The sequence below is a fragment of the Manacus candei genome, unplaced genomic scaffold (assembly GCF_025592945.1).
Source record: "Manacus candei isolate 608988 ecotype Guabito, Panama unplaced genomic scaffold, ASM2559294v1 h1tg000160l, whole genome shotgun sequence".
NCBI lineage: Eukaryota > Metazoa > Chordata > Aves > Passeriformes > Pipridae > Manacus > Manacus candei.
Genome location: NW_026138208.1, coordinates 178,748 through 322,926, shown reverse-complemented (window position 1 = coordinate 322,926; position 144,179 = coordinate 178,748). Strand labels below are relative to the sequence as shown.

General features: G+C 36.6%; 2 long non-coding RNA genes and 1 other non-coding gene across 5 annotated transcripts; 2 read left to right on the top strand and 1 right to left on the bottom strand.

Annotated features, from left to right (window-relative positions):
- The first annotated feature begins 30,921 nt into the window (after nucleotides 1-30,921).
- LOC127463449 (uncharacterized) lies at nucleotides 30,922-97,599 on the top strand. Its single transcript, XR_007900840.1, has 3 exons — nucleotides 30,922-31,019; nucleotides 73,238-73,275; nucleotides 97,467-97,599. It is a non-coding gene; the product is annotated as an uncharacterized LOC127463449 (long non-coding RNA).
- On the bottom strand, nucleotides 43,545-58,742 carry LOC127463448 (uncharacterized). Of its 3 annotated transcripts, none has more exons than XR_007900838.1 (3): nucleotides 58,637-58,742; nucleotides 47,381-47,747; nucleotides 43,545-44,337 (listed from the first exon to the last, which is right to left on the bottom strand). It is a non-coding gene; the product is annotated as an uncharacterized LOC127463448 (long non-coding RNA). The 3 variants fall into 3 exon arrangements; XR_007900839.1 differs by lacking the exon at nucleotides 58,637-58,742 and adding an exon at nucleotides 58,481-58,571; XR_007900837.1 differs by lacking the exon at nucleotides 58,637-58,742 and adding an exon at nucleotides 58,037-58,251.
- A 44,257-nt stretch (nucleotides 97,600-141,856) lies between the features above and the next one.
- LOC127463450 (U2 spliceosomal RNA) lies at nucleotides 141,857-141,985 on the top strand. The gene has a single exon (XR_007900841.1). It is a non-coding gene; the product is annotated as a U2 spliceosomal RNA (small nuclear RNA).
- The last annotated feature ends 2,194 nt before the right edge of the window (nucleotides 141,986-144,179 follow it).

Genomic DNA, 144,179 nt, shown 5'->3' with positions numbered 1-144,179 from the left:
ACTTAGCTAAACAAGAAGTATCCAGTCTTTAAAAAAAAAGTAGACAGTTTTTAAAAAGAAATGATATAGACCTTTCCTAATATAAATCCACTCTCTTAGTAGTCTTTGAAGATCTGAAATACATCAATGTGTGTCCTGTATTGCTGTGCATCTGCACAATGATGTTGTGTTTTAAATGAAAGAAGAATCTAGAAATCAGAAATAGAGAACCAGAAGACTGAATGGTAACTCAGTGAAATATTTAGTTCATAAGCTGAGAACAGTTTGAACCTTGAGTAGAACAGCTGGAATTTATAATTTTTGCTTTGCAAAAATTTTGTACTGCCTGAAAAATATTAGGTTTCCTGACTGAAAAGTCTTCATGGTTTGTTCAGCAAAGGATCTCATCTGTTTGCTTTTGTATATATTTACAGATGGTGAGAGGCTTCTCATGTTTATACTTCTAAAATTATTTTCCCTGTACTTGCATCTGACTAATCAAATTAAATAAAGTAAGAAATAAAAACAAATGTAAATTTCCCATTTTCAAAGTGAAATCACTTTATTTCAGGAATATTTTTCCCCAAAAAAACTGTCAGAAAAATGTAAAGTTTTCTGTACAAAGGGAACAATCTTCTCTTGCTCAAAAGTGTTTTGGTAAAACAATTCTGACCAGTTGTATACAGTAATAGTGACCTCAGGATGACCTCTCACATCAATACCGTTTACATGAACCTGGAAATTGCAAATCAGTCTATTAAGTCAAAAAGCTGTCTTTATTTACACTTGCTTCAACCTTGAAGAAAATCGAGTCTTTGTGTTTTGAAAAAAAAAAACAAAAACCAAAACAACAAAACAACCTGTTAGCAATAGCTCTACACGCTTTAAACCAGAGGAAACTTCTTCAGTCAGCTAGTCTGAGTTTTTCTTTAACACAGTCCAAACCAGGAAGGTAGGGAACTGATAGCAGTCCAGACTCTGACCTCAGCTGTCTGACCTGATTTTTAGAAGAGCTGAACACTCAGAGTTTAAGCTGAAGCCAGAAGGCCTTGCAGCTGTGTGGTTTTCTTGCCAATCAATCTGTTGGCCCAAAAATAAGAAAATAGCTTTAAACTGGCTAAGGACTGGGAAAGAAAATCATTGATTATCGACAGTAATAAAAGAGTATTACTTTTATAGTAGCTTGACCTACCTTTTTAAATAAAGAATATGCTATACAACTGATTTGTTTTGGAATACACTATCATGAAGCTTAGGCTGAAGGTTCATTTTATTTAAGATCATAGTATTTATAATACCATACCTGGGATAAAGTTATAGAGACTTAAAAGGGACACATAATCTAATCACCGTGTCATGGAGTTTGTGACAGAGTCAAATCATGCCTTTTCATTTTACTAAACTGTTTCATATGATAGAGACTTCCAAGACTGTGAAAGATTATTATCTATAAACTGTGTTATAAAATTAATTATTTAAGTACTACTTAACATTCTTAAAATAGTAAGGTGGGTGAAGGAATAAAAAAATATATTCCCAAAGATATGATTCTCAACAATTTTTTTGAGAATTAAAATCTACACATTTTAAAGTATCTACCTTCACGGTACAGAGGCAATGCACATATGACCCTCTAAGTTACCTTGGATGATGACTAAGAGCCCATCATAAATTCATGAAACTGTTAGACTCATAATAAACTTAATGGAGAAATAAATGATTCCTTAGTCAGTAAGCTTAACTCTACTGGTTTTAGTACATGCTGGCTGAGATTCTGTTCTACAACCCTCACCACTTTTAACTTTGAAATTATGGAGCTGAAAAAATTAAGAGCAATAAGTTTTCTTTAAAAAACTTATTCAATTAATTCAAAATTAAATTAAGATTATGATGCTTTTCATGCACTTTTTGTCTTGTTCTCTTGTTCTCCTTTAGTCTTCAATGATGTGAGCTCAAAATAGCTGCATGTGCAGAACAGCCCTTTGCTAACTCCTTGTTAGAGTAAAGGAAGAAATGAAATTGTTTCCAGCAACATCAGCCATCTCTCTGTTCTTCACTTTGTCTCTACTGTCAGTTGGGAATATTTCTGGAAGTGTTGGGCCACTGGAAGGTAAAACTCTGCTATGCCTAAGCTTTCTCCAATATCAGGTTTCTTCCAAAGTCTAAAGGCAATGGATCCTTTGAATTTCTGATTAGTCCCAGAACCAGATCTCAGGTATACTTAATAATTTTTTTCTAATTCCAGAAATTCATTTTGAGGAATTCAATAATGGAAAATAGGCCTTTTCCCATTTCAATCGTTCCTTGAGTCTAGTGCTTTGGTTTGTTTTGATTTGGTTTTTGTCTCTGTACAGCATAACTCAAACCAACTTTCATTAAGTGCTATTAGACCACATTCTCTCTGAACTATGACAGCCTTGCCTCACCAAAGGGCTTCAGCAGTCTGAGGCAAGGACAGCAACAGAATGTATCTTCCAGCTGCAAAAGTACCTGTTATTTCAAAGGATGTAGACAATAATCTTTCTTTTCCTTTTCTGAAATTTCTTATGTTGTGTCACCCCACAATGAACATGTGACATCAAAATTTCAGGCATTTTGCACTAAGTATTTTTGTGAAAATTAGAAAACAAGCAAGAAAAACACATGGCTTACCTGCGTAAGACAGAGACACTTTATTTACTTCCAACTCACTGAGAGTCAATCACAGCAGATGGAACCCATAATTCCCTAGATCTGGTTTTTCAGTAACTTGGAGTGACAGTCAAATCTTCATATTTCTTTGATTGTTTAGCTAGCTTCACTAGCAAACAGAGATTTGCCCTCTGAGTCCTTCTGTTTGCTCCTCCAGGTCATCACCACTACTCAGTAAGAGTAGATCCAGCCTGATGTGGTCTTTCTGAAGGCAAAACATACCTTGTCATCCATCTAGTTCTTACTCAATCCTCCTCAGTCCTCATACCTGTTATAAGCCTTGGGTGTATAGCATATCTGGAAAGGGCTAAATTTCCAGGTACCCTTAGAAATGTGTTTTGTTCTTTCTTTACTTGCATTTTTGTTCATTTGGTATTTTGTCGTTGGGTTATTTTTTGGTTATGTTGCTCCCAATTTTATAAACAAGTGCCCATCCTTATTTTTGCAGAAGGAGCATGCTTTATTATTTGTCATTACTTTTTTTTTCTGATAGCAACAATGATATTTCTATGTCTGGGCTCTACATTCTTCAGAAACTGAATTTATGTACCGAAATTCATTCTTAGTGTCCGTAGATAATTTCCTTCTATCTTAGATGAACTGGTAACACTGTATTAATTTCAATTATTGTTTTCTGGGTAGAAAGTGTGAAGTATGTAGAATGCTTGAAGTAGTAGAAATATGTGTACTAGATAGACCAATCTTGTGCTTTGGATAGCTTTTGGAATGCCTCATTTAAGCACGTTAACCTTCCCAACATAGTTTCTCTCTGAGAGCATTTAGTTACCTTCTTACGCAACTGTAGGCATGGAATAGGCTACAGTAATCTCACCAAGAATTAATTCTTTGTGAGTTTTATGATTTAAAAATTGTTCTGGCTACTAATACAATTAAAATGCTTCAGTCATAACTTCCTGATTTGTGATGACACTTGCTCATAAATAAATTAAATCTGCACTGCTTATCTTTCAGTCGTGAGAAAAACTTGTGACTCCACTTGGGATGCTATTCAAGGTGATGAGAGAAGTGATGGAAATACTCCATACACTGAAAAAGGTTTGTCTGGATGGAAAATGGGCATGCTGAGCTCTTTTAACCTCTTGAACAATCTCATGATTTCTCTTGGGAATGAGCAAGCATTTTCCTTTCAGTGGATTCCTTGGCAGTGACTGTGCATACATTCATCTTGACTCCGGCCTCTGAAGCTCACAGCAGTCAAATAAGGGCCATATCTGTGAACTGTCCTACTTTAAATAATTCTGTTATAGTGTCACACTTTGATTTTCTTGAAACTCTGGCTAGCTAATAATGCATTTTGGATATAGCCTGGTATTAATAGATGAGCAGTTTTTTAATGCGTTTGGAATCTCCCAAGGAAATTGATTTCTTATCTGTAATTAAGCTCAAACCAAACTGGTATCTTAAAATGGTCCTAGAACCCCATGTACCAGCCAGCGTGGTGAGCACAAAACATTGATCATTGTGTCTCTGTAAAGTATATTAAGAGCATGTTCATACTCATTCCCCCAAACCTCCAAAACTGCATAGCTACATCCAAACTGTCCTTAATTTGTGGCATTCCCCAAAAGTGCTTCTGAACATTGGAAAAACTCTATCTGAGGTGGACAAAACCCACTCCAGGGCTGTACACTAAGCAGTAGACATGTCTGTGAGCCAGAGATCTAGCCCGTGCCCGGCATGAGTTTTACTTGCCTGTATGGAACTTAATTATCTGCAAGGTGCTGAATTGAAGTACAGAGCTGGTTTTTATGTGTAGGAGGAATGTGAAAACCAGACAAAGTTTTTTAACCCCTTTTGTAATGGGTAGAAAACACAGGAAAATAAGCTGATTCAAATTACACTCATAAGAAACAAAAATTCACTCCCAGGCAGGAAACTCACAGCCCATTTCCAACTTTAAGCAAAATGTCATGGCCAACTTATAAACTGCTTAAAAATGGCTTTATGTAATGAAAGTGCTGACAGACCTTTAATTATATCCGTGAGTGTGACTATATAGCTGAATAATTTTCAATTCTTCTTTGATTCTTGAGGTCTGAAACAATTTTAATTCACTGTGAAGTGACATCTACCAGAGTACCAGTGTGAGGCACTTTATTTTAATATTAAACATATGGAATTACAAACTGATCATTTCCTAAATGTCCATAACTTCTGCACTGACTTCAAATTAATCCATTAAATTAAATGTATTATCATCAATAATGAGTGTATTCATGTAACCGTGGAAGAGGGAGAATAATAATATAATATTAATATTATTGATTTTTGATAACCTATTCTACCTACTAGTTCTTATTATAGCAGCAGTAAAATCCACTTAACATTGCCTAATGCTTGAAAGTATGGGAACTTTTGTCATTCTGTTATAATTTTTCCAGACTTTAACAGTTTGCTGCAACTTGCCCTGCCAAGAAGCTACCTAAGTCTAAAGGATTTTCCCTTCTTTACTTTCTGTCTGTTTTTATATTTTAAGTGTTACAAATAATTCAGCTAAAGTAAGTGGAACTTTATAAAGCTGTGATGAATTAGAGATGTATGTATATGGTTAAGCCACAGCCCAGCAAAGAATTATATGTTTATCTAAAGTTATGCTGTGTAAATAGTCCAGATGATTCTAATGATGCACATTTAAACTGTGCAAAATAAAGCATGTCCATAACTGTCTTTGTAGAAGAAAGGACCTTACACTGTGTATTAGTGGTGTAAGTGCTTCAATTTAATAGAACAGAAATTTGAATAGAAGAAATAGGATCTGTCATGTAGGATCTAGCTAATTAAACTTAGATGCAAGGGGGAGAGTCATCTCTGCATGTTTTTCAAATATATATCAGTATTTAGCCCACCTCAAAGTTCGGTACAAATCCTGTTCAAAATAATCTGCAAGTTCTAGATGCCTGAATAAAATAAGAATATGATTAAATTATTGCCAAAGATTTAGTCTAAACATTCAATTACAATTCTGACACTTTTGTAAGGATGAAGTTTTAGCATACACTAATGATCTATGTATCTGATGGAAGGATCCTATTACAAAGGAATAATTTACCAACCTTAGAAATAATTAGAGGATGTAAATTGTCCAACCTTGCAGCTGAAAGATATACATATGTAAAGTGCAAATGGTCATGCAAAGTGTTCCTATTGTGAAAAATATCACTTAGTATGAAAAAAAAAATCAACAAAAGCACATCCCTCCTCAAAAACCTTTTGGTACTTCATACCAGATTCCTCTGATTGACTGATCAAACATACTTTTCTCTAAAGTCTGTAAGTAAATTAGAAAATTTAATTCCGTTATATTTTTTATATATATATACATTTTTATCTATAAATGTATATTTATATATACTTTTTTATCTATTCACAGATGAGCTATACAAGATTTTTAAATAGTAAAGATGTCTTTAATTCCACTTAGTTCAAAGAGGAAAACTAAGCTTGCATCTTGACTGAAATTACAAACACTACTGAAGAAAAGTAGGGAGATTCCAAAAAAGTTAGTAGAAATAGGTTCACTTATTGCACCTTTATGTAAAATTAAACAGTGGCAGACATCGTCTTACAGCTCCAGAAACCCTAAAGGTCTTCTGTGCTTGTGGGAAAGCAAGATGAAAGAGTAACACACAAATTAAGCATAATATTCTTGTATACTATCTATAAGAACCTGAAATTTCGGCTATCACCTTCTTTAACCGAATCATCTTTGAGTCAAGCCATTAATTAATTTTCTTTAGGTTCTTCCCAGAGTTTTTTTGTCTAGGAATAATACACTGCACTCCAATCTTGTTCCCAAAAATACCTTAGGTATAAGGGCATTATTCCCACACATACACACACTCCCCCAGCTGTGGAAGAAGACAGTTCCTAACAACTGAGGCAAGTGGTGTAAATACCAATATAAAAAGCAAACATCAGGGATCAATAACATTATTTTTTACAGTACCCCACCTCTAATTGCCTGCTAGTGAACATGTAATTTGCTAATATATTTCTGCAGAATATTAATACTAGGAATGTACTTGTATGTATAATAAAGTGCAAAATGTCTATTGCTTTAATGTGGCATATTTCGATGTGGGGATTGTTTTTGATTTAAACTAGCTAAATGGATCTGGACACAGGGCAATTGTTTGAGAATTTAGGGCACTTTGGGGTCTTTTTTTGATGAGGAGTGCAGGCTGAGAGGTTACAGTGTTAAGGTCGAGCTGCCAAAACCCTGGCAACATTCGTCTTGTTGGAATGGTGTGTCACAGAGAGCTCTACGCTCAGCCCCGGGCTGAGGCTGAGCAGGCTCCACAGCTGTCACGCAGAATCTCTCCCCGGGGACGCCCACAGGCTCATGCTGAGCAGGGAGGTGCTGCTACCACTGTCAGGGCAGGAGACGTGATGTGTTCAGAGAAATGCATAAAAGTACACCTGGGAGCAAAACAGTCAGGAGATAAACAATTTTTCTCCTTTCAGGGCTGCTGGGAAGCTGCAAAGACATTTTTTAAAATTATTATTATTATTATTATTATTATTTCTTTATTCACTCATCTATTAATTTTTGTCAGGTTTCTTCTGTGTTTTGCATCGTCCTGTCTCCAAATATGTATAATCATGATGTCAAGTCATGAATGGACTTGATTTTCCACAGGTACTGACTCAGATATTGTGAAAGATATCTGTGTTAACGAACAGGCTGCCAGTGTTTACACAAACATGTTTTTGACAATAACTGCACAGACTCCCTGTTTGGGAGACTCGAAATTTGGATATCAGAAGTGGCCAGCTTCAGTAAGCTGAAGTAAATTACTGTTGAAAGCAATTTGGAAAACTAAATTTTATAAAGCACCAGGTACAGACTATCCATTCTTAAAAGTCTGTACAGATTAATTTGATAGGCTCAACTGATTATCTAATTATAACAATAAACAATGGTCTAAAAATCCATGAAACTAAGTTTATTCAAAGTTGCACATTATAGTTATGTTAAATGTTAGTTAAAATAGACCTTTTTTAGTCCTAGACAATAATTAATTAAAATCGGTCTCAGTAGAAATATACAATTGTTTACTTGGGCAGGTACATAAAAATAATAATTACACTGAACAACAAAACTGAATCTCAGTATTTTCTCACTGCTAAGAGTGGTAGGATCTGAGTATTTATATTAAATCTGATTCCATCAGACACAAGGCTGCCTTTGCTATCAACACAGCCAATATTCTAAAGTCAGATAAAAGGAGAGGGGTAATAACAAAACTAAAACTTTTACAGAAATAAAATTAGTATGATGTAAAATTGCAATTAGACCTGGTGAGTATGAATATGATCTCTTCAAGTTCTGTTTTTCCAAGGTTTTATAAAGAACAGAAACAAACTTATAGCTATAGAGCAAAGTAATAGGGAGAGACGCTGAATATTTTTCTCACATATAAAGATCCATTATATGCCATTGAATACTTCATTTTAGAATTGCAAAATTCTGTGAACCATTATTGTTTTTTTCAAACGAAGAACTATGTGTGTGAAAACCACAACTGCAGTAACATGATATTATGCCATAGACTGAAAAATTATTGTGGAGAATATGTGACTGTCTTCTTTTCCATTTTCTGAATGTGCAGAGCAGAATATTTCATGTCTGTGCCTATAGACATATGCAGATCTATGTTGCTAAGAAACATAGCAACATGTAGCACATGTGTACATAGTAAGGATAGATTTTTAAAGGTACACCATGAATGTAAAATAAACTAAACATTATTTTTCAAAGTAAAATAGAAGCAAGTATTCTAATAATTGTACTTGTATTCCACAGCAATAAGATAATGCTCTAACACACACACACAAATGCAACCTGGGGAATATACTACCAAATGTAATCATGTATCTCAAAGAATCACATATCCTTACTTCAGTTGATGCATCAACTAATGCCAAAGTCCTGCATAAAAGACAATGTAAATACATTTTACGTAGTGTGCCGTGATCAATACAATTTCATCACTGTGAATGATAATTGATTAAAACTCTTTGAATGACCCAGATTCAGAGCTGGCGCAAACTGAAGTACCTTCACTGAACTCAGCAGAGTTAAGCAGATTAACTGATGTCAGGATCTGCCCCTGCGACTGAAAGCTGTGAAAAACAGCCTATTGTAATATAAAACTGTTTATTTATGAGAAACTCCCTGTGAAGAACAGCAGGATGCCAGCTTAGCTGAATGGGGGATCCCAGAGGAAAAGCAGAAAGAAAATGCGGAGAGGGCAGAAGCAGGGAGGGTCTGCCCATAAGGAATGTAGAGAGATCACATAGGCACATAGGGCTGGAATTAGTAAAACTAAACCTTGATTTGGTTTGATTTGGAACTGTTGAAGGATGCTAATGGTTTATTAGCTGCAAAGAGCAGACCATGTGGGCCCATAGGTAGGTGATGCAGAAGACTTGCTTTCTAAGGTCACAGAAAAAGAAAATGTACTGCTCATTTCAGGAAGGACAAGGAGTCCAGGAAACCATTGACTGCTCAGTCACATCATAGCCCTTGGGAAAATTGTGGTGCAATTCTTTATAAAGACCAGTTCCTTCCAGTCTAAATTTTTTGTGATTTTATGTTTCAGTGTTGCTTATACAAAAGATTTTTTTTTATTTAAATAGTTATAACAAAGGCTATAAATGAAAACATCATCCCATAGGATTTATTTGATGTTCAAAAAATTAAATTATACTTTGTGCTTAAATAGTTAAGACTCTTACTTTTTATTGCTGAGTATGATTTTTGGTTTAATTTTAAAAAAGAAAACCTTGTTTACCATTTACTGAGTTTTGAAGTGATACTTCCTGATGCTGCAACTCACTTATGTTTAATATTTCCATGTAATATAAACCGAGAATACTTTTAAACATAAGATTCTAGCATATGCTGTATCTCCTTTTTCCTTATATTTCAGGGGAAACATTTCCATTTAGTGTTTCTGCCTTGGTGCTCACCCGTCTTGTATCTAGCTTAATTCCAACCAAGACCTGTGCATGAGATCCATTGATAATCACTTGCTCCACATGGATGCTGTGATGCTTTCATCCTGGAAGTGCTGAGGTGCTGTAGGCACAAAGAATTTCTTAGCTCATATAAACATTTAACCTGCTATTTTGTCTCCTTCCATTTCTGTCCCATTTCCCATTTGCCCAAAGGCAGCAATGATACAATAAAGATGAAAAGTTTTAACAATTTTTCTGCCAGAAAAAGAGTCTCATATCTTTTTCCATCTTTTATGCTTCTCCCTGTCTCCTCTCCAGATCCATATTTAATATGTAATCAAGCTATTGTCCTATACAACCTGGTCTCAACACTGGGAATACTTTGAACCTGCTGTGATCTTCAAAGGAGAGAGGGTTTGTAGACTGATAGAGACAAATTACTTTAGAGATCTATACTGAAAATCTTGAATTAAAAAATTAAAAAAAAAATCTGTCCATGGAATGAATAACTGGCAAGAAATTACATTTCTAAGGTTTTCCAAAAAGAAGTAAAGTTCTAAGCATGAAACTACCTAGAGATGTTAGATCATTGAAAAAAACTGGAGAAGCTGATCTGTGGATATCTGCATTGGATAAAATATACACTGCAATGGATAGTCAGCTACAGTCCTACAGAAGTGGAAGAAAAACTGAGCTATATTAAGTTCTCTTTTTATCACTGCTTCTGATCTCTTAAAATTAGCTTGGATATGGTTACTCTCCTTCCCAAACCTCCCCTTCCCAAACCTTCCCTTCCCTTCCCAAACTTTCCCTTCCCAAACCTTCCCAAACCTTCCCTTCCCAAACCTTCCCTTCCCTTCATCTTGTCCCATTTAAATAATAATATTAATAGATTGCGGTTGCACAAAGGCATTTGCAAATCACTGGCAAAAAACTACTTATTGCTCTGCATGTTTCAGTATTATAACACCGTTCTCTGATGAGAATCATTCCTTGATTAAATCATAGAGCCGTAGAAATTATGGCATCACTGTCTCAATCACAGAGCAGATTTGTCTGGAAAATAAATTTAAAAAAACTAAAATCCCCAAAAGCTGCAGTGGAGTGGAACACGTGACTGATAATGTGATTGTATGGCAATGTTGATGTGTATTTACAGAAATCATTAAGAATGACATAAGCCTCTGCCAGTGTAGTTCTTAATGGGACTAGTAAGTGCCACTATCCTGAGATGTTTATATATTCCTAACTTGCATCTCTTGTTAGAAATCTCTGATCTTCTTATTTCAAGTAAAAGTTTACTCTTTAAAAATAACAAAGATGGCAGAATGAAGAAGAGTAGAATTTATTTCATACTCTTCTTTGCTTGCTGAGCTATGATTCACCATCATAAATGTTTGCTTTAGTTTGGGGCTTCCAGATGTTTACTTTTCTCTGGTGAGCACAGCAAAGCAAAGACTTGTGGAAGGAAGATTTTGTGATCTGTGAGTAGGGTTGGCCACCTGTTGTTTAATTACTGTGGTTATTTGGTCACTGTTTATAATTAAGTTCAGTTTATAAAGGACTAATAAACTTTAAATTAAATTCTGTCACGTCCTAAATGTCGGTAAAACAATCTATCACACTTTCTACTGCCGGGCTTTTGATTATCTACCAGATGTAATAGCCATGTTTGAAGTCTCTACATTTCCTGGTCAGCTCTTTACCCTTTATTAATAACTTCTTGACATAACTTTAATATGATTTCAAATTTAAATTTTAAAATTTATAACAGAGTATAATTTCAATTCATAAATTTCATTTTTGTTAATAGCTATCTTCACCAAGGTCTTCAGCATTGGTTTTTTGGTGTTTTTTTGTTGTTTTTTTTTTTTTTTTATTTGTTTGTTTGATTTTTTTTTTATTTTTTTAATATTATTTTATATTATCTTTTCCATTCTTTTTCTCCTTAAAGAGAGCAATTTTATATGGTGGGTTGAGACTCTTATATAATTTTTTAATCAATAATTACCCTCCCAATAAGGTTTATCTCTTCTGTTTCCAATAGTTTTATTTTATTTCTGAGTAGCCTCACAATCATAATCCACTGTCTGAGCCTTCTCATGCATAGTGGACATGCATGTTTTTAATAGAGTTTTCCTTTTACAATTTCTGATTTTATTTAATAGACATGATTTAAAAATATGGGTTAAGGCTATTTTATAAAGGACTACAGTATAAAAGCTTATTTACCAGGCTCAAATAATGTAAAGTGCTAGAGGTTTACATGTGAATACAGTTGAATGTCTGAAAATTAACCAAGTACAGATCTATACTAGGAATAAATATGCTGCTTTTTTTCCATTTAGTCTTATTTTCAGTGAAGTGTTTTACAGTTTCTAAATTTGTTGCATTTGAGTAAATATTATCAACTGGATTATGCTATCCACAACCAGCTGTAGAGGTGGATAAAAAAATCCAAAAAAATCTTTATAGCATTATTAACAGTTTCTATATATCTTATCAAGATTGTAGACATTTTATGATATTAGAGCAGGGAAAAGCCTTTTTATAAGTGTAGTTTTTTTCTATGATTTATTTAATCAAGTTGCCACCCAGAAAACTTGAAAACTATTCTGATGATGGAAGGACCTTTTAATGCAGACTAAGTAGGATTCAGATATGAAAATATAAGTGCTGTAAAAGAGAATTACACAATATGCCCACCCACTATTGAGAGATCCTTTAACCTCAAAGTGTTTAAAGTCTCATCCCAATCATGCAAACAGAAGTTGTTTCCAAGTCATGTGTTAAACACAAAAATGACATTGAAGGATTCTGCCAGGAGTCCTTGTAGACTTCCAGGAAAGCAAGTACATGTATATTTTAAAATAGGGAAAGCCAAATCAAAACTTTCTATTAAGCAGTGAAATGTTCTGTGGAAGGCTGAGCCTGAACAAAAGAGGTGAGCATGTGGAGATCTGCACAGGCTACCCCACAGTATCTTGGAAGGACTAGGCTTCTAACATAAGTGAAGACAAACATAAGCAAGGCTCCAGCCAACACAACATGCTGACACCAGTTTAACCCAGAGTGGAGGATTGTTTATGCTTCAGATGACTAATTATCATAGATAGAAAAGTACTTAAGTCATACAGAGGTAGCCAAGTTTTAAAAACACCACAGTGAAGCAAGAAAGTGACCTACAAGAATTTGTAAGTAATAAAGCCAAGAACAGAAGTATCAAGGAGAACTCTGGTGAGAAATAACAAACCACAAAGCCAGTTATAGCAACCTCTGCAGTAAATACCAGGAAGTGATACTGACAGGCTCACAACCACTTTTACAAGAGAAAGCCTGAAAAAAAGTATTTTTTTTTTGTTGTTTTTCAGTTACTTTCTATAATACTGTACAGAAAATAAGGATGGAGAAAGCACAAAGGCAAAGAAGAGAAGTTGAGAGATGAATTTCAGGAAAGTAAAGTAAAAAGAAAAGACCTCTGTCACACTTCTCACAGGTAATATATAATGTATCATGCCAGCTTTTTATTTGTGTGTGTGTACCTAAAATTGTCTCAATGTGTTCATCAATGAGACAACACAAAAACCTACCAGAGACAGATTTTTCTGACTGTTTCTCAAATTTCTGAAATAGATGATCAAATTTTTCACATACAGATGAAACAAAGGGGCATGATCCATGTTTGTATTGCATGCATGGTATTGATCTGCTGTGACCTATCCTTTTGATTGTTATTAAATACCTTTTGAATCACTCACAGGTCATCTAATAATGCAACTGGACAGGTGAAGAAAACGCTTCCAGACATTTAACCATGAGCGGGATGGATCAAATATATTTTGTAAAAATAAAAATTATCCAACACATCAGCATTTTTGTGGCTGTTAACTGCCCGCATTTGATAAATAACTGAACTCCAAAACAGAGAAGGGAGGTTTTTTCTATGTTTTTCATCCTCCAGTGGAAAGAACAATGTGAAAAGAGGCCTAAGTAGATCTGCTTGACCTTGGATACAAGAACAATGGCTGGTGGGCAAATATATGATACACAGATAAAAAGTTAATTTAAAGTATGAGATGATCCTGAAAATGCTGATTTTAAAATGGGAAGAATCACCAGCTAAATGTACCTTCATACCTGAAAAAAACCTACATTGTGAGACCATATAGATGTCTGAATTTTAAAGAAAAAAACTAGATTTCTTGAAATTCCTGAGGATTAAGTTTAAATAATGCCACAATTTGCCATCTCATTCTGAAAACAGAGGTATGCTGCCCGGCTAGTTCAGTTCAACACTTCTCAACCCTGATAAAATTAGCTGACACTCATTTCTCTCACATTAAAATATACTTCCATCACTCATAAAGTCATTGAATAAAATTGCCAAGAACAATCCCATGAGAACTCTGCACCACAGTTTCCAACATGGGTGTAAACAAAACTTGAGTTTTGTTTAAAGCTAAAACAATCAGTTGTTTTAGCTTTATGTACTCTAAATATAAAACAACCTTTCAGAAAAGTTGTGTACACATTAAGCTGCCTATCTGCTTTTTAGTCCAAATAGAGATCAGTTGCTATTACAATTATCTTACAAACTAAATTTTTTTGACAAAATACTTACCTGATTGCAGTGTAAATCATGTGTGGTTTGAAATAGGTTTCAAAGTTCTTTAACATCAAAACCTGTGTATTTAAATCAGAGAAGTGCATTGGTATCAGAATATGTTCTTCATTTTTATTGCCAATTCTGAAAGGCATTGCATCATAAAGACTGATTATACTATTTTCAAATCTAGACTTAGAAGTGGAAATAAGCCTAAACCAAAACCCCATAAGCAACAACAAAACAGAAAGGGAGAGAAGGAAAAAAGATTTGTCTAGTAAAATGCAGTTTTATCTCTGAATTGCCCTTCATTTGTACAGTGGGTCAGAAGAAATAAACTGTGTCTGTAGACCTCTGATACACTTAAGTTAATGATGTGATAGAATGAAAAATGTTGATGAACATTAATTGAGAAGCCCAGTTCTGTATAGCATTTTAAGATCTCTATTGTGCAATTGATAAAATTAATCTAACTTCTTTTATCTATATTGCTTGAGCTTTTTATGGCAAAGTTCCTTTTACATTTGGCATGGAAAAAGTATAACAGACCATGTAGATCTGAGGCTAAAGAGAGCTATTTTCATTCTCCTGTGCTGTGCCGGCAACTACAAAATTCAGGGCAGATTTTGCCATTTTCTTAATAGGTTTTATTGCAACCATTCACCATTTCATGGCTCACCCACTGTTCTCTAGTCTACCACATCATTAATTTTAACTATATCAATCTTTATGTAAATATAGACTGACTATATTATATTTTACCTCTAAAAGAAAAGATCACTTACCAGGGAAGAGTAGACAGCTTTATTTAACTTACTGAATCATTTAATGGAGTATTTAATAAGATAAGCATTTAAAACTACTTTCCTGTTTACACCATTACAAGAGAAGACTAGCTGAGAGGTCATGATTTGATTAGTTTCTTTTAATTTGGAACAGATTATGAAGACATACAGATTCCCAGGCAAATTGACTGGCAGGTCCTTTCTTCAAACCTCATTGGAATGTGTGTAATATTAGCTCTCTGCAAAGCATTAAAACTGTGGCTGGCAGCTCACTTTTTGGAGTTCATCACTGGTGGTTGCCTTTGAAAATTAATCCAGGGTGATACTCAGCAATGGAAAAGTAGTAATTCACACTTTCATCAAAGGCTTATTTTGTACAAATGCTATTTTAACCCTGAGCAATTAAAAGCATAGTTCAGCTTTTCCTTGACAGACTTTGACAAATACTCTGTAAGGTATATTTTAGAAACTAGGCCATATATATAGGTAGACCCCACATGAGGTGTGTTCAGCAAAATTAGTGTGTTTTTCTACCTGGTTATAGGAAACTCATTGAGCCGTGGTAAAGCATAACTCTCTCAAACGTCATTTGGCTTACAGCCCTGGAAAACTATATACAGACCTAGACAACAGGAAAAGCATTGGAGAAGGAAAGAGTAATTAACAGACTGGGGGCAGATTCACCTTGGCACTGCCAAGATTGAATGTTTTGGGGCATTGCAGTGGAAAACGTGGAAAAAAAACAGAATGCAAGATTTCCTTTTTCACGTAACATAGATTTTCATGCTTCTGCAAAACACGTTGGAAGATGTCTGACAACTACATTCTAGCTATTATGGAACTATGTTAGAAAATATTAATAATCCCATAAATCATTAGGAAAACTTTAGTTTCTAGTGTCTTTGAAGTTAGTGATCATTATTCACAATGCCCAGAAAAGGAAAGCACTCTTAAATCTCAGTCCAGCACTCTCCTCAGTGATTGACAGGTTTTCCTGGGAACTTTTTTAGCCATATAAAGGGTATGAGACAAAAGAAAAGTTTCTTAATGTCCTGAATTATCTGTCAAACTTCTTGCCTCAGAGGAAATTTTGTACCTGAGTTCACTCACAAATTTGCATTAGAAAACTCTTAATATGGGGGGGTTTTAACTTAATCCTGATCTAAGCCTTCTGCAGTAGACATAACAGTCTTTTAACTGGGCTGTGAAGAGTTACTCTGCATTTACTGCAGGAGAAATGGGCAAGCCCATATCGATACTTTTCACTGATAACACTTTGAACATTCACAAGCTTAACCGTGTGCCCCTGTAACACATTATTGCTGGTAACAGGCCACAGGCTTTGTACTGGGCTGGGAAGGCTTGAGGACTGAGGCTTGTGAGATTTGCCTTTCCCTACCTGCAGCTTTTTCTTTTTTTCTTGGTTTAGCTGAGACAGATTTTTTTTCATTTGATCAGGTGGCTGTGGCTGGTTTGGTTCACCTTTGCTTATCACTGCCTTCTGGGGTTAAACCATGACAACAGCATAATCATAGTTTTATAGAGGTTGTACTGACAAGTAATTTTTTAATGCAGAATGAGATATTTTTGGCTCTAACACAATGATGTCATGTAGACACATTCAATCCTGGCACAATAGCAGAGACCTTGAGAGGCAGAGAGGGAGGATGCAGTGCAGAGGAGTTCAGGGCTGGGGTAAGAAGACATGGGGCATAGGCTGTGAACAACTAATCAGTGGTCAGTTGAAGAAATGCAGACCTAGACCTGACCAAAGTTTGTTTTAGGGGTAACAAAGAGGACAAAAGAACTATGCAATATCTGCAAAATTCACCACATACTGTAAATTCAGATGTAACATGGAGTTACAGAGCAATGCAGAATGGGAAAAGGTGTACAAATGTGTTGGCAAACTTATAAAAATCTGCCCAAGTGGATCACAGAGTGACAAAGAATAAAAGATTGACACAAACATCATCTTCCTGGCAGTGAGAACTCTGGACAACTCGCCATACCATCACCCCAGCACCGGACTCAGCCACCAACCTGGCATGTGGAAGAGAAAGGCTAGGTGAGTCCACCACTAGGAAAAGGGATAGAAACTAAGAATTGTCTATATAAAATCCTATATTTATTGTTAATATTATAATTATTGATACTTTTTCTTTACAGTGTGAATAATTTTTTAGTTATATTTTATTTTTCTCTTCCTGCAATAATTAGATCTGGGCTTAGAGTGATTCTTGAATAGACTCTTGAGATTTCAATTATACTAACAATAAATTCTCTGCTTTATATATGAGGCATGTTTCCCATTTTCCCATAAACAAGATTCTGAGAACAACAGAAGAAATAAAATATGGTGGACTAATAAACAATGTTTAATAACTTACAGATGTTTACCATTAGCAGATTATAACACATAAGGAAAAGAGAAACAGTAATACATCAGAGGACACAGCCAGCAAAGTGTTATTTTGTGAAAGACTTATAATATCTTATCAATGTTTACTAAAGGACACTACTCACCAGCCTCTCTGATATCAGAAGTCCAGTTTCAGACAGATGCTTTTGTTCATATTGACTTCTTTGCTATGAAATCACTGGAATATGTAATCAATAGTTGCATGTGTGAATTTATCAGTGCTGATTTAAGTTTATATAACCTTAGCCATAGGAAGCTGAATGGATGTTTCCTAAGTATATACAGTAACAAAAAATATTTATTCATTTTTAATGTCAAGTGATAGTAGTTGAGAATGATTTGACATGTGTGCTCATGAATGTTTTTGAGTTATGTAGATATGTGTTTGTGCAAGGAATTTAGTGGCTGTTAGAGAGGTGGAAGTACTCATACCAGTAATTTTTTGTCTGTTTTTTTAGAATATGATTTATGAGCCTCCTGTTTGTATTCTGGCATATAAAATAATATATATTCCACAAACTGGAGCCATTTTCTTAATTTGAAGTGTTTGAATGAATATTTACTTATTCGCTTCAGTTATTTTAATATGAGAAGTAATAGTGACACACATTTGTTATTGGTAAGATAGGTATCTATTAGTCTGGAAATCGAAAATGAAATGTTAGGATACCATGTGTGCAGTAAACCCTGTCAGCTTAGAAACTAAGAGAACAGCATGACAAAACATTTAACCTTCTGGGTTTTTTGTTCTTACTCTGCAACCTCATTATTTCCAGACAACACAAATAATTGGTTCACATTCTTTCTCTGGCAACTGTTTAGCTTTCCAGCAGGATGCATTTTGATCAAATTATGATATTATAACAATTGCAGCCACTGATTGCAGTGACTGTTGAATGAGGTGGGAACAGAGTTACCCAGAAAGAAGAACTGTACAGTATATATGAACTAACCTTCAACCTGTTATTAGCAACAACATGCCTGTGACTGCACTGAGTGATAAAATTAGTGTTTAATTTTCCTTTACAGTGTCATCAGACTTTTTCCACACCAGTCATTGGGTGTATGAAAACTGATTCAAAATAGATTAGAAACTTTTTCTTTTTTTTTTTTTTTTTGTGAGAACCAGTCCATTCTGTTTTACACTTGTAAAGTAATCAGAAATGGAAACATCTTAATTTGAATTTAATCTCCAGTGAGCACATTGCTGACAGAAGATCATAGTCTGACTGTGACCTCATATAGTTTGACCATGATTTTGAAAAAAAAAAAAATATTTTAAAAGGAGCTATTCACTTCATTGAATTACAGGTTTAAGGGTGACGCTTAGGGCGAAAAAACATTTTCAAAAGAATACAAGATCATGTTTCTGTCATCTGAAATTTTCCTATATATATGTTTATTCTATAACACATAGTATGTAGAAAGTCTATGACAACTATATTCCTAATTTACGTGCCAAGTTTGTTTGCCTAAAATTGAGAAAAATCTAGAGCAAACTCTCTGAATCGCTATAACTGTGCTGGAAGACAGTTTAACAATTATACTTCTATATCCTGAAACTAATCCAGTAAGAGGAAGGATATGTTATCTTAGAGACTTCTCTGTCTTGGATAAGACAGAAACCAGTAACAGTTTTTACTTTAACGATGATATACCCATTTTTGCAAGGATATGAAACTTGATATCAGTATCCTTGCCAAATTTCTGTATGGATGTCTACTTTTATGTATTTCTCTCCAAGTTCTGCTTGGCATCACACTCACCTTCTTGCTATTACACTGCTATGTCATAGAATACTAATATTGTATTATAAGTAGATTTGAAATTGCTTTGAATCCTCTCATCAGCAGCCTTTCTACTTAGGACTCAGGAGACAATTGTAGATTCCTTCTCAGGCAATAAAGCTTTTTAATGAAACACTTTAAACAGATTGCTTATCTCACAAGACTGTATCTCCTTGCTGTGTCTGTGTATGTATATAAATATAGGTAGTCAGTTATAGTGTTTTACCTGGCTCTTATATGACAGTCTCTCCTGTCTTTTCATTGCTTTTGTAGTTCTTCTCTTATTTTATCTTTAAAGATAAGAGATAAACTTTTTGATAACTGCACTAATGGCTCTTTGGAGTTATGAATTTGCCAGCGTACAATAAAGTAGAACCTGCCTGATTCAAATACGTGCATCTTACATAAATGAGAAAATTAATAAACTGCCTGGATATTGTGATGCTCGAGATTTACCACATCTTCAAAACTTCTTATTTAGCTACATGATGATGATAGGAGCAGAAAGGTTTGAGAAGAAATTTTGAAGGATCACTAATATCTTAATAAATTATGGAAAACAATTAGGAAACTCTACCTCCTTCTCTCTGACTCTTGTACCTGATTGCTCAGGGAACTTTGATAATATTTCCAGCTAGGGCTTGTCCCTTAGCAGTTCAGCCCAAGACAACCCTAAAGTAGTGAACTGTGAGTGCCTAAACATTTTGGAGACCAACTGGTGAAGATTTTGGGAACCATAAAATTTCAGTGCTTGGTAGGTGTATGTACATGAATCACAGGTTTGTATATATTTCTTTCAAGTCCATAATTTTTTTTTTTAATACAGTGAAGTACTTTTTAGGGAAAGGCTGAAATGCCTTTACAATCATCCACTGCATGAAGTGAAATGACATGGAAAGGCTCACAATAGCTCGGTGGAACTGGATCAGGTCCAATTCCTTATAAAGTAACCAGGTTTGTTTAATCTGTATAGTATTTATTTCTGGTTATTTCCTTGAGATACACTGTTCCCAAGATGACTTTCACTTTGTTATGACCTGTCCAAATTTCTAAAAATAATACAACCTGGAGTGAGACAGCCAGATAAGTAATTAAGACACTAAACCAGGAAATCAAATTAAGAAACCACAGCCATGAGGAACTCAAGAGTGTCAGGACACTTGCAGACCAGACACAACAGATGGTAACTGTCTAAATCCCTTAATTTCATTGTTCAGTGACACAATATTGAAATAAATGTCTCTCACGCATATCCATACGATTACAGGCATGCCCAGTAAGTGTTTAAAGCCATTGCTAATTTAGTCTTTCATTCACCTAAAACCCATTATTTCAGTACTAATTTCTGATGAAATGTTACTAGAACCCTCTTTGTCCATGGCTCCTTCAATGCTCTAGCCTTCTTCTCATACCTGTTGTTCCAAATGTCAGAGCTGTCTGCTCTGCACAAGAGCGTGGAGCTGGATCCTAATTCCATAGTACTGACATTGCAGCATGCACCAGGTTTGTGCAAGCCAGATAGGAACCTTACAAAAACTGTTCTTGGAACACAAAAATAAAAAAGCCTCTTGAAAAGATTGTCAGCAGTCGGTCTGAGAGACCCAGGGCTGAAGAAGGTGGCATAAAAGGGACAGGGAGAAGGGAAAAAGAAAACGTAGGTCTACAGAATCAGAGAATTGGAACTAATATTTCATATTGTGAAATACTAATGATGTGGATCATATCATCAGAGGAGCCAAAAAATATTTCAGAGTCAAGTCTGATGGACACCCTTGCCAATGTGCATAGATGAGTTGGTCCTAATTAACAGACTCTGAGAAGAAAGGCAGGGAGAATCTGCTACTGAGTGGAAGCAGAGAACAAATTAGGCTGACTCCTTAGACACTCCTTTACAACAGTAAATGAAAAACTGCTGAACACTTAAAACACCAATGAGCTAAAAAAGAAAAAGATATTTATTTTATAATATAAAGGTACTACATCTAGCATGAGGAAAAAATATTTTAAGACTCATTATATGAGATAAAGTTAATAAGAGCTTTGAAAGATTATATGTGCCAAGGGACTTGTGATCACTGCCTTGTAAAATTCACTGTAAGCAACTCTATCTGATAACGTAATCAGTAGGTCATTTTTTCCAAAGACAATGAAAGACAGAGTGGACTGAAAGAAATTTTATGATATAAAAAGTAAAGATGGCTTTGTCACGTAGTTGAAAAGCCATTTTTAAAAAACTAAAAAGAAAAAAACCTCATTAATCTGATTCCCTGGAAAAATAAATGTAGTGGTTATAAAGGGAAAGGCACTGCATAAAAGAACTCTGGAAGGAAATAGTGGTCTGATACACATGAAGGAAGGAAGGAAGGAAGGAAATGAAAGAGAAAATAGAATGGAAAAGAGAAAATAGAATGGAAAAGGGCAAAAGAAAATAAGAAAAAAGGTAGACAAGGAAAATAGAGTATAAGAGAAAGAAAGAGAAAATGACAGAATTAAACATAAAAGGGAAATAGAAGGAAATAAGAGAGAAATAGACAGAAAAAGAGTACAATTATGACAAAGGAAATTTTTTTTTAAAAGGATTCCAATAATAACAGAAAGTTTAACAACAGTAATGGTTTGTTACTGAATGGAGATGACAGTGGTCATCAGTGTTGCAGTTATCTTCCATAAATATTTCTGTCCTGTGTTTCGAAAATAGGATGACGCACTTATTAGACAAATGTGGTGCTTTCCAGATAAACCACATTTACAGGAAGTTAACATTTTAAAAACACAGGATTAAACCCTCCATTGACACCATCAGGGATGTAGAAGATCTATTAGTGGCCGGGGTTAATTTGCGCATATATTTTGCAACATCCAGAGGCATTTCATTGGAGGACTTTACATTAGAAAGAATGTAAAAGTTAAGTCACATCTGAAAAAATGCTGGCCATCAAACCACGCTGACACACAGGGTCGCTGTAGGCGAACATCACTGCCTGCATGTTTGCATGCTGCAGTGAGGAAGCTTTGGTTAGTGAGATGGATAGCACATTTTTGTGGCTTTTCAAAAGAAGAAAGATCCCCCATAGCCTGTACTTTGTGGCAAGGATTTTGTGTGGGTTCAATGCAACCCCTCGTGGTAGATGCCGCAACAGAAGGCAATTGCAAATACTTGCAAAGCAAATTCAAATTAAAATTTAGGTATTTTAATTTAAAATCTGTTTAAGTCTGTTACAGAAAAATGTTGAAAGCTTAACAACATTATTGGTAAAATTTGACTAGCTCCAGAAGATTTATTCCTTTTGGAAAAAATATTATCTGCAATGTCTTTACTCTGGGTCTAGGGCCTGGTAATATGGGCAAGAAAGAGGACTTCAGTGACCTTAAGATGGAAAGATTTGCAGATCAGTATTTTATGGACTCTTTTCCAGGACTAAAGACTTCTGTCTTGGTTTTGGGCACTAAGATTTATCAAGGCAATAACCCTTGCAGCTCCTTAACGTGTGGATTTATGACATTGTTGTCAAAACTTTTCCAGAACAATCACAACAAAACACATGAAACGGTTTAAGAACTATTTGTCAGAATCCAGAGAGAAGCTGTCAATGTGCTGCCACCTACAGAAACAAGAGTTTCTAACGAGCTTTCAGACGGAAAGACAGTTGGCCAAGCATTCAGAACTCTCATCCATTATCTGAAATGATAGATAATTAATAAAAGTTCACAGATGACATGGAATTGGCAGAATGGTGGGAAGCAGAAGATGCAATAGCTGTATCCAGAGATGGAGCTTTCCTGGCAACACCCACTCCACAAAATGCCTTGTAAACTATAAATACAAAGCTATACACCTAGAAATAATGAAAATGTGTGACACTACCTGTGACTGTATCCTGGTGTCTTCCAGGGAGTATCATGGAGGAAAGCATAAAATCACTGCAGCACAGATGACTGTTAGATAAAAGCTGATCTATTCTCAAATTTATTTACAGAGGAATAATCAAAAGGACTGAAGAGAGAAGTATTTTCTTTCTATATACATTGCAGGGGTACAGTTTCTATCTTTTCAATAGGCTTATAAAACATGAACACAAATTAAAAAAAATAAAAGAATATTATTTCACTGGCTGAAGAAATCTCTAAACTGAGACATGCAAGTTTTTCAGAAAGAGATACTTAATGTGACCATTACTTAATTAAAGTACCAGCACATATTCAAGGGAAGAAATACTGAACATTATTTGACTCTTGTTATAGCCTAGAAAGGTATGAAAACCCCCATACAGTTAGAAATTAAAAACAGAACTTCTTGATTTTGATTTATAGCCTAAACATAGTGGTTAACCATAGGTGAAAAGTACTGAAAAAGAAAAAAAAATCTCATACTCTCTTACTAGATGATTTTCTAGTTTGTATAATTTCATTAAATAAAACTTCCTTGATTCAGAAAATAGATAATTAAATCAAACATACAGATTCCAAAATAGTACTATTTGAAATTAATATCAGAAACAATTCGGGGTGGGGGAGAGGAATGGGAGAGGCAGAGTGGTTGGGGTGGTGTTTTTTTGCTTTTGTTAGTTTTTGGTTTGATTTGGTTTCACAAGTCTGAATGTCTCTGTGTGAATAAGGGCTAGGAATGGTCTAACAGATTCTTTAGAACTTAAAATCTAAAGATTCTTTAGAACTTAAATTCAGTAAATCAAGCAAATATTTCTTTCTCAGAAATATTACAGCTTTGGGTACTGACAGTATTTGATAACAGATGTACTTCTATATTTACAATGCACATTTGACATAGCAACTTTAATTGATTTTATGTCTTATTTGTTTGTTTACTTGTTTTAAATAGCAGTTGTTGACCTTTGCTCTAGGGTATACAAGTCCTTTTCAGAACAGCTTTGGCATGACTGTGGTAGGCTCTGAAACCTGTAGTCCTCTTGTGCTTGCTTTCTGCACAACGATGTATTACATATTTATTTAAATCACTTATTTTCTCAAGCAAGAAAAATAATCTTCAGAATCAAAAACATATTCTGCTCCCTTTTATGCAATATTTCTGTAATCCAATTATTCAATGATATTTTGATGTTAGCAAATACAAGATCCAAATTTAATCATTAAAGCGCTGGACCAAAATGACCCTCCCTGCAATTTAAACTTTGTAAATACAACTTTTGAAACTATTTTCTTCCTAATTACCCTCTTTTTAGTTTTAGCACTGCCACTCTGGAAAACTGGTTAAGTTCTGCTAAAGTATTTAAGAGTATGCTACACTACCATCTTCTGGAAAGAGATGAAAATAGAGTTTTTAACTATTTAAGATCTAACCAGTTTTTGTTGTCATCCTCATTTGCAGACTGTATTGCTTGTTCTTTATAAAGCCCATTTGAGATTTTTCTGAACAGGGAAAACCTAAAATACTAAGATTTAAGCTTGTGTGTTTAAGACATCTCTCCTTCAGGAGGGAGTTTTTTCTTTCCTTCCTTTAAACTGCACTTCGAATTATACTTCTTGATATTTTAAACCTCATTTACAATTTATTTGCACAGCATGGAATCTTTTGAGATCAAGACAATTTTACTGTACAAGACCCTCATTTCATCAGCTGAAATACAGAATTTAGCTCTTTTTATATTTTCATTAACATCAGCCTAGAAAGCAAAGTTCACATACAACATTCAAAGTTGTATAAATTTCCAGTAAATGTATCCAAGCTTGTGGGTTGGCCTGTTACAGAGATAAGACTGTTTATGAAGGTCAGTCCTGGGAGCTGAGGGGCTAGATTTTAGTGAAGCAAGCCAAAAAGCAAAACATTTTTGGATCAAATAAACCGATGGAATAGTTGCAACTGAAACTAAAACATACTTCCTTTGAAATTAAAAGTTCTACTCTACATTAAAAAAAACCAGACACGAACCAGTATAGCCCTGGTATTGATGTTTCCCATATTTCACATTCTATGTAATGAATATATTATAGGACATTTTTTAGAAAATTCTCTAATTTTACTAATTTGAAACAGCATTCATAAAAGGCTAAAGATCTTTGATGCTGAAGTTAACCATCCTTTTAACTATGATTTTTATCATAGTAAGTAAATGGTATTGCATTTCTAGATTCCTTACTCTTATAAATACGGTTCACTGAATTGTTTTTTTGGGATATTTACTGTAGGAATATATATCCTGGGATACAATGACAGGAGAGGTATTTAAAGATCTGCATAGTGAAGTTGGATAAGAAATTCTTTTTGAAACTACTATGGGAACACTATTAGCACACTCTAAAATGTCTGATGAAATTAGACTGTTCAGGCTCCTTAAGGAAAACTAATAGTTTAGAAAGACAGATAGATGTGCAGACTTACAAGAAAGAAAGAAATATTCCAAATCATGTGGCCATCTGTGATATTTCTGCTTTCGGTATTTCTTCATTTCCTGTTTGAACTGGCAAAGTGGGGCAGCTAGTGAGGAAGAGGAAAAAAAATAATTTTTGTTAATCTATACTTTTTAATTTACACATTTTATACTTTCAAAATCCAAAGATAACACCACAAAAAAGAGTAGCAGTGCTCTCTGTAGGATAGGTACTTAAGTTTTTTTCTGGTTTTGGTGTATGAGGAAAGTAGATATGAACAGATATTCTCTTTCATCTGATACTTCAGTAGAATTTTATACCTGTGCTCATTGCACTTATGACTCACCAACAAAATTGGAAATCAGCATCCTACCTTGACTGCACAGGTGGGTGGCTTTCACATGGAAGAATTGAATATGGCAATGATAATAACAAATCTATTAAAAGTTAAATGGCTGAAGATCAATCTGGATTATGAAAATCTTTGGAGTTTGTTAATCGAAATTTCAGTCTTTTCCTTTGAAATTATAGGGTTGGTACTTTAAAAAAATTGCTTTCCACTAAACTAAAAATACATTTATTTTCAAAATAAGAAATATTCAGGTAAGTGCAATTCCAAATGCTGTAATGGCTAACCTATAAACTACATGAAAATTTAAAATTAGTGGAAGATTGCTAATTAAATTCAAATAAAATTCATAATTTTAAGGAGGTGTAATATTTTCATTAGCCGAGCTGTGCAAATTAATAAGAAAAATAAGTCCACCCAGCTTTATTCTTTCCCTCTTCTCAGATGCTTCAATGTCCTGTGTACTTGTTCATTTCACTGTGATTTGCTTATTTAGTAATTTTACAGTGAATATTTTCAATCACTGCTGTTCTGAGTGGTTTATCTCTATAAATCATTTGGCATTCTGTCTGTTCAGCAGTACAGATTTTGTCCTGAAACACTGGAGGAGAGTGCATGTTCTAGAACAGAAATTAGTAAAATTTGGTCATTATATCTTCGGGATGATTTCTAAGATGCTGACTCTAATTGAGCTGAAACTCTACTGCTTGATGGTTGGATTAACTGAACATGCAGTGATCATGAACAAACAAATGAAAATTCATTCTTGGAATCACTTGAGCACCAGAAGAAAAAGTGCTCTCATTATAGCCCCAGATGTAGTGGCATTTGTCCAGGACACTTGGCTCAACAAACCTAGTCTTGCAAAAACGTCAAGGGACTTTTCGTGATCACATAATGAGAACTGCTGCCTGATCTAAGGTGAGGTGATTGCTTCTAGAACCTACTTACACAAACATTCTTTTACTTTTATGATTGATGTGTCAGTTATGGAAACTCCTATTGGTATTTTTTTGTGTGTTACCATATATTTTTTTTAAATTACCAGGTAAAAAACACTGCTTTGGTTTGAATATCACTTTACTGCGTTGCTCATCTTTGGTTTCTTGCGTTATTAAAATAACAGTAGTCCTGGTTTTGATATAGCTGTATGTCTTGGCATCTTTTTCCCCTGGAATAACATTTTGCTTGATTTTTATTTACAACGTATTTCAGTTTTTACAATTTGTGGTTAGTTAGGACGAAGTAGGTCTCAGGAAGTGCAAATATTGAGATCCTACTTCTGGAAGAGTAAAAAAAAAAATCTCATTCATCTGTGCATCCACAGATAGGTACCCTGACTTCATTAAAACTATTCACATGTTAAAAATTGTCAGTGTTAAGATAATGAACACTTCTACTGATAAGCATATTATGGACTTGGTTATACTTTCCAGTTGTTGATGAAATAGGAACATGTATATCTTTTTGCATTGTTCTTTGAAAATTATGTGTTTCATCTCAGCTTTTCCTGGTTCAGAAATAAAGGCACAAGTACTTAAAAGAGTGAAAAAATTAATGACTGAGACCAGCAAAATTGGAATTTTTTTCTTTTCAAGTCATGACACAAGGACAGCGAATAACTAGAAATGCATGAGAAAGGGTCCTGAAGTAAAAATAATTTTATAATTAAAGATTCTGTCATATAGTATAAACAACACTGATATTCCAGGTGTACAGCATGGTCCTCCTTCATTAAACTTTTTTTGCTAAATATGCACATTATGATGCCAAGACTCCAGGGGCATATTAGCCCCAGACATCATCCAGCAGCACATGTGCGTGATCTGTGTCAGCATTCCCCTTGCCTCAGAAAATCACTCAGTTCAGCCTGGATCACTTTAGTACCAGCGGGGGATTTATTTATTCCAGTTTCTTTATACGTCAGTGGTTGGGGTGTTAGCTTGGCAGACTTGGGTGGAGTCCCCACTTGGGAATGTCAGATCATCTCTGCTTCCTTTGACTGCTTATAAAATAGAAACAGTAACACAGGCCTTCTTTGCAGGAGTATTGCAAGGTTGAATGCATTCAGGTTTGCTTCTTCAGGCAGTGATTGCAAGGGCTGCAGGAGATGCTCAGTGAATGGTGCTCTGAAGAGAGTTAGACAAAGCTCTTTCATCTGATGCAAGTGATGCACCATCATGCAATGAGCGGGTGCAGAGAGAAAAGGCAAAAGAAAGACAAAGGCAAAGGCAACTTTTCATTTGCTTTCAAATGTTTCAAATTTCCGTCATCGAGCAACTTTTTACACAGGTAGATTTATACAGGGCAAGGTGGAATTGCTTTAAATTAAAAGAGGAAAAATTTAGATTGGATGCTAGGAAGAAATTCTTTACTCAGAGGGTGGTAAGGCAGAGGAAGAGGTAGCACAGAGAAGTCGTGGATGTCCCATCCCTGGCAATATTCAAAGTCAGGTTGGATGGGGCATTGAGCAAGCTGATCTAGTGGAAAGTGTCCCTGCCCATGGCAGGGTTGGGTTGGAACTATATAAGCTTTAAGTTCTCTTCCAGCCCAAACCATTCGATGATTCCATGATTCTATGATTATATTGTTACATTAGCAAGTGGCATTTTGGTCACTTTTTTAAAAAGCATTGCATATTAGTACTGAATTAGGGGTGTCCAAAAGAGATGTTCACTAGTAACAATTGCTAAAAATTTGTCAAAGGAGTTTAGTATCTTTTAGCCTGTAAAGAGAAGCAGCACTGGAAATGCTAGCCCAGTAAAACTGATAACTGTTATAGGAAATCCCTTTGTGGATTTATCCAAGTATTCTAAATACACTAAAGTGATTCCTTTAGACTTTGTTATTTCAATTTTAATTATAAAATGAAATATTTTGAAATGTTAAATTTTATGAAAAATCCAAAGGTTTCATCTTCTTGTCTTGTTTGGGATAAAACCCAGTTTCAGAACTTCTAGGGCTTCACAGACTTGTCTAATAATAACATGTGTGTTAAAGCTGTTGCATACCTCCACTTTTAATGAAGCATTGTAACAATAAATGTTCAAAATGTGTTAAATCATGTTCCAGATGCTTACTGGGCATATCTTTTCAGTAAATAATTTTACTGAGAAAAGGAGAAAGGCACATATCGATGGTACTGGTGTTCTCTGAAGGATGGAATACAAACCTTAGATGGTTATAAAAACCTGCATCTTTATTTTTCAGTAAATGCAATTTGTGTGGGTAAAATAGTGGGGAGTGTCCCACTATGGGAGTTACTTCTCTTTGTGGAAAAAACCCTCAAAATTAGAAATAGCTGTTATGGAATCTAGTGTCAGCTATTTATTTTTCTTACAGTCCTCAGTAATTTATGATGAATATGCTTTAGGTCTTATTTCATGAACTTTTTACAAAGCTGACTTTTTTACTTCCTTTCTTCAGATAGTGGCTGAAATTCAGAAACTCAAGACATGATCTGTTTATTTTAAGCATATCTTTAAGTAAACCACTGGACATTGCTAACAGTACACGGAGCAATCTTTTTCTATGGAAATGTTCCACACATATAGTTTACAAGCATAGCTGGCCTCTCTAGCTGCTGGCTTGCTCTACCTTTCTTTGTATTTTGCATTCCCATGAATAAGAATGAACTATTATTTATTCTTGGCTCTCCCAAGAATGGAGTGAAGGAATAACTTGACTTTTACCCTCAGTGTCTCCACCTCCTCCAGTAACAGCAGATGTCATAGGCATGTGCAAGCTTTCAGCCATCCTTGTTATATCTTAATCATGTTCATCTCTGAACTTACTCATTCCCAGGAGTCAACAAAGAGTAGTCAAGCAGTAGGAGTAGTTATGGGAAAGAAGAATAAATAGTGCAGATGTCAGAAATTAAATCTAGACCACATTTAAAATCTCCCTTGCTTCTTTCAGAGCCCAGATCTCAAGCTCTCTCTTCACGATCACAGTCCAATGATTTGTGTTCTCGCATTGGCCTTGGATGCAGGTTTGAAGCAAACCTAAGGGTGGCTTAGCCGTGGGACACACGCAGGTACCTCAGAGCAGTCTTCCTTCACTAATGGGAGTGCAGGGATTTCACTGAACTACCCCCAGGGATCAGTGCTTTCCCCTACAGTCTCCAGTCGTGATCTGGGCTTTACCAGAGGGAAGGGGAGAGATGGGAAATTAGCATAGAGAAATAAAACATCCTGAGTTGGAAGGGACCAGGATCATTGAGTCCACTTTCTGGCCCTGCACAAAACAGCCCCAAAAAACACACTACGTGCCTGAGATCATCGTCCAAACACTTCTTGAAAAGTTCACTTTAACTCTGTCAGGCTTGGTCTTGTGACCAGTTCCCTGGGAAGCCTGTTCCAGGGCTTGAACACCCTCTGGGTGAAGAACCTTTTCCTAACCTCTATCCTACACCCCGTGACACAGATTCATGACATTCCTTGAGTCCTGTCACTAGTCACCAGGGAATAGAGATTGGTGCCTGCCCCTCCACTTCCCCTCCTGAAGAAGCTGCAGACCACAATGAAGTCTCCCTTCAATCTCCTCCAGGCTGAACAGACCAAATGACAGCAACCACTCCTCTTATGGCTTTCCCTCTAGGTCCTTCACTATCTTTGTGTCCCTCCCCCGGACTCTCAACAGCTTTAAATCTTTTTTTATATTGTGGTGCTCAAACCTGCACACAGCACTCAAGGTGAGGGCGCACCAGCACGGAATAGAAAGGGACAATCACCTCCCTCGACGGGTTGGCATGAAGAATAGGAGGGAACAGCGAAATGAGACAGGAAAAACAAGAAGTGAACTGTAAACCAGGGAGGGAAGGAATTCTGCCCCGTGGTGAGGCCGCCCAGGAGGACAGAGCTCCCATCACTTTCTCTAGTCAGGCGACCCAAATCCACATGGCACACGGCGTTGCTTTGCAGTTTGGCCACCAGATGCCACCAGCGAACCAGGAATGAATTCGGTGAGTGTTAGTTGTTTTACTCTTTTTCTCAAGAAGCTGCAGGAGGAACCTGCCGGACTCTGGGCACAATCGATGCGGTTTGTGCATAATCTGTACATTCCATCTGAGAAGGTAACTAGAGGATTTATTTTCAGACACTTGGAAATTCATAAGCATGGATGTAAAAACAGCAGTACCACTGCTTTGGACACGAATTATGGGGAAACAGACCTCATCTGTGTCCTTCAGTCAAAATAGCATTATTTTAACCCTTGAGCTACTTTATTACTCTTGCAAAGAACTGACTAAGGAATATAGTCTGAGCAGTGAAAATAGCCATTAAGACTTACTTGTATTTTAACCCAGTGTTTGATTCAATTTCCTCTCCCCATTATGTTTTTGCTATTTGCAAATATGGGGCAAAGAGCTTTTTCTTCTATTTTATTTTCTTAACTCTATGTATAGTCAGTCTCATGATTAAGTCTCATTTAAGCTTAGTTGTGATGAAGTTATTGCTATGCAAATCTTTCATTCTCAACTCTTTATGGGAAATTTTAACCCATCATGGACTTCAGTTTGGTAAATTTATTTTGCATTTGCAGCAAGAATTACATAAATCCATTTGGAAATGTTAACAGGATTTACTTTGAATTTACAGCTTTTATTCACTTCAGCTCTAAATACCCTAAATAAAATGCAATAACAGCACAATAATTAGTAATTGAAATTAAGATCTCATTTCTAAAGTTATGCATACTTCAGTCATTATATTATTGTTTCTTTTTCAGTTTAGTAACAGATATGCAGTTATGTCTTTAACAGTAATACTATTGCAATGCAGATATTGGAGTATCCCACATGTTGATCACCAAAAATATCCAGCACCTGCTCTTCACCACTTCTGCTTGGAAATGAACTGTATCAATAAAAATCACATATCACCTCTCTTACATATGTTAACATAATTTACGACTCTGGAATGCTTTGCAACAGGGTTTGGATGTTATTTTCAGCTTAAATAATATATTGCTGTTATGTTATAAGCTATTGATATGCAAATACTATTTTGGTTCTGCAAAATTCTTCACAAAATGCCCGAAGTAGATCAACAGCCAAGCAAACTGTATGATCTGTACAACTGTGCATTAATCTCCTTAATTATCAGATAGATGTTTGATCCTTTATTAGGTGTTCACATTTGACACTCTCATTTCAGGGACCACTGGAATACAATTTCTACTTTTTCCCTTCTCTTGCTCTGAAGCAGCTTTTGGCTCTCTAAAAGTGGGTTAAGTTTGAAGGGAAACAACTGGCCCTTGGACAAAACCACACAAGGTTCCTGTTGGTTGTTTTCCACTGAAGCTGTTTTCCAACAGGATATTGAGTTTTCTTTAGAAGGACATTTTTTTGGAAGGTGCCTGATTTCTGCTGACAATTTAATCTTTTATTTTTGTTGGAAAGAAGGAACACCTGACAGCTGAAAAGCCTTTGGCTGAAAACAAAACAAACCAGAGAAATTTGGAAGTGCCCTCCAGTTCCTGACATCATACCTCCCAGTCTGACCAGCCCCCCGTACCACACCCCAGTCATCTCATGGTGCACCCCAACAGTCTGGACTGCAGAGCTGCTCAGGTGGGGAGGCACAGGGTTGTAACAGTAGGAAAAGGGGCAATCCCCCAATTTTATAAATCCCAAAGGGATGTTTTCAAGCAATCTTTTCAGGTTTCAATAGACATTTGTTATGAATAGCTTCGGATGTTTTCTTCTAGAGTTTTTTTAATAGAAAGAGCATGTATTTTGTAACCTTTTCCACTAATTTTTTATGGCATCCTACTTGCATAGAACAACAGACAGAAGCCAGGCTGGGATATCATCCTGAATGTGGGGCAGGGTTAGATGTGAGGGGTGAGGGGAACCAGTGTCAGACAGAGCCGGGGAGAGCTGGGCAGGACTGTGGAGAAAAGAACATGGCAAAGCCCAGCTGGGATGACAGGCCAGTGATCTGGGGTCCATATGAGCAGGATGAGTGTCTGGAGATGGACATGGCTGCAATGCACATGCAGGATAACTGAGTCTGGGGCCAATCACAAGGCTAAAACCATCAACAGCTTTTCTGCAAATGCATTAAAAGTCACCTATTGCTGGAGCAATAATACTTTGATGTATTTTCTGTCCAAAACCATGAAAAAATGGTATCAATAATATAAGCAGGGATATGCACAAAATGCACAAGAAATTGGAACTTTTAGATCAGATAGCTGGAAACAAGTGTACCCTGACATGCACACGTCTGCACACACAAGAATACTGTTCACAGGGCTGTTTCCTGCACTGCAGGTCCTTGGTCAATGGCTGGTGGAGTTCACAGAGCTCATGAGGGCTGGGAGCTCTGGATTGCAGATGCAGAGATACTCTAGTGGGGAGAACTGGGACTGAGATCACAGAGATTGGCTTAGGATTCTGGTGAAATGGAGGGCTACAGGAGTGGAGGGCAGAGCTTTGAACTCTTTGGATGTGCAGGAATGCACATTTCTGTGACAGGAAAGTGAAGTAACCCTTGCCTGTGACAAGTACTGGGGAGCTTCTTGCTTGCCTGTCAGTCAGGCTCAAATGTATTCTTTCCCTTGCCAGGAATTTTGCTTTTGGACTAGCTTCCACAAGACTCCTCTCTTTTGTGTCTCCGATGTTCTGGATTTAATTTTAGCCCTAATTCTAACTTTTTTTCCTGCTAAATCACAGTATTGTTCATCTAAAGACATCCACATGACAGCTATTAGTAGATAAATCCTTTCCCTTCAGTCCTCCTTCAGAGCTAGTTGAATTTAATTCATTTACAGCTAAAAAATGCCATCTAGTGGTTCTTAGGGGCTTAATTTAGCATCTAGTAAAATGTAGCAGCTCAGCATTGAATGAATAAAAGTCATAAGCTGTTAATACAGAAAACAGGACTGTGTGCTTAGGGTATACTCTAGTTATCGCCTCTGTTTTTGTGGACAGAGTTAAACAAATACATATTGATCTGGTTGGGTTGATGTGTGATGTCTTCTTACCACCCATACTAGTTACAGAACTGTCAGTATGAATCAAGTTAGTACAACCATATTCCATTTTCTGAATAGGAGTTGTACGTCCACGGGGAACATTTTCCACACATTTCAGACTATTTTTTTAACTCCTGCAAACAAATACTGGGATCCATGAAAGGTGTTTCCATTTAATTAAACCACCAATGAGTCAGGCATTCAGTTAGTACAAATTCATTCAATGAAAATATTTTCCAAAGCAGAGATTTACATAAGCCTTGAACAACTTTTTTAAGCATTGGAGTCCCTAGATGCAACACCTATGAAAACAGTGGACTGTAGAGATTTTAGAGGTTTGTAAAGTCATAATCAGTGCTGGGGAGTAATTATAGGGAAAAGTTATTATTTCTCGGGATCAAAATGTAAAATATTTAAAAGTACATTTTTACGATGCACACAATTAAATTGTAGGATGTATTGCTGTAGGATTCTGACCACAAGTGCATATGAGTTTGAAAACGAGCTCAGACAAATTCACCCAAAGTAGATCCATCCTATGATGCATGTGTATCATGCCTGGATGTACTGTCTAGCTCAGTATTTCCCACAGTGCTGAAAGTAGGCAGGGTCCTCATTATGAAAAATTATCCTCTGTTTCACTTTATGATTCTTTTCCCCTGAGAGGTAAGTTAACTGATGATCATCTGGACTTCACTTCAGCCCTGCCTGTCAATTCTAATGGTCTTATCTGGCTCAGAAACCTTTTAAAAGTTGGCTGATTTAATAGGTTTCCTAAATGAAGTTCATATAATCCTTTACCAGAAAGTAACAAATATGCCCATTCTTTATGTACTTTATACAAGGTATATTTGGAAAACTCCATAAAAGAGTATGGTGTAATAAACACTTGAAGAAAAGCACCAAGATCAGTGTTTACAAAACCATAGTGCTGTCTACTCTCTTATATGGTTCCGAATCATGGGTCATCTACCGCCACCACCTGCGTCTCCTGGAACGCTTCCATCAACGCTGCCTCCGTACAATCCTAAACATCCACTGGTCAGATTATGTGACCAATACATCTGTTTTAGAACAAGCAGCAGTCACAAGTATTGAGGCCATGTTGCTGAGAATTCAGCTGTGCTGGGCAGGGCACGTCTCCAGGATGAAGGACCACCGCCTCCCTAAGATCCTGCTTTATGGTGAACTTGCCACTGGCTACCGCAAGAGAGGAGCCCCGAAGAAAAGATACAAGGACTCCCTGAAACAACATCTCAGCCTCGGCCACATTGATCATCATAACTGGTCTACTCTGGCCTCCAATAGGGAGGCCTGGAGACACACCATCTTCAACGCTGCCATTTCCTTTGAGAACGCATGCAGGATCACTCTCGAGGAGAAAAGACAACACAGAAAGAATCGTATCCTGCTGAATACACCACCTAAGGAGTCTTTCTGCTGTGCCTTTTGCAATTGGACATGTCTATCTCATATCGGCCTCATAAGTCACCAGCATGCCTGTAACAAACGTGGATAGAGCCTTCCTAAATCTTCGTTCACGAAGCCCAGCCATGATGACACTGTATATACACTCATTCATTAAAATTCTGCCCTCTTTTCACACTTCCCCTTTTGACTTTTATTTCTTTTTCCTGTTTTCATATCTTCATCCGTCTCCTTTCCAGCTTGACTAAACAGACCAAAGTACTCTCCATACTGAGATAAGCATCTCATTTGCCAAACTGTGGTGTATGAGCAAGATGATAAAATAAAACAAGTTTGCATGTTGCTACTTGGCAACTAATAAACTAGAGAATGAAGATTGTAAGTGAAATTACTCTGAGGTTTGCCCTTTCTGGCCAGTTTAATGAATCACTTTTCACATACCATGTAGGGCATCTCTCAAGTGAATGGAGGTGAAAGATGAAGCTCTGAGCTGGTTCATTGCAGTTCATTGTATGCTAACTCTAAAAAGAAACAGACTTTGAGGGGTCCCTTCACCTCAGTTTATCCTAAAATATATTACATTCCTACATAATGAGGTTAATTTAAACAGTAAAAAGTAAATTACCGAAGAGGGAATAATAGTGCAACCATGTTGCCTGTGATTTCAGTGAGGGTGTAGTCACTCACCAGCATTACAACAGGTCATGCCTTGCCACAGACTTGGAAAAAGCCACCAAATCCTGAACAGGTAGCAGCTGTCAGAGTACTGTGTCACCAAAAAATTGATGATGAGTTCAGTAGTTGTCCTGGTTCTGTGGGGATGACACTTGTGGCCTCCAACTGGGAAGTAAGAAATGTCTTCATGTTGCTTTAGTTTCCACAGAACCACCAGTTATGCAGGAAGCTAACCCTGGGGGGATCAGTGATGGTAGCAGTGACCTGGCAGCTTGTCTTTGTTTTTAGGGAAACTACAGGCAGCTAAATTTTGATTGTATAAACACAGTGCCTGTTGTTGAATTGTTTACACTGAAACAACAACCTATTATAGGTTCAAAAAAGTCCTAATGTTAAGTAATCTATAGAAGAATCTGGAAATACTTTGAGATTACATACAAAAAAAATTGTTTTTTTTAATTTAAAAGCCATTGGTGAGAACTTTCCATTAGATGAGCAAGACCCAGATGTGACCTCCCTTATATTGAGAGAGCTCTCTATTCAGTCCTCTTCCTCTGACTTCATGCTCTGTCCCTTCTCAAAGAACATGTATGAAGAAAGAGGTAGATCTGGGCTGCCAAATTCCGTCAAACCCCAGAATCCAGTAACCCCTGTCATCTACTCTGCTTCTTCTTAGATGAGTTTACAGCCTCTTCTTAGGTAAGTTTGATGCAGTAAGTGCTTCTGGGCTTGACAGAAGATTTGGATACTTAGCAAGTTAAAGACCATAACCAGAAGAAGAAGAGGTGGTTAAAGCTCATTCTAGCGTTGTGAGGTTTAAAACTTTAGTGTCCTATCTCTTGGCAAAGTTCATGACTGTGATGATGGGAGCTGCACACTTTACTCCTTTCTGTAGGGCTGGGCCACTGGACAGATGCATTGACAGAAAAGAGGTAACACTTTGCTAAAAGGGCACCTACTGTCCTCGGTCAACTTTATGGGGAACTTGCCAGGGTATTTCAGGCCTCTTGTCTTTCTGTCCTTCATGACAGAGCTTTATACCTCAATGCCTAGGTCAGGTATCTATGGGCCACAGCATGACTGGCCCATCCAGATCAGTGTTGCCCTGCCTGTAGCTGCAGTTGCTCTCTAACCCCCATCCCAATTTCACAGTGCTGTTGAGCCAGGCTGAACTGAGGAGCAATGCTTCACGCTGTCCTTTGCCCTCGAAGCAGTAAAGGAAAAGTGAGGGACTGTTTCGGGGCAATCTACCCGGCCCTGCTGTAGGACAGCAGTGATTTACCAACCCAGGGGAAAATAAAAATTAATAAAAATCCTTTTATCTAAATTTTTTATTTTTACTTATTGATAATTTCCTCTCACTTTATTCATGTGATTTCTCAGGAATGCAAAGTATCTGCACAGAGTCTTGTCTAGAAAGAGTGATTGATGAAATTCTACATTAAATATTCTAAACAGTTCACGAGGTTAAAAGGATAACATAATAAACACATTTCACAAACTCACACTTGCTCAACTGTTTACATTCATATCTATAGAAGAAAAAATCTGATTAATGGAGCTACTCTGGTAGTTTTCATATTAACTGATCAAATCCCCTTTTCTAGACATGAATGTCATAACATAAGTTAAATGTATATTTTACAAAGTTGTCATGATTTTTATACAGGAATCAGGTCACTAATGAGCTTCAGTTCCATTTGACCTGCATAAGTCTAGAAACAACCTTTCACAATACTTGCTCTGTGTTTATCCCCGTCTTCAGAGTGATTAAATTAGTAGAGTTGAATTAACAGCCACAAGGAAATAAAAAACCTAGCAGGGGCAAAAATGTATCAGATAAGTAGTTTATATTTATGGTCACTGATTTTCCATCTATTCAGATAGATACACATGCTCTAAATCAAATAAGGGATTTTGAGAATCTTGAGAAATTAATCAGCTTTCTGAATTTGGTTCTCAGAGGATAAATGGAGAGTTAAAAGTCTAGCCACATCTGATTTTGTTGAAGTGTATATGCTGTCATACTGTGCTGTAACTAATCAAATAAGATATGAGGAGTCAATGCATCTGCTGAAAAGAATGAAAATAATATGGTTCTCAGCATTATTTATAAGACACGCTTTTGGAATGGGAAGATATAAAATACCTACAGATCACAACTGAAAAAAAAAAAAAGTAGTGGAGATTTAAAATATTTTTGTGATTTGAATATGAAAAATGGAATGGAGTGGGAGTTTCTAGGAATGAGAGGCTTAGGGGATAGTTCCTATTAAATTAAATTATATCTGACTCATTTCTCAGATTCTATAGGTAGGAGGAGATTAACAATATTTTAAAAGCCTTGTAATGTGTTCATTTCTTTCTGGTACAAGGTCAACATGAAAAAAAGTTTTAAAAATCTCTGACTGTAGAAGAGGCTATTCAAAAAATAGCAGGTACCTTTCATGCCTCTGCAAGAGCATAATTGGTCAAAAATATTTCAGACCAGTCTCAAAATTTCCTGCAAAAATAAGAAGGATATTAAGTGTTGTATTTTGTACCCAAGCCTGTGATTAGATACTTGTTTATAACACTATATAATGGGTTTAGATACTGATATGGAATAAGGAAATGTAACAAAAATCCAGCCTGTCCACCACAGACAATACAAAAAATGTTCAGAATTACTGTGAAACAGGTGATTTAGCAGTCTGTATCACAAAACCTGTACAGACATGTGAGATAAATAATTAATTCCACAAGATCAGATAATAAATGCTTTTGAAGGGGTGAAGTTGAAAAATAAAGGAGAGACAGAAGGCACAATGACATTTAAAGCATTTTAACAGAACCGTTTTTAAAATGGCTTGTAAAATTGTTGATTGCAAACAATGCATTTGCTCAGCATGAACAGGATGATGCAAATCTTACCTTTTTCTAAGTCTTACAACTGGGCTAATGAGACTTTTTTTTTCTTTTTTTTTTCTCTTAATAATGGGTATAAGAGTTCTATAACTGTAATCTAAAAGCCGGGACTTTTATCGCCCCACTGAAAGAGGAGTTAACAGTTTGAAAGTACTTCCACATGCTACCTTTTGAGGACACAAGGTGGTTAAACACAATTTGTTAAAATGGTAATTAGTGCAGACTTTTCCTGTTCACAATGACAATCTGATATGTCCTGGAGCGTGGTCAGGTACCAAGACACACAGCAGTTCCTTGGGCTCTCTGCCTAAGTGCAGAATACGTGGTGTTGGCTCAGTGCTGCCACATCTAAGGTTTGAGAAATTGGATAATTCATGATCCTTTCTGGCTGTTATGCCGTAGTTCCACGTAACTTGTAAATTACTTAAGTGGGGTAGTCTCCAAACCACTCTTATAAATCTCAGATAAGAGTCAAGACTGCTTGCTTCATATCTTCAGCACACATATGAAAATTAGCATTTTCTTTCATTAAGCATTTTGTTGTTTTTTTTTTAATATTATGAAGAAGTATTAGCTATAATGCCTTGTGATAGGTCAGTGTTATGGAATATATGTATGACTGTGAGTGAATCTTTAAGAAGTAGATTGATAAAACACAGCTGTGACTGATTAACAAAATACATCTTGATCAAAATTTGAATGCTGGTATTCAACAAGGCTAGAAACCATACAGTGAACAACTACATATTTACTGCATGAAGGCAGAAGTTCTCTGGAAAGCAGAGTACACGGTCATGAATCATCTTACCTCTGAGTAATGACAATGAACTATTTTCCTGGAGAGAATCCTTCAGTATAAAAAGAAACTGTAACCCACAGGGGTTGAGAAACCTGCAGTGTTAAAGATTCTATCTTTGGGTTTAAACCTAAATTCTTGTTCCCTGATGTAATTTAGACAGTATTAAAAAAATCGTGCTCAAGACAAAAATATTTTGCCTCTCTGTGGACTCTTTGAAGCTTCCACTGACACCTTGAAGCTCCTTTCCACTCAGTTCTTTAGAGGAATTAAAGGGTGCTTTGAAGGCACCTGAAGGCAGAAATTCGAATTAAATAAATAATAACCTAGATATTAGACTTCAGGTTTTGGCAATGTATATTTATCTTTTTACAAAGTGGAGTGTTATTATTAATCAACTTTAATGGCATCATAAAATCCCTGATCAGAGAAATGATTTGTCCCTGGCTGTCCTGCTGCGAAAACATAATCCAGGAGTCCTAAATATTCATGCCAACAGCATCCAACCTCACATGTTTTTTATACCAGTTGTGAAAGTCTTCTGGCAGAAGATGAAAGGTGCTGTACAAGTATTAAACCATACAATTAAAATAACTTTTTTCTAGTTCATATGCAATACTCTAGGATGGAGGTTCCTGCCTCACACATGTTCTATGCATAAGGAAGCTCTCTTGAATGCTGCCTTGATTATTTTCCAAAAGAAACAGATTAGCATGTTTCTTTATCCCACTCATATAGCAATAATTTCTAGTATTTTTTTGATAAGGTATTCATACTGCATGTCAGTGTTGCATCATGATAAGTGAATTTGTTATGTTGCCATGTCCTTAAAGTGTTGTAATTCAAAATAAAAAGTACTGCACAGTCTCCAGAAAAACTGTGAGGTATGAGAGTTGTATGAAAGCTCATGAATGCCACATCTCATACGAACTCTTGCATAGTAATTTAAAATTTATGTAAAACTCAAGTACTGTTGTAAACACACACAAAAAGGGAGATAATTCTTAAAAGAATAATTTTTTACAGACGTACATTATATTAGATTTGAGTGAGTTCTATGTTCATCTCTGGAGACAAACTATTCACAGATAGGGAGTTCTCATTTAGATTTCAATTATTGTTTTCAATTTGCATGCAAGTACCTGTGTCTTGCATAGGGGTTTTGAAGGGAGACATGATCCGAGAGAACAGCTCAGCCAAGTGCTCCTGTCTTAACACTGCAGCTCCATCCTCACAAACTTCTCCTTTCTTGGATAAAATCCTGATGCTCTTTTTAAATTAATCTTATCAAAACTATTTCTCACTGACCTTCTGATAGCCATGTTGCTCCAAGGTCTGTAAGAGTATAATAGCACATACATTTTTTTCTGTAGAGGTGACCATTTTAAGAGACTTTTTTCATGTCTGCTCATCTCTGGTTGTGATTTTTCACACCCCTCACTCACACTGATACATTGAAGTAAACACTGACCCCCCTGCCAAAAAAATAAAAAAAAAATCCAAACCACCATAGACAGAAGTATTTCCCTATTTCAGTTCACAACATAACATAAAAAGGAGCAGGAAACTGCAGCCCCATGTGGCAGCCAGCAGTTGAGTATAGGCTGCAACATCAAAAAACAACTGCAACGTGGAGTAAAAAGGTATGCAAAATTGTACCACTGAAAGGAAAAATCAGGTTGAAATAGTTGGCTGAGAAAATTTTGCTGCAAGACAGGAATTCTCAGGAAATGTGCTAATTCACTACTTCAGCATTTTGGCCATAGCATAAGTTTCTTTCTCATGAAAATTTATACAACAACACGCCACAGGATGAACTTTCATTTTGTTTCTCAGTAGATTGGTCTGAAGGTTTTCCTTAGAGAAAGAAAAGAAAATAGTAGCAAACTCACCCAAGACTTAATTTATTGGGAACAGTCCAACAAAATGAGCCCTTAGAAAACAATCTAAAAAGAACAGGTCTGAGGTTGCACTCATGTATAGCCCAGCTGCTAGCATTACCAGAGGTCAAACAGTTTGTTTTCAGCATGTTTCCTTGCACAGATATTAGTCTTTGTCTGTAATTTTGGCTATGTCTCTATTTTCCTAGCTCAGGTTAATCTAACACATCATCTGTCTTATTGTTTCTTTAAAAAACCTCAACAACTGACATTTACAAGTCATGGTATTTGAAATACTTTTCTTTGGGTCAGTTTGTTAAATTGCTTCAGATTAAATAAGCAAAATCACAGTCTGCTATGTTTTGAATAGTGTAAGTTTATTTATATAAAATATATGTTATTTTGGGATAAAACCAGCAAACTATATCCTTAACCCCTATAAAAAATTATAGATCTACAGAAGTTACACTGCTTTCTGCTCTCTGAGGGTCTGGCACAGAAGGCTGATTGCATGATCCAGACACATTTTAGATATTTCTTTTACTAAAGGCCACTGTTTTCAGCTGATCAGAGTGGGAGATGGGGCATTTATATGAACGTTTCTTCTTGATATGACTGAATTGGACTTTTTCTGCTAATTTTCAGATGATATTGGGACTAGTGACAGAGTTCACATATCACTCCGTGCTGTACCTGGAGCCTGGAGTGACTAGATCAGCCATAAACCTCTCACCGATTCCCTGAGCCAGGCAAGACTGGACCCATGTTGATGGCCCCAAGGCTAAAATTCTGTTATTGTGGTCGGGAATAGAATTCACTGTGAGGCCTCACCATCTGTTTTATCCAGTTCTCTCTCTTCCCATACAGCATATGAGGGTAAGATTTGCCACAATACAGTCCACAAGTGGTGCATGTGGTGCCTAAACCGGACAACGTGGAGGGTTGTATCTGACCCTCTTTCTCCAACTTAGGTGTTCTTGTGTTATGAGGATTCAGAGTTGGAAATAGATTCATGTGCTTTTATTAAGTCTCTATTTTTCTCTTAAAAAAAACTTTTTGCCTTCCCTAACAGTGGTTATAGCACTGCATACTATACTGCATATAGTATGAGCTTTAAGTTACTCTCCCTTCTTGTGTCTCATGGGAATATATCCATATGGGTACTTCTCACATATGAAGAAGAGTAGATAAAAATGTATACCGGTTATTCTGTCTGACAAAATTGAGCCACCTATGAATAAAAAATTCCCTGGCTCCGAGAGAGTGCATGGTGTAGCCTGGTAGATTTTTTGATTTCTGGTCAGTTTTTGTTGTCTCTCTTTGGGTATTATAAGCTTTACAGCTCTAATTTATTAAGAAGGGGAAGGGAGGGGCAAAAGAAGTTATATCATCTTTCTTCAACTACCTCTGTAATAAGGCAGTTTCCTTTAAAAGTTGGAGACTGAACCTCAGTTCATGCAGTTAAGAATATGTGTGTAAATTTTTGAGCACAAATCCTATATGTTCTTTCTGTTGTAGAATGTATAGGGACGCAATCAAGCTCTTCTCTTCATGTAACTCCTACCACTGTCAGTGGCAATATTCATACTGGTATCTAAACTTGGACTTGGGCCTGTAGAAATGTGGGGTTTGCTAATATATGTTTCTCAATCTCTCTTTTTCAAAAAGCATCACTAAAAAGAGAAGAATCCTGAATTCTTCATTTTTTTTATAACCAAAATATAATGGTGCAAATCAGCATCATGCTTTTCCAAGATATTGAATATATTGAATCCTTAAAGAAAAAAATCTTTAATAGAATATATGCATACAATTTTATTACAAGCCACATAAAAAATAACAGACATTGGACAAAATATTTAAACCATCTTTAATAACTTTAATTATGTTTTATTACCATTTTCTGGTTAAGAGTGGATACAAAGTCCCTGTAAACTACATATGTAGAATTTTACCATTTTTTCATTACACTATGGCAGTCAGTTCCAAAAGATTTCATTCATGTTTAAAATTAAATCCATCTTTTATTTAGCTTCTATATATTTAAAAATAGAGAGTATTTCTAAATAGACCAAATGAATAGAACAATATAATTTTATTTTAGAGACTGCTTTCCATAAAAAAACACAATCAAATTCTTTTACAGACTTTGATAACAAACTCAAAGTCCTGCTCACATTTAAAGATAAGATGGGAAGTGTTAGTATCTCTATTTGAAAGGATTGATGGTGTTATAAACACTGCAAATGTAACCATGCAGTACTTCTTCAGGATGTTTCCTCCTCCCCAGCTGAGTTTTTCTTAAGGTGCTGCTAACTTCACATATCTATGATAATTGTTCCTCCAAAGCCATACCTCTCTAAGATGCCTGTCCACACCAGGTTTCTGGAGATACTTCCCCATTCTGTGTGCTGAGCTCTGGTGCTGCCTCACTCTTGGGCACCACCATCCTGCTGGGAGCTGAATCTGGCTGAACCTTACTGTGTCCATACAGCTCCTCCCAGGTTTGCAATCAATTCTTGTTCAGGTTATTTCTAGAAGTAAGAACACCCGACATAAAGTCATATCCTTTTCATCCATTTATAAAAGGGCTGCAGTTCTCATTTTCTTAGTGTTGAAGTGACTAATTTCTTAGAGGAAGTGTCCTGTGAAGAGTATTACTGCTGGCTCACCTGAAGGAGTCTTGGCTGTGGTTTCACAACACTTCCCAGTCAAGCCAACTTCTGAAAGAAGATACTTGTTAAACATCCTGTTTCTAATATCTGTAAAGAGCAATACCAAAGCTCCTCATCTTGCCAGAAGCTTTGCCTTCCAGAAATACAGAAGGGTTTCAAAACTTTAACTATAATGCAAACTATCTGGTAAGCACAAGAATCTGATCATAGCTGTTTCATGTTATTTTGGTTCTTTTCAAATATTTAGTTTTTGTCTGTGTGCTTCTATGTCAATATTCTCTACTAACAACCCATTAGCTAATACATAGCTTGTTAAGGAAACCTCTAAAAGGATTCTGCCTGTGCCAAAGATTATCCTTGCTTATTTTAGAACCATAAGACAAATGCTAGAAATAAAACTCCCTTGAAAATACATCTCCACAAGACTGCAGGAGTTCAGCATGTTCATGAAGTAAAATTCTACTATTGGTGTTTAACTGTCTGTTATTTGATCACTAGAAAGCAAACCTAGACTAATTTGTATTTAAATCAGCTAGTGGATATATCTCCATGTAGAAGGAAAGTCTCTGATAAATGCAAGGAGTTGGAGCATATCCAGAATAAGAAACAGGATTGTAGGAGGATGAAAAACCTATTGAAGAAAGGGACAACACTTACACTTTTTCATGCTCTCATATCTGAGGCCCTGAGTCCAGGTGTGTGTGAGGAGCTGATACATCTGTCCACTTAAGAGAACAATGTAATCTGAGCAGAACTGAAAGGACTGGAAGAAGGGAGGGGACAAAGCCAAGTGGACAGACAAAAAGATTAGAAGAAGTATGTGATGCTGGCTGAAAAAGAAAAAGAAGATGAAAAATCAGGTGGTATACAGGACTTAGAGGAAGTGTCCAGGCTAGTGTTACTCAGCTTTTAGCATGAAATCATATATTTTAATATCTTCTACTAGAAGACTGACAGCTGCAATCAAAAGAGAAAATTAATAATCCCAATTAAATCTAATTTGTACCATCCTGCTAAATCAAGAGCATAAAGCAGTTAGGCTTGAAACCCAGGAAACTGAGCATCTTTTAACCCTAAGGTTACTTGAGGAGCTTTGAAGTGCAGAGCTTTTGTCTTGCAGCAGTGTGAGTTTTCATTATTAAATAAAGTATAATCTGAAAGTAATTGTAATACAGAAAGGAATGAAAGCCGTATCCATTATTTCTCTCAAGAATTGTTTGCTAAGAAAATTAGTACTTTTGTTCTTGTTGGTTTCATGACAAAAGTTCTGCTTATGTGCTTGTCCTTCCTTTCTACTTGGACACAGTGCTGGAAGATCCATCAGAAGTGTAAAGAATGACTTAATTCACCTTTATTTTTAAATAAATGTTCAATAAAAGCCACTTTCTGCTCTACACTGAACTTTGTCAACAACTAGCCAGATATTTAAAAAAGTTAAAGCACTTTCAAGAGAAATTGCTATGGAAATCAAATTTCAAAATGTGGTTTGGCTCAACGGAGAGTAAACAAGATCATCAGATGTAGGTCTCATAACAATCATTCCTGTTTGTAAGAATTAAAATCCAAGTATATGTAAATTTTCTTCTAAAAAAAAATCCACCAAATTCATACAGAGGAAATTCATTTACCAAGAGATTGGTTCAATAACTTATGTACTCTGTGGTCCAACAATTACTGATGTGAATTGCGAATAATTCCTGAAAACTTAGCAATACTACAGGCAAGCTATAATTTTTCAGATAAAAGAAGCAGCTGTTTTTGCAGATATCTGATTTTATTACCCTTCAGCAGAACATTTCTATAATGGAGGCAATTCCAGAATTATTAAGTTTTTGGTTTAGAGGTGGTTTTGGTTTCCCAGAAACACCAAACAATTCTGGTTCAATATGAATTGCAAGCATAAAAGCAGGTCTACAAGTGTCTCCTGTGAGTAGCTAATAAAATAGACACTTTTCAAAATTGTCCAACATTTCAGTTGACAAGGAAATCAAACCAGATTGCTTTGAATCTTATACTAAGCCAGTAGCAATAAACCAATACAATTTTATAGTGATTTTTCCTATGACTCCACTAAAATTATAATTTCCAAGTCTCTGGATAAAAAGACTTTTTTTTACCATTCAATCACCACTAAATTATCCAAGCAAATGGAAATACTTTAATCTCTTCTTGTGTTTGTCTCACACTGGGTACAACATATGCCGAAATCAAAAGCTCGACAGTCAAACAGAAATTTTGATATTTAAAGAAAAATTAAAGGACTCAAAGGTCATTCACCTAGAATTTTGCTTCCCAAGAGCCCCAAAAGCCAGAGCATCTTCCTGTAAACTTCATTTAAGACATATACTGTATTTGAGTCAAAGGTTGTTTGGAAATACTTTCCAACTGCAGAATCATCTATTTATTCCAATCATGCAACAACAGCATCAGCATTAGAAAAAACAAAAAATAAGTAAACCAAGAAACACTATGAAGATCTACCCACAACCTATAACTCTACCCACTCTCCAAACAGGAACTCTGTTTTTTATTACAGGAGTAGAGGAATTAAAAAACTCAATAGATGTGATTCTCTGTGTTTTCCTTTCAGATGAACTGAAACAACAGCCTGTCTTACAAGAAGAGGATACCACTTATACTTTTTCTGCTCTAACCCCTTACTGTACGTGACGTGCCATATAGTGGCCACAACAGATAAGTGTCTGAGTTTACACCTCAGTCTTTACCTCCCAAGAGCAGAAATTCACCCTTGTTCAAAGGAGAGCAAAAGATGTCTGTGACTGACACCCTGCTTACATGACTCATAGTTTTTTTGATGACTGCAGAAAACTAGATTAGAAAGTGTGAGCTTCTGTAATTCACAGGCTGGGATATATATGTGTGTCTGGAAGTTTTAAATAGGAGGCTTTTCATAAGAAAATGTAAGCTCGTAGAAGTTTAAGAAGTCAGAATTTAGAAATTGAGTGGTTTGGGGGTTTTTTGAAAAATAGTTTGTTAAAAATATCTTTCTGGTATAAAGGGGAAAGATGTAGTGGGGAAAAAATAAAAGATGTAACACAAGAATAGGATCCAGTTGAGCTGAGCCTCTCACATGCAGGGGCATTTGAACCTGGGTCATGCACAACACACACTGGTTTTCCTGTTGAATCCTTCTCTTGTTCTTCCTCTTGACCAATGAACAAGCAGTTATTCTCATAGATGATCATCTTCAGGAGACAACTCGGATCTATACTCTTAACTTAGTCCGGGGCAGCTTTTGTGTTTGTTCTGTCTGTGCAAGACCACTTGTGGAACAATCCATCTTATACACAGAGCATTTGCTCTCTGTCACTTTCTCTTGTTCATTTTCATCAGCTGAAGGGATAGATTTATGAGGTATCAACACTCCCCCTGCAGGGACCTGGCTGTGGGTTTTCTCTGTCCTGAGTTAGTGCCCTAGTCAACAGACACTTCTGATCCTGTACAGAGGGTGGAGGGGGAGTAATGGGAGAGAACAAAAGAAAGAGGTCAGTTTTTGCTTTGAAGCAAATGAAGAAAATATATAAACCCCTCAAAATTCCTGAAGAGGAGAAAAATTCATTTAGTATTAGTTCAGAAAGTTAGCTGTGCAATGAATTACATACATAGCATTTGAATGAACCCTTTTTACTTTATAATATCTTTTATTACTCAGTTGTACTTGAATGTGACATGTTATTCCAATAATGGTCTTTTTAATTACACATATTGCAAAGTCATGTCATTGTACTTAGTACTTCCTTATTTAACACATCTGAAACTACCATTCACTGTTCCTAATTTCATGTGACATAATAAGTATGTCTTGTATTTCACCACAGCCAGGACTTACTTCTTATCAATGCTTTCCAAAATAGCAAGTCCTCCTGTAGGCTCTTGGTTTTTCAGTGCAGCCTGAAGAAGATGCCAAGCACTCAGGTGAGCCCAGTAGTCATGAGTTTCCATCTTTTCTGTGCAAGTTTAACTTGTGTTACTTCTTTTATTGTATTCACAAGATTTAAAGGAAAACTTAGAGCAATGACATGGTATATTTTGCTATAGGTATATATGATATTTAAGATTAAAGTTGTTCATAAATTTCTTTTTTTTTTTTTTAATCCGAGTTTTATACACTCAGATACTTTGCAGAAAGTCCACTGCAGGTGTTTTCCTTTACCCACCTCTTCAGTAATTCCATCTACTGTATAATGTCACCTCTAAAGCAGGATAACTAAACAAAAGAATCTTTCTTAAAAACAACACTTGATAATTCAGAGTTTGGACATGTATGATAATATTCCTCCGAGCACTTTCCACAAGTGGAGGGTTATAATTGGCATCCAAGCTGATGCTTGTGCTAGTAATCATGTCCTACAGGTAAATAAGGACAGGCTGTTTTCAAGTCAGTGTTATGCTAGAAACTAGTGCTGGCTTGTACTCTAGTCCTGGTGCACATCCCTAAGAGGTGGAGGGCCCCCTGTGCCTCTCAGAGCATACCTGCTCTGTACAATGGGCATTAATGTCATCCAGGACTTCTCATGAACACAAAAAAGACAAACTGCCCTTATGGCAATGCATCTAGGATGTCCCACCTTCCTGATGGGACAGTGCTTGCTAGTGGGTGTGACGCCGCACTCCCACAACCACATTGTCCTTGTGAGCTTGTTCTGCAGCTCTGAACTTCACAGGTGAAGTGTGATCTCAGTACCTTCTTCCCATGATCTTTTGCTGAGCATGAACACATCTTTAACTTTTGGGTTGCATCATCAGTCCACTGGAGCTTTAATATTTATATCTACCCAAGAACACTGATTGAACAGCTATCCTCATGCAGATGTAGAAGACATTGCACTAACTGTAGTCTCATTTTCCCTAGTATAGTTCAATGTTTGAGCTTTGTAATCTTTCTTACATGAGTACAGTTGTGTAACATAAGCCATATTTGTCTCAAATGTGTATTTAGGGTTAGAAGCAAAGGAGTGTAGTGTGCATGTCCAGTCCAAACTCCTACTTAATAAGGGTCATAGAATTTGAATCTGTAATTTTTTTCAGTGTTTTATGCAATGTTCTTTTAGAAGAATAATAGGAGCTTCTTCCTCCTAAGACTTGCAGGAAATTTAGCCAGTTCTTATCCCCCAGAATTGCCAAGATGTGTATATGTTAACTATTTTCTATTTTAGTATTGACTAATGTTTTCCTAAGAACAAAACATACGAGGTATAACTAGAGCCTGCTGGCATTCTTCTGTCCATGTCCTCAATAAAACAAAGTAATCAAAGCTGAGGTACATCCAAAAATAATTGATTTACCCTAAAAAAAAATCTGTTTAGTTTTCTCCATGAAGCTAAAGATTGAAAAAATCTACTGTCCCACAGCAGTAATCTACTTAATAAGCTGCCCCTCACAAGAATAAACTCTGTTAAAAATTATTGTTACTATTTTTATTTGATTATAGAGGAATTACATATGAAAGTTAAGAATAGATTAGAGACAAAAGCCTGCATTGATATGAATGTTTTGTTCAAAAAGTTTAATGACCTGGTTTGTTAGGCTTTTCTTGCAGAATACTAAAACTTAATAGGTAGTGTTCTTATATTTGTTTTCTTCTGTTTATTTCTTTTTGTGTATTAATAAATTTGAACTGCCTACACTATGTTACACTGTGTTTCATTAGTGGTTTGAAGATTGGTGGCTGGAACTGAATGAGTACACCTTGAGTACTGTGTCCAGTTCTGGGCCCCTCAGTTCAGGAAGGACATTGAGGTGCTGGAGCAGGTCCAGAGGAGAGCAACAAGGCTGGTGAAGGGGCTCGAGCACAAGCCCTGTGAGGAGAGGCTGAGGGAGCTGGGGCTGTTCAGCCTGGAGAAGAGGAGGCTCAGGGGAGACCTCATCACTCTCTACAACTCCCTGAAAGGAGGTTGTAGCCAGGTGGGGGTTGGTCTCTTCTCCCAGGCAACCTGCTGTAGGACAAGAGGGCGTGGTCTTAAGCTCTGCCAGGGGATGTTTAGGCTGCATATCAAGAAGAAATTTTTTATGGAGTAATCAGGTATTGGAATGGGCTGCCCTGGGAGGTGGTGGATTCACCGCCCCTGGAGGTTTTTAAGATGAGACTGGATGTGGCACTTAGTGCCATGGTCTGGTAACCACGGTGGTGTTGGATCAAGGGTTGGACTTGATCTCAGAGGTCTTTTCCAACCCAGTTGATTCTATGAATAATATTTGAGTGACTAAAAGCCAGGCATATTTTAACCTGTAATTATTAATCATATACAAAGACAGTAAGGGCCATTATAATATATTTCAGTGCAGGCTGCTTGGTCTGGGTGATGCGGCCTCATAACTGAGGTGCCACACTTGGAGACAAGAGCAGTGACATTTGCCTTTCACAAACCTGTAGTGTCACTTAGGGCAAATCAGCATTTGTCTCTCTTCTTTTAAATATTGCCACTGTCTCATGTATTAAGTACAGTCTCTAGCCTAAGCCATTTCAATCTGTATTTTTGAAGGCCTATCTATAGTGGTACATGCTCTAGCCTGGAGCTTGGAGGTAACAAAAAGAACAGTGATATTTATTTTACAGAAGGTGACTGAAACAGTGCATGCATGCATGACATACAGGTAAGAACTCTAAATCCTCATGAGTAAATGTATATATATTATACTATAAGAAGACAGCTGCTTCTGATCCTGAAGGGCAGCTTTCAGATAACCCATATACAAAATAGGTTGCTTGCCAGCTGGTTGCCTAGCGAGCTGCAAAATAATCAGCATAGCTGGAACTATTCAAAAAAGTGCTGAAAGAATTTTACAAGTCAAACAGTCATTTTCATATGAGTTTTCCATTAAAAAAGTAAATTGGAGGAAAACTAAATGTGAACAAAAACTGGAGGTTATCTTGGACAGACACGAACAAGAAGGATTAGCATACCTAAAAACCTCTCCAAACTCCTGTAAAACTAAAATACTTTAGTGCATTAGATAGTAGATCTCTTTTATATGAAAAACAGATGGATGAAGCAAGTCGAAGAAAAGTCATGCTGCAGAGCACTAAAAAAAAAAAAAATTAAAAAGAAATCTTATAATGAGGTATAAAAAAGCCTTCACTTGGCAGGTTTTCTGGCAGAAATTTCACTCACATCCACTATACAGAACTTTGGAAGGAGGTGCTCTGTTCTCTCTGCCTTTCTGCTTATTCAAATTCTGCTCTAGAAATCATATTGTTGTGATTTGGAGCTTCACTTAGACTTTATAGAAGTTGGAGTCAAAGGGTGTCTATGCCTTTCAGAAAAGGGCTGAACTAGCAACAGGACTGGCTATTCAGTCTTAGATTTCTTAAAAATAAATTAAAAAAGACATTAGGTATCAGAGCAGTATGCCAGAAGTTTTCAGAAAAAGAGGGCTCTTTACTTTTTTTTATTTTTTTTTCAGGTGCTAAAGTTTCTAAGAACATAAAATAGCAGTTCAAACAAGAAAAAAAAATGCCTTCTGTGTGTGAGTGACAACAGTAAGGTCTTCTGCTCACCTAGAGATGGGTAATGATATATTAGAGAAAACCAGTTCTAATTTTCTGGCTTTAGTGATAAAAACTAGATGCTTCAGAAAAGATGCAAAGGACTCAATAGGAATAATTTCTTCCAAAAATATTTCCTTTTAGTCTTTCACATAAAAGAGATTGATTTAAACCTGAAATAGGGACTTTTCGAAGCCTTTCCAATATTCTCTTTTTCAAGATTCATTATATCAACTCTAACTCTTCTTGTGATATGTAAAAATGATAAACTCTTTTATATTTGGTAGGGAGATAATCTAAGACAAGTTCTGTTACACACAGTTGATAAAACAATGATTTGCTGCTTATGTAGAAAAGAAAGATATTACGCACTAAGGACAAATATTAATTGCATTTATCAAAGCCTATTCAGCTAATTTATAAGGACTGGACCATTAAACAACAAAAATGGAGATGACACATAATATAAATCATGATTACATATAATGATTTGCATCGCTGAGACATTCAGCTGCAACTAATGGGATAAACTAAAGCCTTTGTTTTGAAGAAGACTAGTTTTAAATTGTTAAACTAGTAGAAGAATTGTTTCTAAAGACTGGGCTTAAATTTTTAATGCACTCATGGTCACTAATACCTAAATATATGGTGAGAAATGAAATTATCCCTATTTAGAATGTTTTCCAAATCACTATGAACATTTATTGACAAACACTGTGAGGCTACTGACAAGCACTCAATGGCTTAGATTAAAAAGACCCAAACAAATCAAAAACCTACAAGTGAACAAAAGAAAGCTGCTAAATTTTCTTGCCATGAACCTTCTTAGTTAACTGTTCTTATACAAATGTACTCTTGGTTCCCGAATAAATCCAGTCAAGTAATATAGCTATGGGTGACATGCTATGTTGGGTAAAGAAAAATCTAGAAACATGAATGTTTAATTAAGGTTGTGAGCAAGGCTTTGAGAATATTTGCATATTATTCATTAAAAAGAAAAAAAAAATAAAATGAAGGATTTTTTTTTTAATTTCCTTTTATCACAACAGAGATAAAAGCTGGAAAACTCTGTTCAGCTCTGTCTTAAATATTTCATTAAGAAGAACTGTTTTTCCTCTTTCAGCTCCCATCTCTCAGCAGAGACTCAGCTATAGCACAGAGTTTTATAGCATGCATCTGTTTCCTAATAATGGGTCCAGGAAAGGACAGGGCCTGGGAAACAAGGTGGGAAGAAGCAAGTTATTAAGTATTTCATGAGACTCTCAAGTGTCACAAGTGTTCATGTGTAGTTTATGACATTCCCTTTTCTTTAGTCTAGGGGGAAAAAATAGTAGTATTGTTTTTCACTATATACTTATATCCACTGAAGTCAACAAGGCCAGAGGATAAACTTCAGCCTTAAGGAAGCTGAATGGTGATAGGCAGTTCTGGGATCATCTGCGTATTTGCAATAGTATGAAAACTCAGTCAGATTTCCCTTCAGACATTGTCTCCTGTCACTCTTTTAACATCCACAGGGCCTGAAGGCTGAGAGCTGAGCATCTCTTACAAAGGGCAACCTCAGCGAGATCCTCTTGACAGGATTTTGATGCAGTGCAGCAACAAGTCAGGCTGGGGAGATCCTCTACATCTGTTTTGAGCAGTTAATCCCCTAGAGGTAACTCCACTCACATGAAACTAATTTTGCAGTGTTTTAGCTAGAATGTGATTGAGTGAGCAGAATGGAAATCGAAGAAACTTGGTATTTATTCTGTGAAAACAAATGAAGAGGCCATTAACCTTCCAATAGAAATGATTACTTTATGTTTTAAAATACTAGACTTTTCTCTTCCCAGGCTTGAGAACGGTGCAACAGCTTTGGTGACAATCAAGATGATGCTACCTGTCAACACTAAGCCAAAACAGATTATTGTGATGAGGAAATCACAACTGTGCAAACATAATCATGAAACCTAACCCCATAGAATCCTGAAGCCTCTCTATAGGTTAGATTCTCTCTCTCAGAGAAGAAAGTAACCAAGGTTTATTTCAGAGTGCATTAAGATAATTTCCTAGATCTTACTGAAATAAGTGAATCCCTCTCTTAGAAGTTAAGGTCTATTTGGACTTGAATAAAGAATGTTGAAGTCCTTGTATTCCTAGAATATCTGAGATGACAAAAAAAAGTCAATTCTGTTGCTATGTTTTCAGATTTACATACATTCATCAGATCGTATGTGCATACATTTTATAATTCCATTGTCAATGTACAGAAATTAATGACAGCTTTACTCTAGATATATTTAATTTTGTGCATAGATACAGATATTTACAACATAAAGTTTCTATGAAATTATGGCAAAGTGGGTATCAAAACCTCTTTGTTCTGGATTGGTATGAAATCAGTGTTAAAAGTTAATATCTATAATCAAGGTTGGCTACAGATTATTTTTGTTATTCCCAGTAAATACTTTTCATGTAGCATAGGCCAATCAAAATTGAAATGTCCCACAGAATAAACACTGTTTTAAAATAATCCTTTAGAAGTGTACCTATCCTCTGTGAAAAAACTTGGGGATGGGAGAGTTAAGTTACCTGAACAACGGTTTTTCTTAAAAGTGTATCTTATAGCAATATTATTTGTTATCCACCTCCATCTCCACATTACTTCCAAAGAATTTTGCAGCTTATTACCCAGCTTTACTCGTAGCTGACAAAGGGATATCAAAATGTTATTAAAACTTGGATAGCTGAGTAGAGGAGGAATACCAAGATAACTACCCCCAAATGAAGAATAAAAAATCTCCCCAGAGAAATCACATATGTTTCTGTTAGATACTTCATAAACCACACAGGACAGAACTGTACAAAAGTCACAGGAAATCAGGTTTTATAAAACCTGCCTCTCCTGAAAGTGCCTGTCTTGCTTCCTGACTGTGTACAAATACACTATTTAGCCACAACTTAGTGTGAAAGAATCCCATTAGTAACTTGGTCACCTGCAATTTCTGAGGCCAATCTGTTTTGGAAACATTCATTTCTTCTGTGTTAAAAAGTCAAACATAAATTCAATCTCCTTCTGGTGTCTCTCTGCCCCTGCAAAATAACTTCAAGGTGAACTTCATTCACTTACTTGGAGAAGTTTTGTAGCACTGACTGCAGGTGCATCTACTGGGGATAGATGGTCTATTAGCTTTCTAACTCATTGCCTAAGTACCTTCCACTAGACGAAGTTGCTAAAAACCCCATCCAACCTGGCCTTGAGCACTTCCACATATGTGGAATATGCCATAAGGCATCCACAACTTCTCTGGGCAATATGTTCCTGTGGTTCACTACCCTTACAGTAAAGAAAGTCTTTAATTAGGTTACAGTTTAAAATTAAACTGATGTTTTAAGAACTGAGTTTGTATCCTCTCTTAATAAACAAATTATGACTGGGGTGCAAAGACGTATGGATGATCTCATTTGAAAGGCAAAAACATTTAAATAATTATTGTTGCCTTTAGGAAATTTTGACGCAATAAAGAGACTGATATGACCCTTACTTTTTTTTCTAGCTGAAATACTTAGAGACTTGTAAATCACTGAGTTTTAGAAATAACAGAATGTCTTGTTCCAAGAGATTCATGTCTTGAGCTCTCTTTCTCCATGAAACTCTTTAATGGCTAAATCTGATAGATATTTGCTTCCACAGTTGTCTTTAAGATATCAGACAGTCTCTTTTCAGTCCTCAAATCCAGGTATACCTTCGAATCAGGGATAAGTTTTTATTATTGACAGAATCACATGATCTAATTCCCAAAGACCTTTTGCAGTTGCTTAAGGGATACCGTAGCCCTTGTTCTGATGGCAGTTCATGTTCTCCATGTATTTAGAGGGGCAGAAAATATTTAGATAATATTTTGTTTGCAAGCGAGTTAACTGCTCTAAGTGACATTAAAAAAGAAGAGAACTATTGCAAGAATTGCCATAAATTGCTGGTCCCTTCCCCCTATTCCTGAAAAAACAGGAAGAAAGTCTGTGCTTAAGAAAGGTTGTCTGGGTGGATCTGCTCTTGGATAGGTCCTGAACAGCTACAGCCGTCGCTCAGGGCTGAATTGCTTAGCTTGAAGCAGGCACAGCATGGATGATTTCTATGGGATATTTACTCATAAAATATGAGTTATTGTGGAAATTTACTTTCATTTAGAGAACATCCTTGTCGGAAAGGGACCCCCTATTGGAAAGAAAAGAAAAAAATCCGTCATAGGAAGATGCAAATATTGTGAAAAGTGAAGGGACACACTGAAAACACAGAATGAACCATTGCATCAATGGCAAACACTGCTAAGTAGGTTACTGTGCTATCTAAAGAACTATTTTTATGTTTTACAGTTTTCCTCACTTGGAACACATCATCTCACTGCATGCTGGCTAGCACCAAAGATTATCATGCAGCGAACTCAGTGTGTTCTTTTGTATCAATGGACTATAAGTTCTCATAAAAATTAAAGCATGTTGAGATCTCAAAAAATAAAATAGAATGAAAAAAGAAGCATTGGAAAAACTCCAGCTTGGAGATTTATTCCATTTTCTTATGTGAAAAAAGTGAATGCACTTTATGATCCCTCTGGGTACAACAGTTTTTAAACCTTGTGAGTTTTAATATGAGTATGTGAAACCATACAGATTTGTATAAGATTTATGAACAATGTACACTTAAAATTATTGTCTACACATAGCAAAAGAAAAACCCCGTCTCATCACTAGTTTCTTCTCACCCTGAACTTTCCCTTTAAATCTTATAAACCTGATAAAAGAAGCTAGGGGGATGTCACAAGTTTAAACTGTTTTTCTATCATCGGGTCAATAAGGTTTCATGTATTTTCAGACAATTTTATGATTTACAGTTCTCACATTCCAGTCTGGCTATGACTATAGCAAGGTCCCAGCAACTGTCACATCTATGAGTCACATTATTAATCCACTGCCAGACTCTGTTTGAACTGCTACACTTGTAAAGGAGCCAGCATGAAACTCTCGGTTTTTGCAGACTGTCTGCTAGATTCTTAGTGAGTGAAAACTAAAGTTTCATAGACCTCAATACAATTCCAGCCAAGCACCAGTCCCTTGGTGCTTATCTCAACTCCTATTGACTTATTAGGTGTCTAAATAACAGTAGCATGGAAGGATCAGAGTCACAGAATATGTAGACACGCCAGAAAAAACATTTGATGATAACAGTGACAATAGAATATTTCTCATGCACTGGTTAATGGAGATAAATCCTAAAGAACTAACTACATTCAATAATATATTTTAGCAATCAGTTTTTCTAGTTTTGTCTTATTACTTTCTGTACCATGAGGCCATTGGTGTTTATAGCAATTTTACTCATGGTGGCATGGATCTACAGGTACAGAGTCCAACTGCATTCCTCTCATGCTGAAGTCTTTACTGGGCAGCTCATAGTCACAAATATTACCTTAATACCTGGACAAGAGTGATGTTAAAACACAGAAGAGCACAATTGTTTTACAAATATATTTTAAATTTTGAACTTTTTTCTCAGTAGACTACTGAAGACTGATTCATGGACCACATTCTTTTGCATGACAGGGCATTAAGAAACGGCAGCAAAATTATTGGTCTTTATCAGGAGAGTTCAGACTTGAATCCAGTATCAGAAACAATAAATACAGTCATAAAAATCAGGGATGGTGAGAAAGTCATGAGACAAAATTAAAGACATTCTATCACTTAGGATGTCTTAGCATCTCCTGGTTTCCTTCTCTGTTGTGGTAAAAGTGTAAGTGTTTAAGAGGGAGTTTTAAGGGAAGTAACGCAATGAAATGAAGGGCATGATGGAGAAAAATATCAAAAGTCACATGCTTCAAAATTCATAATGACTGAAAAATGGGTGGTGAAAAGCAGTAATAAGATTGGAGATTAAGCTGGTGTTACAATACAAATGATGACAGGAGTACCCTTAAAATTAAAGCAAGTTAATGTGATGCTACATATGGCAAGGGAGGTCCACTTCCCTGGACAGCCTGTTCTAACACTTGATAGCCCTTTCAGAGAAGAAATTTTTCCTAATATCCAATCTATACATACCCTGGAGCGAATTGAGGCCCTTTCCTCTTGTCCTATGCTTTTAACCTGGGAGAAGAGACCAAGCCTCACCTGGCTACGACCTCCTTTCAGGTAGTTGTAAAGAGTGAGAAAGTCCCCCCTGAGCCTCCTTTTTTCCAGGCTAAACAATCTCAGGTCCCTCACCTGCTCCTCATCAGACTTTTTCTCCAGACCCTTCACCAGCTCCATTGCCCTTCTCTGTACATGCTCCAGCACCTCAATGTCCTTCTTGTAGTGAAGGGCCCAAAATTGAACACAGGACTAGAGATGCAGCCTCGCCAGTGCTGAGTACAGGGGAATGATCACTGCCCTGGTGCTGCTGGCCACACTATGTCCAATACAAGCCATTGGCCTTCTTGGGCCCCGAGTCCTTTTCTGCCAGGCAGCTTTCCAGCCACTCTGCCCTCAGCCTGTAGCACTGCATGGGGTTGTTGTGACCCAAGTGCAGGACTCAGCACTTGGCCTTGTAGAATTGCATACCACTGGCTTCAACCCATCAGTCCAACCCATCCAGATCCCTCTGCAGAGACTTTCTACCCTCCAGCAGATCAACACTCCCACCCAACTTGGTGTCATCTGCAAACTTACTGAGGAAGCACCCAATCCCCTCATCCAGATCATCAATAAAGATGTTAAACAGGCCCCAATACCAAGCCCTGGGGAACCCCACTGGTGACTGGCCACCAGCTGGATGTAACTCTGCTCTCTAGGCCTGGCCAGCTTTTCACCCAGTACACGGTGTACCTGTCCAGACCGTGATCAGCCAGTTTCTCCAGGAGAATGCTGTGGGAAATAGTGTGAAAGATTTTACTGAAGTCCAGGTAGAAAACACACAGAGTTTTGTTCTCACCTACTCAGCATATCACCAGGTCATAGAAGGAGATCAGTTTGGTCAAGCAGGACCTGCATTTCACAAACCCATGTTGGCTGGGTCTGATCCCCTGGTTGTTCTACACATGCCATATGATGGCACTCAGGATGATCTGCTCCATGACTTTCCCTGGATTTGAGGTCAGACTGACAGGCCTGTAGTTCCCCAGGTCCTACTCTGACCCTTGTAGGGTGTCCTACCCTGACACCCTTCACATTTGATAACTTCTAGTCAATTAGGACCTTCCCAGTTAACCAGGACTGCTGGTAAATGATCAAAAGTAGCTTGGTGAGCATTTTCTCCAGCTTCCCCAGTAACCTTTGGTGGATTCCATCTGGCCCCACAGAGCTATGTGTGTCTATGTGGTGTAGTAGGTCACTGACCATTTACTTCTCCTTGGATTACAGGGACTTCAGTCTTCTCCTTAATCCTGTCTTCCAGCTCAATATCCCAGGTACCTGGAGGAGAACTGGTCTTGCTACTAAAGACTAAGGCAAAGAAGACATTAAATACCTAGGATTTTTTTCATCCTTTGTCACTGTGTTTCCTCCCACATTCAGTAAAGGATGGAGACTCTCCTTAGCCCTTCTCTTGTTGTTAATGTATTTATAGAAACATTTTTTTAATTGTCTTTTACTACAGTAGCCAGCCTAAGTTCTGGTTGGGCTTTGGCCCTTCTAATTTTCTCCCTACAAGTCCTTGTAGTCTTCCTGAGTTCCTGTCCCTTCTTCCAAAGTCATAAACTCTGTTATTTTTCCAGAGTTCCAGCCAAAGAAATGAGCCAGGTCAGTCCTCCCTTTCCTTCTTCCTCTTTCAGCATAAGGGGATAACCTTCTCCTGTGCCTCTAAAAGTTTCTTCTTGGAGAACGTCCTGGACTCCTTTACCCTTCAGGACTGCCTCCTGGAACAAAAGAATCTGGAAAAATGTTCACAGGGAATAGAAATGGAAAAGGAGAGAACTATACAGGAAGAATCAAATTAAAAAAGAACCAGGAAAAGTTATATTTCTAAAACCCAAAAGAAAGAGAAGTTTTCAAGAAAAGCAAAGGTAAGAGTACTGAAGACATTGTGGGCAACATCAAAGAGGAGGACACAATATTACTTGAACAAACTTCAGAAAGGTTGTAGAGGTTGTAGTTAAACTCCAAGAGAGGCTGTGGAGTGTCCCAACTTGGAGCTATTTAAAAGCTATTTGGAGATCATCCCAGACAAGTGGCTCTAGGTGGCCCCACCCTTTAGGGGGGGGATAACCTCTGCAGGTCCCTTCTAACCTCAACTGTTTTTTAATTCTGTGGAATTTTTTTTATGAATACTCGAGAAAAACATGTGGCTCTGGTCTTAAGAGAGTGAAAAACATGTTTTAACTGAGAGGATCTAGATTTGGTGGATGTGACTTCATAACAACATTGCTAACAACACTGGAGTTTAACCTTTGGTAAAAAAGAGAGTATAAACACATTTAAATAGGGACTCAAAGATTACTGAAAATAAATAATAAGAAAAAGAGTAGGCAAGCAAATAGATGGTCACCTCAAAAGACTGAAAGGTCCCTCAAAGAGAATAATGAATGAGAAATATCTACACTTATAGTGGGGGAGAAGGAGGAAGTGAGAACTACATCTATGCCTGTATGGAATTTTGTTGTATTTTTTTCTACTTTCTGATGTAAACAATGACAGGAGTGGGAGGCTCGAGGAGATTTCACTAAAACTAAAATTGCATACATGTTTAGGATGTCCTACTTGCTTTTGGAGTTAAAGTACTGAAAATTCATTAGAATTTTCATTAGCAGGTTAACTGAGGCTGTTTGAATTCAGGTGTAACTCTTACCATTTGACTTGAAAAATATATGTCCACATGTGAGCTGATCACGCTAGACTTCTTTCACAGTTAGTGAAGAGAAAGTCATACCTCTAGGGAACAACTTAGGTTGATTTATCTTTGACTCCCATATTTGGCGAAGTCTTTTTTATTTCTATTTTTTTCCAGTGACTGCAAAAGGAACCTTGGGTAACTAGTTCCAACTTCAGTGCCTTTTATAAAGCTCTATATTGTCGGCTTTTGGCCAGCAGAATCACACCTTTGAACTGATATTTTTAGTACATCAATAATAATGAACACCTCCTTGGTCCAAAATACTCTAAAAGAATTTGAGATTTGTTTTGAAATTTTTGAACAAGTTATATTGATTGAAAACATAAGAATCCATTTGCAACATGAATTATATCCCTTCACTGACAAAATTTTGTAGTCCTGGGGGTATTTATAGCAATATTGATTGACTCTTTTAGCTCTAATGGTCACTGTTTCATTTGATTATGCCCAGATATTATACTGTGAAATCACAGCAAATGAGAGAAATATCTGTCACGGTACAAGACAGCAGTAAACAGAAATTTTATGGTAAAAGACAGTAGGTTATTTGTTTTTGCCTATGCATGTCCCCTCTCATATATCAATGTACATATTTATAATTCATATAAATATGTATATATGTTTAAATGCACATACTGTTTATATTAAGGCTGTTTCTCTATTCCAGTAGTGATAGCAGAACCAAAAACTCCCTTGGTCGCATCCTAACATCTGCCTGCCTTTTTATACATACACATTTGGGACAAAGTTCTTTGAACCTATTCACCTCTCTAACTACTTTAGTCAGCCTAGAGAGTATAGAAAAGGGGAATTGCATGCAAGAGGCCTCGACTGGAGATGAATTAAATAAGCATGAATTATGGTAGTAATAAAAATAGCATTATAAACCCTCCCTCTTGGATGTGTATTTCTCATTATTCCTTCTATGTGGGTCCAAACTCAGTTTTAAAAAGGAAGTTTAAGAAAGTACAGATACTGATGTTCCAAATCCGTATTTATGCTGCACCAATTACATACTGGGAAGAATGGGTTAGCATGGCTGTTTGCATTGGAACAACATACTTGTCCAATTCATTTCCTTTTATTCAGGCTGGAGTGGCTTTAAGAATCCTTTAGCTTGTGACCTGGAAGAAACTTGAAACTATTGCAGCAGCTTTGGATTGCCAGACTAGCAGGCTAGTGCCAGGCATCACTGACTCTGCACCACAATATGCTCTCCAGCTATTTGGATTGGCTCAGAGCTGCAGGGAGAGCTGCCATTTGGCCATTTCCACCAGTTTCCCTTCACCAAAGAAGCAGTCTAGCCCTCAGCTCTCAGTGTTTACCAAGCACTGCTGTTTTCTCTTCAGGGGTGAGGGAGAGAGTTGAAAGCTTAGCCTGGTATTCTTCACCCTTCACTGTGTAGAAGCACTTCATCTCGTTAGCTCAGTATCTGCCAACACACTGGCATACTGCACCGGAATACTCCTTACTTCCAAAAATAACAAAACAGGAACAAGGGAAAAGCCTGTATTTTACACAGAATAAAGCAAGTTTTAGTCTGTAACATGTACTCCAATCTGAACCCACAGAGCTGTGAAGAATTTTCTTATGTCTCTCTGTCGTGGCTTTAAACCCAGCTGGAGATTAAATACCATGCAGCCACTCTCCTCTTAACACCATTCTCATTCTGAATCCAAAACACAGCACTGTAACAGCTACTGAGGAGAAATTAACTCTACCCTAGCTAAAATCAGGACGCTCTCGAAGCAAAAATGTTAGAAATTATAGAAATACAAAATACAGTAAAGCTCAAAAGTGACCATGGGTTGCCTATAGTTGTTAGACACCACAAGATTACTTAGAGAGCAATGCTCTGACACAGAAACCAAATTTTTATGGCATATAAGTAGCTTTATAACAGCCATAGAACTGGGGAATTGCAAGGATGAGGTTTGCATAGCCATGTGTTCAAACTCAAGACCAATAATAAAAGACAAAAAGCTACAATATGTCACATAAAATATCAGAAGAGATTCAAAGCGCCTTTCTTTGTCAGAAAGCAACTCAGATCATCCAACTGTTGATGCAATCACAGGGATAAAAAATTACTCTGGAACTTGATTCTAAAAGTTACTTAAACCAGAGTCCATCTACGGAACATATTAGTAGGCATCAGTAATAACTTGATTTACCAGAAGAACAAGAATACTCTCTAACCACATCTTTTATCTGCTACTGATGTTATTTCTATGATTACTTTTCACTTAACTTCCTCTCAAGTTTTTTTAATTTGTTATTTTTCCAAGTAAATTACAGACTCACAGAAACAGAAAAATTGATTTGGAAAGAATTGTGGAGATTTCTAATCCACCTTCTTAATAAGAGAATTGCTAACTTCGAGGTTAGATTAAAAATACAGTTGTTTTGAAAGTTTCTGAGGACAGAGCCTCAACAAGGTCTCTAGAAAATCCAGTGGTTAAACCTTTCTCTTTACTGAATACAAGGAAAAAAGTGATTACAATCAGAATTTCTGCTATTGCTAATTGTGACTTTCGCCTCTGCTTTCCTTGTTGTGGCCTTCTGAGCAGAATTTGGCTGTCTTCTGTCTGCAGGTATGTAAATTGGAGGTGTCCAGATTTCCTGGGGAAGGAGTGGGTATGTATGACATCAGGCACAGTGTTGCAGAATACATCTCAGAAGCACTAAGTAAAATGAAACAATCTCTTCCCTTGACCTGCTGGCAATGCTTTTATAAGGTAGCCCCATATGCAGACAGGCTACATACTGCAAGGGCATGCTGTTGTGTGGCTTTAGCCTGCCAAGCATTAGTCACTTCCCTATCTGCACTGATGCACAGGGTTAGTCTGTTCTGGGTGTAGGGAGCGTGCTTTTGTTGAAACTCATGGCACTTCTCTGTATCTATCCTTCTAGCTTGCCAAAGTCCCTTTCCTCTCAAAGGCAACCCTGCCCTGCTGGGGCTTGGCACCCCACAGGGTGCCGCTTGTGAAGCAGGTAAGGCAGTGTTCCTGCCCATTCTCCAGGTTTTCAGTGGATACATTAAAATACCAACTGCATAGGAACATTATTTTCAGTCCAGTACAAGATAAATTTTTAAATAGTAGCTTGTTTTATATAAAGTACTTTAACTCTTTGAAATGACGCACAGATGAAGTGAGAACATAATCCCAAATTCAGCAATTCAATCAGTTTTTACTCTACCCTCCAGTCCACCTGTCTAATCCACATATATCCCTTTTGGCTATAATCTGACTACAGGGCTGTTATGTGATACCCTATCAAAAACCTTACTCAAGCCTGTCTCTTCTTGCTGCTTTTATTACCCCCATTACAGATGTTCTCATTTGTGATTCCTATAATCTGGTTTCTTTATGCTCATGCTCTGTGGGCTCCCAGGCACGTTTATGTTTTTTGGAATTCAGAAATAGTTAATTTCAGAGCATATGTAAAGTCTATAGTGATGAATGTACCTACATCACCAAACAGTTGATATCATCACTACATGTACTAGAGAAAGAACAAAGCAGAACTATTCCAAGGATGTTGAGGGCTACAGGTCTAAAGCTTATATAAACAATCCTTCCAAAGCAGCCCTAACTTTGGCAGCTTCGCCCAGAGCATGCCAAAGAAAGATTTCTACCTTACTTTTTGTAAGGAAGTTAATTTATATAGCTGCCCAAAAGAATTATAGATTAATTTTCTTCCTTCAGCCTTTAATTGAACACTGTTTTAAAAAAGCTAGTCAGAATTTTTTTCTGAGCAGAGCATCAACATAAAACTTAATGAGAAAATAAAAAAGGAACATTACTTAAAAAGAAGACCAAAACAACATTAACAACAACAAAAAGAACCGACTCCAAAAAAAACCACATACAAAAAAGAGCAAGAAGTTGCTGAGCATCCAGTCCATGAGAATGCATTCAGGTGACCCCTGTCTCTGAATTTGTACTTACCCTGATATGGAAGAAGTTTCACTTGTAGAAACTGTCTATTTAAAACCAGCAGACATAATGCAGTAAAAATTAAGTCTTATGATACCATCACAGCACATCCTCCAAACTATACGTCAGTGGTGGGGCATGAAAAAAGATAAGCTGACAGACAGATAAGAAAGGCTAGTAGGGCATCCCTTTATGCTTTAGGAGAGTAGGAAAAATGCATCATGGCAGAATGGGAAGCAGTTCTGGTTCTTGACAGAAGTGTCAAGCATGTGTTCTGCATGTGCTCTCTATGAAAGTAGGGAATGCTCAGTGGAGCTCTGAATCCTCTCAGCCTCAGAGCCCAGGCACTCTGTGAAATAAAAATCCAGACATCAGTCTGGTTGAAAGCATTGAAACTAAGCTGAAAACATATGTGATCACTTGTGTAGGTGACAAGAGAAGCTGGAATATAAAGTGCTCTATACAGTCAATAAACCTGTCTTACAGATTTCCTTTTGCCCTCGGTATAAAAAAAAAACAAACAAACCAAAATGCAAAAAAAACCCTAATCAACCAACAAAAAAAAAAACCTAAACGTCAGATGTAGCTAAACATAAATGTCAAATATTTTAGAAAATATGAGGTTAGTAAGATTTTCTACCTGCAAAAAACCTACATACTCAAAATATGCAGAAAATATTCCCAGCTCTGCACAATAACTGTGCTTTCTGTCAGCTCCTGCAGAAGTTAGCACATTAAATAATTCTTTGGTGCATCACTAGCATGTATTCTGCAAACTGTGCTGCAGGGTTTGGATGACCAGTGACAGCTGTGAAATCTGGTTTCTCTCTCTCTTGGAATTGTGTGCTTCCCTGCATGATTTTTGAAAGACTCAAACACCAGAGCAATCCTTTATCACCATAAACATCCTGAATTCATATACAGATAAGTATTGCATAAAAACAGTTACTACTCTCTGGCCATTTTTCTTTTCCCCACAGCTTTCAGTGGAAAAGGCTGTAAGAAGGAAAGGAAAAGAATAAGAAAATTGCATTTTTCCTACTGTCAACAAGTATCCTTAGTAAGGAATATCGTGATGTGGTGTTGAGTAACATTTGTGGTCTTTACAGGGAAAATAGGTGGACCGTTTTAAAGAAGAAGCTGGTAGCGTTCTCATCATAATTGCCATGAGTATCTTTTTCAAGAGAGACAATGTAAACATTCCATATTCATTAAATTACAGTGATACAGTGACTTACAAGTTAACATGAGATACTTCCCACAAGTGATAATGCATTTCAAGTTCAAAAGAATTTCCTTGAGTCTCAAGAAGATCTAGGTTTCAAGGCAGAGCTGGGAAACTGCTGTGAATACTCCTGCATCTGCTGGCAGCACTGTAATGAAGGAGGAGAAGGAGAAACTTTGTGGGTGTTAATCTATAACCAAGGCTGTCGTCCCTGCAAGAGGATCTGGGCTGGGAACACCTTAAGCTGTAAATTAACTACTTTTAGCTGTGGTGGTAGGCACTTCTCCACATTGCAAAGCAACAACCAGCTCTTGACACAAACCTTCTTCTTTTCAAGAGACTATCTCGGAAAATTAATGCACAACTAACAACTCATGGTGTTTCCAGTCATTCCTTTACAGAAGTTCCAGAATTTGCCAAATCATAGGTTATGTGTCTCACCTGACAGCGAGACAAAGCTGGTGTGACAGATTGAGGACAGTCAGAGGGCAGCAAAGGCAATTACACAGATAGGCAACTACAGAATAATTGAAGCAATAAAATCAATCTTGTGATGCATAGTTTCTCAAACAACAACAGTGCTAGAAGCTAAGGAATATATTGGAATAAGAGCAATCAGAAAAATAAATTGTGCCAGCTTTTGCCTCAGAAATCTACGTAACTTTTGTTATACTTTCCTCGTGATATACTTCAGGTGTTATTTGTGCTAAACACCTTGTTCCAGAAATTTAACTGGGTGCTTCAAACAGCCATGTGTTTGCCCAGTCTTCTGATATTTTTCATGTTGCATGAGTTAGTTTGTGTGCCATGCTGTGAAAGCTCTGCTGTAATCAGAAATCGTATTTTCCACTGAGAAAAGGGAGTCTGGAAATGTACAAACATTAGATTTCAATGATTACTCTGCAGAGAAGTGAGAGAATTCCACACATCAGTTATGTAGCAGCACATACATGGGATAGGAGCAATTATCTCATTTGGTTTTGTGGATTCATTTCACTGTTGACATTGATTGGTGTGTTAAGGTCTAGAGCAGATGAAAAATACCAAATACTGTGTTATTATAATGTACTGGGTAGGACTCAGTCCCATGTGGTTTTCATTGTGAAAACAATGTCAAACATCTTCTCCAACCTGACACGCAACTCATGAAGTCATAGAATCATAAAGTATGCTGAGTTGAAAGGGACCCATCAGGATCATCAAATCCAACTCCTGGTCCTGCACTGGACACCCCAAGAGTCACACCATGTGATGAGAGTATTGTTCAAATGTTTCTTGAACTCTGTCAGGCTTGGTGCTGTGACCACTTCCCTAGGGACCCTGTTCCAGTGCCCAGCCACCCTCTGGGTGAAAAACTTTTTCATGATATTTAACCTAAACCTCCCCTGACTCAGCCTCATGCTGTTTCCTCAAGTCCTGTCACTGGTCACACCCCTCCACTTCCTCTCGTGAGGATGTTGAAAACAGCAATGAGGTCTCCCTTCAGCCTCCTCTTCTCCAGGCTGAACAAACCAAGTGACCTCAGCCACTCCTCATAAGGCTTCCCCTCCAGAACCTTCCCCATCCTTGTGACCCTCCTTTGGATGCTCTCTAATAGCTTAATATCTTTCTTGTATTGTGGTGCCCAAAACTGCCACAATATTCAAGGTGAGGCTGCCCCAGTGCAGAGCAGAGCAGGACAATCCCCTCCCTCATCCAGCTGGTGATGCTTTGCCTGATGCCCCCCAGGACATGGTTGGCCCTCCTGGCTGCCAGGGCACTGCTGACTCATATTCAACTTGCCATCAACCCTCAGTTCCCTTTCCACAGTGTTTCTCTCCAGCCTCTCCTTCCCCAGTCTGTGCACACAACCAAGGTTTCCCTGTCCCTGTGCAGAATCCAACACTTGCCCTTGTTAGGGCGAATTTCACCTTGTTTCACACAGTTGGTGATTGCCCAGTCCTCTATTTTGTCAAGGTCTCTCTACAGGGCCTCTCTGCCCTTGAGGGAGTCTACAGTTTCTCCCAATTTAGTGTCATTGGCAAATTTACTTAGTATTCCTTAGAGTCCTGTGTCCAAGTAGTTAATGAAGCTGTGGAAGAGAACTGGGCTGCGGATGGAGCCCTGCAGAACCTGGATGCCCAGTCTAACGTTACCCCAATTCACCATAACTCTTTGTGCCCGACCTGTGAGCCAGGTTCTCATCCATCCCATAACATGGTTATCCAGCTGTATGCTGGACACTTTGTCCAGAAGGATACTGTGAGAGACAGTATCAAAGGCTAAAGGGCTCTTCTGCTCTAAGATCAATCAGAACTGCCAGTGCTCAGCTCTTATTGCAATTCTGGGAGAAACAAAGCAAAAATGAGGAGAATCAGAAGCAATTGAAACTATAAATTATTATTTATAGTCCCTTGGTGTGAAAATGAAATCCAGATTGTCAGAATGATTGAATTGTGCCTGGGGTTTATATTGCTGATCTGGTCTGGAATGGTAGCCTGTATACACATTCAAAAAAAAAAAAAAAGAAATAATTTTCCATTTGAGTCTTGCACTGTTGGACATATAATATATGCCTCTTTAACCCTTCTCAGTCCTTACACGAATTCTGTTTACATTAAGGTTGAAAAGCTTGAAATGCTGTTTGGATGAATTACTCGAGGGCAGCCTGTCCCTTGCTCTGTGGTGCAGCAGCAGCAGGCTGGGGCACGGGGCTGCAGAGAGCCCCTGGCAGTCTGTGGGGTGTGTGGGAGGGCTGGGGGGAGCAAGAGGAGTTCTACTAAATGAGTGCCAAAAACGACCAAGTGCTTGCTATCTGATGAGAGAAAAACTCCATCCATCAGAAAAGCCATCCATCAGTTTCTGTGGATGGTTAAGTGACACAATCACTTCCAAACTGAGGAAGTTTCACAGCAGTAGTTTTCAGCTTTTTCAGGCTGTAACTGAGTTGTGCTCCTACAGTGCTGAGAAACATAAAGTCTTAGAAACATAGAACATCCTGTGCTGGAAGGGACCCACAAAGATCGACTTCATTCCAGCCCTGAACAGGACAACCCCAAGAATCACACCATGGGCCTGAGAGCATTGTCCAAAAGCTTCTTGAACTTAGGCAGGCTTGGTGCTGTGACCACTGCCCTGGACAGCCTGTTCCGTTCCAGTGCTTAGTCACCTTCCAGGTGAAGCACCTTTTCCTAATATCCAACCAAAACCTCTCCTGACCTAGCTTCATGCCATTCCATCCAGTCCTAAGTAGGTTTAAACAAATGATGTTGTTGAGATACATCCTTTGGAATAGACACAGCTTTAGGTAAACATCCTGCTTCTCAACTGAGTGTAATCAATGTGCTGTACCCAAAAAACACACAAGTCAGCCGTGTATCTTTGTATCAGTTATCAATTCTCAGAGGAGTTTGTAGGGCTTTCTATCACATCAGAACTAACACTATCAGAAGCTGCAGGAAAATAACATAGCCATGATGAGTTTCCCAACTGAAGGCCAGCAGGCTTGGTCAGTCTTAGCTGAGTTTTGTATCTTTTTTTTGTTTGTTGAAGAACATGGGTTTCTCCCAAAATCCAGCTGTTAGGTCTATCCAAGCTACTGATCACACTATGACTACAGTTCTCCCTCTGGGGTCTTGTGCTGGGGTCACTGTACTAGAATGCATTCATCCTGAGAAAGAAATAAGGATGAGGGAAGCTTGAGAGGAAATAAGACTGAGGAAATAAAGATGAATATAAAACGTGCTTCTGAGCATAAATGACTTGCTGTACACCAAAGCCTGATTCAAACATCCTCTGTGATCACTAGCAGCATTAAGCAGCTGGGTAACGGACAGTGTATTCAAGGGAAGGGAAACAGCTGCAAGAAGCAGAAATTTCTGAGGATCCACTAGTGAAATCTGGACATAGGTCCTGAGATACTTGGAGTAAAGATATTTTACAGTTTGTATAAATGTAAAAGACATACAAAAGACAGATCTGTCCAGTAATGCATGAATAGCTGGGAGTGCACAGGTTGCCTATACAGAAAAGGGGCGCTCAACAAGGACAGTTGAACGGGATTATATGAAATATTTCATAGTATCATAGAATCATTAATGTTGGAAAAGGCTTCTTAAATCAATGAGTTCAACCACTAACCCAGCACCAACATGTTCACCACTGAAATATATTTCCAAGTGACATATGCACATGCCTCTTGAACACTTCCAGTGATGTTGATTCCATCACTTCACTGGGTAGCCTGTTCCAAGTCCTGACCACGCTTTCAGTGAAGAAATTTTTCCTAAAATCCAATCTAAACCTTCCCTGGTGTAGCTTAAGGGCACTTTTTCTTGTCTTGTCACTTGTTACCCAGGAGAAGAGACCCACCCCACCTCTCTATAACCTCCTTTCAGGAAGTTGTAGAGAGTGAGAAGGTCCCCCTGAGCCTCTTTTTCTCAACCTCAGATTCCTTAGCCACTCCTTGTAAGACTTCTCCTTCCTTCCTTCTTTCCCCTGCTCAGTTTTTTAAGAAGAATTAGACAAAAGAAAGAGTTTTAGATATGTGTGTGCGTGCATATATATATATATGAAAGAAAAACTAGCATTAGCTTCTTTTGCTGCTATGAAGCAATCAGTTCAAAGCACTGGAACTCATATTTGCCCCTCTCTTCTTATCCATCTCATATTTTTTTGTTAAGATCAGTTCATATGTAAATGATGCAAATAAAGGCTAAAAAATAGTTTCAAAGTTAAAGTGCCAAACTATCATTTTTCTAGGACAGCACTGAACTAAGAGCAGAGAGGAAACTACACATCCTAGAATTTCCTTCATTCTCCTGCTACATATGTGCCCCATGTTTGCCATCTCCCCAGGCACAAGCTGCCATGTTTATGGCTTAGCCATGGTCCTCCTTTCACATTCAGGGAATCCTGAACTCTGCAAGTCTATTGCTGTGGTATTTTCAGAGGGAGAGATAAGCGCTTCTTGTCATGTTTTTGAAGTCTATATTTGCAAAATGCACAGACACTCATTTTTACACTAAATACAAACAAGGTCTTTTATATTTCTTAGGTGGATTTATATTACACTATTTATTTCAAATCAAACAGCTAAGGTACAAATTATGAGAACTACGATTACAGTTGAGTTTTCAGGTGAAAATGATTCCAGTAATCAAGGAAATTTACTTTAGATTTACAAAGCTCTGGATAAATTGCTATATCCCCATCTGAGAGCTTCAAAATAATTACTATTACTGATGTTAAAATATTCTGGCACTCAGAGAGCTAGTATCAAGGGTTATCAAGTGCTACCAGAAGTTGGAAAAGTTGTAGGAATTCCTTCAGGAATGGTGTCTTACATTCATCTAGATTGCATCTGCAGTCTTGCAGATAGTATGCCAGATTTTTTTTCTGATGGATGCTAAAAATGAACGAAGCTCAGTAAGAAACGGATTTTTTCCACTAAACAAGTACTAGAGAGTTCCAATTGACCTCAAGCTCTGTGCTGACATAATACAGCATGCCATTAACTGTCAAATTTTTTAGAGACTTGCATATATTTTTAAAATGTGTTTTATAGCATAAGAGACTAAATATACAGATTTTTATTGGAGTACAAGTGTGTGTATAGCCTGGTTAGTCTATTATAAAATACACTGAACTAAAATTTTATGCTCATATATTGGCTTAGAAATGCATTCAAATATTTCTTCAACCATTACCTCCTCCAGATGTTATTTTCTCTGACGTTTTAAAATACATGCATAAACCGTTTCTAAGCTATCTCTCAATGTAGTAAGTTTGAACTCTTTTTCTTAATTCAAGAAATTGAAATAATTTATATTTAAGCAATCTGCATTTTCTGGATTGAGGTATACATTTTGAAAATCTTATTTGGGATGAATTTTCTTGTAAGCTAGCATGAGAACAAAGTGAGTTTCTAAAATAGTTTATTGTGATGGGTTTAGATAGAGTCATTTTCTTTCTCAATTAATTTTCTAGGACCTAAAACAGCTGTAAAACCCCATCCTCTCTTAGCATCCTATTTTCTGTCACATATATCTGTAGCCTTCCATACAGAGCTTCCAATACCTTTATTCCAGAGTTTTTCAGATTTTGTTTTCTCCAAGTGACTAAGTAACACTCAAATCAATAACCCAGCCCTGTCTACACTATGCGTACCAGATTAGGTTGTCTGTTTCTTTGGATTTTTTGGTTTTATTTTTTCTTTAAACACAAAGTATAGGTTAGTATTAGGACAAAACAAATTCCGAACTGGCACCAGGCAGAGCTGGGCAGGGCAAAAGCAGACGCATTGCCATGCTGGCTGCACACAGCAGTAGCAGGCAGGAGCTAAGGGAGACCTGATGTCCTAGAATGAATACCTCAGAAGGCAGAACTCTCTGTACTAGTGTCCAAACCAGGAGGATTTCATCCTGAGTGTGGTATCACACCAGTACTCTTCCCATGGCTTCAGAGTCGCAGCTGGCTTAAACTAATCAAAGTCAACCACAGGGAAATCCCCCCTTTTTGCCTCCTCTGTGCCAGCACAAGCGCTGGTATGGTTGAGTGAGGAGCCAAGGCACTTCTAGATGGAGACTGTTTGGATTAGGAAAACAAACTAAAAAAAAAAAGAAAAGAAAAAAGATGGGTTATCTGTAGCTTTAGTTCTGCTTCTGCAAAAGGAAGAATCAGGCTATGGTCAATTTAGAAATAAGCTTTCGCTTACCAGACCTCATGTGTGGAGGATCATGTTGTCTCTGATTTTTCTGTGAGGAGAGAAAAGCTGTCTCCAGGTTTCCTGTACACTACGTACTTTTATTTCTCGTACTATCAGCTATATGTGACCTATACATGGAAACTCTAGTGCAGAGAGGAATTTGGCTAGAATTCAACACTGGAATTGTGAGAAGAAAAACAAAGTGAAGTAACTTTAACTGAGTCATTTAGGAAAGAAGTGAGAGCAGCCAGAAGCTTGGTGAAAGCAATCAATAACTAGCCAAGCAGCCAGAAGGCTTAGTTCCAGTTTTATATCTAGCTGTCATGTGGTAGGTTTGTTCAGATAAAAAGAAAGGAATCATTTTGATCCATAACTGTGTAAGTCAATATAATCATAGGAAGGAACGGGAAGTCAGATTTCTTTTCTCAATGTGAATATAACATGGTAAAATCTTGTGATTCCCCAAATGGGTTGTTTCATGCACTTATATAAATCTAACTTTTGGCTTGAGAAAGAGAGTTTTAACAAATTTTCTCAGAAGGATTTTCAAAGTGTATAGAGATTTGGTTCAGTTGAACTGATGCTCTAGGGGTTCCAAGTGACAAAAGCATAGAAGCATTATCACCAATTGCACAGTAAATACAAAATCCACAAGTAGTTTCATGCTCTTTGGATCACCTTAAATGATTTCTTTTCCTTCTCTTTTATGGAAACCTAATGATATTTTTGTTGATTATTTCTCTTCCAGGTATTTCAATTAGAAAGAAGAATGGAAAACTTAACAAAGTAAGACTTTAGACAAATGAAGTTTTATAGAGAAAGGCATTGATGTAGTGACACTGTCTCTCCTTAAACAGTCTATTTACCTAAGTGAGTCTTTTTAATCCAAGGTGAGAGAACTGCCCAGAAACAAAATTCAAGATCTAATGAAATTAAGTGTATACATAGATGACCCCTTCCCTACAGTTTCAAGTAAAAGGTCAGAAGGTCACACAGCAGAGCAGGAGTTAATGAAATAAAACCCAGAATCACTAAAGCTAATAAGGACAAATAGATTCAGAGCTTCTCTTGCTGTGTTCAACCCTGTCAAACATAATTTCCTGTTTCCAAAGAAGAAAAAAAGCCCAAGCCAACAAAACACACAAAGAAAACACCAAAAAACTTTCCTTGTCTACGAGGGTCTGATTCAGATACCTGGAAAATTTTGCCCTTCTTTTTAAGAACACAACAAAAAATAAAAATAGTTTATTAGAGACTTTATCTTGAGCCACTACTGCAAGTTTCTTGGATTTCTTGGACACCTGCAAAGGTCATTTTATATCCATTACTTGGAAAGAAAAATAGAATGTCCAAAAGGCTGTTGGGAGCGGGAAAGATGAGGTATCACCAACATGGTAAGTGAAAAGCATATTTTGGTTTATTTTGATAAGTCTTCCTGGCCTGCAATGTAGTGCTTCAACATTTAAAAACTTTTGTATTGAATTATCAGCTCAGGTGTGCCTGTTGGTCTCTCCAAAGCATTTCTCCCCTTTTGTGGTGAAATATAAACCTTCCCACATTCCTTCAGTAACCTGAAAACCAAAATATGGTATTGTCGGAAGCAAAACTTCTTATATTTAAGTAATCCTCATAGATGAAATTCACCAAGCGAGTAGAGACCTATAAAAGGCCCAGTTGTTGATAATAAGACAAATTTATTCTGTAGATGAATCGCAGAAGATAGATAAGATGAAGAAGAGTACAGACAAATACACGTGATCCAGGTAAGCACAAAACAAAGGCAGTTTGGAAGCAGAGATTTTTTTTGCATTATCTGAACATGACTTGTTCAGGTTGGTTTTGACTTTGAGTTGGGATAAATTTTCAGAAAGAATTCCTGCTACTGACAGTTTTGAAACCTCAATTTCTCTTCACTAAGTGAGCATGACGGAATTATGATAAAATGAAAGCAAAACACCAAAATGTGATTTTCATCTTCCAAAAAACCCCTTTTTGATTTAAATTTGCAATTGCTTTTTTATTGACTTCTTATTTTAACCAGACTGCTGGAGGTGACAGATGAAGTTTTGCTAGATAAATTAGATATAAGTTTCCTTAAATATGTGAAAGTGTGACTTTTAGCAGCTTAATGCTCAAAGTAGCTTAACTTCAGTGCACACCATGGTAAAGAAGCAAATGTCTTGAAAGCACCTTAGGAATTGATTGGTTATATGATTTATTTTCTGAATGATGTTATTTACAGAGACAAGGAAATACCCAAGTAAACCATTGCAATTTTTTATAGTTCTGCAATATATGTCACAGATGAGTAAACAATCTTTATTTTTTTGGAAAGTCAAGAGGATTGAGGTCTACTAATATTACTGCAAATGTCAAAAATACCTGCTTCATTCAAAGGAAAAAAAAAGATAAAGAAAAAACCTCCAACACAATAAAAACCAAACAGGAGAGTATTTTCTCAAGGCTTGTCTAATCAGCATTAAATAAAACCAGAGATTTCAGACATCCTTTTGGTTAGCTATTGGTTAACATTGCAAATGACAGTTGCTGCTTGTTTAAATATTACTTTTGTAGGAGCTGGGAAAGAAAACTTGCCATATTTCTTCAGAGTTTACAGATCTTTAAATACCTTTGGTTGAGCTGATTAATGAACACATCTGTAAGTTGAATCCTCAGAGGCTGCTTTCAGGCTGGCTGAAACCATAAAGTGTTGGAAAACTACTGAAAAGGCTTAAGATTCCCGATTCAAAATCCGTGTATTGAGAGGGTTTAAGATTCCCAGTTCAAAATTCAAGGCACACACATTTGCCTAAGGATCTGAATGGAATTATTTGCAACCAGATTGCTGCCACCAGTCTATTCATATTCAGAGCTAAAGAATTTGCCATGTTAGCATAGGGTTAATTTATGAGGTAAAGTCACATTGTGCGCAGTTCAGCCCAAACCACATGATAAACATAGGGGATAGGATTTGGGGGATTTTTTCTGTAATTTGTTCTTAGCCTGCTTTCGCTTTGTGGGCGGTCTCATCACCTACAGCATCAAGAAATATATGAACACTTCCAGTAGAATAAGGCAGCATGTGATTCTGGCATCCGATTATATTCTTGATGATTAAAGTAAAAGGAGTAATTGAAATTCCAAGCAATGCTGTGATCTGAGTAGGGTCAAAAATGGTACTCTACCACAAAGTAGGAGAATGAAAAGCTAACATATTTTCTGTAGAAAAAACCATATTAATAGTATAATAATTTGCATTTCTCATAATGATTTCCTGGCTTTAATGACTTTAGAAATTTTATAGTAAAGTTGTTATTTCCCTTTTCAAATAAGCTTTTGGAAAAGTTAGAAGAAAGACTGTTCTAGTTTAATTGACCTTTTTTCCTTGTTACACCTAATACTTTAAGGAGGCAAAGCCAATCTGATGGGAAGGTGGCACACAGGAATTTAAGAACATTTTTCCACAGTTGAATGCCTTATGAATCATAGGTTATCTTATCAAGCACCATTCCCTTTTCGAGTCCAATTCAAGTTTAAGATATGAACAGCTCAGGAGCCATGAAAATCACAATGTTCTCTCTAGAAACTGTACTGTGTGTTTGATTCAACCAGGCTCTTTCAAGTTTCTTTTTTATCTAGCTTTGTTCTGGCTACAAACATCATGGGAATACTTTCAGATCTCAGGCTAAATGAATTAGTGAAGCATGGTTATATTCATTTCTTTCAAGTGCTTTCTATCTTGTCCAGTGGCCAAGGCAAATCCACTTTTTTATAAAGACTTATAAATTAACTGACCACATGTTTTCCAGTGAGAAACTTACATTCAAAATGTGTTTTCACAGTCTTTTCCAATTTTTAATGACAATCTCTAAAACCGAAAAAACCCCACACTATTTTGCATTCCCTTACTCATTAAAGGTGTTCCTTACCTCTACTGTGATGGTTTGAGAGAGAGACATGAATTTACCTAAACCACAAGATAAATCTGAGCAAAAAACATACATGAGTTTATTAGCTAAAACTTCACACAGGGAGTGAACAACATGTCGTGGGTCTGAAAGTCTCTTTTCTAGGACAGGAAATAGATAGGAAATGAGGAGCAGCTACAACTAATAAAGTTTGTCCTTAGACTGAAATTCAGACCTTGATCTTCGTAATTGAAAAGCAATTCTACAAGCTCAATTGCCAATAATGTTTCTTATTGGATTCTAAAATAGGATACTTTGTGTGAATCTGGACTTTGAATGTCAGGGTGCTACTCACCTTGATTCACTCTCATTTGCAACAAATGACATTGGCTGGTAATCTTAAGACTTATGCAAAGAATTTACTATTTCACACATTTGTGACTACAAAAGAAAAAGAAAAAAGGAATAGAACAAAGTATATATATGTTTAGAAAAAGAAGTCAGTGGTCATAAACTAGGTTCCTCATATATTCTTAGACATTTTTTAGTGTGGCGAAGGGTTAATAGTGAAAGAAACCCTACACTGAAGTAACTCACAAAAACACTTGGCTAATGCAAATGTTTAAATCAAATTATGTTTGTGTTTTGAGGAAAGGGCTCAAATTCAACATTGATTTAACTTTGCTAATTTATTTGGTACTATGGCAGAATTAAATTACTAATTTCATTTACTAAGTGACACATCTAGTTACCATACTGCCAGATCCTGGAACCGTTCCAGAATCTCAGACCAGCAGGCACTGAAATGTGTATTCATTTTGGGACTGATGCTGATCATTCTTGGCTCAGCTTACATCCCTGTATTTTTGATGAGAGAAATAAATGATTTAAGTAGATGCAAAATTCAGGCTTTTATGCTGTATCAGCCTTCAATATTATGAGTTCCTTCCAAATCACCATTAGGGGAATAGCTAAGGCATTCCCTTTCATCTGAAAAGAAAAGAAATTATCTTTTTTTCTTTTATTAAGTGGGATTTTTTTCAATATATCATTTGCTGAATATTAAAGACAAAGTAAAAGATGTTTTATTTTTTTGCATGTAATTGACAGAACTAATTTGGGTTTATACGTGAAATAACTTGTACTTTTAATAAACAGTTTTCCCTACTTTCTTCATATTGCAGTTTCCAAGAGTGTTATTAGAGTTTGAGATTAGAGCAATTCACTATAGAAGTTGAAGATAATTGAAAGATCGTATTTAGAAAGACAATCTGGGCCCATATATATAATGAAGTATGACAAGTTATCAGCAATATGTACAGCTGTGGGAAAAGCTAAGATGCAAGCAATATGATAGCTTGAGGAATTGAAAGGTTCTGATGTAGGAAGTATTATGTGAGCCCAGTGTATTGCAAAAATACCTAACTAGATGTCCTAGTTAGAACAGCTGGGACTAGTTCATCACTGTAACCCAAAACTGTGTATTCTATAGCCTTCCATGCCATTTCCCAGAAACTGTTATCAATAGACTATTTACACCATCTGCCCAGAGCAGCCTGACTCCTCAGGCTATAAACTGGGTGTTAAGAGGCCTGCAAGATAGGAGGATGCTCCTGTCCTCACACCCATTGTGGAACTCCACGCCCTGAGGGAAGTACTGGGCATTCCTGCTTGAACTGGAGGATATATATAATCTTGGAGTCTTGGGACTTTTTTAACCACTTGTGGGATCCAGAGGAAGACTGCAGACCACCACTCTCAACCAGACTGCAACCACCACTCTCAACTGGACTGCAACCACCACTTTTCAACCAGACTGCAACCACCACACTTGACCAGACTGCAACAGCACTCTCACCAACAGGTTTTTCCCTCCTTTTACTTTGGACTCAGGGAGCCCAACAAACACCACTCTGTTCATGCTCCAGGGTGCTGGGTTATACATTTGGGTTTTGTGGGTTAAAACCAACTGTTTGTCTGTATAATCGTATTTATTGTATTATTTTATTAAATTGTTGTTCTGACTTACAATCTCTCCTTTGAGTTGAGTTCATTTCCCCTGCTGGTTAACTTTTAAACCAGCACACTAGAGAAAATACAGGAAATGTTTACTGAAATAGTGGTGTCTCTTCTATGCTAAAACAACTTGGAACATAAAAACCTTTTCTGGAGTCGGTGTTACAATGGAGCAGATTCAAGAGTAAATTGCAGCTCAAATGCACATTTTTTTCCTTCTTTGCATCACGGACGTGTCCCTGGGAGGTGGCTTAGTGCTTCCCTTTGGTCAGTGGGCAGAAGCTGACCGAGGTTCCTAGGTTCTAGTTCCCAGAATGGTTGTGTTAGTGTGAGGAGCAGCAAAGCGAAATAGTTCATGAAAAAAACAGTATTCCCAGAGAATGACCGACTGACTCAGTGATACTTGAGTCACCTCTTGCAGGTACACAGTGTTCTCTCTAGATGAGCCACCATTTTACTATAAACACAGAATAAATAGTATCAAAGGCTTAGATCAAAAATTGTATAAAAGAAAAATCTGTAATGCAGAGCTACTAATCAAAACTAGTTCTCTTGACTCTGCCAAACCAGCTTTCTTAGCTTGTCTTTGTTAGCAAGGGTGCAAAATCTAAAACACAAGTCATATGACAACAAATATAGGCAAAATGCCCACACAGAAAGGATATACTGGGGATAAGCAATTACATGATGGTTTGGTGGTTTGGGCTGGCAGTAGTTGAATGGAGGAGGATCATTTTGCCAGCTGGAAAGGCATGGAAAGGAAGATGAAAAGCATGGAAAGGTTTAGGGATGAGGGAAAGAAGTTAAGAAAGTGTGGAAACAGTTGCAAAATCTGTAGTCTAAAGCAGAAAGCCCTTGGAATGGGCAACTAAAGGAAGCCAAGAAGTGTTAGTTAAGGTATAAAAAAAGCTTCAAGATACCATTAACATCAAACAATCAGTTGTTTCTAGAATTAAATTTTTGGTGGATGATAATAAGACTTAAATTCCAAAGGAAAACCTAGCCACAAAAGGTGTCAGAGTCTGCAAATCTCCAGCTAAACCATGAACGCAGGAAATCTTCATCCCTAGATTCTTTTTCACTGTCCTGACAAAGTAATGCCTGTTGCATGGTAGTATCATGTATAGTTCAATATAAACTTCTAGCTCTTTAAGCTTCCTGGAAAATTAACTCTAAAATGTCTCTATAAGTAAGGATGTCATTTTTTTCTTATTTTTTGCTATTGATTTGATTTCTTGTGCATATTTTGATGCATAAGCTGTATTTTTTCTAGTTTTTACTGTCTTTGTTTCTCTTTTATTTTTTCTCTCCTTATTTTATTTCTTGAGTACTATGAAAGAGAACAAATCTCTTCAAATGAAGAAATCATTCTCTGAAGTGCAAAGTAAATGTTGGCTCACTTTGGAGCTCACTATTCATGAACCATAGAGACTTTCCAAGATACCTGCCCCAGCTGACTCCCTTTTTAAGCATTAAGCATAGTCCATAAATTCTATTTCAAAGTTGAAATTTACAAAGGACTCCATTCATAAAACTGTCATGGTAGGTTTTCTAAGAACATTTCACACTGATGTGCAGAATGCTTCTAAGCTGAGTAAAATCTGAGTGGTTCATACATATCAAAGCTTTCTCCTTTAGAGACAGATGGTCAACTTGCCATTGGACTCAGAGAGAAGGAAGGGGGAGAAGTGTTAGCTCAGAAGTGCCAGACTACAATGAAACTTGTTCATAAAGAGCTGATCTATGCTCTTTGCTGCCTGTTCAGGATCCATTTTAAGAATGTGACCTAACTCCCATCAAATCCAACGGGCCTCAGTAGGAAGTGGAACAAGCCATATGTCTGAAAAGGAGCACTTCTCTGGCATGAAGCAAAACAACTCATGAGTGGGAGTTAAGAGAGCATGGCAGAAGGAAAGAAATTTCTGTCCTATTAAATTTCTTCCTTGCCATTTTATCAAAAAATATAACTAATTTAGTGCCCTGAAAAATGGTCGTGTCAGGCTGACTCTTACTCGACAGAAGTTGCCACAATTGTGACTTCTGTACAATTACAGTAAGTTCTAATTTTTTTGTACTATTTTCCTTTATATTGAGTATTTTGAGGAGATATATGATGTATAGATTGGGTAAAGATCATCACAAAGTGGCAACATTCTGGTTCTCCTTCTGCACTGAATTTCTTGGGGTTTATTGTTTTATGATTAATTTCCTGTCAGTTTCCTGCAATTGTTTTAATGCTCCTTTGTCTTTTTTGAGGGAAGATCAAAATTTTATCAAAGAAAAGCTAGATACAGTAGATACTATACAATAATTACAGAAACTGAAATTGAAAAAAGTCGTGTAAATATCTGCATTAGAACCCAAATTTCTATTCATGCAATGACAGTGGAAATACAAGACTTGTATAATGTGGTTAACCACATCCTATCAACATAATTTAACTTTAGAAATTCTAGTGTAGATCAAAGTTGTTATTTTTCATCTTTCCTCTGATCAAATAAAAATAAAGTGTCTCCTTCTTTGGTTCACATCCAGAGCTGGGAAAAAGCTTGACCTAAACCACTCTAAATATACTATGATAAAACCCAGTAGCTTTATAAATATTGTGTGGGTTTTCTTTTTAGATACAATCTGTAAACTCTATCACTATAGTTTTATGAGGATTTAATAAGTATGAGAAATTTCATAAACCATAGTTGTGTTAAAATATCCCAAAAGAACGTAAATTTCTCAAGAATACACATACCGGTGCAAAGATTCAAAATGACAAGAAGAAAAGTACGTGCAGGTAGAAGTTCTTTTGTAGTGAACATGACAGTGTATTTTCCAGGGAAGAAAAAAATGCATCACCTTTAATTGGTGATGACTTTTCTCATGGTCTTGAGAGAGTTTTGAAACATAAATCCCTGTGCACTGAACAGAATTTCAAATCCAGAAGGCCTGAAATCTTTCTGTCCATGTACTCAATATTTGATTTCATTTACAGAACACCTTCAAGTTCCTTCATTTCTTTTTAAAAGCTCTTTTTCCTGGTCTAAATATTTTTACATTCCTTGGAGTTTATAGTGTCTATCACAGAATAAGAATTTTGAAAAAAATGCTGCAGCTTAGGCTCTAGGGAGAATTTTGTGGTTTTTTTTTTTCTGTTTTTAATGCACATGAGTAAGTGTGCTTGTATATGTGCATGTGTTTTATTTAATGTTTTGAATTAAAATTACATTCTCACAGCAGCTAGAGGAGGAAAAGATCTATTCTTTTCAAGCCCTACTTTCTAAAAGGTAGTATATATTCTCCCAGACACAGGATAGGTTAGACAGAAAGTTATTACATTTCATCTTAACCAAAACACCCTTACAGATTTTCTCATACAAAATACCATTTCTGTTTTTCCAAAATATCCTTTTGGATGAGTCTCAATACACATTCACCTCTCATTTCAATGCATAAACTCTTTGCAGATGATTTTATGTGCATGGAGAATGTAAGAGATTTTGCTATCTGAAGTAGTGCATTAATGTACCTGGAGGTACTTTAATGTATTGCTGGCAGACTACCTTTAAATTCTGCATACTTTTCCATTGATCACAATGGCTTTGCATGTTGGGCATGGATTTTCCAGGGCCATTGACAGACCTTTTCATGTGCAATATGCAATATTCATGTGCATATTCTATAGATTCACTATAACCATTATATCTCTATTTTCTCTCTGATCCATCTACAAAACCAGCCTAAAGTTTTGAAGTTCCTGTCTTAACAAGGCATGTAATGCCATACTCAGTTTAAAGTAGTGGCTTTAGCTGTATTATTACTATTTATGCTTAAACATAGGCTTCAACTGAGCAATGAATGTGGAGAATAAGCTGTCTGCTATTCCTAGAGTAGGGAGTTGAATTTTACTCTGTTTCACCTTCTTAAATCTAAGGGGAAATATCCAGTTGAAACAGATCTGATTTGTTTGTTTTCAAATGGTCTCTGAATTTGCTCAATAGCAGATCTTAATGAAAGGATGGGGATAATAAAATTATATCAAAATGTAATGGTACATTTTAGTTTAAAATACAAAATCCTGTTGACGCAAAATGTGTGCATCCTGCATATTTGGAAGCTTTTTTGCCAAGTGATGCATTGCCTGCTCATTCTGAAATAAAGTACAGCTTTGTTCCATACAGGTTTTCAACCAAGAATTCCAAAGTGCCAAACTGTAGTTTAGAATATGAGGCTGCTCTTGTTTAATCTACTGTTTATTCAGTCAAATGCAAAACTCTTCTCCCAAGACCAATATTCCATGTAAAACTCAGACTTCTTTACAAAAACAAATTATAGAAATAGTTTCCATTAAGCATTGCATTAAAGTGAGAAAATGGTTAATTGGTCTAAAATGAAACAACATTTCAAAATTATTTTTTTAAAAAGTTTTCATTCCACAAAAATACTTCCTATTTTGATTTTTTTTTTCCTACTACACTTCAGGAAATTCGTTTTGAAAATCAAGTGAGAATTCCACTTAAGTCTGAGTTCTGATTTTCATTCTTTACTGATAAGTACAGATCTCATGCAAGAGTTTTCCTTCACTGATCTTTCTCATCCATCATTATCTGCAGAAAAAAACGAAAGCAAATTAAAATGCAAACATCACAGTCATTAATCACAGGCTATATTTTAATTGGAAATATGTTTTGACACCTTAAGAAATAGGTGGATCACCAAAATATCAGAACTATGATTGAACACTAGAGCTCTAGAGCACTTCAGCCCAGTAATCTCAGGATTTCACACAATGAGATGTCTTAAATTCATTAGAGTAATTCTCAATTATCTCCCTGCAAATGGAGTAGAAAGACTATTGGAAAATGACTGTATACAAAAGAAACTTAAAGATGTATGAGAAGAATGAAAAATGAGAATATTCAAATATGTTCCTCTACAAGACTTGTTACTAAAGAGTTGTTTGTAACATAAGAGTTATTATGATGATTTTGGAGAATAAAATCAGTGAATAAAATGTAAAGGGAGATTTTCAAGTGTCCTGTCTGTGTAAATCAGAATGCAACCTTTACTGATGTTTCCACCATTTCTTAAAAATGCAAACCCCAAAGCTTCATTCACACTGGTCTTTTGCCTTTCTCCTAAATTGACTGAATAACTGAATAACTGAATAATAGACTGATTCTCTTTGCCATCACATGTCTTGCCTCAAATTGGCTGTGGATTGTTTTGATAAAAGTGTCCATTTTAAGAACAATGTTTATTTTCTAATCCATTTACTTTGGATGCCTTTTTATTGATTTATAGGCTTCCTAACTGAACTTATAGCAAAGACACAGGTTATTTGATGACATCAAGGCACATAATTAAGGCTGTGAAATAAACTATTCTCAAATGAGACAAACCTTCTGTATTTCTGTTTTACTTGGATCATCTGCTGTCTCTGGAGAGCCTAGTAAAAAAACAACTTAAAATGTTGCATTGACCTAAATATTATTGCTGTGCATAGGATACATTTTATTTTAACTTAAGCTAAATCAAATCCCTCATCTTAGCTATTTTCAAAAAAACTTGAAGATTGTCAGTAAAATTCAGCTGGGAAGAGTGGATTCCTTTCCTTAGATAAGAGCCTGGAGACTTGTTCTTCATTATTTATATTCCAACAGCACTTGTAATATCACAGGGGCTCTGAGCCTCCTGTGCTTATTAGAAAGTAGGGGCTACATCCAAGCAGTTTAGCCTTTAATTTAAGTGATAGTAGAATAAATTTAATTTAAAAAATCCTCGTTATAAACGTGAGAATCATGTTCAAAGATTAAGGAGTGGAAGATTTTTCAAGTTCACATCACTGGATGGAAGATATTGGCTCAGCAGGTGGCACTATTCCCTCAAAATCAATATATATCTTTTTCTTTACAGATATTTTGGGTGTTGACATAGTAAAAGTATTCTGTTGATAACGTAGAAAATTCTTCATCCAGTTTTAATGGTGATTAAAGATATTGTGCTTATAGGAAAATACACATAATATTACCTTGCCACGTAGATAACAAGTCAGGGAAGAATAGTACGTAATTTGGTCCTTTTTGTACATATAGTATTTGGTTTTATTTATTTTCCTTAATTTTTAGACATTCCTGCATCTTAGTGGATTGCTTTGAGTAAATAGCTGAATTTAGTGTAAAATACCACTTTTTTTCTGCTACAACTTGGTGTTCCATTCTTTGGTTAATGATAGTAAAATTTATAAAATAAAGTCCCTTCCGAAGTCAGAGAAAAAAATCATTTAGGAAAAACTTACACAGCTTAATAGAGTTTTTTTGAAAAGAAAAAATAGGTTTTTGCAATAGAATTTTTTAAAATATATCAATATAAAGTAGAACAATCTCTCACACTTCTGAAAATGTAACATTCTCACAAAGCACTTCAAAAAATTAAGTCTTTAAGAAAGTAGGGTGTTACCAACTAGTGAAAATACTGGACTTCTTTGCAATGTCACTGTACAATACTCTCTTGTGGTATATTCAATTAAACCTTTTTAATATTGAAAATAGTATCTCTAAGAAGATCTGCATGAACTTCACAATCAGTGCACAGTGTAGTATAAACTGAAGAAGAATGTTAGCTTTATAGCACCTAATTTCCTAAGTGCTTTCCAAACCTACAAAAGCTTCAAAAATACATCTATATCTATATATACCTCTTTGTAATAGCTGTCTTAGGCTAAAATTCAGTGCATATAATACACCTTCAGATGAAGGAAATTTTAATTTCCTTTAGAAAATGAACCATGAATAATTAAACTAGACAGATGATTTCAATACCTAAACTTTTCTTTAAAGCTTACAAAGGACTCAGGAAAGATTTCACAGAAAATCTTTTCTATAGTCAACCTGTTAATGCTGCTTTTTCTGAATAGAATATCCACATATCATCGATCATCTCAGAAGAGATTAAAGGTCCTAACTTGGCAGGATAATTCTCTGAAGTGCTTTTAGGAAAATAAAATCACATGATATAAAAGGAGTAATATTGGAATGCTTGATCCCTTAATTGCAGTTGTTTATTTTTCCATCTTGTAATCCAAGCATTCAGGCACTTTACAGCTTACATGCAGATTTTGCTTGTAAAACAAACCCTCACATGTGTAACCTATCACCCTGAAAGTGAATGAAGCTTTATGGTAACTTTGAGGGTCTTTTATGACATAGAGAAAAGCCCACAACTACCCTGGTGTTACAGATTGTTAGCAGTTGCTGTTTGAATTTTTCCTAATGGATAACACCCAATAATTGTTTTACTTTCCACTGTGTTTGCAATCCAATATCTTCAAGAAATCTTAAATCTAAGAGTCAGCTTAAAATCTTTACTAAAATATTAAAGAAGAGAATGAATAATAAAGTATCTACTGTTTCTAAAAGCCATATGCCCTTATTTTTAATGTCCTTAAGTTCAAGTTATCCCCAGTTTACCATGATGTTAACTGCTTGAGTTCAGCTTCAGCTGAAATATATAGGCAAAGCAAAAAAAGGAGTATCCACACACTAACAGAGGTGATGATGATGATTTCAGCAATGATTTCAGCAATGATTTCAGCTTTGAGAGAAATATGGCTCTATAATTAAAACAAATTCCTCTGATAGCACAGAGCTACTCAGCAACTGGGTCATCATGGCTGGTTCCCAGAGGAAAAAACTGGATTCAGTCTACATTGCATGTTCAAAACAGTACCTAGAAGTAAATGCAGGTTCAAAAAGCACTTAGTGGAGAACGATTACTTGAAGCTCGGTACTTCCTATTGCAATTCTTTCACATTAAGTTGTTCCACACATTTGAAGAATCCAGCTGATATGTTAAGTAGAACTAAAATGGATTATTTTTTAAATCTTATTCTACAGCATTAATTTATATTTATATGGGGCTTCCAGAACTAGCTAAATGCAAATATTTTCTTATCAAGATACAGACCATCGCACAATCCCCTTGCCTTTGTATATCTTTTTTTTTAAATCTCACTGCTTAATAATTTTTCTGATATTTCTCCATCAAAACAAAAGTAGCTTTGCTTCTAACTGTGGCTGATAGAACAGATTTCTAAGTTAGCTCAGCTTGTATCTATGTAATCTATCATTATCACAGGAATCTCTTCGACAGACTGATCAGGAAAGATGTATTTCACAATTTGGTTCCTGTAATTTAGCTCTTTCTTTCAAATAAGAATTTAGAAACAATCACAGTAATGAATAAAAGCATATTTCTGCACACTATGTGTAGCTTGGAGATAGCTTGGGGGTGGGTTTTTGGTTCTGTTTTTTGGGTTTTGTTTTTGTTTTCTTTTTTTAATAGAATAACCATAAATGCTAGATATTTTATTGTTGGCATGTGGCACATAAACAGATATGCAACATTCTCTATAACATTATCTAGTACATATGGTTCAGTTTGCACACGATGCTAGCTTGTATTAAAAAGCTCATTTTACAACATAGGGTTAGTTTCTTGTGAAGGAGAGGGAGACACATTTTCCACCTGATGAAGCAATTAATCCATCTCTAATTCTACCCCTTGATCAGCATTTGGTTACCATTAATTTTGAAAACTAAATCTTTTTTTCTTCCAGAAATGAAAAAGGTGATAAGCATCTCTTTTTTTTTTTTTCTTTTTTTTTGTGCCTGCTAGACACCTGCAGTAACCTACTTGGGATTTTACATAGAAGGCTGCTAAATTATTCCAATTTTTAAACATGAATATTGTAAGGACTGATGAGCTGTTGGACTCGAAAATGTACCTATACAGTAAGCTTCAGAAAACATTTCAGAAAACATCACTGATATTGATAAAAATCCAGAGGAAACTGCTCTGTTTGAAAATATCATGTTGTTGAAAACACACATCTCTTTTTATCACTGCAGATAAAGGTCTTTGCTAAAGTGCATGTAATTTATGCACTGGTTGTTACAAATAGCATGTGGAATTCCATACGTTGTGCTTCATAAAACTTACGCAAACTACCCCTCTATAGCAGACAGTGGAAGCTCTGTTAGAATGAAACGTGCTATGAATGGGGTCCAGTGTTGGAAGGCAGTTCAAAGAAACTTTATCTAAGCAAATTGGAATGACTGATTTCCTTGCAGTTTTACAGTAATTATTAGGCATATGCCAAGCTTCTCAGGAAAACCTGTACCTTTGAAATGAGGTAACACAAATATTAGCCTCCTCTACTTGGGAAAGTTTAGTAGTATGAAAATATTTTTTTTGCATGCTGAACCTTTCTCTAAAACCTCTTTGCACATAATTACTCCTTCCCCATAGGCAGAGGCTTTGAATGTTCCTAAATTTAAACACTCTAGCTGGCCCATAAACTAAAAAAAAGTCTATCAAATATCCATCATTAAACATCTTAATAAATCCTCTGCAATCTTCTACTTCAAAGCCTTAAGTCCAAGTACAAGAATGAAAAACTACAGCAATTGTATAAAGAGAAGAAAAACTAAGAAATCCTTTTCTCAGCTAAGCTGTTATGAGCCATAACTGAATTAACATCTAGGTGCTATTTAATAGCTTTATATAATAGTTCGTGTTCAAGTGTACCACAAGAATTAGAAAATTCCCCAAACAGCCCTTTAAAGAAAAAATCCCTCAGTAATATTTTAATTTCTCTGCTGTGATGATGGGAGAATGGAAATTATTTATCCAGTCCCACTCGAGGGCAATGGTAAAGCTGTATTTAGAACTATTGAATCTAATTCTGCATTCCATCTACATGTTATATTCTCTCAAACTTAAGAACATTATAGACCAGAGCCTCTCAGCTTTTTGTAGGATCCACAAGACATATTGCCACTTTTGGAGTGCCTGAACATCTTTTCTAGAGAGACTAATGACAAACAGTAGCAATTTCAAAATCAGTTTTGCAATTTTCCCACCTGATAAAAATCAAGGTCAGAAATGCTCTTTTATTGTGTGTAGGAATCACCATTAACCAAGAGGCAAGATAAAGGAAATGAGTACCCACATCCAACCTTACCTGAAGAATTTCAGTGCTTTATCTCACTTGAGTTGGATATTCCAGTATTTATGAACACTGCAAAATAGTTAGAAATATGTATTAAAGAAGCTGTTTCTTAGGTCGAGGCTATGGAAACAGTTACACAGATCTCAGGACCTCTCCTTATATTTTAATTCAAAACTGCGAGGAACATGGGGGTGTGACAATTACGGGGTGAAATAAAAAAAAAAAAATAAAAAAAGGGGAAAATAAGGTGACACCTAGGTTCCATAAATCAGTAATTAAAGCTTCCAGTCTATATAAGAGGGACATGTCTCATCTAGCTGTGAATCCTACAGCTGACAACGTGAAGTCTAAGTTACAGTGTGTCCTTTTATAATCTGTAGAGGGAAATTAGTATTTTACAGTCTGATTCAAACACATCAGGTCAGAAGAACTCCCTTTATGAAGCTGTCATTTTTGTCTCCATCAACCACTAAAGACACACGTGATATCTAGCTTAGACATAAGCATCTAATTTCTGGATACTCAAGATGATTCCCAGGCAGGTTAAACTCTAACTGCTCATAGTTTTTTCCTTAACCTCTCTGCTTTCTGAAGTAAATTGTTCTGTCTCTGATAGTCACTCAGCAACTGCTAGCAATAAATCTGCTTTAAATCTGAAATAGTGCCATAAAAGAATGATTAACATCTAAAGCAGTTGTAAATAGACCTTAAGAAACCCTTCTCCTGTAATCTTCAGTATCAAGTACTTTCAAAACAAGAGGCTTTTGGTGGAGGAACCTCTGTTTGGTACTGTGGTAGCAAAATACTGGTTCAGCCTTCCTTTCTCAGATGAAGAACTAAATTTCAGTAACCTGGAATGTTTTCCAAGTGCACTCTATGGGATTTGGATTTATGCTATAATATAATCATTTCTCATGATTAAGTAATTCCAGTATTTTAGTGTATTCCATTACCTTCTCCTTCACGATACATTATTTGATTCATGGAAAACATTTTGTCATAGCTTTACAGAAGAGTTTTGTAATAGCTTTACAGAAGAGTTTTGTAATAGAAAGCATAAGAAAGTCTATGGTTATTTCTATATTTTTATAGTAGGTTTTCTAATTAAGAAACACATTTTGTGATAGTAAAAGCACAGCAGACCTCTTCTGAAGGCAGTAGTGTCAATTTACCTCTGCACAGAATTTGGCCTCGCAGTCCCAACTCTGTATATCACAATGAGCAAAACCTGACATAATTGTGCAGCGCCCTCTTGGGAGTTACATTGTCTTTAATGCAGATGTTCTCACTTCTAGAATTTAATATCAACTCCAGTTTGCTCTCTGATTTATTCAAGTCTTTCAGATGCAATGCAGCACAGCCCTACTGCAAACACACATATGTCTGCTAGTATATAAAAGACATTTTATTAAGTCACATAATGTTTGTAGGCAAGCACGCCAGTCTCTTTAAGAGCCGTGTACCTGATAATTCATGCAGTCAGCACACATGCAACATCTGCTTCTATAAAGATTTAATACTTCATCCATGTAGAATTTGGATCTCATTGTTCCTAGGAGGAGTTAAAAGTAGAGAAATAGAAAACTGTGTAAGTGCAGAAAATAAAAGCATGTGGGTTTTACAAATAACAGATCTTTGTTGGTGAACTTACCACAGACAGGTCTTAATTAGACCAGGCAGAGTTACAAAGCCAAAGTAACCCTTGTATATAATTCTTATGGAGAAGACACAAACTCCATGAAGTAATTACTCTTGGTGTAATCCCTTGAAGTTTTCCTGCTTATGAAGCACAGAATAATTTTCCTCTAAATGAAGTTTTGCTCTGCTGTAAAAGACAGGAAAGTTAGAATAGAGGCCTTGTACCTATAAACTGTTTACTGGTCGTGTTTTTACCGCATTCATATGGCTGAAAATGTCTCTGCTAAGCATATGCCTCCAGAACTCTCTCCTCTAGAGACCACTTCACAACATGAAGACAGATACATTCAAAACTACACCAATTTCACCAGCATCAGTCTGCATGACAGGAGAAGGTACAAGAGTCAAGAAAGTGGGGGAGATATTTCTTCCCAGAAGATCTGTTGCTTTTTTCTGAAAAGGATTTCAGAGGTTTAGTGAAGTCAGAATAAAAGATTTTTTGTAGAACTGTTGATACATCAAGGCCCAGCTTCTTGAAGTGTTACCATCTTCTTCTATTTCTTCTAACTCTAGCTAAAAACTGATATCATATTCCCTTCCACTGAAGCAAAAATTGAGTTCCAATTATTCAATTTATATCAAGCAATAGGTAATCACAAAAACAGAACTGTTGTAGAATTCATAGTATCACTTTAAAAATGATTATGGGAAATGTGAAACATATTTTACAGTATTATCTAGATATAAGATTCTTCAAAACCAGAACTTTTCAGACAGTGCAGAACATGTTTGCTCACTAGAAAGAATCATAATAGAGTCTAATTCCACAATACAAGCTATCTCAGGTAGGTATTCCTCATTCTGAGTTCCATTTCTTCATCACCCTGACTTTTGACAAGGTTTTGCAAGATGAGAACGCTACAGTAGTGGCAGTCTGCATTTTCAGCATCCCTGAGTTCCGTGTAACCAATATGTGGTTGTTGATGAAGTCAGCAATGTCAGCACGTTCATTATCAGTGAATCACTAAAGGATAGAATACAACTACATGCAGGGTTTTGAGAACTTGTACAAGTGAAGCCAACTGGATTTGATTCAACCTAGATCTTATTTTTATCTACTGCTCTCACCTCAAAAGTTAGTGTTCTGGTACGTTTCTCTTTTATCAATGGCACGATCTCTTGCTGTTTAAACACTACTCTGCAATTAATTTGGGTAACACTGCAGGGTTAAGTAGTCTGACATTCTAAGACAGCACTTAATCAGAACATTTGGACTGGAGATTTCGGAAAGTATTCTAGGATCTCTGAAAAAAAAATTGGGACAAATTGTTTCTATCTTTCATCCAAAATGCAGCAAATTGAGATCATCAGCTAATGTAAATCAGCAGAACCCCACTGAATTCATTAGAGCTCTTTTGGTTCACATCTGCAGACAATCTGCATAATCATGTTGTCACATGTAATAGTTATATTATGTTCTCATGATTCCTCCTTAGCTGCATAGAAATGGCTTTCCTGTCCACAAAAATGTTAATGCCTTTAGAAAATTCCCATTCCATGTTAGGGCAAGCCTAAGACTAGGCTTGCATGTAAAATATCTCTAAGTTTTTTGGTTCAGATACAAGTGGCTAATGAAACTGGTTTTAGTGGTATTTTCAGACAATTATAATTTTTTTCTTTTTGATTGAATGAAATGTTTTCTTCAACTTCTTGAAGTACAAATTGTTATGTTCAGCTATAGACCATTTTAGATTAAAACAAATGAAAGAAAAGAGTGTGTTTTGTTAAAACATTAGGGGGTTATACTCCCTATAGATAGAATGGGGATAGAGAAGGATTCATGTGCCCTGCCTACCCAGGGGAAATCAAGTCACTTTTTATGATGGATGATATCAAGCTTAACAAACTCTTTTATATAGTGTAAAATGCCTTCAGAGTTGCACTGCTTTCCTTCCTTACTTCTCAAACGCTTCCCAACAAAACCCAGAAGACATGAATTTTATCCCATACTTTAAGCTGGACTGAGACAGCACATAAACACAGGGTTCCTACGTCTGTTGAATTCACTAAACACTGGACAACTCATCTCTTAATAAATTGTTTGTTAGAGAGTATGTAAAATAATTAGGATCATTCAGAGATGTCTTGCGACATTTACGTTTCTGACTGCTTACACTGTGTGACAATTATCCTTCAAAGAGAAGGGAATGGCTCAGAAACTCAGTAACAGAACTTGCCTGTGGTAGAAAGATTCAGGTTCAGGTCTGTTTTGTTGTTTTTCTCATTGTTATACAAATGGGAATAGCTCAGTTGAAGAAGCCTTTTAAAGTAAACAGCTTCATCAGAATAGTCTGAGTACTTCATCATCATTGACTTTATTGGATACTTTCATAATTTGGAATAGGTGTTTCTTATTGTATTGATACATGTAGCTACAAGCAAAATTGGAATATCATTACCATTCCTGCTCCACCAGACTACTTTAAAACTCTCTGCTATTTCCTACCTATTTCATTAAATCAAAGTCTTATGCAGCTGGAAACTCTTCAAGGTCTCCTATGAGACAGACAATACCTGGCTGTCCCATTTTTTTTTCCAGCAACAAAAGTAATTGCCAAGCCATACTGGCAGGCTTTCAGGTCCTGATTGCATACACCTAAAGGGTCAATGATCCTCATGCCTGTGCTCCCAAAGAGACAGGAAAAATTAGCTGCAAAATTTCAAAAATCAGTGAATATTTTATGACAACTATGAACCATCCCAGAGCTGTTGCTTGAAATCTTTCAATCAGTTGGCACTTGAAGATCCAAAAAATGATACTGCTCCTTGTCAGTGAATTTTTATGGTGTAAGTCTATCCTCTGAGGTCAATGAATCACTAAATCACAGAATATGCCAAGTTGGAAGGGACCCATAAGGATCATCAAGTCAATTCCTGGTTCTGCACAGAACCCCAGGAGTCAAGTCCAGCAAATGGAGAAAAATAATGGTCTTTTTCTATATCTGGTTAGAGAAATTGGATTGCCTGTATAAGATCTCTTCTTTAAGAAGAATAAAACAAACCAAATAGAAGAATTATATATATATATATATATATATACATGGCTAAGTAACCAAATTAGACAATGGAGAAAAACCCCAAAGTTTAGGATGCCTAGTTCTTATTGTTCCCTGATGGATAGCATGCTGTTATCCATGTATTCTCTCCAAAACTGTCCCAGGAGGCAGTGCTGATTACACAGAGGTTAAGACACGTTGCAGTGGCTCCATTCCAGCACTGTTTTTCAGTGTGGCCACGTGGCTCTGTGCAATGCATCAAAGTGTTCAAGATGAACACATCAAGACTGGCAGCAAATGCACAGCATTCTGCTACAGCCGTGACTTGATTGCAACAGGAAAAAGAGAGTATAAAATTTTTAGTGAAATTTTATGAGTCCTCACTGATTTCCGTATTATAACATTTTGACTAAACTCTCAATTCTCACAGTTGTTGCTTTCCCTCAATGCAATTTCATCAGAGTGCTGTGATATATATTGTCATTTTCTTTACCAACAGAGGGATGACTGTCCTGCTTGAAGAACCTTGTGAAACTGCTTTAGTTCTAATATAATCATATCAACATAGAATCATAGAACAGTTTGGGTTGGAAGAGTCCTTTAAAGATCACCCAGTACAAGCCCCCTGCAATGCGCAGGAACATATTCGACTAGATCTGGTCACTGAGAGCTCCGTCCAATCTGACCTTGAATGTCTCCAGAGATGAGGCATCTATAACCACTCTGGACAACTCTCAGAGAAGATCTGGAGCTTCATTCTTTGAAAAGATTTTGTCTCTGAGTCTTGATTCTCCTATTTGCCTCCACACTCAAAGTCTGTTGTTTTTAAGCCACAGCATGACACATCTATTTTCTAAGGTACAAAGCGAGGAAGTACAAATAGGCCAGTGCTGAGAAGGGAATGAAAAAGTTCTGTAGCACTGGAGTTAGATTCTTACTATATAATTTTGGTTTCTACATTGTAAGCAGGTGTTTTGGTTTCCTGAAGAGTCACTAAAAATGACCCATCTTTAGTGGGGGCAATTCAACCTCCATGTATCACACTGCTTATTTTAGGCAAGCATAGGTTAATGTTTTGTGTGTTTTACCTATACTTTGAATACCCATACTTTGAATTTTTAACAGTCATTATCCTCAAAAGAGGCTTGTAGAAGAACTGTTGTTTTGGATTTTTTTCTAGAAAACTTTCTGATTTATAAAAAGATTATATTAAGAATGTATCAAGGAGCCTGAAACAATCCTGTGGATGTGTGAAGTTAGTAAAAAAACTATAGTGAGCGTCTTCTAAGAATTTTATGCATATCTGTATTTTTAAAGTGTGTTTTAACTTTATGGCTAGAGTTGTCATATTATACCTAAGTTGAATTGTCTTCAATTTTGATGTTTAATGAACTACAAACTTTTAAGAATTTACTTCCTTAATCAGCAGCTGGAAGTCAAATACTATGAATGTATGTGTTTTGTCACATCTGTAGCCCACTGTATCTTCTCCCATGAAACACACATCCTACGTTGACAGGAAATTGATGTAGTCACCACTTTAATCTGATTTGAACTGCTGCAGAAATGTGGAAAAAAAAATCATTTATGCTTCATTTCTCTAATGTTGTGTTCCACCATTCCAGCTTCACCTATACAAGTGGAAAACAACATAATTCAATACACACTGTAGATTTTCTTAGGTAGTGGCCTTCAGATTGAGCCCAGGGAAATCACATTTCTTCCTTATGTGTAACAAGAGCTTTAATTTTGTTAATTTTACTTTTAATTAATGATATTCTAAGATTATAAGAACTGTAACACAAGCATATCATTAATCCCTTCTTACTATGTTTACTTAGCTATCTGATGCTTAAGGAGTGTGGTTCTTTGAGAAATTTGCTGATATCAATAATTGTTCTTTTGAACTCTGACATGATTGGAATAAGTGAATTTGAATTGCAAAAACAATGATTAATTTTAGCAGAGTTAATAACTCTGGACAGAGAGAAATAGATTGTGAGAAGTAGTATTTCACTATAAATGGCCACTTAAAAATCTTTTGGATGGGAAAAAGTACAGATGTGGTTATTTCTTAGAAAAATCAAAAGTTGAAAAAAAAAGTTCATTAATTTCTGAGGGTTTTTTCAGCTTTGGGAGAATTTAATTTTGACGTGGTCATTTTATAGCCAGCACTCCTCTTTTGTTATAACTTATGAAGTAAACTAATGTAGGGTGATTTGCAGTTTGACTTTCTGTCATGCTGTAGTCTAGGATCCCATCTTAATTATTTTTTTTTTTTAAATGAGAACTTTGCAGTACCATTTTTCACTTTGGATATTCTTTGGTAATTGACTCAGAAACTCAGCTCAGGGAATCTGCACGGTGTTCACTGTGTGAACTGTGTTCCTTATCTTCTCTCTACATGTTCTCTTTTTAACTACGTAATATAGAAATTAGATTTTTATATGGAGAGAGAGAGAATTAGAAATAAAAGGAGATTTTAAATGGTAAACCATCATCTGTTAAAAAATTTAAACATTATTTCCTAATTTACATTTTTATAGATGTCTATGTATGATCCACATATTTCATCCAATTAAGTTCTTTATTTTGTTGGGGAAATAAAAAAAAATATTTAAATGTACCATTCCAGTTTATTTATAAAATTAAAGGTTCCAACCTGCATCCTGTACTCCTCTAAATTGTCTTAGGAACTGAAAGGAAAATAACTTTCTTTCAATAATTATTTTCATTCTACTGAGGTCATAGTACTAATAATATACAGGTAAGAGTTCTTTCCTCTCACTCAGCACTTGCTTTTATTCGTCTTCACCAGTGTTTTCTAAGTCATTTTTCTAAACCTTTATTTCTAGTCTATGCAAGTCTTTCATTTTCTGTATAAAACCATTGCCAATATTCATCCCCCTTTATTCTAATATGATACCTAAATAAAATTAATTAAAAAAAAACAACCAAACAAAAAAAGTAAAATTATTGATCACATATTTTAAAAGGTTAACTCACATGGTCAGTTTGTGCAATCCACTAGCATAATCAGATCTGAAAGGAACAACCCAGTGCATCCTACATCAGATCCAACACACATACGATGCACAGTTCATCTTCCTTTGCATAGTCCTCGGGTCAGCTCCTGCCAAAAAGGTGGGAGCAACACCTGCCAGAGGAAGCAATGCTGGCAGAAATGTAGCCAATGAAGTGCTTTTGACTTAAACAGATGTTTCATCAGGCTGTAATTTTTAATCTCATTGCTTAAACATATAGCCTATGCATCCTCCCCAAGATTTGAATCCTACCCTTAACTGCACTGCTCAGTGTACTAGATTATATTCTCCACAGGGAAGAAAATTTAGGTGATTTTTTAACAAAGAAAGACCAAATAAATTGCTAGGCCTACTAAACTGAGAGACATTCATCATAATTGTAGAAAGACTGTAAATAATGACATCATGTTTTGCCATGTCAGCAAAAAATCTAGCAATCTTTAACCATATCCTGGGGTAGATTTTTTTCCTGGCACATTGATGGAGAATATATCAGAAAATGATTCTGTTTAATTTAAAATATTTTGAAGAAGCATCCCATGGACAGATTGCTCTGTTGGACATACCCATCTAGGTTTCAGCTTGTCTTGAACTCCTGCAGAACAGGGCTGCAAACTGTAAGAACTGATGTTTCCAGCAATTTTACTGGTTACATAGTTTGCCAAGGATGGAACACAAGCACCTGTTTTGATTTCAAAGCATAATAGGAATACACAGGAACACAACAGAAATGGAAGTCACTACTTACACTACTTACACTTACTTCTTTGAAGTTTAAGATACTATGAAGTGGTCACAGCACCAAGCCTGCTAGAATTCAAGAAACATTTGGAAATGCTCTGAGGCACATGAGGTGATTTTGGGGGTTACCCTCTGTACGGTCAGGAGTTTGACTTTGATGATCCTTGTGGGTCCCTCCCAACTCAGGATATTCTATGATGATTCTATAGCAATTTCTTCGCTATTCTTAAATATTTTCCCTCAAGAAGTAGTAAATTTGTCCTTCTCTAGGCATAGCTCCCCCAGGAGTCTGTGATCCATGCTGAGTATTATAAACTAGTGAATATTCAACCCTTTTCAGTCTCTGTAGTTAGAAGTACATTCTTTATAAAAGGATCTTAGTGGGGGAGGAATGCTGGAATTTTCTACTGAAGTGCTTTAAAAGCAAACATGCCTTGAGCTGTTATGGATGAAAGGTGTTTGTTAAATTACTTGATGTTACAAATATCTGAAATTGAGTGGGTGATTGATTTAATTGCAGTTGTCAGACTGGTTTTAAAAGCATATTTTTTCTTTTTGTTCTGTTTTTCAGATCTGCAGAACAGTTGGATTCTGAACATAAAGAAAAGAAAGTGTCTGAATATACTAATCAAAAAATTTAGCTTCTGGCTAAGCCAAGGCATGTTGTCAAGATGAAGTGCTGCATAATTTTTAAAACACTCAGTCTGGCCAATGCATTCAGTTTCAGAATAGCAGTGCCTCTGTCTTTCCAGTCCCTGCTATTTTCTGAATAGAAGTATCCAATAATTGTGATACTGTGTTGCTTTTGTATATATGTAAGGTTAATAAATATAGAAAAATTAATGAATGGCTTGATGCTGTACTTTGAGCTGGGCACCCTTTCCCAAGTTGCCAAATCCTATCAGTGACAGAGGGTCCATCAAACTCACTGCCTCACTCTTGCATTGAAGACTTCTCTTCTAGAAGAAAAGCATTTAGAGCAGCACTTGGAACATGATTTCCTTAAACCTGATTCTATGTTGAAGTACACAAGTAAATGCTGCTGGGTCATTAGTGTCCTTTGCTTCTGCAGATCCTACTGGGTCAAACCTTCAGCATTCAGGGTTAGCTTCATGAGAAGGGTTGATACTGTTGCTCAGAATCTGCTAAGAACTTGTATAAAATTTAGGCAGCTACAGTGAGATTTCTGCCAGCAAAACATGCCACATACTGAAATTTCTGTTCAAAGATATCTACAATACATCTAAGCACTTGTTTCATTGTTTGAACTTCTCAGCCTCTTCTGTTGAAGCTGAGTCAGTTCTATATTGTGTACAATAATCACAGGTTTAATAGGCTACAGAAAACTTTCGGCAATTTACCATGAAAAGCCCTGTTCTGTTCTTTCTAGTGAAAGATGTATGTTGTAGCATTTCAAAGAAAGCAGAGCAGTTGTAATGGGAGAAACTGTGAAAAAGCCTCCTCGGGTAGCACAGGATACCTTTCAGCCTGAATCCCTTTTACAATGTTAGAGTAGATGAGGTGAATCCCTAGATGAAGTGTTGTGGATAAATGATCTTTTTGAGTCATAGTGGCTAAAAAATAATTAACATTTTCTTGTGAATTCATAAAAAAATTAAGATTGTGCATACTGTCATTTACTATGGTTCAGTTAATGAGTAGTAGCTCATTAAATGAGTAGTTATTTCATTGATTTTTGTTGCCTGCCTATTTCCTAAATTTCTTCTCCGACAACTTTAAAAATAGGGGCTTTGCATCCCAAAAATCATTTTTGAAACACTTACTAATATGAAAATTCCCCATTGATTTTAATGGGCTTTGGATCAGTCCCGTGAATAATAGAGAAAAGCTGTAATTTCTTTCAAATGGTTTATCACTGGGAAGCAAAGACAACTACCTTCATGCGCCGTGTGCTTGTATCGCTTGGTCTTTAGCTCTCTGTTAGATGATAATATTGTCTGGCATCAAAGGGGAGTTCAGAAGAAACAAGACAGAATGAAAACGCTCATAGGAAAACATTTATTGAAACTCAGAATAACCCTAAATTCACTTTTGTTTCACCATGCAGACTTGTATGTGTAGGAATGTATGTATCAGCAAAGTCCTGAGCTGACATGTCCTTCAAGGTTTCACAAAAAATGACAGAGAGATACCAGGAGGAATCAGACACCTCTACAGCTTTAAACAATTAACCAGTATTGTTTAAAATGTGTAGTATTCAGAAGAGGCTGTTGATTGGCTCTCCCAGAGGGAAAACAGTTCATCTCATTTTTCAGGACACTGCACCAGAGGTTGCGAAAGAATTGAGGGGAGACCTCATGCCCATCTGCAGCTTCCTCACGAGGGCAAACAGAGGACCAGGTACTGATCTCTTGTCTCTGGTGACCAGTGATAAGAATGGTATGAAGCTGTGTCAGGGGAGATTTAGGTTAGATATTATGAAAAAATTCTTAACTGAGAGGCTGATCGGGCACTGGAACAGGCTCACTGGGGCAATGGTCACAGCACCAAGCGTGACAAACTTCAAGAAGTGCTTGGACAATGCTCGCAGGCCCATGGTGTGATTCCTGGGGCTGTCCTGTGCAGGGCCAGGAGATAGACTCAATGACCCTTAGATGAGCCTTACAACTCAGCATAGTCTATGATTCTATAATTCTGTGATTCTACAATTCTGTGATTCTACAAACTCTTTCTGCCTTCAGTGAGATCTGGGTTAAGCCTATGAAAAACAGTTTAAACTGAGCAAGAATAGCTAGAACAAATTCAGTACAAGTGTTGGAAACAGTATTATGGATATGCCCTGCTGTCACTCCTTAGGTACAGTTATGGCAAAACAGAAATTTGGAAATTTGTCTTTTAGACTGAAGAGATGTAGAGATACCACACTGGCTATGGTGGTGTGCTATTGTAATTTCTGTCATTTAAAAGACATGAAAAATGATGTTAATTGATAAGAAAAGGATGGTAAGTGCATGCAAAAATACAGTAATTATTTATATCCCTAGAGAAGGTCCAATAAAAGAAAGAGAAAAAATTACATATTTCACTCAAAAGCATGAGTTAAGAATTCAAGTAGCACTTTATTTATTCTATACTTCTGCTTAAAAGGTTTTCTATCCAACACAAATTTAAAGCATTGCTTTATGTATCATTTGTCTTAATACTGCAGTTTCATCAGCATCACAAAGTGTAATAGTGTGTTTCTGGTATCAATGGCTGTTCCTGGCTCCTATCGGGACCTTTTCTGAGGTTTTCATTAAGTATCTGAAGGGAAAATTCCCATTTAATCCTTTTTTTTTTTTATCAAGGCATTGCAATGGGCAATTTCTCTCCAGTTCTAATAACTACTCATTTATAACTGAGCAAGCATATGGTAGGATGGAAAGGTTATAGAGTGTTGAGATCTCCTGGTGGCAGTAATGCTGGCTTCCGTCCTTCCCACATGGGTGATTCTCTAATCCTGGACACTGACCTTGAAAACCAAATGGTTTTGTGTAATGTGCCCATTGTTGCAGATATAGGAGCTGGTAACTGGCCTCATGAGTTCTTCACCTGGGGGCAAACTGTGCTTTACCTTCAAAGGTAGCTGGTGAGAATATCTGCCAAGCAATTCCACAAAGAAGGAGAAAAGGAAATTAAATCCTTCTGGTAATATTTGCTTCTGACTGTGGCAGCACACCTGAGCTGTTCCTCTGTGCAGGGCAATTGCCAGACTCTTGGGGAGGAGTAACAATGGAGTGCGAGGAGAACCTGCACAAGTGGCACCGTGGGTGTGCTGAGGGCCCTCCCTGGGGATGCTGGCAGGAGGGCTCAGTTCCTGCCAAGAGAGAATGCCTGGGCTTAAACTATTGGTCCTGATACAAATGCTGAGATCCAAGGATGCTCAGAGGCTGGGGGAAGCCAGGTATGCATACCTTAAGTGGGGACTTCGCATTTTACTGCCTTTTCTACTCTTTCTTTATTAGCTTTAAAATGCACAGTGTTTTGATGAAATGTTATTCATAAAGGCCCAGTTAAGCACTTCATCTGGACCTTTCCACAGTGTACAAATTTGGGCCCAAAAGACCAGATGCAGGGGCTGGCATTCTGAGGCTGAGTAAGCAAAATAACATTTTCCTCTCTGACCCTTTCTGACATTTGTTTCCCTCAGCAGAAAATAGTTTATCCAGCTTAGCACCCTGGGCCCTTGAAACCAGGGTTGACCTCCCTTACCCAGGGAGAGCATATGCCTTGTCTATACTTTGACCTCATGAGATATTTTTGGATTTGCACATCATCTTTAACAAGGAGGTAGGTAAAGCGATGCAGGTAAAAGGACATGCTGGGTGTATTTAAAGACACACAACCAAGGCATAGGCAAGTGACCTGGTCTGCGAAAATCCAGCCTCACAGATTGTTAGAAAGGCCCCAAGTACAATCATTGACTCCAGCCTGCCTTCCCAAGAGATGTTTGGATGTGATTTAGAGGTAGTGTCAGACAGAGACTATTTCCAGTAGTCTTTCCCTTGAGGGGCAAGGATACTCCTCTCTGTGGGCAAGAGCCATGTCACACTGAGTTAATGTCTCACATGATTTAATCACATTGATGTAGCCTCTAGTACATTACCTCTACTTCAGCTTTCTCACTTTATTTTGACCCAGACAAAATTAGTAGATGAATGTATTGTGTAAAAAGTAGTTAACTATCTACAAACCTGAAGTCTTCATTAAAGTTATTATTAAAGTTATTTTTAAGGTATCTATGTACTAAGCACCACTATCCTAACAGATAACTACACTTGAATACAACTTTGTCAGGGTCCAAGGCTGTCTGTGTCCAAGGTTGTCCCCAAGGCTGGGGAAAGACAAATGCCTCTAGGGGCAATCTGGAGAACCTGAATTGAGAGCCTAATAATTGCCAAAATGACATGCAATACACAGATTAAGTTTTAAGAAATTGAAGTTTCGTATAGTGTTTATGGAATAAGTTCTACAAAAATCAAGGCAGCACAGTTTCAGGTGAGAAAAGAAACCTGAAAAGAGGGAATGAATAACATTTATTGAAACATTATTATGATATCTGCAGTCAAATATTTAAAGAAAAACAAACAAACATAAAGAATCCTGCTCAAAAACTCTGATTGTAGTATCAGGATCTTATAATCCACAGTGTATACTCCCAAATATTAAAGACATCTTTGTGCAGTTAAAGGTTAAAAGATTTGATAGACCAAAAACTTCAAAACTTCATGCCTGGACTACATGGAGTATAATTTTATTGTGCCTGAATTTTCTCATGAATGGGGCTGGAAAATCTTATGTAATGGAAACAGAACATGAGAAGAGAACTTATATTCAAAGAATACAATGAAATTTCATATTTTTCCCTTTGGGTTTTCTTGAGTGGGGCTTTATAATTCTAGCCACATATGCAAACACAGATAAAATATCTGGCTTCTTTTTTGGCCAGGAGACAGACATATGAGTCATGGAAAGCAAGATTTATTTGTCTACCAGAAACTTTTAGTTTAAATTTTCTCCTGTCAAATTCTTTCAAAGAAACTGAATCTGCATGTAATTGCACATAACCGTGAAAAGTGCAGCTTACTCTTTGACTAATTTAATTCACTGCCTTTTTGCTGGGGTTCTGGCCTGTGCCTTTGCTCTAATAGACACAAATCTTGTGTTGACTTGTCTGAGTCTCCTGTTTGATTTACTGTTTTAATGTATCAGTGATAAACAGCTTAATATACTCCTTGCAGGACTTGAATATACTGTCCAATTATTGTCATATTGCCTGGAAGTGTGAGCTGACACACAGCCTTTTCTAAAACCTGAGTGTCGAATGAGACTTTTGAACAAGATGTGTTTGAGAACCACATGAAAATAAGAGTCAAGTAACGAGATGGGTCTGTGAAACTGGCGCTCAGCTCAGTGGAGCTTGAAGGGACAATAACATCAGTGTCACAGAGCAGCAAAGGAAACTCCAAGGATCTGGGTCCCTGCCGAGGGGGCAACCCCACAACCGTGTGCACTTGGAGCTTCGAGCACTCTGACATCAAGGGGTCAGCCAGGAGTGGCTTGTCTGTAACAAGGGAGCCCATCTTCAGGGTCAGGAGCTAAGCCCCAGCTGGAGTGAGGTCCACTCCGTTTCAAGGAAAAATCCTGAAAACTCTAGTGAGCTCTGGTGCTACAGATCTCATAATACCTGGTCCGTGGTTGCAGGGCAGATGCAATGATTATCTTGGCTAGGGACTGTCCCCATTGTCCAGGTAGATCTGCCAAACAGATTGGACATTTCAGCACTATGGCTTTATGGGCTATTTCTTTAACGAATGAGGCTTTGTCTACATTTAAAAGGATCTAGAAATATGGTGTCTTCTGTGGAAGTATTCAGTCTTCCAGGGAAGCATTCACTTAGGCACAGAAAATAGGTGAATTTATACAATAATGCATGAGAAGGCAGCTTAGGGGACATTTGATTAACGTCTTTAATTGATCAATAAGGTCTTAGACTTAGGAAAAAAAAAAGGGCTTCCTCAGCAACCTAAAGTGTTAATGTATGTCCTCAGTAGTATCTTCAAGGAGATAAGTACTTGCAGGTCTTTTTTTTGCCAACTACCTAGCAGGTGGGAGCACAGTGCTCCTAGGAGCATAATACATTGGCTCTACTGTTTGTTTGCAGTGATGACATCTATGTGGCCAGAACATTTATTGAGAAATAAAAGACCTGAGTTCAATGATTTCTTAAACCTGTGGAGGTTTCAGTCCTATTCGTTCACATAGGAAAATGCTATAATGGCCAGACTGCAAATTATAATCATTGAAGATGTTATCATAAACTTACACCCCCACCAAGTCATACTCTCAAAAGGAGAGAATGGTTAAAATATACCAGAACCGACTACAGAAATTAGAGTTTTATTCTAGATGAGAAGCAGGAGAAGGTTCTGCTGTCAAGATAAATTATGGATTTTATCCCAAAATTGTATAAAATAAAAACTTTAAATGACATCTAAAGAAGAGTTTCTGGACTCAGTACTGAAAAATGAGTACCTGAAGCCCTGTGCTAGTGAGTATGGGTTCCCCAAGTCTACTTTGCCTCCTTCATGGCCCTTTTACAAAAAGAAAAAAAAAATGCTGTTGATTGAATGTCCGAATTGGAGTAAATTATATTTTAAATGGACTTTTCTGTTTGCATAATAATGATTTTAGTTAAACTTTTGATTAAGAGATTGGAATAAAAAAGAGATTAGAGTTCTGTCCAGTGTAAGAAAACATGATTTGAGGAATCTCCAAATTTCACTGGGTTTTGGACTTCTTTGTTGGTTTTTTGTGTGTGTTTGTGGTTTTTTTCTTTGTTTGTTTGTTTGTTTGTTTGTTTATTACTGACTTTTATGTAAGGTAGCATCCTCTCTCATTTGTATTCCTAACCTCACAAGGACTTTAAAAACCTGCTGTTCAAACCTTTACACACATGCCTGCTTGCATAAGTGCTCGCCACATTTTCACATTCTGGAAATACTCTTATGAATAAATATTTGCTTGTAAAACAGTTCTCAAAAGGTGAATAAAGGAACTTATGAACATTATCAAAGCAAATACATGTGGCGCCTGGTACATGAACATTTATGATCACATTTTTGCAGGACAGAGCCAATGCTATCAGGGTTTCAGTACAAGTATAAAAGTGCATTTCTGCAGAATCAAAGGTATGCATTACTTCAGCGAGAACTAGAAGATCATTGTTCTTGCAGAGTTCCCTGGATGATATCTTAGCCCTGATAAACTAGGGACAACTCTCCTACTTTCCTTCAGTACAAGGCAAAGCCACTGAAGTCAGGAGAACAACTTGTGCCTATTCAGAGGACTTTCAGCCAGCTGCCGACAGCCTACAATGTATCTGAAGTGGATTAGCATAGGATTTATGGTGTAAGAACTAGGCTGGTTTTGTTTTATCTCTTTTAATAAAGTCGAATGTTCCAGAGGAAAATGTTCAAATTCAGATATTAAGTTTCATCCAGACTAAAGGTAAGAGCTGAGAGACTGCACAGCTAGCCAGTACAGTTAGAAATACACTTAATGGATTGTGGTATCGTCTGTCCCCGGTAATGTTTGCAGCATTAGGAACAATCCTCCCACTGCTGGTACTTCCCTTTGACAGCAGAGGGAGCATTTCATCCAGTAACTCCTTTCTTTTCTTATGTTCTCGTGAAGATCCTGGCAATGGTTAATAAATAATTAATAATTACATTACCAAACCAAATATGTCTAATCAAGCAGGTTGAATAAATCAAGGTGCAATAGATGAAAAGTCACACAATGTAGGAAAACCAGAAGGAGTTAATGGTGTAGATCAGAAACTATTCCTCTTCTTGAGAATTTCCCAAAGAGTAAGAATCTAAATTACAGAAAGGGAATATTTTTTCACTACTGGAAAAAGGAGAATGAAGAGTAAAGTAATTGGCAAATATTAAAAAAAACCCAACAACTAACAGGCAAACAAAAAAATCTAACTAAGCAAAATCCTCAAAGCTCAAATTTGCTCTTAAATTTTGTTAAGGTCTGGGTCCTCAAAGCTCCCCATGAGTTTCTTTCAGATGTGTCTGAAAACACCAACTATTTTGTTACTGAATCCAGGCTTCAGCCGCTGGGGGGGGTAGGGGCAGTAACATCAAACTTAGGGTACCTGGAATAGGATGCACATCACTGATTTAATCTCAACCTGTGTTAGGATAAGAGCTAAAAAGGGCACTGACAGAATGCAAATTTCAATAGGTCTGATCAGATGATAACATGAAGTAGTAATTTCCTATTGTAGTAGCTACTTAAAGAGATGTTTCTTGCTTTTTCAAAAATGTCATGGTCCTGTCTCCAGCCATTTCTGATTAGAAAAATCATTACTGAGTACATTAACAAATGTACCCTGAAAACCAGCCACAGCCCTGACAGTACTAGATTTTCCACGAGCTTTCCTGACTTGAGAGTTTATTGATCACTTAAGTGATGCTTCTTACATTGAACAGTGGTTTTATTTTTTTCCTTAGCATTTACTCAGGCAGACTCTGATACTTCAAAGAGATTTTATTGAATGAAGACCACTTGCCTCCAGGTGATACTAATAACTTTGATTCAGCTACCCTAGGAAGTGATTAAAACCAGGCTGCATTCATGTGTCAGGTTAAACCGTGAGATTTAAAAAATGAACAACTGCTTCTCTAAATCAGCGGGAACTTTACCTGTTCAGGGAGGTGGTCACAAACATTAAAATAGTTTTATCTGTTCGTTAACTTAGGCTTCAGCCCTGCGTCAAGGTCAGCCAACATTTTAAGCAAAACTTGTAATACAACCTGTCTTCAAGGGATACAGAAGATTTCTGATTACATGGAGAGTCACTGGAGTATAGAGTAAGATAGGCGATAAAATACATTTGTAGGGTTTTAAAAACTCCTCACTTGATCAGAAACAGGTTGAAAGCAATGTCCAAGCTGAAGACTGCTCTCTAAAAATGAAATGTTACAGTTTAGTTAGAAATTTCGTTTCAGGTTCAGGAACTCTTACCCACAGCTTTCTTTTCAAGAAGGCAGCTTGATTGGTCAAGTTAAGGATGAAGTTGTAGATGGACCTGATACCTCACTGAGCACAGAATCTCAGAGTGGTTAAGACTGGAAGACAATGCTGGTGGGGTTCATGTGGTCCAACCTCCCCACTCAAGCAGGGTCATCCTTGAGCACGTGGTACACGATTGTACCCTGACAGTTCTTGAATACCTCCAGTGAGGGAGACTCCACAACCTCTCTGGGCAAGAGATATCTCAGAATCACTCAGTTTTTATATTTCTTCCTCTCTTTATTGTATCAGGTTTTTTCTCTTATTTTTTCCTCCTACTCTGATTTTTAATTGAATATTTTCACTATGTCTCTTTTTCTATTTGAACCAACTTTTCCTAACCACTGATGTGGCTGGCCAGGAACACATTTGAAATGAGGTGAACATATCCCTGTAAGTACTGTGAGGTGACTCAACCAGTCTCATAAGCATGTTGCAAAGCTGGAAGGATTGTGTGGTTTCTGAAGGGATGAGTTTTTTATCTGCAATGAATATAGCAGGTTTCTGGATTCACTAGCCTAAATACTCATGATCTCTCATTAAGCCAGTTTTCTAAGTGGAAATAACTATGTATTTAACAGTCACTTGTGCTAGCTAAACAATATGAATATTAAAAATTTCCCCCCACTGAAAAAAAAAACCAAAACCAATAAACAACAAAACAAACAGATAAACAAACAAAAACAAACAAACAAAAATAAACAATAAGAAGAAAAACTGTTTGAGTATTTGTTACTTGAATTTTGCAGGCACTTTGTAGGACCCCTGTGGCTAGCCTTTAATTCCATATTTGTTTATCTCTACTCAAAATGAAGTGTAGAGAAGAGCTGTTATTTTGAGTAGCCAATATGCAGACCCTGAAATTTGTGGCAGGCACATGCTGGGCTATTTTTATTAAAGAAACTCCAGAATTCATGGCATGTTATGATAAATGCTTATCCTTGCACATTCTTAGAGCTGAATTTAAAAAAAAACAGGAGAACGAAGCCAGCAGCTAAGATACCTGTCTAGAAAGGAGACTATAACTTTCAGCAAGTGGTAGGAACAAATCCAAGTCCTGTCTTAGCTTACACCTATTTGAGCTGATGGGTTTGCACTTGTATAAATGAGAGAACTTGGTTTGTAAACTTCAAAAGGCTCACAATAGCAAACAGAGGAAAAAAGAGAAGAAATAAAAAAGCAAACAATGCCATGTGGAATGAATCTGAGATATCCTATCACAGTAAGAACACTCAGCAGTCCATTATATTTATTCAGATCAAATGCAGACTGTGAGATATATAGACTCTGTTAGGATAGGGTGGGAAAGTGAAAATGTTCAAATAAAAGCATTACTTTGGCACTGCTGATGAGATTAATGTGGGTTATAAAAAGAGTGCATCTGAGACTGGCACTGAAACTCCTGGTAACTAAGCAGATTCACAGGGATGAAAGTACAGTAAGCCTAATATTGAGGGAAAGAAAATACAAAATCAGGTTCTATAATTTCATATGAAGTAATTACTGTTTTACTAAAAGTGTTTAATTTAGAAGAAAAAATGAGGTTTGAAATTGAATGGGGGGGAATCCATTAAAATAAAAAGAATTTGGTGATAACTGAATCATCAATGCACAAAAACAAAAAGAGAAAATTTTTCCTTCAGTGCAAAAAGTACTTCATGGATTCCAAGCACTGAAGACATGAATCCTCTATGCAGGACAGGGAAGTGTAAGTGGTCCGCATTCATGCTCTTAATATCTTTGAACTACAAAAACTATGGCTCTCTAAAGCTTCTTGGATATAAATAAATTTGGAGGTCAAACCTGCAGTAAATTTTCTACTTGCTCAGTATGCTTCTACTCCGTAACCACAGGGTTAACACTTTTTCTGATTGTTGGAGAGAAGCTTCTGCCTCTGAAAACTTCTTTAGAGACATGGGAGCTCTGCCATTTCTTTTTCATTGCTTAAATTGTACAAATCAGTTACTGGTATGAAGAGTTCAGGGGAGGAGGAAGGTGTCCAATGCAGAATTGTACTCAAGAAAGACTCAGCTACTCAGCTCCCCTGCAGGGTACAGCAATCCTATGACCACCAGTTGTATGCTTCAATGAAGTCTTTTAATGTTCAGCTGTTTTTCAGCTGGTTCCTGTAGTGGTTTTTGAGTTAATGGAGAAAAATATGCTCTTCCAGAGAGCTACTCATCATATCAGTAGAGCATCTTCACAGTGTCAGATGATTCACCTTTGGAGGTTGACATTTCCTGTGTGTTGATTACAGAGTCAGCCTAAGGAGGCTGGCTCAGACACAGATACCTCAGACATTTTAAGTGGGAGGAAAACACAGGTTTGACCTGAGATACTGAAAGCTACCTCTCTGAAACATTCTTAAAACTTATTATTTTGCTCTTCTTTTTCAAGAAAAGTACACAGCAGGATAGCTGACCTGAGTCATCTGGTAGCATATGCACAGGTTTGGCTCTATTTGCCCACTTCCCATTAATTACTATGCATGAAACTAATCTAGATGAAGTGAATAATAACCACAGACCAAAAGGGAGGTGAAATTACGTCATGAAGTTTATAGCAATTCCTGAAGAGAGAAGAGCCTCCAAAGAGACTATATAGATAATCCTCCTTATGACTCACAAGAAAGCTGCTAAATCTGAGGAAATATATAGCATATGTAGAACTTATTTCTAATAGGATCATCCCCTAAATATTCTAAAAGTCATTTCAGCTAACTGAACTTTAAAACCATTTAAAGCCTCTCTGCCAAACTGGAGAGTTAGAACAAAGTTCTGTTTGCTTGAATGGAAAAATAAATAAATAAATATATTATCATCCTGAATCTTATCTCTACCAGCAGAATATCCCTTTGCTGGTCCATCAAAATTAGATCTTTGTGTTGGTAACTTGAAACATGACTCTCCTTCTACACACTGTGATTCATAATTGAAAAATCATGACATGACTTGGCTCTGTTTTCAAAAGTTTGTAAAGGAGAGGTGGGTATAAATATTCAGTACAAAAAAATTGAAAAAGAGCTGGATACAGAATTTTTAATGTCTGTGAGAATGCCAGGAATCTTAAACTGTGGATATGTTTTCTCCTTTTTACTTAAATTAAATGAAATGCTGGCGATTCCAGGTTGACCATTGTTATCTTTGTACCCTAATTTTATAAGACAAACTTTGTTTTGAGAAACAATCTGTGTGTTTTGATAGAATTTCTTAATGTCAAATTCTCAAGCCATCAGAACATGAATTTCACTGGAATCAGTACCATCCCTTCCTTCTTGAGCAGCACTAGCTCCAAAGCACGAATTACCAGAAATTTTTTAAATATCTTGAGGTTGTACAGAAGCTCCTTTTTCAATATTTTGATTTGGAAACTCTTTATTCCTTATGCATTATTAAACATTCTTCCAGATGGTAGTAAAAGTCTTTTCTTTGATACTTTATACTCAAGCTATCTGTTTCTGTTACTATAGTGAATGTATCATTTCCATAAATTAAGAAGCTACTACACTTGAAAAAACACTGATGAGGGAAACTATTTGGAAAATCTCAGGTAAAATAAAGATGTGGCACAACTTTAAAATTTTAATAAGCTAATATAAGTTACATTAATTTAGTTTTCCTACATTTTAACTTCAGAATTCAGGTAAAAATTAGAGATAATTCAAAGGGAGTTTTCTTATTTAAGGACTATCTGACACAGCCCATGGAAGTAGGAGGGAAGGTTTAGGTAAGCCTAGGGTTATAATAAATCATTTAAACATATGTTCTCTATTGAAAAGGTGAAATAAATATAATCAGTGAAACTAAATATCCTTCCTGTAATAATTCCAGAATTAATTAATCTGTAAAAGATGCAAGATTGAACACACCATCCATCACCTTAGCGTGAGCCTGAAGGAAAATATTTGCAAAATATCAGTTCTTCAACATTGATAAAAATAATGCTGTTCCATGATGCTACAAGATACCTTTTCAGTAAGTCCCATTTTCTGTATTGTTTTATAGATTTGTACAATTATCCATGACTATAAAGACAAAGGGCAGTTGTGAGTTAGTGAAGGCATTTCTTCTGTATTCTTTAACTTTTTCAGACATACCCAAGGGCTTTTTATTTTTGTAATTCTTGTGTGCATACAGTGACGTAATTGGTATTTGCATCATAAATCTATCATTACCTCTTAATTTTCTGACGTACTGAGTTTTACTTGATTTTACAAATCTATTAACAATTTTTTGTGCAACATTTGTTATGTTTATCTCATTTAAAATTAAATCTAGCAAAGCTTTTCTGAAAACATGAGAGAGAAAACTCAATAAAAATATCTTTCTCTCTTGCAGGCATTAAATTTTACTGCAAGCAATTACTTCTACATTGTCATGTATATTAACACCTACTGAGGAGATTGTTGAGGAGCAATAAACATTCCTCTATAAATAAGTTTGAATTGCCTTTGTTTCTAAGGCTAAAGCAATTTGTAGATTGTAAAATTAATTAAGATTATTAAATGTAGTGTCTCATCCTGACATCCAACTATTATTTATGGCTACAGCTTCATCGGGATTAAGAATAAATGAAACACATTACATTGCCATCTTGGAAAGTACAAAATACCCCTCCTGGCTTAAAGGATAAGTGATGCAATGCTTGTTATTGTAAGGCCCATGCCAATCACTACGGATGGAATGTCATCTTCAAGCACTTTGAAATCATTACAAGTTCATGATTATTTTTGCATTTGGTCAGGTTAAAACAGTATGAAGAAAATCCTGCTGATTTTAATCACTCCAGACTGATTCAAACTCATCAGTATTCATGGTTTTTCTCTATCTTTACTTCTCCTTGCTCTTTTAGCATTGAAGGGATAAAATAAATCAGTATATCTGAAAAAAATAAATTCAAAACCATACATAGAAGAAATTATTTGGTTACTGTAAACACATTTTGAACTCAGGTCTGAATGGAAAAATACTCAAATGGTCTGTAGAAATATAGAAAAAGAGACACAAAGATTATGTGAAGTATTTTTGTCTCTGATATGTAATGGTCTGGTTCTCCTTGGGAGCAAATAGCTTGGACGACCAGCTTGTTTCTCAATTAAGTTCAGTGAGAGTGACAAGTCGGAAAATTACATTCATGAATGATGTTGCATAGAAATTCTATTTTAATGTTGAATTAAGGTATCTGAATTTATATTGTAGAACTGGTTTGAGCACCTGAGTGTCAGTGTGCCTGTTACCTACCAGAGGAGGCTGCTCAATTCCAAAGCATCCTCACAAGCAGGATGTCCTTCAAGGCAGACAGCTGAGTAAGTAGGCAGGAATTTAGTAACTGTATTTGACTCACACAAACATACGTATTAAAGATGACCACAGTGAGTAAGAGGAAAAGGTGGGAGTAGAACAGAGATAACCCAGTTCTTCATCACATGTCTCCATGTGTCTTCTTAGTAAGTACTTAAAATCATTAAATATCAACATATTGTTAGGCTTATATTTTATAGAGATATTGGCACAAAAATCTATGTAGATAAAAAGATTTCTTCCTTCTTTTGTTTCTTTTTTTAATAGAAAAGGAAGTGATTATTTTAAAAAATTTCTGACAAATATTATAGTGATAAATGTGCATTTTCTGGAGTTTATATCCTAAATGCTATTGAGAAAGTAAAAAAAATTGTTAAGAAAAAATGGATTTTAAATATGGGCATATTTAGCGGCAGATACTTCCATCCTGAAGTGATTGGAATCAATTTGTGCTGACTCCAGAAGTCAGGTGCCAGATGTGATTTTTACTTTCTTACATGACCACTCTTTGGTGGCTGGAAGCTACAGACTGAAGACAACAAAGAATGAGCTGCAAACAACAAATGCTGCCTACATTCAAGTCATCAAATCTGCAGTCAGCATAATTCCTTTTTCTATTTGTCTGTTTGGCCTGATACCTATAAAACTCTCTCTTATAGCAAAAAATATCACAGAATGGTGTGTAAAAAATGTATATTTTAAAAGTTATAAATCAGTCATGGAGTACCACAGGTTTTTTGTTGCAATGTTAAGTAAAAAAGTAATATGGGAGCAGTATTTCTTCCAGGAATTAATAAAATGAATTCACCTCTAGCTGAAATGCATTAGATCACAAAACTTTACTGTATGGAAAGGGGGAAATGGATTTTTCATCAAATAGTGTGATCAGTGAAATAAACATTTTAGGAATTATTATTAGGAAGAAGAGACAGAAAAAAGTATAATATTAATTTTTAGGCACTTAGATTCTTGAGATGTAAATTCATTGTGTGAATAGTACATGACTCACTGATCAAACTGAAAAAAATTTTCCTTCAAAGCGGGCTAAGAGCTAAGGTAGATATATATATGTCCTTTTCTGTAGCATTTGTGGGCTTGCCAACAAAAATAATACATGTAGACTGAATGTGCTGAAAGCAACAGTCTTGGTTTTATAAATGGCATCAGTGAAATTTTGGGAGTTCAAACCAGGAGCTCAGGTAGCTTGGAACAAAGTTCTTTTGTGTTCATGGTTGAGGAAGAAGGAAGGTATGCCAATAAAAGCTTTTATTTTGTCCTGTGATCTCAGTCAGACACACACAACTTTGGTGTGGTAGTCAGGTTTTGGCATTTCAAAATCAAAATAATCTTGCTAATAATCCAGTGCTGGCACCAGAAAAGTATAATCAGGGACCTGCTGTAAGTCAAATTGACACAGTCCCTCACAAAGAAGGTAAATGTTGTACCATCTTAAATGCTACTAAATGCAATGGACCATTTTTTTCTTTATTAATAGCCTTTAATAGTAGATTGTTTTGAAACAAAGCTGCGAGAATAATGTTGATCACATATCAAATAGGACAGGAATATAAAATATAGCCTGGAAGACTGTCTGGTCCTCCTCCAGTCAAATTTGGTGCCCCACTGTAGCAGGGAAAAGCAATCACCATGTTTCTGTGTGCTTTTCTAGGTCTGTGTCAAAAATAACATTTTTAACCACAGAAATCTGCCCAATAATCAAAAGCCCTTTTAGTGATTATATCACTTTGTTCTTATTATGTTGTTTTATGTGTGATACTGTGGGTTTTATCTTAAATAACACTTCTATTAACTTCATTTCTTCTTTCTGTATATTTATCAGTAAAAAATATTTTCTTTATTCTCTTTTATTGTTGTTAAAATCTCAGTTCCTCAAGTCTCATCATATGTCACAGGTTCTCTTTCTTCCCTGATAACCTAGTAGCCATTCTTGGCACCTCCTCTGATTTGAATTAATTTTCTTGAACAGAGGTCTGTCCAAGTAATTCCAGTCTTCTTCTGTAATTATGTTGATTCCCAATACCTACTGGTTTACAATAAGATGCTCTTAATTAAGTTTGAATTTTCACATAAGAACTTTAAATCAGATTTTCCTAAAGACTATAAAATCAGAAATTCCCTTAAAAGCCTTACTCCAGCCAGACACTATCTTCCTCAATCACTGTCTTTCTTCAGCCATCCCTTTGTTTGACACTCAGTTCCTCTGCTAATTCCTATCTCCTCCAGTTTTGGAAGGAATTTCCTTTGTGCCATTGCATCAATTCCCTTACCAAAGTAGACAGAAACAAAAGCTGCAATATTTCTTTTGGCTCGGAAAATAGTTTCCTTTTCAAGGAAGTTACCTTTTCAAAGATCTCTAAGATCTGTCTTTGGGAAACACATGTTTAAATTTACCTCATTTATTATTGTCTTACGTATTTAATTATTCCCTCCATCCACAGCTCTCTCTAATATCTGCATGTAGTTGAGTAATATATCTGAAGTGGTCTTTTTTTTCTCTTTCACTACTCCCACTAGACATTACAATTTCTGTATGACCATTTCATTAAACAGTCCTTGGTACTGGATCTATGATTTCACGTGCCAGTTGTTTTATGTCTCTGGAATGAGTTTATTCTGGCTTCCCATTTCAAGAATATTTTACCTGCTTAGATTTTGTTGCTACTCAACCATTGTTTTCATTTTCACATTCTCATTTTCATTTGCCTTTGATTTTGTACACAAACATAATTACTCTCCCTGAAGCTGACGTTAAGTATTCATTTATCTTCCCTCCTGTAACTGGGATATGTTAATGTTCAGACTCAGTGTGCTGCACAGTTCTTCTCCCTTTCTGCTTCTTCAGTTTGTACATGGCAGAAAAATAGAGGTAGTTTTAATTCACTGTAGCAATATGGAAATTCAATGAAGTACCGGCTAATCTCTGATTAGTGCTGGCTATGAATGATGGGGCATTTTTTGTTACCTCTCATTTTTTCTTCCTTGTTAATTCCATTAATTACAAGTCCTCTTTGTCACACACAACTATTCAGCCTTAGCATTAACTCCAGACCTCTTCCCTCCTAACTCTTCCTGAGTTGTGACAGATTTATTCCTGTTTGAAGCGTTTTATCCATTACTATTAAAACCTTTCTTTCACAAACTCTACCTATACTATTTCCATCTCCTCTTCCCCAGTTGTATTGACCTGTCTCCCTACGATCTAAATCAACCCAAGGAAGAGTATTTTCTGATCCTCTGTAGCTACATTTAGCATTTTTCTTGTCTTCAATTCTACATAATTTACCAAGCATCTTCTCTGCATCTCATCTTCTTTTTTTTTTTTAAATGTCCTTTCCATTTTTGCTGCCTTATCTTAGCTCTCCCTAAAGGTTAGTTTATTTTTAACTGTTCCTTATTTTTTCCCACATTTTTCTCTACAAATCCATAGGTTTTCTTTCAGACTTCAGATCATGTTGTAACAGTAGCTGAAAGACCTCAGCTATTTTTCTGGTGGTAATAATACTAGTGAAATTATTGTTAGCATGAACTTCAGTATAGACAAGTTGCCTTAAAGCAGTTAAGACTAGTTGTCTGATATCACTGGTGGGTTTAAGATTCCTGCATTAGAGTCTACGCTCTCATAACTGATTTCAAGCACTATCTAAGCAAGCTACTTTATAGCCTCTATGGATAGGCTTTTCTAGAATAACACTGGACCAGAAATAAGTTTCTGTTTTCTCTCTGTGTTAAAAAGAGGAAGCACACCACATAATATTCAGGAAGGATATTGAGGTGCTGGAGCAGGTCCAGAGAAGAGCAACAAGGTTCGAACACAAGTCCTGTGAGGAGAGGCTGAGGGAACTGGGGTTGTTTAGCCTGGAGAAGAGGAGGCTTGGGGGAGAGAGACCTCATCACTCTCTACAACTCCCTGACAGGAGGTTGTAGCCAGGTGGGGGTTGGTCTCTTCTCCCAGGCAACCAGCAGTAGGACAAAGGGGCACGATCTTATGCTCTACCAGGGGAAGTTTAGGTTGGATATTAGGAAGAAATTTTTTACAGAGAGAGTAATCAGGCATTGGAATGGGCTGCCCTGAGAGGTGGTGGATTCACTGTCCCTGGAGGTTTTTAAGATGAGACTGGATGTGGCACTTAGTGCCATGGTCTAGTAATCACAGTAGCAGTGGATCAAGGGTTGGACTTGATGATCTCAGAGGTCCTCTTCAACCCGTCTGAGTCTATGAGTCTATGATAATTTCTCTGACCAATGAATTTCCTTCTTCTTCATCTTCAAGTACTCATAAATATCATTTGCGAAATTACAATATTAAGTCAAGTGATGTGAAATTTAAATTTAAAAAAATATTATTAATTATTAACAAACTAACATATAGACCTTTTCAAAATAAAAGCTAGGTCTTAATCCTAGAATAGGTACAGGAATTAGGAGTATCACTGACAATCAAATGCTTGGATCTCCACTCTGCATGACGTGTGCGAGAGATGTGAATATGAGGCACCCACAGACCAGATGAATAAGATGTTCACCAGGTAACAGATTAGGGAGCACTAAATTTTATTCCCACAATGAAAAGAAAACAAACTTTTGAATAGTCTTGAATCAGTACCTCCTATTCAGTCCTGAATGTAATGTTCCATGGTCCAGATGAATGCCTTTATCACATGCTATGTCTATAGATGTAGAGTAAATATTCTTCTCTCTCCCTCCCTCTCTCTGTCTTTGGGAATATAAACTATTCACTAAAAATGGGACACCACCAACACAAACTGCAACTGCAGTAACCTCATCCAATAAACATCCCAAATCATACTCATATGGTGATTCAAATCTTTGGTTGGAAATATACCAGGTAATTTTTCTTATAAATCCTTACTCGTTTAATCAATGAGCATTGGCAATCCCTTCTCCTCAGCTTCCCTCTCCTTCACTTCCTCCTTTTTTATCTTGCTCTGGTACTTCATTTGATAGACATTAGCTCTTGGATCATGGAAAACTTTCCTGAGAAAAATAAAATACTTTCTTCATTATGATTCCTTGGGAAGGGTCAGGTTTAAGTAACTGGAATTTTCTGTCAAAATTGTTTTGGTAGAAAATCTGTAATCAGAAATAGTGTGAATAACCAAACTGAACTAATGTTAAGGAATTTTATTTACGTGATTTAGTACTGGCAACCCTGGGCTGTTTGCTGACTTCAGAAAATTCTCTGAAAAAGTATTCATATTCATTTATAATTAATCAATTACATTAGTTAATTGAATTTAATTCATATTTTAAAAGTTAAGGATATATTGTAATTCTGCATTCAGACTAGGAAAGGGTGCAATTAAATTGCTCTTTTTATTTTGTTCTGGTGCCCTTTATGTATTCATTGCCATGTGGCTTTTAATTACAAAATCTCATTTTATTTATTCCATGCAGAGAATGAGGAGTGCTCACTTATGAGCAGATAATCAACATTTTGTATATAGTGTGCAGTGTTTACCATGTAGCCCAAGTTATGTTTGCTTCCCCAAATGTAGGAGTTGCAAAAGATTATTAAAATATATATGTGCTTTGTCATGACATTCCTCATTATGGCATCCAAGTCTTTTGCATTTGTTTAGGGATTTTCACATCCTTGGCAAGGTTGGTGGCTGTGAGAAATGGGAGAAGTTCATAAAGCTTGAAGCTGATGCACACAGCAAATCAAATGGATCTATAAACTTGAGGAGTCTATTAGCTGTTTTTTAAGTATCTACCATAATACATCACTATCACTGTTCAGAACACACTAAGTGCATCTGCAAATTTCATACCAAAAAATAGGTGTGAACACACAGAAGTAAATATAAAGAACATGGCTAGTGACATCTGAGACAAATCTCACTGAAGCAGAATTCTAACATTGATGCAAATGCAAACAAGAACTTCTCAAGGCAAAGTTCAACCACACTTTGTTTTTCCACACTTAAACTTTGTCATGCAACACTCATCTTCCACATCTGTGGGAATGTTAGGATGCAACATCAGTACAGAAATCTGACTGATTTTGTAATGAAATTGATTCAGTGCTGTGACTAAGATATGGCAACCTTGGAAAACTTAAATATGGGATTACATGGTAGGACTTTGTCATATTGAGATTGCATGGGAAATAATAAATAATGGAATTACCTAATTTCATATTTCCTAATTTTGGAGCCCTAATTCTAGTCAATGGGACAGGACACAAGTTCTTCATATTGCTAATGAACTGGCTAGAAGATGGAAAACCAGCGAAATCCTTCAGAAATCTCTGGAAAATCTGATGTTAACATAACTGAGTTACAATGGCAAGTTGCATACAAATGGCATACAAATGCCAAGTTGACAAAATTTGCATATGTATGGAGTCCTTAAAGTTAAAGCTGACTGAAAAGTTTTGCAGAAATACTTGCAGCTCTCACTATCTGGGGGAAGAGTGTTAAGTAAATGTGCATAAAAAAATCAGTCCCAACTTTACTTGTACTGAGACTAGCTCTGATCTACCTATTACAACGTTGAAATGAGGTAATAAATTAGAATGGATAGGAGAGATCCTGTGGTTAATAGGTGGAAATCAAAACAAAGAACATTTCTTATACCTCTGTCAAGATCCTTAATGCATCAGCTTTAACACTGTGTGAAACAGGAAGATGTACTGAAACTGGGAAAAGTACAGGAAGCAGAGAACAGTTCCTGGATGAGAAGGATGATACAGACACCTATCAAAAGCTTGCTCAAAAAAAAAAAAATCAAAACTGTAGTATGTAAAGGAACTCTCTATCCTTATAAAATGGCTGAAGAAAGTGTGATGGAAGTATGATAGAAATACATGAAACTATGGATGGAAGAAATGCTGAATAGGAAACATCTAGTCAATGTTTCTTCAATTTCAAGAAACAAAGGTTCTCAAATTAAACTGGGTTGGGCAAGGGATTCTTAGGTTCAAAATACAGAAATATTATCCGTATGGATGTTTGTCATACATAAATTTAATTACTGGTATTTTCTGCCAAACTCAAATGGCAAAATCTTATACAGCTTCAAGGTAAATTTGCATAAGTTCATGGAAGAGAAATCTCTTGAAAGCTGTACCAGAGTTTAGAGTTATTTATTCTGGCAAGGTAGGTCCCCAACACTTATTAGAGAGTGGTGGAGGGAAGTGTCATATATACTTCCTCTGTTATACTCTCTCATGTCTATGACCTACTTTGAGTGACAGCACACTGGGCTAGAGGAACAGTGCAAATATTGTATTTCTTTTGTTCCTGGTATGCTTTTGTGTGTGATTCTGTATGTATACATATAAAAGAGAACATAAATACATATAAATGTTTGCATATGTAAGAAATGTTCAAGGTTGACTTTTGGGTTTTTTTTCCTTTTAAAGTCTTTAGGTAACTAACTCAGAGTAAATACATTGTGTAGCTGAAGCTTACCATCATTGTTCACATAAAGAAAGAGAGAGTTTCAAGACAAAACTAATCACTCCCTTCCATCAGTCAAACAAAATATCCTGTGTAGAGATGTACATACTGTTGCAAGTGCATAGTTTATATGTGATTACTTTCAGCTCTGTTTAGCTTTTGACATAATTTTGGACCTCTCAGCTGTTTCTTTACTCCTAAACTTGTGTCATTGCTGGTCCTTCACCTACTTGACCTGGATTTTCATAAATTATGGAAGAATATTCACAAATATTAGAACAGCAAAGAAGCTGGAAGTAGCTCCACCAACATAACTCCTGAGATGAGCATCTCTGCTGTATCTTTTTCCTTGTAAAAACCCCAAACAATTAAAACACCTTCGGGACAAGAAAATCCACAGATAGGATCCTTAGTGCATGAAAGTTAATGGACACACTGCAGTAAGATTATCTCCAGTTCTAGCAGCTGACAAACTGACCACTTCTATTTAGAGCAACTACTTTCAGTGCAGTAATAGAAATATAATTTAATGAGACTCTGAGTCTGTTTTCCTGTGTCTGATTTCAGAGTCCAATGGGGAGATGAGATAGTACTCTCCAGATGCTTTTAGAGAAGGCAAGAAGTAACTAGACTAAAAGTAACTGAATCATGAACTCTAATTCTATATATGCACATCAGCAGGATCCTACCCAAGAGGAAGCTGTGATTTCCTGTCTTTAAGAGGCCACCTTAAATATAGCTCTGAACTGTTATGGTGAGATGGTTATTGCATAGTCTTTTGGAAAAGAATTATTATTTTACATAAAGTGATATCTTCAACATGTAGTGAGATTTAAATGCATACAGATTTTCAGTCACCTAAAATCTTCTATAAAGTTCAAAGTTGAAATCCTGTCTAGGGAAAAAATTTTCTTTTCTAATGTGTCTTTAAGGCTGAAACTAAGCAGAGCTTGTGTCTCTGCAAAGGCACAAACTGCAAAGGTTCATGATGGTATAAGTAGAAAAAGGACTTATAGTCACTGGGAATTTTAGTTTTGATGGATATGAACACGCTGACTTGCAAATCTTTTCCCTGGAAATTCCTTTTTTTAAAAAAATACATACAAAGTGTTTATATTTTGTTTATATGTTTTAATATTATTTTAATGTTCATTTTACTTTCTATGTTTCATTTCTATATTTCATTTCTATGTTTTATGGCAAAGAAAAAAGAAAGAACAAAAAATATGATGTCATAATGTTAAGATAATAAGAATATTTGATGACTTAGCCCTTCAATTTTTAAGCACATAGATATACAGTATATGAAAATATATGTTGTTATACAGTTGCCCAGTGTTACGGGCCAGGACTTCTGCACCAGTGACACAGTCTATCTGTTCAAATTTAAAGGCAGATTAAATGTCAGTTGTGGTGCCTATGCCAGAAGACAATTCCTGTGTGATATAGTCAGTATATACTCTTCCATCTGCTGTTATCTTGTTGGCTGGCAAGTACAGAGTAGCCATTGCAGCAAACCTCTGGCTCTGCATTAAGCTGAAGCAGATGACAGGTCTGGGGCCATCAGCTGTGCTTTGTTTGGACTTGGCTTGCTTTGCTCTAGCTTGTTTGGCTTTAACAGCAACCAATTAATGACCAGGTGGCTGTTACTTAATTTTAGTTTGTTTAGCATTTCATAGTTATCTGGTCCAATGCCTTTTGTCATGCTATACAAGAGTAAACTCCTGTAGTGTAACTATGACGAAGTTTAAAGGACAGAGCTGGGATGACAGCAGAGGCCTTGAAGATTTGGGCACAGTATGATTCCAATGGTATCAAGGCTATCAATAGCTCACCAGTAATCAGTTAATGAAAAAAATCTTAGGAGCTGGAGAAAGCTGGATTTAGAGGGGAAAAAAAAATAACAAGGAACAAATACCCAACGTATGCAAAGTGATGAAAGAGCAGGGTGTAAAGCACATAAGAAAACACCAATATGACAACAAGGGGAGAGGACACATCAACATTGTGCTCCTTCTCTAAAAGAGAAGGAATTAACCAACATCATTAGAATCACTATCTTTCAGCAAAGATTTCAAAAGGTCATGAATCCCCATAATTCCCCCTTGGTTGAACTGTTAACCTTAGGCAGCAGAGAGCAGTGAAAAGGTGAGCCTAACAATAGAGATAATAAAAGGTTGGTGGTAGGAGGTTTACCTAAATAACAACTTTTGAAATATTGTATTGTAACAAGATTTGCTCTCTATTTAGATTGTATTAACGTCAACATATCTGACTAATACAGGTCAAAACCATAGGGTCAGATACAATATATCCAAAGGCAGGATGAGCTCGTTAGCCTTCTGGCAGTCATCCTTAGGAGAAGGACAACTCTAACTCCAAACCTGGGCAGATGGAGCTCCTTTAGTCCTGTGAGGCCATCCATCTAAGAGAAAGTCACTCTAATCAAACCCACGTCCTGAGGGCCTCACTGCCACCGTCCAAGCTCGCTCGGCCCTGGCAGATGAACCTCAGGATTAAAGGGTGGGTTCAGTTCTGCACATGCTGCATCTCACCTAAAAAATCCACTGTGCAGACTTGAAGGTTTTTATCTGACCAATAATAATACAGTGTTTGTTTCATTTTGGTTAGACTGTTAAAGCTTTCAATTTGGCTAACAGTAATTTCTGGACTTCACATAGAAGGTCCCCTTTTAGCCATAACAAGATCCTGAGTGTAACACTGCTGAGATATAGCATATTGACAGTTTTATACTGCTAGCCCCTGGCTTCTGGAAAGCCAGATGGGAACTAATGCAGCTGTTGCAGATCAGAATAGCTTTAATTTCCTGTGAACTGTTTATCAGACCAAACCAACACTGGTCATTGACAAATCCTGGAATCACCAAACCAGAGCCCTGGAATATTTTCAGAGCCACTTCGTTGCCTCATGCTGCAAACTAGGCTTCGACCCAACCACTCCTAAAACATACAAGGTGATACTCAGCATCTCTAAAAGAGATATTGGTAAGAAACATCCTTCCTTCCCTCCCCTTTAAAATTGCAAGCTGTAAATGAGAAAAAAAGAGCTGAAATGTTTATAACATCTCAAACTACGGCAATAACCCCTCAAAATTAAAAGAGAACAAATAGAAGATTAGGATGTCTAAATATCTTGTACCAAACCGGGTACCTCATGGAAGCCTTTAAGTTTTTATTGATTACTGTTCGCTAGCTCCTATGAGACAAATGCAATTACTCCCACTTTACAATCAAAGAAGTAAGATACCCATATATTTATGTACAGCAAGAAACCGAGTGACGGAGTAAGGATACTTTCAAAATAATTGTGCCTGTCATTACTTTTATCAGCTGAATAGTTTCATTATCCTGTCTTGAATTCTGGTTTACAATACACAAATTATTTACTGTGTGAGGCGTAAAAAAGGACTGATATATATGAAAACAAAAAAGAAGAATAGGAAAACCAGGTTTTGTCCTAGGTACTTTAGTCAAAGTTTTCAAGTTAGGTGGGGCAGCTTCATGATAAAAATGTGAATGCCAGTATTGGTCATAAGTTTTATTTTCACACAGTCATCATAAAATTTCCTTATTTCTGACACTGACTTAGCATACCACTTTTCCTTCCTACCACTTTATCTCAATTTTACTATGTATCAAAGAAGAATTTCCTTACCTGCCATTTGAATAAAGAACATACACACGCAAGACCCCATTAGTTTGCATCACTAAAAGTTACCATATCCTGTGTGAGGATTTTTACCAAAGAAAAAGCCTAGAACATAAGCAGAAATATAATTGCTAAATAATAAATATGGTTCTTAAAGGAAAAAAAACAACCAAACAAGCAAACAACCCCCCCAAAACCCAGGTCTTTCATATTTCCTGTAGTATCACAGATATGCATAGAAATGCATAATTGCACTTATATATGATTTGCATCATATTGATATAAGATGCTACAGTCAAAACAGCATTATACCTTCTTCATAATAATTTGTACAAAACACATATGATACTGAAATATACTTACAGCCATTTCAGGAGACAATATAACAGTGATAGAGCATAACCAGTCTTGATTTACAATACAATCCTGGTTTGTCAGCAGCTTGGCCACTCTCTTTAAAGCAACAATAGTTAATTTAGACCCTGTGGACTTTTGTGGGAGAGTGGCTTTTCTAAAACCTTTCTACTAGGGAACTGTTTTTAAAGGTGCTTTAAAAGACTTTAAAAACTGCTATTGCCCACGGTATTTGATATACATCTTACAGTGATTTAATTTGCTCTAAAGGTGTTTTCTTACTTAAACCCTGGTTTTTGTGGGCAATTTTAAGAAGTTATTGACTTCAGCATTTTATACACTTTGACATTACAATAAATGCTCTTAAGAGTTATATAGGCTCCTGGATAAATGTGATAGTTACGACCTTAACCCTGCAGTGCTGAAATTTGTCTATTGACTTGAATGAGCTCATATCACTCACAAGGTTCACAAGGAAGAATATGTTCAGGGTGGGGATGTGTGGGTTTATTCAAATGAGTTTAAAATCAATATATCTGAATTTTCCCTGCAACTTGTAGGAATGAAAAAGGAAAGGGAAACAACATAATTGCAGAGCAAAAACAAAGCACCAAAAGTGATAAGTTAATTGTGAAAATTACTCCTGCTACCATTAGGATGTTAAATGGGCCTTTCTCCTAAAAAAAAAAAAACAACAAACCTGCTCTTAGTGAAATTTGCCATTACTTGATGTAATAAAAGGTAATGAGGTAAAAATAAAGAAACTAAGGCTCCACCCTGAATATCAAAAATCAAACTCCTTGACAGCAAACTGGAGGTTTTCACTATGTAGCACTAGCTCAACTTCTTACTTGCTTCTTAAAGATTCTTAGGAGAAACTCTGACAATAGAAAATTAGTTTGAGTTAGGAAAGAACAGATTGCAGCTGTGTTCATCCACAGCCTTCTTGCATGAGGGATAAATGAAAGCTAGCAAGTGTTTCCAGCCTATAAGCTGCCTCTTAATGGTAAAGAAAATAGAATGGTATGTGGTTATAAGTGTTTTCAAGTGTAGCCCACTAATTTCCATTTTGAGATAACTTCTTCTTGACTATAGTAAGTAATACTGTTACTCCACATAAGCAAAAGGAGGAATTATTACAAATGGATTATTTTCAAATCTAATAAGGTGCTATTCTTTGGGATAATTCCATTTTTAGTCTACTTGCTTGATGTAAGGAGAACAAAAAAATTCGGTATCTTTGGAAACATTAATGTGAAACTGATTGGCTTTGTGGTGTTTCACACAACAGAAATTTCTACTTGTTTACAAGAAAATAGCTATTGCCTTCCCTGCAATAAAAGAAAACAAACTAGTAAATTGAAGGTTTCTCTGGATCTCAAAGGTATACAAGAAAGACATCCTGTTAAGTTCAGTAAAATGTGGAGCCATTTTTACTTTATTGATAAAAAAGGTGAATACCCAATACAACTCTTTCTGACTTCAGTTTCTGCATGTGTGTTAAGGGTTACATTTCCTAGATTTAGTGGCATCTCTCAGAAAAAAAAATATAAAATTACAGCCTCACAATTTTAGTGGACATGGGCTTCAGCAATTTTTATTATCCACTAGAATACTTACTTATTTGTTTGATTCATTTTTAATGCACTTTTTCCCCACCTTATCTTTTTTCAATAAAAATCAGGTTACTGAAACAAAACTCTTGGTAGGAAAATCTGGAGATTAATAAAAATAAGTTGTAGAAACAATCAATTTGAGAAATGGAAAAGTAGGCAATTTTTATGTTGAATATTCTGACTATTCTGCAAAAAATGCAGTCAAACCAAAATCAGGCCTTAGACTCAATGCACCTCCACATGAATCTATGAACTCTGAATATTGAAAGTTTGCTGTAACTGGTACTAGTGGTTTATGCAAGTTGTAGCTTGTGTGCTTAAACTTCCGCTGCCTAATCAGCCCAACCAGTGATGATGTGTTGAACATATATAATCTAGGTCTGTTTGATTTAGATTTGTAATATGTTTTTATTGTAATGGATTGTAAGAATATAAAATAAGAGAACTATGTAAAATGACCTCTGTAACACTACTTTGTTATATAATACTTTGAACACAGTGGAAGGTCAGCGAGGAACATGGTGGAAAAGAGGCCCACAATACATAGAGGGTATGATTGATGTATCATGTTTAGAATGCATCTGAAATGCAAGAGATTTAATTTATTCCATGACATACAGCCTAAAGTTTGTTTTCAGTTTGATCTGAAATAATGAAAATAATGTTTCTGTTTGCAGCTGCCATTGATTACTGTAATCCACAACGAAATTAAAAGACACGGTGGATCAAATCAAGGTATTGGAAAGGTAGCTAATTTACAGTGCAGAAGTACAGGCTAGAATATGTATGAGAAATATGTTAACTATGCAGACTTTTTCCCCCATGCTGCCAGAAAGGAGAAGTTATGATTAATAGTTTAAATACCAACAGTTAGGCCTACTCACCATGCTATCTTATCTCACTGTCTGAAATGGCATGTGGTGTTAATGTGTTAAATATGATATCTTATTTTTCTTGTGACCTGTTTTTTAAGAAGTGACATATGTATGCACACACATATGAGGTGTAGGCAATCTGCTGTTTTCTCATACAGAGCCTAATACCTCATGTGGGTGAGGTTCTTTTCTTCCAGAACAAAGCTGGGATTGTTTGTAGCCTATAATTTTCCTTGCTCCTCTGGCTATTTTTCCTTTAGAAGATCTCCATCTGTCTATCATTAGTCTGGACTATGAAATGCACTCTAAATCATAAGGCTTTTTGGAGTTGCAAGCAGTAGTAATAAGAAAGGCTCAAACAAGTTCACTCTCTGCTCTGTCCTGTGAAATGGAAGGAGGATTTTTGGTATTGGGTTAACAGGAAGAGACATAGGATTAAACATGCTTTTAAACTTCTGTTGAAACACAGTATGTATTTAAATGTTTCATACGTAAAGATCAAAGTACATAATTGTTAACCTTTAGTAAGCCAAAACTGCCACTGAATCCTATTTCTGATGAGACAGAAATTCTAATTCTGTGTCAGGACCTAAATGTCAGACCCAGAATATTATTTGCTGCCATTCATTAAGAAACATTCCATGAAGCTTCTTCTCCACAGCTAGCTTTGTGATAAAGGCTTGTTGCTTAGGAGAAGTTGCAGGAAATAGAAAATGAGATCTTTAGGAACATAAACATTGCCTGGAGCTTTTGGCACTGCTGTGTGATGTCCCTCACCTGTGCAAGCTTGGTGAGTTCACTGTGCTGCAATACCACACATTGATTTGAAAGCATTTAATTTTCCTGATGTTTCATTCATTCTGTATTAGTTGGTTACCTCACATATAATTTCCTCAAATATAATGTAATGATAGATTTATTTTTACAGAATATATACTGAGATTTGGTTTCTTTGGGGGGAAGGGTGGTGCCATTTGATGGGCAAATTTGCTTAAGAGTCTCCTATCTTATTCACACTAGGAATGGAGGAAAAGAATCAATATGCTGTCTTTCCCAGGAACAATCCAAATACACGAATATGCCATGACCTTCTCCTTCCATTAGAAGACTAGGTCATCTAGCACAACATCTTTCTTCCACAGAACTGCAGAGACTTTCCTCCTTCTCTGGGTCCCAAGAAAATGCTGCTGATCAAACAGTACTGCACACATGTTCAATTATCCAGTTATTCTTCAAAATCACAATTAGTATTAAAACTTGTCAATTTTGGACATGAACCCCAGAAAACTATTCTCTTAGCTTACCTTCTACTTATTAAACCATTTGGAACATGTTTTCATGATCACTTCTTAGGTATTGGCAGGCAAAAACAGTGATAAAATATTAAACATCAATTAGATGGACTATTGGGTACAAAAAGCTATTACTCAAAGACATGTCAGTGATGGCAAGTATTGATTGATGTGTGTCGCCCACACACATAATTTAGACTGCACCCTCAGTGAAAGTTTCTGTGGTGCCCAATTACAGTAATAGGTGCTTGAACCACAGGGACTTTGAGGACTGAATCAACATAAACCTTATGAAGTTCAACACAAAAGATTGCAAAGCTCCTCACCTGAGACAGAATAACACCACTCATCAGGACACAGGAATGTAGCAACCCTGCTGAAAAGTACTGAAGTGGTGTGTGGAGGCGGTAAATGCACAAATGACAAAAGAATAAACACATCACAAGTCATGTGAGTTGCATACTGGACTACATTGAAAGGAGTGTGGTAAGCAGTGAAATTATTACTCTTAGTCATGACAAGACTGCTGCTAGAATAGGGTGCCTGGTCCTGGGACCCCTTATTCCAGAAGGATGCCAAAAAACTGGAGAGGGTTCAATGCAGAGCTACAAAGATGTTGAGCACCAACTGCACATGACCTGTAAGGAGAAGCTGAGGTAAATGTGTTTGTTTAATCTGGTGTAGATGAAACTAAGTGGCCATCTAAACACATGACTTCGAAGGCTAATAGAAAGATAATGGAACCAAATTATCTCACTACTGTCAGAGCTTATAACAAGGCCCACAGACTACAACTTGGAAGATTCAGACTGGGCATCAGGAATATTTCACTGGGAACAAGTCACCCAGGGAGGTTGGGAACTCTTGGAGATTTTCAAGATGTGACTATGCAAAGCCATAGCTGACCTGCTTTAGTATTGTTACTGATAGTCCCTCTTGAAATTCAAATAGGACTAGGTCTTCTTCAACATGTCTGTGATTCTGTAGTTTATTTTCAAGACACACTTTGTGGTTCTTGTGCAATCCCACAAATATAGGGGTCAGTATGCTCAAAGAATTCACCCCCAAAGAGTCATGATTGAAAGAAAATGTAGGTTATAAAGTATCACACTGCTAATCAAAATTATCTAGGTGTTGAATGCTTCTTGAGCAGCTTTTAGTTTGACAGAAGGTTTATAGAAGCTCATTTTTAAAGATGTAATTCCTATGATTTTTCCTGCCAAATCAAGACAAGTAATAGGAATTTTGGCTTGCAAAACTCAGTGAAACATGCAAAGATTTAATCTGTCCTAATGCACCCTCACCTGACAAGTCTCTTAGGGAATTTTTCTGAGAGGCAGGAGTGAAATCAGCTCTGAACAAACTCCTAAGTTCAGTCTGTTACAGTTTAGCACATCCTGCCTTCACATATAAAATTTTTGTGAGCCAAAATGCAAAAACAGAGGTGTGGTGGTTATAAGAATGTCTCTCCAAGGTATTGTAGGGCATATAGTGCAGCCAGAAAACATTCATCATATAATTATCTCAGTGCTTTTGTTTCCATATTACTTAATAAAATGTGTTTTAAGAAAAGACGAGATAGAATTATTTTCTTTTTTTTAATGCAAGGGTGATTCATGCTCAATTGAGAATGTTAAAGCAATAAATTCCTAGCTTCTGCCAAAGATCAGTGCTCTCTTTCAAAGATCACCAGCAAACAAAGAATTGTCTTCATGTGAATACTCACAAAAACATTAGTCATTATTCCAATTATTAAAAGTTTAAAAATATTTTTTTATGTTTTCCTGTAAATGTCGCACTCAATTTACCTAAAGATTCTGAACTTTTATGTTTTCTTTTTATTTTGTCAACAAGTATCTGAAAAAACTTCTGTTTCTTCTAAAACCTAAAAAAAAAAAAATCAAAAACCCCAATAAAATATAAGTTTTCCTTCTGCAAAAATCACCATATCTTGACTTCTCATATACTTTTCAGAGCCCTGATTATAAATATCAGCAGACAGTAAATGTTAAAGATTAATGCTGTGAATTGATTGCTGTGGCTGAGAGGTGTTTCACTTTAGGAATTATTAGGGAAAAATATATATCTGGTGACGTCAGATGAAAAGACCATAATGGTCTCATATTGTCTATAATCCTTGATTGAATCAATAGCATGAATGCTGTACAAAAAAAAAAAAAAACAAACCAAAAAAAAACCAAAAAGGACAGGAAAACCTTTCTGAGTTAGATGAAAACATGCCTGTGAATGTACATTAGTTAGATACTGAGTACAAGAGTAAAAAAAAAAAGGAATAAAAAATAAGATTTTTGTAATAAATAACAAAATAATATCTAAAATAATTGGATTTGACATGCTTGGTATGTAGATAATTTTGATTAGCAATGTGATAGTTTATTAGCTGCCTTTTCTTACAATCAGGACTGTTTTGAGGTGATTTCTTGGATTCTTAAAATATTAATTTTATTCTCTGAATTCTTCACTGACAATGCAATATTGCCTACTTCAGCTTATCTTAATGCTTCTTCAATTTAAAAACATGAAAAATTATGAGGGATGTTGTTTATTTTTGTTTTATAATCAGAAATCACTGAGAGAGGTTGTTCTTTCTCAAGGTAGACCTGCTCTGGATCCCATCTGTCATACTCTCCTAACCATGCTGTGAGTGTCAGCAATCATGAACAACCTGTAGTCTAAGGTGAATACTTCCTTTCCACAGGCCAATTTGTTTGGTCATGTCTATATATGTCCCATGTCAAGGACTATTATGTGCGTGGACATGAGTGTGATTTCAAAACTGCATGGACATAAGGCTATTAAACATGTTCATGACCACACTGTGCCTGACTGTCTCTCTCTGACAGCAATTCTTTTAATATTGAGCCCAGGCATTCATTTAATCTCAGAATCATTTAAGTGGGAAAATTATAGAAGTGCCATATATATGTGTGTGTATATATATATGTGTATATATATATGTATGTATATAGAGAGAGTGATGTGACTGCTTATTGTAGCAAAATGTTGTGCCAAACAAAGGCACTCAAAGAAGGGAGAGGAAGGAAAGGTCATGTCCTAATTTTCCAAAGCAATATTTTGGTGCTCAGCAGTGAGTGCTTGAGTGAGGATTAAGAGATTTGGATTGAGAAAGATAACAATATGGAAAAGAAAAGCTTCCAAAATAAATGGGGGAGTGAAAAAAAAAAAAGGAGGATGGGAAATGCTGGAGGAATATGTCTAAGATACATTTTCAAAATAGATGAATAAAGTAAATATTTAACTCTATAAATTAAAGAGCAAATAAGCCTTTGTTTCATTTATTAACTCCAAATGTGAATGCAAAGGTGGACACTGGAACAACGTGTGTGGAAAAGGCTTTGTGAACATGGCAGCTACCATAACACTATCAATGGTGGAATGAAAACCTAGGAAATCTGACTGTGCCAAAAGTGTGAGACCAGATACTTTGCACAACAGAATTAGATTAAATTGGCATGTGGAATAGTAGGCTCACAGAAGATCTTACGTCTGTGGACAATTAGGAATTGCTTTAGCTGTGTAAAAGAAAGAGAAAAACATGATCTGGACATACAAAGCCAATAGTTTGTAAAACAAATTTGCTGGAAAAGTTTTATTGATGTACTAGCACTTTGAAGATCAGATATTCCATAATAAAAAATGTTTGAAGTTAAAAGCAATGTTAATTACTAAAAGAGTGAAACTTTTAGAATGGGTCAGTGGAAATGTTTTCAATTAATTGCAGCCTCATGATGTGCTGCAATCATATTTGGCGATGACAAAGTGGGACATGCAAGACACATGGTCGTGATTACACCAAAAATCTTCCCTCAGAATTGTGGAAAAAGTTCCTTCATTTCTCAATTTTCTATTAAGCTGACAACATTCTTCCACTCCCAATAAGTGATGTGCTGTTAGCTTGGTTCCAGTCACCTTTTCCAGTCACCCAAAGCTGATTCCTTTGACAAGTTAAGAGAGTCCTTGATTGAAGTGGAATATTTAATATGGAGAGAGTTATTATGGAGTTTCTATTCTTTATGTAGAAGTGACACAGTATGGAGTAAAAATAAAGCAATGTCCAAAACTAATACTTCTGTAATCCATCACAATGAAAGATAAATTAAGAAAACTTTACAATTAGTGTATTTCAGGTCTCAAGCCAGTTCGAGTTTGTGTACTTCAAGAGAGTTGAACAGAGGCATTTATTTACTTGTGATCATTCACGCAGCCAGGTGCTAGATGTTAGCCCAAGTAACTGTTGGATATGATACACAAGGTGGAGTTTTTCTTAGGTGTTTTTTTTGGCTCAATTTTTTTCTCTTTAGTGACATGTATGTCTACTTTCACCACTTCTTCAGAGAAACAAAAAAAGGAAGACAAAGTCATTCTTTTTACTGACTGCTCCACCTGTCTTTGTCTGTCCATTCTCTCTTCTTGATAGAATGGTGAACCTTTTCATTGATTTTCTTTAAGAGCCACATGTTATTTCCCTTGTCTCCACGGAATCAGTGAACAATCAAGTTCACCCTCTAAAATCAGCTTTTCAATAGCGTAATTTACTTGCCTTTCAATGGTGTAATTTTCTTCCCTTCATTTCAGGCAGAATCTGGAAAAAGTTTGTAACAAGGCAGGAAACTGCAGAAAAGAAATTACTAACTGTGGCAGACACAAAATCACAGAAGCACAGAGGGGTTGAGGTTGGAAGGGACCCCCTAGGGATCATATGGTTCAGTCCACCTGCTCAAGCAGGGCCAGCTAGTCCAAGTTGTCTAGAACTATATCCAGATGACCTTTGGCTATCAGTTCTATCTGATTATACATATAACTGGGTTGCAGAGAACTAAAGAAATACTTTGTACTCTCTCTTAGGGTTTTAAAAGAGCTGAAAGCTCTTCTGATAATCCAGAGGGCAGATATGTTTGGAATCTTTTATATTTTTTAAAGTAAAACCCTTTGCTGAGCTTGTAGCTCTGAGACTTGAGGTCTTACATATCTTGTTGGTTTTGAGGTTTTCAAACAAATGTGTGAAAAAGCTGTCTGAGGAAGGATTAAGTTAACACAAATACTTATAGACTGGAGAAGATGTTTCAGAGGCAAGATGGATTTGTGTTAAATTAGAGGTGGTCTTCACTTAGAACTCATTTGCAATTTAGTCTTCCTGAAAGTGTGCACATAGATATGTTTGTATATATGTCTAAAGAGGACTCAGCTTTTCCTGTTTGATTTCAGTTTGCAAACAGTAGCAGGAAGTTTGACCACAATCAATAATCAGCTCAAGGCAATGGTTCATATTACTTGCTATGAAAAAAGTTAACATAGAGTAGCTATGACAGATGCAAACAAAATATGTTCCATATTGTGAAAAGATTGGGTGGGTGTGGATGTGAGATTACATTTGTATGTCACCTTCTCCTTCTGGGACTTCACTTGGCTAGAGCAGCCGGCTTTTGCATATGATGTTCCATGAAGTCTTTCTGTTCCTGTAAATTGACATATTCAAAATAGTCTAACTCAGTTTAAAACTTCTTCCCATCCTGTGTTTATAGTACATAAAGACATGTTAGTTCTTGGGAAATACATAGGTTTGATATTTTTACATTCACAATGTGTGTGTGTGTGTGTATGTGTGTGTGTGTGTGTGTATACTCATATTTACATGCACACATATTCACTGAACAACATGATATCCTAGATTGAAAGGGACCCTTTGAGGAAGTCTAGTCCAATCGCCCTGTTCAAGTAAGGTCAGCTAAAGCAGCTTCTCCAGGGCCATGTCCAGTTGGGTTTTGAATATCTCCAAGCATGGAGACTCTACAATCCCTCTGAGGAACCTGATTCAATAGTTGATCACCTTTACAATAAAAAAAAAAAAAATATTGATTTTTCTTCTTCAAATGGGATTTCAATTTATGTTGTTGACTCTTATTCTGTCATTGGACACTAGTGAGAAGAATGTAACTCACATTTTTCATTAATGCAAATGTTGAACACCATTGGTCCCCTGCTCACCCCCTGGGCTCCCTTCTAGTTTAGAACTGGCGGGCAGGATGTGGCACACATCTAATCAATTAATTAATTAATTAATGAGTAAATAACCTAAAACAGTAAATGTAAATCAAGTCCTGCCTATTGCTGGTTTTGGGGGTTTTTTTTCCATGTAAGCAGGACCCAAAAACTAGGAACTGGCTCAGCCTTGAAGGTAAAATATATTGTTGCTTTAGAAGGGTTAATCAGCTGACAGGTTTTGTTAAACCTCTGCCTTTCCTTAAACCTTAAGAACAGAGGTGAGCTTCAGTCTTACAAGATCCACACTGAACATTTTGCCTGTGTTCCCAATTTTGTGTGCTGCTGGTGAAAGGCCAGACTTTGCTGCTGGGTGAGCTCATCCATCTGGGAGTGAAAGGCCAGCTCCTCAGGTCGAAAGTACTCCTGCAACTGCCTCCAGAGGTTGTCTGGGTGTGACCAAGAGCAACAGCTGGACCTAGGAATTAAACTAAGAACATTTTTCTCTGGACTGACACTAGTAATTGTCTTTTACTCACTGTAAAAATGTTCACATTGTAGTCCAGCATGCAGTAAAAAAAATCTACTGTCCACTGTGCATCAAAGAAACCCTCCCTGCAAAGTCAGACTTCTAATTCCATAATGTGTAAATGCATTTAAATGCAATTAAACACTAAGTCAGGGTAAGTTTTTGGCACTTTAAAATGTTCACTAGAAGCATTAAATTTTTAATAAGGAAAGATAACATGTTCCCCTACCTGCACCTAAAGTTTTTACTCAAAAAGAATAATTGAGTTTAAATCTAGTCCTGTAAGTTACTGTGCTTCATGATGATAAATATGATGGGATTAATTGCCAGAGACCACTAGAAAACTTCAAAGCTTGGAGCAGTCAAAAATCTGATTCTGTTATGATCTCTCAAATCTTTTCAACACCAGACCTTGGTGGTCCTCCAGATGATCTTTTGACAGTTCAAGGAGTTAACTCCATAATGATTTAAAGATGTGTCCTGTCTTTCTGTCCAGGCTGCAGCCATGCCTCCTGTAACCAATACAGGTCTTATATAGAATAATTACATCATAAAGAATGTGTGTTTGTGTACATATTGCTAATTTTTGTCAGCACAGATAATAATAATGCCCTTTCTGCATAATGGCACTACAGCTCAGAAACCTGTAGTAATTTTCATAGAAGTATCACTGCATACACTCCATAGCAAAAAAAAAAAAAAAAAAAGGACAAAAATTTATAATTTAGATACTTATAAATGTAATTTATAAGTATATCTAGATACTTAGATACTTATAGCTTGGAAAACACAAAGCTCTTCCTGCTAAATTTCATAAAATTATTGATAAATTAATTATAATGTTAAAAAGATTCCATTTTAAAATTTCCTGCTGTCTCAGTTTAATGAGACTGAAGTGTTTTGCTAAGAAGGATGAGTTATGAGGATCACCTAAGTGATTGGGAAAGATTTAAGGCCTGGACTTATATGGGGCCTGTAAAGACTATTAATCCATGAACTCCCATGTTATTCCTCGGTTTATCACCAGTTTTATACTATGTTCAGTGTACCCCCATGTTAATGCCCTTGGTTTATATTGTTCAGGGCTTGCCCTCACGTTTTCCCGACAGAAGTTGTTTACTCCCTTGTTCTCCCCTGGTTTTCCTGCTCATCTCCCACTGATTGGCTGATGGGTGCCGCAGTGCAGAGTGAGCTCTCGTTGGTCCTTTCCCCTGGATACTCATAAATTCCACCCATCTTTTCCTTATTCCCCAATCCTGTTTCACCCTGAGTTGTCAATCCCATGCTCCACCCCAGTAATCAGACCTCCCTTTACCCAAACCTTATATAAGTTCTTGTTTTCCCTAATAAACTGGCCATTTCACCCTGACCTTCTACTGTGTCAGAACCCCTTTTGTGCAGTGTCGTGTCCCTATTCCTTTTACCCTGGGGCCGTGGTAAAGGGGGCTCTTCCCACGAAACTCACACTATCTGCAGCTGGCTGTGACCGGGATTTTCCCCCACTTTGTCGATGAACACACGGGAGCGGAGGAGGGAAAGGGCAACCTCGTCCCCAAAGGGTTCCTCTGCAGGAGGGTCAAACCTCTGCGATGAAATCTGAGCAGGTCTGGGCTGGGGGCAGAACAGAACAGGGCACAGGAAAGTGGAGGCAAACTGGGGCCAGAAGCACTAGGTGACCAGGCCGAAAACAAAGTGGACCTTGGACCCCTCCAAGACACACCTTCCCTGAGTTAGGGCAAAAGTGAAGTGCCTCCTGTTTCCCAGAAGAGAGAAAAAACAACTCATCACCCCTCCCCACAGTCTTCAGAGGGCCATCGGCTTGGAATACGGATCTGCTGGTTAGTTCTTTTGTGTGGGTCAATCACCCAAGGCAAACTACCCTCCCCCATTAAACATCTTTCTTTTACAGCAATGCAGGGGAAAGGAAAAAAAAAAGAATTCCCCTTTGTTTTTTTTTTTTAGGACAAGTAAACCTATGACACCTGCAATCACAGTTTTAGACTGATTGCAAATCACAATCCAATATAAAAATTAAAATGTATTTTGTTGTTCTAATTACCAACACTTTGAGTGTCTCAGAAATGCTAAAAAATGAAAAAGGTCAGTAACTTCCATGGTTAAAATGAATATTCTTTGTGATATAGCAATAAAATGTAAGCAAAGTGCTTGACTTTAGAACAATATCACCCTGGAGTATTCCTTGTACAGTATTTTTCAAATTACCAAACAAGTAACAGTTAATTTTCATAAAGCAAATAATTGGAAATAAAATTTGTGTTAATACTAATTGTCCTACTTAACCTGATATGTCTACAGCTCATTAACATCTGAACTTGGTTCTTGTTTTCTATGGATATTGTACAGAAATCAACAGTTTCAGGGGACAATTAATTTATTTAACTCCAACTATTATCAACAGTATTGAATGCCACCCTAGAAAGGCTGTAGGACACCACACTCAGATGCCCACTTCTGGTCAGATGATTTCTTGTGATATCTGTGAAAGAGGTTTCCAGAAACACAGAAAGTATTAGGATCCTGGTCCATGGTGCAAAGTGAATTCCCATAAGATGCAGACTAAGCCAGACAGAGCGAAGATATTTTTATGTATGCTTTGCACTTAAATAAGAACTTTTGATTTCAAAGCTTTTATTCAAATTTATGGGAAGCAACCTCTTTCTCCCACCTCTCTGGACTTAGTTTCCCCCTGTATCAAAATATCTTCCTCTTCTTCTTACTCTTTGGGACATTTGAATTTAGCTCCATGCTAATGGATATTAACAATCTCAATCAAAATGCTGGATTCAACTTCTTTTCTATCTCTCCTCCTGCCTACCAGCCCATGACTTTCTGTTCAGCTCGGTGCCCCACCCTGAGATTCAGGCAATCTTTAGTTTTAAAAAGAAACAGGTGATGTTTTCATAGCTGAGCTGTATTAGAATTCAAAATAACCATGGTACATAAAATGAAGAGTTACTTAATACACAGGAAAAAAAATCTTTTGGATTAATATTTTTATGACTAGCTCAAGAACTGCTGACTGTGATCAGCTATATATCAGGTCAGGGGCTTTAATTTCTGGCTCTCTCCCATCTTTACTCTCAATCTGTTTCTAATGACTTGTTCTTTTTGGTTTTAAGTTTTACAGCACTAAAAGTGTTTGGAAAGACATCTCTTTGGAGTAGTGCAGTCAACAAAGTTCAAATTGATTTTCAAGGACACAGAGAATTATGATCTTAAAAATGGAAAAATAAAAATAAAAGTCTGAAAACTCATAAATAATAATGTTTTCCACATAAAGAAGGGACAGGATGTTGCTCTTCTTGAAACTCCCTACCAAGGGATATTAACATACTCTCTAATACCTGTTCCTCTGATTTTTTAATAGTTACACCACCTCAATAAAACTGAAATAAGATTACAAGAAAGACATGAGGTGCTGGAGTGTATCCAAAGAAGGACAACAAAGTTTGTGAAGGCTGTAGAAACCCAGAAGAGAAAGGGCTAGCATGTATGTCTCAAACACTGATAGCCAGATGGCTGTGGGGCCAATAATGGCCAAGGATTGTTGGTAATAGCATGCCATGAGAAGAAACAGGATGTGGCTGGAGAAGGGGGCCATATTTTGAGGTAGGGCAGCATTTTCCAGGGATGGACATCCTTGTTCTGGCTGTTGGAGACAAGCAGGACACAGACCAGTGCAAGCACCGGAATGAGATCGAGAAATGGGTATGGACTGTGTGAGGGGATCAAGATCACTAAAGAGCCCAAAAGCATCTCTTTCTCTCTTCCCTTCCACCCTACCCTTTTATCTAAAATCAGCTGCCATGTGTTCATATAGGAGATCAGGAACCAGCATACCAATTTCCACACCAACTGTGTTAACTAATAGAACTTTGTAAGCTTTTGCCAATCCTCTGGCTTCTGTAACCAGCATCTAGGAATCTTGGGTGTTCCCTTCCCCTTAAGAGCAGGACATCTCATTACTCTTCAGATATTCATGTCCTAATAGTTATAGCAAGCACTTAAATGTCTCGTAGACTGCTTTTTAGAGTGAAGAAAAAAAAATCATAGCTGTAAAATCTGGGTTTATTTGAAAGAGAAGCCATTTTTATCTTCATTCACACCTGCTATGGAAAAAGAGAAGAAAAAAAAGCAGCCCAGGCACACTCTTCTTTAGGCTGCTTTCTTTTCCAGACACTCAATACCAGCTTAGGGAGTAACTCTACCTCAAGAACAAATTTCAACAAAACTCAAACTGGAACATCTCCTTATACTTACACATCTCCCTTTATAAGGTAATTTGCTTAATTCAGACATCATATTTTCATATCTTTCCAAGGCTGAACATTTTTGAACAGAATTAAAAAAAAATAAAATAAAACCAATCCAGACCAAAATACCAACTCAACATTAACTCAAGCACATGAATTGTTTCAAAATTCTGAAGTACTAATTTAAGAATTAATTACTAGCTAGGTCAGTGTACAATTATTGAGATCCAAAAATTTCTACAAGCTCCCTCTGTTTCTTTTTCATATGCTAGATTTTTCTATTTTTGCCTTAACTGTACATATTAATAGTGACTGTACTTGCAATGCTATTTTTCTCCTCTGCCCATTAATAAGCAAGAAAATAAGACAGGAGAAAGAAGTTCTACACTATGGATTAAATTATACAAACTGGTCACTAGTTGTAGTAAGATACACTTCAGAATGAATAAAGAAAGGTCTTGATAATGCAAGACTGTGTGGTACTGTTCAGTGTTTAAGTAGCAGTACTACAGCCTTGTATCAGGTACAGCTGATTTGCTTCTTTGAACTTTGATGTTTTTCTGTGCTGCTATTTGTTCTCAGGGAGGACAGCAGTCAGATTTCATCCTTCTTAGCTTACAGGGAATATAAAACATCAGCATCTTCATGATTTTTTTCATTTTATTAAAGTTAATGACATCTCCAACAAAGTACACTCATAGGGAAAATAGTGAACAGCCCTTAGAGGAAACTTATAAACAGTTTTTTAGTTTACATTCTCAGTTTGCCATTCACTTTGAGGATTTCCTTTTCCTTTTTTTTCCTCCTAATTGTCACAGAATTGTAATCCCTTTCATGGATCTCTATATATTAGAAAACGATAAATAAGTCACTGTTATCTCAAGGATAAGAATGATTTTCAATAAGTGTTAACAGTTGGACAGCTCTGCTGGAAATGAACTTGGTCTAAATCTATCCCATATGTATTCAATCTGACACCAACTGTACAGAACCTTAAAAAACAGTTCTTGTGAAGGTCTGCAGGGTTCAACAGTGCTGCCTCTTGGGAGTTCACTGTGTTACTGTAACTTTGTTTGACTGGGCTTTACACAGAGCTCATAAATCAGTGCAGAAGAGCATGGTGAAAGGAGATCTGTGATTTCTTGGTTGACAGAGATAACCCTATAGCTGTCATTTCATTGCCAAACTCTTTTTTTTTTCTTTGTAAGGACTGGATTTACCCAGAAACGTGCAATATGCTGATACGTGTGGTAATGATGATAGAACAAATCATGGGTTCTGTAAGAGATTCTCATTACTACTTTTCTGGTTTAGGAGAGATCACATGAAAAAGCTATTTTAAAGTATTTCAGGGAAAAATATGTTAAAACAGATATTATTATTATATGTTAATATGTGAATATTAAAAACTAAAGGTTAATTTGCATTCTATTGAAAGTAAGGAATGTAGTTTTAAGAATGGGCTACTAAGGCAGTTTATAGTCAGGTAAATTATAAGGAAAAACTTTAATATTTCAGTCTTCAAAGTACTGTTAAACTTGAAGATACACACATTGACTCATCTTTCAAGTGTCTGTTTTATGGCATTGTATGATGTGATAGCTCAGAAGATGATCGCAGTTTTCCTTAGTGCCGCCTCATTCTTCCCTTACTTTGTATGCACTACCAACATGGTTGTGCCATGGTCTAGTAAACCATGGCAGTAGGGGATCAAGAGTTGGACTTGATGATCTCAGAGGTCCCTTCCAACCCAGCTGATTCTATGATTGTATGAACATCATGGTGTCTTAAAATACTGGCTATTATTGGGCAATTTGTCTCTCATTATCTGAGTAAGTTCAGAAAGTTGATGTTGCTCTAGCAACTTTAATTCCTGAGAGAATCCCACTTCCTTTAATTAATATCACTGTATCTTTCCAGTTTAGGAGTAGATAACAGAATTTCCACTACTTCCCTACACTTACATAGTCCATTTTCAACCTGACAGAATTTCAGTGGGTTCATTTATGGAACCACAGAGTTCATTCTCCACAAGGATTTTAATACTCATTTAACTCTGGATGTCATGCCACTCAGTTCAAACGCGATGTGGTTCTCTAGGTTACTACTTTTTTTAAAAAGTCAGGACTGAGAGAAGTGGATATTTTTTTCATCTACCTGTGACTTCAGCAAGAGCCAGTACTTGTTTCTGTTAAATGTAGACAATGGAAAATGGAAAACTGCTGTGTTTTAAGGCATGCAGATGAAGGACTGGCATATCTTGCAGTACATCTAGAAGATACATATTTAAGTACATCCTTATGGAGGCTTTTAAAAATCCTGGTTTGCTTTTATTTTTATTTTTTATCTTATACTTTTGATATCCTTCTGCTTCTTATCTAGGGTGATAGATAGCAAGTGTAATTAATTGAGTAAGATTGGAGGACTAGTAGCAGGAACTGATTTGTATTTAGCATAGTTATGACATTCAGTGTTTTAAAACTGTAAGTAGGTTCTTGCTTCTGAGTAAAACCCATCTGGAAAAATGATGTTGGCCTATGTGGCAACATGTTGTGTCAGAACAAAAAATGCAAATTTTTTTGTGTAAATGCTTGCTTCTTATATTCTTTTCTTTTTATTATTGTACCTGGTATCTGAATTCAGTAGCATTGTGTGTTTTCTTCGCTGTGTTAATAATGGGCTATTAATTCGCCTTGCTAAAGGACAAAAAAATAAATAAAAAGACATCTTTTCTCAATTTACAACTCAATCAACATTTGAATTTTTTTTTATTCTAATCCTGCAGGTGAATTTTAGTTCTATTGATGGTGCTCATTCCAGTGCCTTTTGAGTTAATGTTTCACACATGCAAAAAGATACAATCTCAAATGCACTGAATTTCATTTGACTCATCATGGAGATCAAACAACATTTATTTTTCAAAGTTATATGTTTGAAAAATACGTTAGCTTGTTAAATCTAGGACTGGGGTGCTTCACATGTTTTTTTGCTTCTTTTACTGTAATATAATCTTTATATGTATCGTGGAATCTGCAATATTGTAAATGGAACAAATCAAAACAAGGCATTGGCTAACTGGTTAACATTCATACAAAAATAAAAGGGAAAAGAATAATCTGGTGTGCATTATAATTAGCCATATGTGTTTACAATAAAAATCCTAAATAAGGTGCTGTTAGCTTTACCAGTTCTTTATAGTATGAAAAACTCTCTGCATATAATGCTGTGCAGATTTAAGGCTGCTGTGCATGTCTGATCCATAATGTAATCATTTCAATATCTTTTAAAGTAAATGTTTGGTCTCTTACAGTGTGACAAGCAACAAGGAAGTGATCCTTCCCCTCTGCTCAGCACTGGTGAGACACATCTGGAGTACTGTGTCCAGTTCTGGGCTCCCCAGCACAAGGGAAACAGAATACTGGAGAAAGTCCAACAAAAGCCATGAAGATAATGGACTAGAGCATGTGTCCTCTAAGGAAAGCCTGAGAGAACTGGGACCATATAGTCTAGAGACAAAAAGGCTCAGGTGGATGGAAGGTGCACAGAAGATGAAGACAGGCTCTTTCCAGTGTTGCCTGGGACAGGACCAGAGTCAGTAGACACAAACTGAACCACAGGAGGTTCTGTCTGAGCATCAGCACCAGCACAGATTGCCCAGGGAGGTTGTGCAGCCTCCATGCTTGGAGATATTCCAAAGTGGCTTGCACACAGTGCTGGCAACCTGGTCTAGGTGGCCCTGGTTAGTCAGGGGGACTGAAACAGATGAACTACAGAGGTACCTTCCAAACCCAACAATTTTATGATTTTGTGATTCTGTGTGACTCTCATTAGGTCAATATTTTATCATTGTCAAAAACCTACTGGTGACTTGCAGATGACACTGATGCTCGCTCAACTGCTTCATGGGATATAGAGGTAAAAGAAAAACACTTGAAAAGCAGCAATCATAGACATAGTATTCCTTGAATTCCAATAAAACTATTTCATTGGACAGTTTTCTAGCCTTGAAATTTTCTTTCTAGGTGTCTACTAGGTATAGTATCTGTTCTTATCAGTTTGATATCTGATACATCCTTGATAAGAGAACTTTATATTAAATGGATTTTTGGGTGGAGAGGGCATTATATTATATTATTTATATTATTTATGTCTGGACCATGGTATAGAGAATAGATAATTCCTCCAGTGCAATTATTTCTTTGGATGTAGTGTAAATATTTTAAAAAAAAATAAATAAAATAGTTCAGAACGAGTGTCCACCTGGGGAGTTACCCTTAATGGTTGTAGGAGTGCAATTACACCACTTCATGTTGCAGCAGAAATACCACTTAATTACAGTAAGTGCCTAAAAATATGTCACTTATACTTCTCTCTTTCTGATCCCAACCATTTAATGACTATCCCAACCACTTAATGACTACAATAAATATTTTTCTGACAGAATGGTTAATGGAGAGGATACCAACCCTACACACATTTAAATGAGATAGACATGAGAGTGAGTTCTTGACAGAAAAGTAAGGGTTAGTCATAGTAGAGGGGGATTCAGCTCTAAATTAATAGACCTAAAATTAAGATAATATATTTAAATTGATTGTCTAAACTCCCATTAGAAGAAACCAACATTTAATAAATGCAGTCATGAAACAACTCAAATGATACTGTGACATGATCCAGTATCCAAAATAAAGGCTTTTAGTGCTGTGCAAGGTGCTGAGGAAAGCCAAGGTGTCTCTATAACTTTGGCAGATACACTGCCTAGCCTGCAGAAGACACTTGATCTTCTGAATAAAGGATGATGTGGCCCCTGGGACATCCAAATGGCATTGGGCACATATGATCACTTCCCACTGCAGATGTCAGTGGCCTGTAATGGAAAACTATGGAATCAATGCATTTGTGTGCTGCTGGAGGTGCAATGCAGAACATCTAAGAGAATCAACTACCTTCCAGAGTGGTAGCAATGCAGAATTACCTAGTGCAGCTCGAATGACACTGCATGTTTACATTGAGAAAGGGAAATCCAGTGTCCAATTAGTCTGTAAGAAAGACCACATGTACAGCTAAATTTTGGGTTGATTCACCACAAATTAAATTCCTTTAGCAGTTGCTTTGGTGTCACTTTAATAGATCTCTAAGCTCTATTGCATTATTCAGCTTATCTCTTCAATTTCTTAAATATAGAACTCCAGTAACATTTGAGATGCTCAGTTATATCCTGTCTGATATACCATTGCTTCCAGCCATTGCTCCAGAAGGACATGGTTCTTTCATAGCTCCTGTATGATATCTGCCAGCTCCTTGCATATACATGTGCTCCGTATACCCCTCTGTGCCACTGCTTAAACACTCAGCTAAAAAATAATACTCCACTCTATAGCTACAAATTAATAGATTAGCAAAAAGTCTTTAATAAACTTTAGTAAGATTTTGTGACTCTCTGTCATCAGAACCTAAACAAAAAGTGAGTGAAGAGAGTTATGTGAGGATTGTTGAGACTTCCATTTAGTTCCATGTTTTTTCACTGAAGATTTAAAAAAATCTCCTTCTATTCATTCAAAAGAGGCACTTCCTTCTTCAAAGATGCATATAGAGAAATAGTATTTGGAACAGTTAAATTAGCAACACTATTTTTGTGAGGTGAATACTGACAGCATTATGGAGGTAATTTTGGCTATATCTAGCACATGACTTTGCTACCTTCTAGCAGCCAGCGTGGCAATTGAGGGAACACTGCAGTCCACTGTCTGTATTTCAAAATTCATTTAATTGCTTCATTATTTCATTTATCTACACATGTTTTGGTTTTTTTTTAAAAGAAAAAACAAATTAGACATGTGGTACTTCATCCTCAAAAGATGTGTGCTCCTATGCCACGTGTAATGGAATAAATTCAGAACACTTATTGTTTCTAAGAGTCGCATGACTAATTCATCATGAACACATCAATAGAATTCTAAGTTCAAATGTTTTAATGGTTTCAGGAAACTCAGCTTTTGGGTTTTACGGGAACATTCACTGCTCACTGCTGACAAGAAACGAGACACAAAATTCCATTTATTGGAATAAATATTTCTCAGATTCAGGAATAACAAGGCAGTGAAGCTAAGACTTAATGATACCTCCTTCTTTCTTTGTAATGCTCTTCTCACACTTACTTCATGTTTCAGAAAAATAAAGATTTTTATAGATATCATCAGATATCTTTGTATATTTTTCAGAAATCTTGAAGGGAGAAATTAATAGTAATAATATAAATGCTCAAAGAATTCAGCAAAACTGTCTTAGAATGCTCAGAAAAGTTAAATAAAAGAGAATGTG